Genomic DNA, 144,179 nt, shown 5'->3' with positions numbered 1-144,179 from the left:
GTGTATCTGCATGTATGTGTGTATATATACATATGTTTCATCTTGCAAAGCAACAAGCATTGTGCAAATGAGAACGGGAGGTACCAAGGGAGCACAACACCTACTAGTGTTGAGCAGAATAAGAAACAGAGATACGAATAGAAAGTGAAAGCTTCCTTTGATGGTAGATATACTCCTTTGGTGTAGCCTTAACCTTTTCGTGTTTTATTTTTATTAGAGGAAAGTGTAGTCTTAATTGTTAATCTTCTCATACTACAATTATGCTCTACCTCCACAAAGTCTAAATTTCCAAGATTATAAATTTAAATTGTTGCTTTCTTTTTTAGAGGAAAGTGCAGTCTTAACTGTTAATCTTCTCGTGCTATAGTCGTGCTCTACCTCTATAATATCTAAATTTTTAAGATTATAAATTTTGATTATTGTTTTTTTGGGGGGGCGAGGGGGGGGGGAGTGCAGTATTAACTATTGATTTTCACGTGCTATAGTCGTGCTCTACCTCCACAAAGTCTAAATTTCTAAAATTATAAATTATAATTGTTGTATTTTGACAATAAAAAAATATAAATTTGTAAACTATTAAATTTTGTTAATTTTCTCTCAAACATGTTCTCTGATCATTATACATAGTTATATAGTTTTCTTTTTGTTATTTTTTTATGTAGAGGACTCTCTTTGTGTGCTTGTTTAGTCGTTTGTTGTGATACCATTACAAGAGGTTCGATTTTTATCGGCGGTTGAAAAATTGTCGGAAAAAGTAAAAAAATCGCCGGTAAAATTTTTACCGACGGTAATTATATCTGCTAGAAATACCTCCGTCGGAAAATATTACCGGCGATTTTTAACCGCCGGTAAAAATACAAATTCCTGGCCTTTTTTGCAAATCGTCGAAAATTTCCAACGGTTACTGAAATTTGCCGGCAAAGTTTTGATTTTGCCGACAATTTAAAAACCGTCGGTAATACTAAACTGCCGGCAAAGTTTTAACTTTGCCAGAGGTTTAAAAACAGTCGGTAATTATATTTTACCGACAGTTTATAAACCGCCAGCAAAGTCCGAAAATTTCATAAATTTGCCGGCAGTTAGAAACCGTCGGTAAAAGTGTGGCAAATTGACAACTTTACGGCCAACCACTTGTTCTAATGATTTAAGGGCACGGCAGATTCCTGTACTTATTTAAAAAATTTGTTACAAGTGCACTAACATTGAATCAAACACTTGATGGTAAGGCACAGTAAGAGCTGGCAAGAAGTAGATAATTGGGTGATTGTACATCATGACATTTATGAGTTTAATTAGAGAAAACTTACTAATAATAATACTATCAACAAGATCTCAGCAGTCAGCAAGAACATATTCGTCTACAAATGGGTATGTGATACAATTAATATCTACAGATGGGTGTTGCAAAAAGAAATCACTCTGTTTGTAAATAATTCACATCTCTCTCTCTGTCTGTGTTGTCCAACAAATTATTTATTGTCAATTAATATTTATAATCATGATTATTTAATCAATATAATAATTCACAAATTGCGTTTGGTACTTTGGCAGTAACCTTTTCATTTTTTATTTCTTTTTCTATAATAGAAAATAAGGATGAGCAAATTAACCAACATTTGAACACTCTATAAATAAAAAGATAGTGATATGCATATCAATCAATACAATAGTATCAAAGGAAGATAATATTTTTTAAGAAATAATAATAATTTAAAGCCAGACAAAGTGAGTCATCTCACTTTCCCACTGATATTATCTTAAAATGGGAAAATTTTGCATACCAAGACTGTAAGACTGTTTGTATGAATTGTTGAGCACCAAATGACTCTTTTAACACCCCAATTATATTCAAAAGAACAAAAAGGATGTTTTTACATCTTAACATTAACATGCGAATTTGTCCCCATTTTTAAAATAAAAACAATTATCATGCCAAATTCCCCACATTTTTAACAGTGATAGGGTTTCCACATCGCCCAGATAGAGTTCTAGGTTTCCCCGAACCTAGATTAGAAAGAGAGGGTTTTGGGTTGGACGAAACCGGAATAGGAGAGATTGTCGAACACAAATGCATTTGGGTTCACAATCTCCCCCCTCATCCCTTCTCATTTATATTTCCAAAACCTCAACCTATCAGAGTTCGCAAACTAGGTAACCTAAAAATTCTCAGTCTCAATGCTAGTGACCATGACTTTTAAGCACTACTGATACTTCAACAGAATTTAGAGATCGATTCAGTTTTGCCAAGACATGAAAACGTCACTTTTGCCCATTCCAAGTCTCAAAAAAATTGAATCAATCTCTTATATCATTATCGTTTTTAAATGAAATGATTTCCAGTCATGTACATTTAGACTGACCATCACTTTCTTTGCCTTCAAAGTTAACACAATAAGGTACACCTAGTCGGAACACCTATTATAAAAATGAACAAAAATGAAATTTTGAATGTTTTAACCAGTATAATGTCTTCATCATATCAAATCCCAAGTCAAAATATCACTCTTGGTGCTTGCTTTAGATCTCTAATCACCTCCTTGGAAAAAATTTGATTCGTGAATTATTTTGCTTTCTAAGTCCACTAGAGAAAAAACTGTCAACTTTCAAACAACCCTTTTAACTTTTTCTTAGCCAAAAAGTAGCTAAAAGGTTTTGCTCTCAAATTGAGTCGTAAATGCACTTCTGTGTTCTAAATTAAATCTTGTCAAACTGATTATCTGCACCTTTATGTAAAATGATTGTAAATGTCTTCAGTTTCCATAGGCAAATCATTTAATTGAGAATCAATAACAAAGGGGAAACCTTTTACGATAAGATAGAAAGAGAAAATTTGGAAGCAATCTACAACAATAATCACAAGCCTTAGTTTCTATTTTGGCATTGCTATGAAATAATCAAATTAAATCAAACATTTGGATACAAATGTTTTAGTAGTTAATACTATTTGGATATTGATATATGTTTTTTATATTTTAACATTTTAAATTTTTATGATTAAATGCTATTTTTAATTCTAAAAATGAGCTAAACCACAACCATATTTAAGCAACAACAAAGGTAGGAATCAAGAGCAATACAATGAACAGGTGAAAGGTATTAGTAAACTGCTAAAAGTATTTGAGGGAGAAAGTATAATTTGGTCAACAAACATTTTGTAGACTATAGACATAGCTATCCAAACATTTGAATGTAACACGCAAGTGTAATGATTTTGAAGTATATTAACTATTTGGTAGCGAATTACTTCTAAATAATGATCACATTCTGGTGTCGATAATACAGCGCATTCAACTTCGGGTGATGGTGTGCTTGCATGTGTGGCAGAAGCACTAGCACATGAGGATGGCTATATTTCAAAATAGTTTAGTTAATATATATAGTAAACATGCAATTTTAAATCACAAAATGCACTAATGGAATGGCATACCTGTCTCGGTTGTGGTGTATTATTTGGAGTCGGTGGTGTATATCTCATTGCCTCAAGTATTGCACGAACTTGCATTTGAACTTAACTTTGAATTTGAACTTGAAACCAAAAATAACATATCAAAACATAGAAAACTACGAACATAAACATATATTCATACCTTTTGCTGGCTGTCTTATAACCCTTGAAAATTTTCACTATTTTCAAGATTTTGAGTGCAAGTATATGGCTTATGAAGCATAATCATGACTACGACCTGTAATTAAATTAATTTGGGCCTGGGATCAGTGTACCTAATATTTTGCAATGAATATGGTCATGTACATTACCTTGATAGCTAGCAGCTGCCACTTGTCAAAATATGATAATGTGGACTACATAAAAAATTAAGAAAATTTAATTACTAACCCATATATCAACTCCCCAAGTCTAGATTCATAAGGTCACCCATTTAATTTAATTCAGAGTGCTTTGTTTGTTTGTAACAAACAAAACTGTAACGCCCCACTTTCTCGGGCGCGTTATAAATTGGGACAATAAATTTCTTTCTTTCGAACACTAATTAAAGCTAAATCATATCATTTCTCGAATCCGTCCTCGAATTCCCAAATATTTTTCTCGAAAGAGAATCACTGTACATATTGAATGCGGAAGCAATGATCGAAACCTAATATCCTAATATGAATTATAAATAAATTCTTACATCTTCAATATTTCTCAAAACGTGCTGAAAATAATTAAAACGTACATAATTAATATTTCAACATATCATGGTACATTTACTCGTTTCTTGGTGTCTCGCGTCATTACACATCTCCAACCTCTGCATCATCACTGCGAATTTCGACTGGAACGTTGAATGTTCCAGGGGCGAACCCAAGTTAGATGATGAAACATCTAAGTAAGGGTACATCATGCTATGTCATGTGTGTATGCAATGTCTTTCATCGTAGGTGTCAACTGCACCCCTCATGCTGCCTACCATTTTAGCGGCCACCTCTTTCAAAGACAGGGTGTATGGGTGCACCCTTGGTAAGGCAGCGGTGCCAGTTCGTACTCCCTACGGCCTCATATGCGTGTAATCAATGACATCAACGTGTATTTATGCATTTCATAGTCATGTCATGGATGCATTCTACGTGATGGATACATATCAAAGCATGTCAATATGATGAAAATATTTTCGAGGAAGTACCTCTTACCTTCTCAAGCTTATCGGGACACCTCGATGTCCGTGCCTTGCCTCGATTTGCGTGCCAACCTCAAAATTTACATGACTCTCTTCAACTTCAGCCTCAAAGTATCCTAATCACCATAATTATTTAAATAATCATTAAAATCTATTTTCCCATAATTTTTGGCATTTTCTATAATTTTCTCTCTATTTCTTCTTATTTTTCCTCAATAAATCCAGATTAAATATTTCTAAAAATATTTTCTCAAATATTTCACTACAAAAATTCATAAAATAATATTTTGGAATTTCTAAAATTTTCTAGGGAATTTCACTCACCTTAACTTAGCATCTCCGATTTTCTCGATTTGCATGCAATATTCTCGAAAAGCGTGCCCGAGCCGTTTCTCACCAAAATCTCCGAGATATCACCGAAACATAATTTTCTATTTTTCAGGATTTTTCTAGAATTTTTCCCATCATTTTTCCTATTTTCTTTTCTTTTCTTTCTTTTCTTTCTTTTCTTTTCTTTTTTTTCTTTTTCTTTTCTTCTTTCTCCCTCCTTCTTCCTCCTCCTCTACTTCTTCCTCCTCCTCTATTTCTTCCTCCCGCGCCCGCCTCCTTCGCCGGCTGCTTCGGTGGCCTGTTGTGCCATCACTGGCCATCCCCAGTCGCTGCCGTCGCTCGGAGCTGCTCGCGGCCACTGTTGGCCGCGGCTGGTGCAGCCCTGCCACAGCTGGAGCTCGCGGCCATGGCCGCGGCTTGCTGCTTTCGACCGCTCCTCAGGCCTCTGCTCGCCACCACCGGTCGCCCCCGCTGCCCGCACAGCTTCGCCGGTAGTTGATCGCGACCGCCTTCGGTCTTCGGCCCTCGGCTGGTTGCTGCTCGTGCGGCCATGGCCGCCCGCAACCTTGGCAGTCCGCGGCTATAGCCGCTCGCTGCTTGCTATGGCGGTTTGCTCCGCCACCCCTCACGCCATTGCCTCAGCTCACCTCTCCCTCATGATCTCTTCTCTCTCTCTCGGCCTTGCTCGCCCACGCTCGCTGCCATTTCTCCTTGCTTCCATTCGCCCACATCTCCTTCCTTTTATAGCCGAATTCCACCCTCCACCTCACCACTTTTGCCCATACTTCCTTGCGTGCAAAACCCTCTTGGCGTGAAAAATCTCCCATAAATCTCGGCAGGCATGGAGTTTGCGTGCAAAATCAGTTTGTAGAGCAGCAGCCATCACTCACGCACACACAGCCACCGAATGCACACGCATTATATATATATATATATATAACTATAAATTACACTATTAATTAAGAGAAATTACACATTTAAATTTCAATTTTTACCTTAATTCCACTTAATTAATTTCCTTATTGCAACTATGCCCTTAAACATTAAATTAAATTGCATTATAATACCGAAAATCTAAAATTAATAACTCAAAACTTAGTCAAAAAGGACGATTCGCCCCAATGCCCTCACCGGGCTATTGGTTCATCTCGTAATCACTGAAGGGTTGCTCGTTACGCAAAATCGGAGCCCCCCTAGGGTTCCGTTGATTTTTCGGGAGCCTCCTATAACGATTCGGTTTTATAGCCTAAATGATAGCTGTATTTTAGCTGTACCGAAAAGTGTTCCGAATTTGATTTCTTTCGATACCATAAATCCTATGTTGATACGCTCGTCGAGACCATATAATTTTTCTTAGACAATTTCACTCCAAGACATTCCCTGCAGTCGATTCGGTACGTATAACTGCTATCAAACCAATTTTTCGGTATTCTATACTTATTGAAATTACGTGGCAACCTCATACGAACATGGGGTATTACAAAAACACTTTGAATGCAAGTCTTTTTAAGACAAAGTTAGTACAAACTCATGGAAAGCATGATAGATTATATGTAATTTACATATAATATTTCATGTAAAATATTATATGTAAAAAGCAATTAAAGACTAACAGGTACCAAATCAGACCCATATAGAGTGTACTATCACTAGTTTCCATTAATGTTTCCTTGAGATGGATTAGTTTGTTAAATTAAAGCTTATTGTTTTGTCATCTAATTGCTTTCCAGTTGTAGGCCACATCCAAAGAAGAAGGCACAATCAAGCCATTAAATAAACAGTGACACAACAAAACCATTTTATATATCTGCAGATAGATGATGATATGATATCCATTTAGACCTACCTGCTTCAGAGAGATTTCATTTCAATTCAATTCAATTCTCTGTTTTTAGTTATAACAGGGCCTATCTATCTATCTATCTATCTGTCTGTCTATGATTGATTATCAGCAAAGGAAAACAGGTAATGAAACAAGAGCAAGAAAGAAGAAAGAGGGTAGCAAGGTGACCATCACGTGGGTGAATTATATGCAATGCATCAACCAAATTAAAACAAAAATGAAGTGAAGTTACAGCTCATGCAAATTGAGGTTGAGGATGGCAAAAGTGATTTGAGTTCACAACCACATACTCATTCCCTTTGGTTTCTTTCATTGATTCGATTCACCAAACAAACATATATGGCTGTGGTTTGCCCAATTGCTTCTTCATTTCACCAACCAAATTAATCTGTTTTCAAACTCAAAACTCTACCACAACAACATAACTAATCCATCTGCTCAAACATATTGATATGCTTGTTTTGAAGACAAGCATATCAATTGTAAGCTTAAAGCGAAAACAAATGGCTTTAATAGACAAATCAAAGCAGAAGCTTCAAAGCTAACCTTTTTTTAGGGCGAAGGCGAGAGCGAGCGAGGGCGAGGGCGAGATCGAGACCGAGACCAAGACCGATTGAGGGTGAGACCGAGACCAAGATTGAGACTGATTGAGGGCGAGAGAGACAGAGACTAAGAGGGCAAGAGCGATCGAGAGTGAGAGACCGAGAGCGAGGGCGAGGGAGGCAGTGACTTAGCGGCGAGAGCGAGGGCGAGTGAGCGAGCTAGATAGACACAACGAGGCCCGAGCGAGAGAGGGTTCTAGGGTTTGCAGGGGGGGATTTTGGAAGAGAGGGGGATGAGAGGAAGATTTGGGCGGGGGCACGAGAGAGAAGGGGAATTTTCACGGGGATATATTAAATCGTATCCCCGGCGGTTTTAAAAACCGCCGGGGATGGGCAAACATCACCAGCGATTTATAAAAACCGTCGGGGATGTCTTTTCCATATTCGGCATTTGTCCAAACCGCCGGGGATGTGAGTGTATACCAGGCGGTTGTCAAAACCGCCGGGGATGTGGATGTATACCCGGCGATTGTTAAAACTGCCGGAGATTTTGGTGTATTCCCGACAGTTGTTTAAACCATCGGGAAAAGTTCACCGACAATACCCCTTTTTCTTGTAGTGTACTCATGGTATGCCCTAACACAAAAATGTGGATACCTTTACGATTTTTTGTTTCATGAAATTCCTATTTAGCAAAATTTTAAAATGTATTAAAATTTTAAAATGTAAATTTAATCATATTATTTAAACTTTAAATTTATTCTAATATCTAATATAACAAATAACTAAGCATTTTAAAATTTTAAAATAGCAAATTTTCAAATACAAAGCTTAGATTGTGTTCTCTTTATTGTTTTCAAATCATTTTTAGTTTTCAATTTTTTAAAATAATGAAAACGAGTTCTTTTTACTGTTTTTAAAAATACATTTTTGAAAGCAAAAAAAAAATTGTAAAGAAAACTCAAAATTCAAAAAACATTTAATTATTCATATTTTATTATTGTAATGGGAAACAATATTACAAAATTCATTAACTTTAAAATGTATATATTTTTTTAATAATATATTAACATTAAATATTTTTAATTTACTGAATAATCAAATTTACTGAATAAAATATTATTAAAAATTATTTTCAAAATTTCAAAAAGAACACGTTTTCTAATTTTCTATTTTAAGAATTAGTTTTTTAAAATGATAAAGAGAACATGTTTTCAATTTTCTAAAAATATACTATCAAAACAAAAAACTAAAAATAAATTCAAAACTCAAAACTAAAAATTGAAAAGTAAAGAAAACGCCACCTTAGTTTTTTAAGCACAAATTGTTATCTCTTTCACATTCTTATTTTCAACTAAGGCTTTCAAATACAACAATGGCGATGGAAACTGGCATTGGAGAGGTCAAGCGGGATAAGGCGCATCTTCTCCTTTTCTTTTTTCATATTTAAATTGAATTAAATAATAATAATCACATCCGTACAAAAGGCCAATTTAGTCCTTATACCATACGCCTATATCTAGTTTAGTATTCAAATTTTTAAGATTATCCCAACTTAATACATGTCATCTCTAGTACTACTTGAAAACACTGAAACAATATCGTTTCAATGTTCTTCAAACGTTTCTTATCTTAAAATGTCAAGAAAAACAAAACAAAAAAATGTTTTCGAGCTATTTTTATAGTTTTGGAAACTTTTCTAAGTCATTTTGCAATATTGAAAACATATTGAAAATGTATTTCTATTTCTCAACCATGCCAGAGCTAGAAGCAATTGTATTTCTGTTGTCCCAATGACCACATTAGAATTATAAGAAACTTGTGTTTATGTTTACTTAAATAGATGATAGAATTTATGTTTATATTTGATTGAATAATTATTTTTTATAATTTTCTATATTAAAAATTTTATTTACAAAAAATCATATATTTTTTATTTATACGTTTCTATTTCCCACTTTTTTAAAAAAAATGTTTCTGAGTTTCCTTTTTGTATTATATTTGTTTCCCACTTTCATTTTCATGCAACCCAGCCTGTCATTGACCAAGTTTTCAAAAGTTGAAATATTAAATTGACCCAATTTCTTACTTATACAAAAATTTAAACTATTTAGCAAAATTTTTATTTAATTATTTTATTTTACTCTTTCTTCACAATTAATTAACGAGAAAATGTCACATTTAGATTATAGAAATATAAAACCAAGCTTAAATTTAGAAGTGCACAATTCCAGAGGCAGTTTGCCTACCTTATGCCTGTCGATAGACCGAGTGCAAATTTAAATTCAATCCATTTAATTGAGTTTAATATTAAACATGAATATGATTACTAAAACCCAAATCTGAATATGATTATATATACTATAAACGGTGAAGATATATATAATAGATTAAATATATTTTACGTTTAGTAATATATAAAGTTAATTACTTAATTATAATACTTATGATATATTTAATCTAAATATATTTAATATATTAACTATAAGATCAATAGGTCAAGGAAGACTAAGGATATAGAGGGTTTTTTCTCTCACGCATGCGATGCTCACAAGCTTTTGTTGTAACTTTATGGATTCAAGTGTTTATTCCCTCCAACATTTCTCAATTCTCAAATATTTGATGAAAACTTCCCATCCTTTTGGTGCTCATTTGTCTTAAATTTTTAATTCCATTTTCGTCATTTTGAACTCAAAAACAAAAAATTGCATTTGGTTACTATTTTTGTTTTAAATTTTTAAAAGAATTTAAAACAAAATGGTGTTTTCACAAATTTCTTTTTTGTATTTATCACTATATCATCATAGACGACTTAAGTCATTGGACGGATTGCCTAGGACATAATAGAGGTGGTGTCGATGACTGAAAGGATGAATAAAGAAATTATATATCTATATATATAATCGAAAACAAATCATAGTTGGCTCACGACACATTAAGTTCTTTGTCCAAAAATTAAAAATAAAAAAACCATGCTAGGTCTTTATTTTTTAACACAAAAATAAAGTCGAACATAATATGTCAGGGCCCGCTTCCGAATTACCCACTAGCATAGGAAATCCATGAGAAGGTCCATACAAGATGGATACAGATACAAGACATCAATAAAAAATTTTGCTCACTATCAAAAGGAGCCATAATAAATATTACATCATTTATCTAGGGCTTACCACTCATACACTATCAAAATGAAAGGCTCCAATGCTATAGATACAAAATAAAGCCCTCTATTGAAGCTCTCCAAATTACACCCATAGATCTTTGAAGTCGGGACATCTCTGTACACATCTAAGCAGAACTCGCCCCAAATATCTATCTTCCACTTACCTGGTATGACAAAAAAGCAAGGGTGGGCCATAAGGCTCAACAAGTATATAGCAAAGGAAAATTACGACAAGATCAATATACGAAGGCATGAATAACAAAGAGCCAAGGGAAATTCACTACCAGACTATTAAATCTCAATTGAGTTCTTGCCTTCGACACGTGACAACAACCTCCTCAGAGAAAACCATTTCTATATATTTTAACAAAACCCATTTTAAATTTTCATAAGGTATACATGCACATGCACAACAATTAGCATACAAGGTTCCTTTAACCATATGCATCAATACATGCATTTCACATGAGTACCAGACTCTCTTTTTCCCATGCCATTGACATCATACATGTCATGTGTTATTTCCATCATCATGCACATGAACCATAACAGAGAAACCCAAGTAGCCCCCAAGGCTGCCACTACCATGCATACATGCATACATTATGAAGGATACTCTTCATTCAATTAAATGCCATGCCTTTAAAGAATCATTGCATAGCTTATGCCTCAATTTACAAAGGGATGACTTTCCCATGCATCACAACATCTCAAATAGCCAGTCATCCATGCAGATGTATAAATATATATACACACAAATACCAAAATTCCAATAGTCACTCCTAGCTCGAGAAACGCCTATCGAGTTTATGGCCACCTCATCTGTATCAGGCTCTCATAAGGTACCATCTTCCACACACGCAGACTTAGTTACCGTGCCAAAATAATAATAGTGGCGCAAATTATAACATCAAGCATGCATATGTGAATTTAAGTACATGCCACATCACGAGTGACCACCATAGTACATGCAAGCCCTTTACACATAGTGTATACCCATGACTATATGCATAATTACCATGCCATGCTTAATGCACCCATCACATGCAAAGCATGACCTATCATCATAAAGCAAGATAAAATGCAATGCATCCACAACAATACTATGACAAGTGACGATCACATATCCTCAATATTTGCCCATTAAAGCTCTTGGCTCTTCCACACAATTTACATTGATTAGGTTTCACCACATCAATTAAGGAAAATTATTCATATAATGGTAGTCATACATCACACATGAGTTACCATGGACATGCCAACCAAGAACATTTCTTATTAACTTCCCAAATGATTATCATCATGCTTCCTCATGCAACTCGATTACATTTTTATCTCATAAACTCTCGTATATACATATATATGTCTTCAATCACATCTTATCATTTTAGAGGATTGAGGGATATCAAAAGAAGCATTTAAAAATAATTTACTTTAACAATCTTATTTGATTTGGATTAAGAAAAGTCTTAACCAATTGAAATAATAACCAAAATATATGATATTGTATATCAAATCGAATCCCTCAAAGTCTAGTTTATGACGCTTCAAATGGATCACAATTTCGAGTTCTACATCAAAAGTTATGGTCAAAACAGCGAAGCACGCGCAGTTTAGTCAAGTTGCGACCGAGTTGACTCGGCCCAAGTCGACTTGACCTCCTAGATGAGTCAACTTGGCTAAGAACGAAGAAAAAAGGCCAAAAATCTACCAAAAACACTCAAAATGAACACCAATCACTCCAAAACTCTCATTCTAGCTTCCTAACCCACAATGCCATTCCATGAAAGAAAAATAAGGGATAATCAAGCCCCAACGAAACCATTAACAAGACCCAACAAAGGCTTTGACATGACATACAAATCAAAGGAAAAATGATGAAAATATACAACCGATACCAACATACTTTTAAAGATTGAGGGAGAGAAGAACCATGAAGCATTTCATTGCTACACCGAAAAAGAAAGCTTGCACAACCATTTAAAAAATATGAGTGCAAGAGAACTTGCCTTGATAATGGAATCCCAAAGAAAAGAAGAGCAGTCAGCTGAGATCTCCCCACTTGAAACTTCAGTGGACATCCATAATAAAGAATAAGAAAGAAAGAGAAGGAGAAGAAGAAGGAGAAAAGGATAGCAACGAGAAGAAGAGATTGAGAATGAAGAATGATAAGAATTAGACAAGGCATGGAGAGGTAAGGGGGAGAGAATGGTCTACCAACCACTCTCCCCTTTGCTTTTACCATATTACCCTTCTCCTAAAACACACACACACAAATATCTCATGCCCCTTATGAACATTTTACATTTTCTTATTTCTTTTCTTTTTTCTTTATTCAATCCATTACGTCAATTACCATTTTACCCTTTTCTTTTTCTTACACACATATAATAAATAAACCCACTTTAGACATTTCATAAACCATTTCTATTTTTTTGATTAAATAAAATATACCATTTCATGCACATGGGCCCAAATCCCATTTCATTACCCCAACTCAAATGGCCCAACCTAACCTTAGGCCCAATGGGGTTTACAACCTCATTTCAATAGATATGCAAAATTTCACACTTGGGTTTAACCCAATTTCAAAACCCCAATTCATTAGAGATGGACTTATTTTAGCTACCCACATATAATAATACCACTTATAATTTATCCACAAATTTTTATTATATAAATTTGCCACATAAAAATATTTTTCCACATTTTATTCTAATAGGACAAAATTTTCAATACTCATAAATAAAATATTAATAACTCCTAGACCCACCAATGGGTCGTTACATAAAAAAATGAAAACCAAAACTAATTAAATTGAAAACTCTTTCAAATAGTTCCTTGTAAAATTTTATCCACGTTTGAACTCGTCATGACTGTTAACCTTTGGATCTTTCCCTTTTTGATTGGATACTTCAATTAAGTTTTCAAAATATTGAATTGGATGATTCCTTATTACCTTTCTTACTATAACTGATAACAAGGTTTTCGTTCTCCAAAAATCTAGGAACTTAATGGATACTGTTAAACCTGAGATAGTATTTACTTAATATTGTAAGAGATGTAGTCAAAATTAATATAATAAATGAGTAATTAAGCAGCTGATTTTTTGTCGATTTAATACATTCAATGGTTAGTTATATCTAATGACAAACCCTATCTTCCGCATATTTTATGTAACGACCCGTTTATTTATGAATTAATGTGAATTGGGGTGTGAAAAATTAATTGGAGAAAAATTAAAATTTATCAAGAGGGTTTTGGTAATTATTCGAAATTATTGAGGTCGTTATGGAATATTTGGGGATTTAAGGAAAAAAAATAATAGTTCATGTTATTTTGAAGAAATAGATAATTAATTATTTGGATTTGAAAGTATTTCTGGAAAGAATAAAATAAATTAATTGGGATTAATTTTTGAAAGTTATTGAGTTAAAGGATAATTTTTGAAAACTGGATGCCACCTTAAAAATAAATGACAAGGATTTTTATCCGAGGAGTGCTGTAGGCAAGATGGTTGGAAGTCCCAAGGAAGAGGGAGAGGTCGTGGGTTCAAACCCGCGGCCGAGCAATTAAAGTTGTTCTTTTTATCCAAAAAAAAAAGAATCAGCAAACGCGCTTAAGCACCCACGCGCGGCCCCGTAGGGGGGCCCATGCCCACGCAGGCGCTCGCGATCGCATGTGCACGGAGCCAGGCGCCCTCGGCCGCACGCCTATGCGCGCCACACAAGACCCCTGCGTGGCCCTACTGCGCTAACAGCTGCTAGCTACTGCCAAGTGGCTTCCAGCCACTACCACTTGTCCAAATTGTTAAGCCATTTGTCCAGCCCCTTGCCAAGTGTCCAAACATGCTTTTTCCACCATATTTTTTTTATTCCCTTTACCCCACGTAACCCCTAAATTGTCCCTTCCCCTTGGCCTATAAATAGGCCATTAATGCTTAAGAGAAATGGGGAATTTTGTGAGAAATTAGGGAGATTTTTGGGGAAGGTTTTAGGCAAATTAGGGAGAATTTTGGTGAAATTAAGGGAAATTCTTGCCGTGTAAGTTTGGGCTGTGTCATAAGCAACCTTGATTCACAGTAGAAATTAAAGAAGAATACCCAAGGCAAGTTCCTATTACTATTTTGCAAATTCTTCTGCTGTTTTACAAGTTAAATTCATCTTTCCTCAAGTTTATGTTTTAAATTGCAAGTTCCATATTTATCTCTTGTTATTGCAAAATCCTACTTCTTAATTTTCAAAAATTGCAAGTTATGTCCTATTTTACAAGTTATTTCCCTTTGCTAGTAAATTATCCCACGATTTACATTTATACTTATTGAGTCTCAAATAGGGTTTTGTATCACCCTATCTTTTCTTAGGAATGATGCTTTATTGTGGACATGCAAAGGTTTGATGTTGTCTTGCATGAATGTTGCCCTATTACTTCATTAATTGCATGTCAGTTATTTATGATAAGTTATTGTGAATACGCATGTTATGATAGTGCATGAAGCATATGCATGAAAATGGTTTTTAAAAATATGTAAAGGCCTCAAGATGCGTGCAACAGACGAGTCCGCAGGATATATCTGCAGAGAAAGTGTTGAGCTCAAAGTCGGACTTCAGTCCCAAGTTTATGTTATGGACTTTAGTCCCAAGGTTTCGGACTTCGATCCCATGTTTATATTTCTAAAAAGTACTGCATATGAGCATAAATACATGTATCATCATTTTATCATATGAAAGTACCTTAAATGGCATTCATGTCTCTTTTGCTTCTTGATACCATGACTCTTATGCTCGCTTTCTTCCAGTTATACTTGCTGGGCCTTGTGGCTCATGTTTGCTTACATCATTCCAAGTAAGGGTAAGGCTAAAGTAGAGGGCAAGCCAAGTGAGTCATGATCCATGGGGTAGCCATGTGTATAGAGCCGTCTCATTCAAAGATCCATGAGGGTGTTGTGTTGTGTAATATTAAATTATGCTTGTTTATGTTTTAGATTGTACCCTGAGGGGATATGGTGGGTTTATGGACCCTGATCTGGTGTGTAATATTAAGTTGCTCTTGTTTATGCGAGCATGTGAACACTATTGTGTTTATCTATGAGTAAGAATGTATGAGTGTGGCTTCCGTTGTCAAGGAGGATGTGTAAGGTTTTTAATGAGATTTAACATTTATGTTATCTTGTTATGGGTCCTTGGTTAAGGGCACCTACAATTGGTGGTATCAGAGCCGGGTTTGAGATGAGTCTCTGTACACGTAGGAATGTTGGGTAGAGTTAAGGGTATTTTTAGCAAATAAAGGTGTGACTAAGTATGAATTAGACTCTAAAAATGTTAGTTGTGTAGAAAAATGAGTGCTCATCGAGGAAGGCCACCAACCCGAAGCCTAGGCCGTGGCCAACTTGCACTCACACTTGCACCCATGTCTGATACTTCAAGGGAGTCTAATGGAGGGCTGCGACAAGAGATGGATGAGGTGCATGAAGCTTTAGCAGGGATACGAAGGACGATTGAGATGCTTGCTGTCAATCAAGTGAGAAATGATCAGGGGCAAGAACAAGTACGGCAAGAGGTCGAGAATAATCGTGGTCAAGTCTCCAATTCAGAGGTTCAAGGGATGGAGAGCAATGCGGGAGGCCAACTACTGAAGAATTTTATGGCGCTTCAACCTCCTGAATTCTATGAAGGTATAGATATCTTGGCAGCAAAAAATTGGATGTTATCCATAGAGAAGCACCTTCGGACCATGGGGTGTAGCGATGCACAACGGGTGCAATTTGCCACCTTCCTTTTGAGAGGGGATGCTGAAAGATGATGGGAGACCGCTCGTCAAAGCTTCATAGGTAGGGAACCCTATTAGGCCGAATTTCAAGATGCATTTAATGGGAAATTTTTCCCTGACTGGATTTGAGAGTAGAAGACATACGAGTTTATTAAGCTAGTGCAAGGAAGCAAGTCAGTGGCTCAGTATGGGACTGAGTTCATTTTCTTAGCCAGATTTGCTCCAGAATTGGTGTCAATTGAAGCGAAGAAAGATGCAAAATTCCAGAGAGGTCTACGAGCTGACATTCGACATGCATTAGCTGGAGCAAGGATTTTGGATTACTCGATTGTGGTACAGAGAGCTTACGCCATTGAACGAGATAAGACTGAACTAGGAAATGGACAAGGGATGTATAAAGGAACGGGTAATAAGAAGAGAAAGTGAGAAACACGTCCATCAAGTGGGATGGTAAAAGTTCCGCTATATGGTAATTGTGGCAAAAGACATAAGGAACCCTGTCGCTTCGGTAGTGGAGTTTGCTATTTGTGAGGATAAGCAGGGCACATGCGAAGAGAATGTCCTCGTAGTTAGGATAAGGCAATGGCTAACATAGAAGTGAAGTGCTTTCGATGTGGACAGAAGGGTCACCTAGCAAATAATTGTTCACAACTGGCCCAGCCTTAGTACGAAGGACAAAGATTTAGAGGATAGGGACCCTAGCTTAACCAAAGGCCAGCAGCACCTAGGGCACAAGGAATAATCCCATAGATGATGATGCCACAGCGCCCTACTGCTGCAGATAAACCCTGTATGCAAGGAAAGGTGTTCGCCCTGACGGCAGCAGATGCAGAGCAAGGGAACAAGATAATTCAAGGTATTATTTCTTTATATGGTGTAGATGTGCGTGTGCTTTTTGATACCGGCTCTACGCATTCTTTTATTACACTACATGTGATATGTTATGTTCCCATCCCTAGAACTATTTTACCATATTACCTGGTTGTGTCTACACCTGGGGATATGGTGTTAGTAGGGAGTGAGATACTCCAAAATTGTGAGATTAAGGTGTATGATAAGAAATGTCCTAGCGACTTAGTGGTGTTGGGCATCAAGGACTTCGATCTTATTCTAGGTATGGACTGGTTATCTTGACACTATGCTAAGGTGGATTGTTGAAGAAAGGTGATTCATTTTGAGTTGCCCCAACAACCAATTATTGTGTATAGGGGTATTAAGCCGATGAGTTCAATTCCAATGGTCTCGATAATGAAGGCAGAAAGGTTGGTACGACATGGTTGTGAGGCGTACCTTGCCTTTGTAACCACTGATGGAAACAGTAAGGCAAAGTTATTAGAACTTCCTATGGTTTGTGAGTTCCTGACGTGTTCCTAGATGAATTGCCAGGATTACCACCTCAAAGAGAAGTGGAATTCTCTATTGACTTGGTGCCAGACACCCAACCCATTTCAAAAGCTCCCTATAGAATGGCCCCAAATGAATTGAAAGAGTTAAAGACTCAACTGCAAGAGTTGATTGATAAGGGGTTCATTCGCCCTAGTGCATCGCAATGGGGTGCTCCAGTATTGTTTGTACGAAAAAAGGATGGATCCCTAAGACTATGTATCGACTATCACTAGTTGAATCAAGTGACAGTAAAGAAAAAATACCCATTGTCACGTATGGATAATTTGCTAAATCAACTTCGAGGGGCATCAGTATTCTGAAAAATTGATTTGAAGTCTAGTTATCACCAAGTGCGCATTAAAGAGGAAGATGTGCAGAAAATAGCTTTCAGAACTCGCTATGGGCATTATGAGTTCGTGGTGATGCCATTCGGATTAACTAATGCCTCGGCAATTATCATGGATCTTATGAATTGAGTCTTTAAAGAATATCTAGACTGCTTCGTAATTATCTTTATCAATGATATTTTGATTTACTCCCCGAGTCTAGGAGAGCATGAGATCCATCTCAAACTTGTCTTGCAAAGACTTAGGGAGAACCAATTGTATGCCAAACTTAGCAAGTGTGACTTTTGGCAACAGCAAGTGGGATTTTTGGGCCATGTAATCTTTGGGGAGGGTATCTCAGTTGACCCCGAAAAGATTAAGGCTGTAATAGATTGGCCAAGGCCTACGACAGTGACTGGAATTCGTAGTTTCCTTGGCTTGGCTAGCTATTACCGAAGATTTATAGAGGGCTTTGCCCGTTTAGCTACCCCCATGACCAATTGACTCGAAAGGGGGTGAAATTTGAGTGGGGTGAGGCGTGTGAATCCAGCTTCTAAGAATTGAAGCAAAGATTGACTACCACTCCGGTGTTAGCTATCCCTAGGAGTAGGGAGGAATTTACCATATATAGTGATGCCTCACATTCAGGATTGGGATGTGTGCTAATGCAGGATGGTCGTGTAATTGCCTATGCCTCGCGACAATTGAAAAAGCACAAAATGAACTACCCAACACACGACTTGGAATTGGCAGCTGTGGTATTCGCACTAAAAATTTGGAGGCACTACCTATATGGAGAGAAGGTGGAGACTTATACGGACCATAAAAGTTTAAAGTATCTTTTCTCCCAGAAGGAATTGAATATGAGGCAACGTCGGTGGATAGAGTTATTTAAAGACTACAATTGTGAAATTTTATATCATCCAGGAAAGGCCAATGTAGTGGCTGATACTTTGAGTCGACGTGGAGCATCCATTGCAACTATGATGGTGCAAGAATGGTTAATGTTGGAGCAACTGAATGATTTATCTATCTCTCCATCTGAGGAAAGATCAATCGTGTTTTGCAGTTATATGAAGGTGCAATCGGAGTTGATTTAACGGATTCGGGTCCAATAGTCTACTGATGAGAAGCTAGCCAAAGTTTTAGTCAATAGGGAGAAATTTGAGACTATGGGATACAGCCAGAGGGGCGACAGACTATTATTGTTTCAAGGTTGGATTTGTGTACCAGAGAACGAAGAATTGAGACAAGAAATTCTGACTGAAGCACATAAAGTCCGTTACACCATTCACCCGGGCATGACAAAAATGTATCAGAATTTGCGACAACAGTTTTAGTGGGATGGTATGAAGAATGACGTGGCTAAGTTTGTCCCGTAATGCTTGGTGTGCCAACAAGTGAAAGCAGAACATCAGAAGCCCGCCGGTTTGTTGCACTCACTACTGATACCATAATGGAAGTGGGATCACATTGTTATGGATTTTATCACAGGTTTGCCTAGAACTTTGAAAGGGCATGATGTAATATGGGTAATAGTAGACCGATTAACAAAGTCAACCCACTTCTTTCCAATTAAGAAGACATTTCCCTTAAATCGGTTGGCTAAGTTATACGTTGAAGAGGTAGTAAGGTTGCATAGAATCCCAATCAGTATTGTCTCAGACCGCGACCCCAGATTTACTTCTCGGTTCTGGGGAGCCTTACATGAAGCTTTAGGAACTCAACTAAAATTTAGTACTGCATTCCATCCTCAAACAAACGGAACAAGCTATCCAGACCTTGAAAGATATGTTAAGAGCTTGTGTGCTAGACTTCCACGGAAGCTAGGATGATCATTTGCCATTAGTGGAATTCGCTTATAACAATAGTTTCCATTCTAGTATTGGGATGCCACCGTACGAGGCGCTCTATTGTCGGTCGTGTAGATCAGCCATTTGTTGGGAAGAAGCAGGAGATAGGACCTTACTCGGACCAGAAGTAATTGAGCAGACCTCTGAGAAGATCAGACTCATCAGGACCCAAATGAAGACAGCCCAAGATAGGCAGAAAAGTTATGCTGATAAACGATGATGTGACCTCGAGTTTGCTGTCGGGGATCATGTATGGCTCAAAGTAATGCCTGTGAAGGGCGTGCGGAGATTCGGGATCTCAAGAAAACTCAGTCCTCGATATGTAGAACCATTCGAAATATTGGAGCGAGTAGGATTATTAGCCTACCGACTAGCCTTACCTCCTGGTAGCACTCTCACCTTACAATTAAAACCCAATAAAACTTTTATATATTTTTTCTTTATTTTGATGAGAGGTTTATACTCATCAGTGTATGAGTGCAGTTGTAGTCCCAAGTCTTCCACTGAGAGATTTATTTATGACAAAAAAAAAAAGAATGTCACAAACATGTACATGCATTTGGATGAATTGGCAATAAGATTTTTTTATGGATTTTTAGATAACAGATACTAAGAAATAAAGTAAGGCAGAAGTTGAAATAAACGCTTAATGTGAGGATATGAAATTGGATAGCACTTGAATTAAGACAATTTCAGCACCAACTCGTTGATTCCCAAGTTTTTAGCAGAAAAGATTAGCAACATTAATTTAATTTCAGATATTAGGGTTTATTATTAAATGCAATTAGAGATGATAATAATTCTAGTTTAAGCAATCCCCATACATGATATGCGAGATTCTAGTTTAAGCAACTACCATAAATTCGATTGCAATTAATACACAAAACAACTAAATTAATCATCCGGGTTTGGGTATGATAGTTTTTCCAGTTCTAGTAACTCTCATACATGGCATGAAAGCTCTAAGTTAGGCTTACGCTCCAATCTAAATCTAGTGATTTCTCAATAATTACTACACACCCATACTGAATTTTAAATTAATGTCACTTATTTTAAGCACAGATTTCTTTGGGAATCATTGACGTTAGACAATGTGCTTGCCTTAAACCAAGATTGGATTTAGCTACTCATCTCCATTTAAAAGTTAATTGATAGAAATTTAAATGGCGTAATTTAAATAATAGAATTTAAATGATAGGAATTAAAATAGCAGAAATTAACCGGCCATTTAGGCGGTGGATAATAAAGTAACAATAAAGGACATAAGAATTCAAGAGAAGAAAGAAAAAGAAATAAGATCACAAGAGAAAACAATAGAGAAAATAAGAAAGAACAAAAATAATTCTCAAAGAGAGAATTCTAAGAAAACAACTAAGTTTTGATTCAAGAATAATAATCACTCTTACAAATGCAATCAAGTGAGTTATTTATAACCCACAAAATGCAATACAAACCACACAATTTCAATTATTCAACTAAACATAATTATATCTAATGGGCACTCACACAATTAAAGTTAAATGGATTTTAGCTATAATACACACCTAAAGTTAAATGAAATTTAGCTAAAATACACACCTAAAGTTAAATAGATTTTAGCTAAAATACACGCCTAAAGTTAAATGGATTTTAGCTAAAAAAAACACACCTAATAAAGCACTCATAAAAAATATTAAAAAAAATAAAAATAGATTTCTACAATTAGGTTTTTGATCTTCATTAGGATTAAAAAAAATGCTTGGGTCTTCTCCAAATGATGTCTTCCTGCTCAAATTGGGCCTTAAACATGTGTTGGGCCTTGGGCCTTCAATTTAATGGGCATGTGCTGGACCATTTCTTCATTCCAACTTGCAATTAAATGTGGGCATTCTTTGCTGGGTCTTCTAAATTGGGCTTCAATTGCAATTTTAATGCTTTTATCCTCCAAGCAAGCCCTGCTTCACGCATGAACATATGTGATATTAATATATTATATATTATGCATGATTATATGATATGCATGCATGGGGTGCACTTATATTGATATATGTATATATATATGTATTACGTTTATATATTATATTATATATTATAGATATATATTTATATATTGTAAATAACTATTTAATTAAACCAATTTAAAATCAAAACAGGGGCTATAATTATAACAAAATTTTACAAAATTAACCACTAATCACCTCCACAATTAGCTAATGTTCATAATGTATTTCATGTGTCCATGCTACGAAAGTACGTGCCAGACCCTCAACATGTTATTGATTATCGTACTCTCGGAGACAAGGAAGATGCGACATATGACGAATTGCCAGTAGCCATTCTGGAACGAAAAGAAAAAGTGTTAAGGAGCAGATCCATTCCATATATAAAGGTCCAATGGCAGTATCACAGTCCAGAAGAAGCCACATGGGGGCTAAAGGAAGAAATGAAGCGTTCCTTCCCTCAGTTTCTTGAATGACCAGCTACGAATTTGGAGGACCAAATTCTTTTGAGGAGTGAGGATTTGTAACAACCCATTTATTTATGAATTAATGTGAATTTGGGTGTGAGAAATTAATTGGAGAAAAATTAAAATTTATCAAGAGGGTTTTGGTAATTATTCAAAATTATTGAGGTCGTTATGGAATATTTGGGGATTTAAGGAAAAAAAATAATAATTCATGTTATTTTGAGGAAATAGATAATTAATTATTTCGGTTTGAAAGTGTAACGCCCCGTTTTCCCAAGCGCATTATGACTTGGGACAATAATTTTTTTCTTTTAAATACTAAAGTTGAACCACATCATTCCTCGAAATCGTCCCAGAATTCTCATCTATTAATCTCGAAAGATAATCACTATACACATCAAATGTGGAAGCAATGATCGAAACCTGATATCTTAATATTTAATCATAAATAAATTCTTACATCTTCAACATTCCTCAAAACGTTCAAAATCTAAAGTAGCAGAACTTAAATACAGGGTCTACGTTACATACATTTCATTTCTCATGCACTCTACTAAGTGCCATTTCATGCCTCATTTATCCTCGTATCTGCTACAATCTCCACCTGAAACTTTTGAATATTCCAGGGGCAAAGCTCAAGTTAGATGATGAATCATCTAAGTAAGGGTACAGAAAACATATTTCGTGTATGAATGCAATGTCTTACCTCGTAGGTGTCAACTGCACCCCTCATGCTACTTACCATTTTTGCAGCCCCCTCTTTCGAAGCCGAGGTGTATGGGTGAACCCTTGGTAAAGTAGCGGTGCCAGTTCGTACTCCCTATGGCCTCAAATGCGAGTGATCAATGATATCAACGTGTATTCATGCATTTCATAATCACGTCATGTATGCAGTCTAAGTGATGAATACATATCAGGGCATGTCAATATGATGAAAACATTTTCGAGGAACATAAACCAAGCATTTTCCATAAAACTAACTTTAATTGAGGAGTACCACTTACCTTCTCAAGCTTATCGGGCTACCTCAAAATTTGCACATGTCTCGAAATTTGTGCATCACCTCGATTTGCGTATCATCCTCAAAATTCGCACCAATCACTTCAACTTAAGCCTCAAAACATTCTAATCATCACAATTATTTAAATAAGTATTAAAACCTATTTTTCCATAATTTCTAGCATTTTCTATAATTTTCTCTCTATTTCTTCCTATTTTTCCTCAATAAATCCAAACTAAATATTTCTAAAATATTTTCTCAAATATTTTACTCCGAAAATTCATAAAATAATATTCTTGAATTTCTGGAATTTTCTAAGAAATTTTACTTACCTTAGCTTAGCATCTCTGACTTCATCGGTATGCGTTCCCTATCCTTGAAATGCGTGTCCGGACCGTTTTTTTCCCCAAAATCTCTAGAATATTATCGAAATATAATTTCCTATCTTTTGGGATTTTTCTGGAATTTTTTTCGACATTTTTCCATTTATTTTTCCTTTTCTTTTCTTTCTTTTTCTTTTCTTTTCTTTTTTCTTTTTTTCCCTTTCTTCTTCTTCCTCCTCCCTCCTGCGCGACCTGCAACTCCATCTTCTTTATTTTTTTTTTTTTTTCCTTCCTTTCTTCTTCTTCTCTTCTTCTTCTTCTTCCTTCTCTTCTCTTCTTCTTCCTCTCATTTCTTCTTCTTCTTCTTCCTCTTCCGCACGACCTGCAGCTCCCCTGCCATGCGACCGCCGCTGCCCACGCGCTTTCCGGCCTATCGCCGCCCTCACCGCCCGCCGTTGGCCTCCCCGGCCACTACCGCTCCCGTCGCGCCGCTGCTGGCAGCCGCACGTGGCCGCCGTTGGCCGCGGCTGGTTGCTGGTTCGGCACGACTGCCCACGGCCATGGCTGCCATGGCCGCACCAGCTCCCTCCGGCCGCCTCCCAAGCCTTCGCAGCCTCCTCCGACCGTCGCACCACCATCAACAAGCCATCCCTCGTTGCCTCGACCCTCCCCTGCTCGCGTCACCCAGCTGCTGGAGCTCGCGCTCGAACTGCCATGGCTGGAGCTTCACGCAACCAACTGGAACGCATGGCTGCGTCGACCACTTCTGCCATCGTTACTTGCCGCGAACTCACCGCCTTCAGTCGCCACCCAGCTCCCTCTTAATATCCTTGCTTCTCCTCCATTCTCTTGGCCAAGATCTCTCTGCCGCCTTGCTTCCATTTCTTCTCCAATTCTATCCCTATTTATAGGCGCTCGGTTGTTCCCTCACCTCACTAGCCGTACCCCATTGCGTGCAAATCTTCTTAGCGTGTAAAATCTCCCATAAATCTCGGCAGGCATGGAGTTTGCATGCATAATCAATTTGCAGAGCAGTAGCCATCACTCACACACACACAACCAGCGAATGCACACGTATTCTATATATATATATATATATAACGATAAATTGCACTATTAATTAAGAGAAATTACACATTTAAATTTCAATTTTCACCTTAAATCCACTTAATTAATTCCCTTATTGCAACTATGCCCTTAAACATTGAATTGAATTGCATTATAATACCGAAAATTCAAAATTAATAACAAAAAACTTAATCAAAAAGGACGATTCGCCCCAGTGTCCTTACCAGACTGTCGTTTCATCCTGAAACCACTTAAGGGTTGCTCATAACGCAAAACTAAAGCCCCCCTAGGGTTCCGTTGATTTTTCGGGAGCCTCCTATGACGATTCTATTTTACAGCCTAAATGGTAGTTGTACCGAAAACTGTTTATAATCCGATTTCTTTCGATACCATAAATTCTATCTCGAAACGCTCGTCGAGACCATATAATTTTTCTTAGATAATTTTATTCCGATGCATTCCCTACAGTCGATTCGGTACTTACAACTGCTATCAAACTAATTTTTCGATATTCTAAACTCATCGAAATTATGTGGCATCCTTATACGAACATGGGGTATTACAGAAATTATTTCTAGAAAGAATAAAATAAATTAATTGGGATTAATTTTTAAAAGTTATTGGGGTTAAAGGATAATTTTTGAAAACTAGATGCCACCTTAAAAATAAATGACAAGGATTTTTATCCAATGAGGGCTGTAGGCAAGATGGTTGGAAATGCCAAGGAAGAGGGAGAGGTCGCGGGATCAAACCCGTGGCCAAGCAATTAAAGTTGTTATTTTTATCAAAAAAAAAAAATAGAATCAGAAAGCGAGCTTATGCGCGCTCGCGCGCGCGGCCCCGCAGGGGGGTCCAGGCGCACGCGGCCGGGTGCCTATGCGCGTCACGCAGGGCCCCTCCATGGCCCTGTTGCGCGCCAGCAGCTACTAGCTGCTGCCAAGTGGCTTCCAGCCACTACCACTTGTCCAAATTGTTGCGCCACTTGTCCAGCCCCTTGCCAAGTGTCCAAACATGCTTTTTCCACCAGATTTTTTTATGCCATTTGCCCCACGTAACCCCTACATTGTCCCTTCCCCTTGGCCTATAAATAGGCCATTAATGCTTAAGAGAAAGGGGAAATTTTGTGAGAAATTGGGGAGATTTTGGGGGAAGGTTTGGGACAAATTAGGGAGAATTTTTGTGAAATTAAGGGAAATTCTTGCCGTGTAAGTTTGGGTTGTGGCGTAAGCAACCTTGATTCGCAGTAGAGATTAAAGAAGAATACCCAAGGCAAGTTCCTATTACTATTTTGCAAATCCTTCTGCTGTTTTACAAGTTAAATTCATCTTTCCTCAAGTTTATGTTTTAAATTGCAAGTTCCATATTTATCTCTTGTTATTGCAAGATCCTACTTCTTAATTTTCAAAAATTGCAAGTTATATCCTATTTTACAAGTTATTTCCCTTTGCTAGTAAATTATCCCACGATTTACATTTATACTTATTGAGTCTCAAATAGGGTTTTGTATCACCCTATCTTTTCTTAGGAATGATGCTTTATTGTGGACATGCAAGGGTTTGATGTTGTCTTGCATGAATGTTGCCCTATTACTTCATTAATTACATGCCACTTCTATATGATAAGTTATTGCGAATATGCATGTTATGATAATGCATGAAGCATATACATGAAAATGGTTTTTAAAAATATTTAAAGGCCTCAAGATACGTGCAGCGGATGAGTCCGCAGGATATATCCGCAGAGAAAGTGTTGAGCTCAAAGTCGGACTTCGGTCTCAAGTTTATGTTATGGACTTTGGTCCCAAGGTTTCGGACTTCAGTCCTATGTTTATAGTTCTAAAAAGTACTGCATATGAGCATAGATGCATGTATCATCATTTTATCATCTGAAAGTACCCTAAATGGCATTCATGTCTCTTTTGCTTCTTGATACCATGACTCTTATGCTTGCTTTCTTCCAATTATATTTGCTGGGCCTTGTGGCTCATGTTTGCTTACATCATTCCAGGTAAGGGTAAGGCTAAAGTAGAGGGCGAGCCAAGTGAGTTAGGATCCATGGGGTAGCCGTGTGTACAAAGCCATCTCATTCAAAAATCCCTAGGGGTGTTTGTGTTGTGTAATATTAAATTATGTTTTTTTATGTTTTAGATTGTACCCTGAGGGGATATAGTGGGTTTATGGACCCTGATGTGGTGCGTAATATTGAGTTGCTCTTGTTTATACGAGCATGTGAACACTATTGTGTTTGTTTATGAGTAAGAATGTATGAGTGTGGCTTCCGTTGTCAAGGAGAATGTGTAATGTTTTTAATGGGATTTAGCATTTATGTCATGTTGTGGGTCCCTAGTTAGGGGCGCCTACATTTTAACCCTCACAATAAATTGTCATTTAAAATTGAGCTAATTTGTTATAATTTTATCAATTAGAAGTGCGAACACACTTCAAAATATCTAGTACAATAACAAAAATGGAATTTTTTTCCATTCACACAATTTCTTAGGATAGCAACTTTTTTAAAAATTACAAGCAGTCATGCCTAACCACTTCTTTTTCTTTACTCGACAATGTTTAGCCACTTCTTAATACCTATAATAACAAATTCCACACAAACTATCAATGAAAGCAAAGGCCTAAAATATTTTTCTTTGAAAAATAAGATTGTACCACTCATAACATAATGGCATTCACATGCAACTACCTCATATGTTAAGTAAATCCCATTTAGATTAACAAGATTCTATTTTTGTTATAAAAACTCCAAACCACTCTATATCATCTATTATCGATGAATTCTTGATCAAATGGTTTATAGAACACAAGTTCATTGACTAGATGTAAGTGTAATAAAAAAAAACTAAGTAAAAGCGAGTGAGGAAATATTGAATCCATAGATATTATGAGAAAATAGGACAATGATTGTGCATCTAGTCACCCCTCCCACAACTAATTGGATCAAACACTCAATAACTCTTTGGGAAATTCTATTCACAACCACGTTTTTGCTCTTTGCAGTCATAATTAAAATGAATTTAATAAATACTCTTCACAACCATTTTTATTACTCTTCTACAACCACTTAAATTCCAAAATTACCCTCTCTCACATATCCCATACATCGCGGTCTCTCCCACATATCCCATACATCGCGGTGGCGGTGGCGATGGCCGCTGGGTTCGGAGGAGGTGGCGGCCTCCGAACAATGGAGTTCGGATAGGCCACTGCCACCCCTAGCGCCTCTAAACCATGGAGTTCGAATGCAGCATGCGCTTTCGAACTCCAGGGTTCGAAAGCGCTAACTGCCTCTGAACCCTGAAGTTTGTAGGTGCTGGGAGCCTCCGAACCATGGAGTTCGAAGGCGGCCTACGCTTTCAAACTCTAGGGTTTGGAAGTGCTGGCTACCTCCAAACCTTGAAGTTGGGAGGTGCTGGGAGCCTCAGAGGCTCTCAATTTCCACTTTATATATAATATAATATGTTACACATTTCAATTTGCACGGACCCTCCCCTGTTTTAATTTGCAATTTGCGCAATGATGCACTTGAGGCAACCTATAGTTAAGTTAATATAATGCTACCTGCAGTGCATGTGCAATATGTATATAATATATATATATTATGAGAATAATAATAATAATATTATTATTATTAAGATTAAAAGTAATCGAGAGTCTAATATTTATTTAATATGTTATGCTTGAACTTTTAATTAGATATGTTCGTGAGATCTTATTGAGTTAAGATGTAAGTGCATATGATTTATAAGTTACTGATAATTTTATAGTTAATATTTATATTTATTGATAAAAATTTATTAAATCCATATTGTATGTCATGCTTATAATTGTTCGAGGGACAAATTTATCACTTTGTAGTGGCAAGTAATTCAAATGGATAATGACATTTTTTTGAATCTGTGTATTTGCATTTTATTTTTCCTATTTCTTCTTTCTTTTTTGATGGTTTATACTTCCCACTATGTTCACAAGCAAGACGAATTATAGGTTTTTTTTTCAAGACCCCCAGATTTTGAACTCTGTATTACAATAACAATTCCATTTTATTTTCCAACTTTCTTAGCCCATCCAATCACTGTTTCTCTAGTATCAAAGAGCTAATAGAAGAAAATATTTAGATATATTTTTTCTCTAATTAAAATAATAATTTTAAAAAAATTATTAAAAATCTATCATATCTCATTAGTAGTGAACTGTTAAATAACATCAAATGATTGATAAACTGCAAAATCAATTTTCCTGAGATATAAGAAAAAAATGAATAAAATAAAACACCAATTAAAAATCCAAAAACCCAACTTCCGGTGTTTCCCGAACCCTAGGATTCAAAAATACATGCGTTTCTCGAATTCTGGAATTTAGAAAATTCACTAATACATACAATATTTACATACACACTAATTCGGAAAACTAGGGATTCTCTAGAGTTTCCAACTTCCCAAACCCTTACAAACACACACTAATACATACAAGATTTAGATTTACTTGAGTGTGATGTTATTTTTTTGAGTAGTTGTTATCTTCTTCGTCAAACTCTCCCCAGCTCGTCGTCAACATTTGAGTATACTAATCCATGGCTAACTTCGACTCGCTGATATTCTGAGACAAATTGGCTGAGTAATGATAGGTGTGAAACAAGAGGAATGAGTGACCTTGAGGAGAAAATAGCTTTTCAATTTTCGATGGCAGGTATGAAATAATAAGTAATTGTGATGGACAATAGGTGAAAGGAAATTACAGAGTTTGGCCGATGGAAGAAAGTGCGATGTCAGGTAGTTGCTTAATGTGGGTGGTTGAGCATTGAAGATAAAGGGGTAAAATTGAATTTTTGCTTGAGGTTATTTAGGTATATTGAAAAGTGGCTGCAGAAAGTAAAATCGTGGTTTCGAATAGAATTTCCCTAACTCTTTCGATCCATGACATCTATTTTACAAAGCAAAAGCTCAACTCTATAATTTAATCGTAGGTTAGCAGCTACCTCTTATCAACTCAGTTGGACCAAATGAAGCTTAAAGGAACAAATCCATAAGAATAATCACGTTTAACTCTCTAGAAAGCAAAATAATAGGTTTTGTCAGGAGATCAACAAATCATACATGTTATTTAAGGGTTGTGTTTAGATGTGTTCCTACATGTCCAGGGAAAGGCCCCCCAAGAAAGGGTCTTTGAGGATACGCTAGAATGGCCTCCAGGAAAGTCTCTTCCGAAGGATTATTCTGTTGAGAAAGTCTTTTGGGCTTCCTTCCTTAGACTTCTTTCTCTTAGACCTATCTTAGACTCACTTTATTGGACACAACATAAACAAACATCCTTTATGGTGTATTAATTTTTTTTTCAATTTTTATGATGTCCCTTTACAACTTTTGTATTTTAAAAATATCCCTAATAATTATTTTTGATATCTATCTATATTAGAATGAGTTTATAATTCAAATGAAAAAAATAACATTTTTTGGTAGAAAAAACTAACATTTTCTAATTGATATTTAGACCCCCCACATTCCAAATCGTGGTTCTAAAATTCAATTAAAGACTAAGGCTGCGTTCTCTTTATTTTTTAATTTTAAATTTTAAATTTTAAATTCATTTTCAATTTTTTGTTTTGATAGTCTGCTTTTAGAAAATTGAAAACGTATTCTCTTTATCATTTTGAAAAACTATTTCTCAAAACAGAAAATTAGAAAATGCGTTCTCTTTGAAATTTTGAAAATAAATTTTTAATGATATTTTATTCAATAAATTTGATTATTCGGTAAATTAGAAATATTTAATGTTAATATATTATTAAAAAAATATATACATTTTAAAATTAATGAATTTTGTAATATTTTTTCTCATTACAATAATAAAATATGAATAAATAAATATATGAGTTTAGAGTTTGATTTGAATGAAAACATTCAAAATAACTTTTTGTTGTTTTGAGTTTCTTTACAAATTTTTTTTTGTTTTCAAAAATGCATTTTTAAAAAAATAAAGAGAACGCATTTTCATTAGTTTAGAAAATCGAAAACTAAAAATGACTTGAAAACAGTAAAGAGAACGTAACTTAACTTTTTCTCTATTTTATTAATTAATTATTTATTAGATATTATACATTAATATTGTTGTGTCATAAGTAAAGCCCCATTAAAAATTTAAGAGCCCAAAATATCTTTTTGGGTTAAAATGCATAAATTTCCCCTACGTAGGGCTGGGGAGTCCCACACAAATGCGCAAACTAGATAATTCTGACATCCGAAAATCTCTCCAAATATTCTAAGAAAATGATAGATAATTATCTATAAAAATATTTAATTCTAAATTAATTTTGAGATATTAGGATAAACGTCATCCATAAGAGATAAATGTTATCTATAATAATCTTAGTCCCAGCCAGATTATGATTGATCAAGATAAGTGTTATCTACAATAATCCTAATCCTTGATTGCTTAAGATCTCCATATTTATCTATAAATAAACAAACACTCATTCATGAAAATGTACGACGTCTCTAATACTGATTTCAATATAATTTTTTTTATCATATTTAGTATCTGACTTAAATATCGGAGTATTTGTGCGAAAATCTCCTTACGTCCTTTAATTGTTTTCTTATTTTTGCAGACTCTGACGACTTGACAACGACATTTTCAATCAACTAAATTCATTATTTTATCCGAGCAACAACAAATATAAATCTAAAATTTAAATAAAAATAATCCCAAAAAATGTGGGGGACGAAATCAAAAAACATGGTATCCATATTTCTTCAAAATTTGAAATAACCAAAGTTTATTCATATTTCAAAATTTGTGTATTTAGTATGGGTTTCTGTTTCTGTTTTTGTTTTTGTTTTTTTCCTTAGAAGGTAGTTTGGATTAAAAGAAAACAATATTGAAACAAACTTTAAATAAATAAATACATGGAGATGAAATTAAGAAAGTATTCACATCCATATTTTTTCTTTTTCTTTTTCTGGTACTTGGAAAACAACAATATAAGGGGCACGAGAAAGTTCAAAGTTGTAACCTCATGCTCGCTATAAAATGGTCACAAACCTAAGTCACCTTGGAGACAACGTCTGTATTTTTTGGGGTATTGTTATTATGATTTCTTATTTAGCTATATTCCAATTTGAATATGTAATTAATGGAAGGTGATAAAATCCTATTATCCTCAACCCCACAACATATTGAATCTCCTTTAATCAAGATGTTACCCTAAGATATCCTGATGTTGTTGGGAGATAGGAGTATTATCCGCGGCATGGTAAGGGATCCTAGCAGATTGCTAATTGTTTGGTTTTGCAGGCTATGATATATTTTCTATGATAAAAGCATAATAGTAGATGCTTCAAAGAGCAAAACTGATCTACATCCGAGTTGTTTCTTCATATATAGTGTGTAATCTAGACAAGATTAACAACCATCTCCTTCTCTTATATATTATAGAGTGGAGCTTTGAGGCATTTCAAACAGCATCCAATTGACTAGTCTTCGTCTACTCCCTTGAGTCGAACTGCTTAATAACTGAGAGTTGATATCACTAATGCCAACTTTTATGTAAAATGATGATTGACTAATGAGTATGTTGTTAGTACTCTAAACCATTGTTTGGAGACTACCCAGGAGTTGACATCATAAATGTTAACACTTATGCATATGTGTCATTCTAATGCTTGGGAATGATTGTGTATTAATAGTTAATGCTTAGTGGTTCCGTCCTCAAATTTTTTTTAAGTGAATGATCAAGTGTCAACATCACAATATTGACATTCATATCAAAAGTCTTTAAATTCTTAAGAAAGTTTGCCTAATGAAGATTGGAAGATAGTTTTCTAGTACAATCTTTTAAAAATATCCCTTGATTATTGCACATAATTATATAATTTTTTTTCTTTTTTTTTTATTCATACAACTTTCTTTGTACGTTTGTTTAGTTGTTTGTTACGTAAACACAATAAAGATATAGAGATAACCCTTTCATTCTCATTAGTTTTTTTCAATGAATTCCTATTTAAATTTTATAAAAATAATTTTAAATTAAATTAAATTACACCCAACACTTTTAAATTTAACAAAAATATACACAAACATCTTTGACATTAAAGAATAACAACCACCTCCCGTAATTTTTTAAATCTCACTTTACTTTTCCCCTATTGCTACTATTTAAGCATCATAGATCGTACAGACTCCACATCTCCAACACTAACCGTAGGTGCTCTTCAATTAGAGAGAGAGAGAGAGAGTTTGTGTTTAAAAGATCAGGGATATAAAATGGGTTTTCTATCTAATTGTCTAACAATATAAGTCTCTCATTTCTCAAATCTTAAGAGCGTCTTTTTTTTAACAAATCTCAAGGATATCAAGCATAATTATACACTTAATATAATGAAAAAAATAGAATTGAAGACACAATATAAATTTTTGGGATAAATTACTTTTAAATTGTTATAAAAAAAAAAAAAGTATGTTAGGTATTGAGTACTCATCACCTGATGTAAAAAGAGAGAAATTAAAATGGTAAAGAGGCAAAATGAGATGCAGTGCAAGAAACATTACCCCGATTCAACCCATTCCCATGCCTAATTCCACAACTAATGTCTGGTCAAGGTACATAAATTACCCATCAATCTAACATCCATTAATCCTAGCTGTTCTAGCAAATTTTTGGAGCCACCCCTCCAAAAATTAGGGTGAAGACATTTCTTCAACTTTCCTCAATCTTAAGCTTCAATTTATACACACTCTCATCTATAAGGAAATGTCAACCAATCAGAGCTAGCATAACAAGCAGAAACAGACATTATATATAAACCATGCCAGCACTACAGAGCTTCATACCAAACTCACAACAGATAAATTCCTTTCTACTGCAAGATCATTTAAAGAAGTCATTTCAAACCAAACAACTCAATGACCACCTTCAAGAAGTGGAATACCACTACTCCATATGGCCTCTCCAAAAATTACCAATTTAAACACCACACCATTTTAAGCCTCTGCTACCAACTTATCGACAGATGCATATCAATATCCAAGTTTTACACAAAAGAGAAAACTTGTTTAACAAAATTAATCCAAAAGTAGTCAACCCGACAACATAGAATTTGCAATTCTAGAGGCAACAACCTATGCAATCATTTGCACCAGATCTCTTTCATTCTTTTCGTCTTCTTCTTCTTCGTCATCATCCACCGAATATACTAGTGGAAAACATAAAAAAAGGAAGGATATGTAAGCCATCATCAACTTGCAATTCCCAATCCAATGATTGAATCTCTAATGTTTACTTGAAAAGGAAAATGACTAGAGAAAAAAATTACTCAAATCAATTACTACATGGAGGCCCAACAGAACAAAGGATGAATTTCACCAATGTTAGCATTCATCGTTTTCAGCACAATCCAGGCAAAATCTAAAATCACTTCTCTTTCAATTTGTTTCCATTTATATCTTCTCTTTCTGTTTTCACAAAGCCAAAAAATCTGAACATAGTACAAAAATAATATAGCTATAAGACAGGAGAAGAAACAACATCCTATTAGGTTTTTCTTTATAATAAAACCAAATTGGCAAAAACCCAATGAATTAAACAAGAAATTTCCCCTCAGTACTCCCACATAAACTCAATGAATTAAGATCATAATCTCTTTATTTTGCACCAAAATGTCTTCGTGTAGAAAATATTCAACTTATCTGTGATATTGCATCATGGCGCTAACGTGACATCACAGCCAATCATATGTTACTATATGTTCAGATCCTGAATACATGGCAGTTCGTGAAAATAAAATATATATTAATTTTTAAATTTTTTTATCACACCAGCCACTGCCATGTATTCCCAATCTAAAAGAACTAAAATTGATGGTCAGAACTCACAAAATGCCAGAAAAGAGCCAAGACCGTAAAGAATAGACAGATAACATTTGCTACTGTATTTTAGGGTGGACTAAATTATGTGTACCAATGTATCACAAAATTATTAGTGCAGAAAAATTTGAAGAGAATTCTTAAGAGTAAGACCAGTAATGCTCTATAGCATATGAAATTGATAATCCAAGAATAGCTGCGACCATGTTTTTAAATGTAATTTTAACTAGAAATCCTCCTCTAACAAATTATTGGGAAATGCCAAAGGAAGCCACAACTTCAATGATAAGGAACAACAAACGAGAGGAAATGCAAAGCTGATACATGATCACATTCTCAAAGTATGTAAGCCAATTACTACAATTAATCCAGATTCTAGATAATTATAATCCTGGAAGCTTCAAACTTTCCACGAGGAGACTGGTCATCAATTGGTTGAGGTGTTCTGACGTAGCAAGTTGGTGGGTATTGTGGAGCTTTACACAATGGAGAAGGTTACAAGGCCAGGTCTCCCTGGCAGAGAAGAAAGACCATTTCAATTGGACCAAAGTAAGTCGCTTGAAAGGTTCTTCTCCAAGGAGATATAAGTGCCCAGACAACAAAAAAAGGGAATGACAGACTTGAGATGAGGTTCATGTTCCTAGAGTAAGTTAAACCTGTTCAATGTAACCCAGATCTTGAAGATTGTGTATCAGGAGGCAGTAACATATAGCTCGCTCATAATTCTCAATCATTTCTATTGAATCTATGTGCGCAATGAGTGCAGAGTTAACTGATTATGGTTCCCAATCATTTGGGTCAAAGCTATGCACGCATTGTGAGAGCGGATCGATTAATTACCTTCTCCTTCACCATGAAGTGGCATGGGAAAAAAAAGTTGGGAGAATGATATTTTTATTTCTTCACGATGTATTATGTCATGGATCCTTTTTTGTACCATTATTGACCAACCAGTCATATTTCACCAAGGCAAGAAGGATGGCAGACAGTCCATTTTTGTCTGTGGATACCAAGAAAAAGGAACTAGGGCATTTAACAAAGTGGACTCTCCCCAATTCATTCTCTTAAGGAAATCATACTAAGTTTTTTTATTTTTTTTAATGTTCGGCCTTTCTTGTGTTGTTTTATCTTTTTCTATCAAAATTTTTTATGATTTGCACAAACCTGCAGCATGGGAAAGGAAGAACCTATATGGTTTCACCCCAAATAAGGCATTCTATTTATTTTATTTGACCATGTCTATTTCTCGTGTGTGTGTGTGTGTTGAGAGAAGGAAATAAATAATTTCCCCGCCCAGATATGAAAGTAAAAAAAAAAAAAAAAACAGATTTTATAATAAAAGACAGCAGGAAAGGAGAAACACTACTAGAGACAATGAGCCATAATTCAAAGTGCTGCACACTAGTGTGTCATGATCCTAAGGCTTAACCTAGGATCAGTTTGGGAATCGGAAGAATCCGATTCAGCTAAGCCAAGAACAGAAGGTAATTAAAGAGGAAATTGGAAGAATGAGGAAGAGATTAGAAGTGTTAGGGAGATTAGAGAACAGAAAAAGAGGGAGATGAAGATCAAGAAAGGGGAGAGAATTTGGAAGAGGAGAAAAACAGATTTCAATTCATTAATTTCTTGGATAAGAAAACAAACCTATTACACAACCTTATATAGGCATATTTGCCTTCTAACAGCCTAGCACATGCTCCCATATGCTCCTAACCACTTGCTAAAATATCCCTAACAAACTATTCTACCCTATTATAATAATACCCTTTTATTATTCATAGGGTCATGACATAGTGCACAACCTCTTACAAGAATTGAAGGAAGAAAAAGTAGCAGCCAGGATCGGCAATTACAATTCAACTTGAGGCAACAGCAAATTTAACAGCTGGAGTGTTTTCTTTTGTAAGGGGGAAGATGGCAGCCATAGCACCAAGTAGCAACATTAATATTCATAAGTTAGAATCACTTAATGGTGTAACAACAAAGCCAAAACAAAATGGCTGATATGGCTTCTAATTGTTTGATTTGTGATTTTGGAGAGGTAACAGAAAAAATTAAAAAAACAAAACATTGTTTTTATTTAACTACAGTTAAAGGAAAGCACACAAAAAAAATAATAATAATAATAATGAGGGAAATGAAGAGATTTTTACTCATTGTATGCAACTTTGCCCAAAAATTGTTTTGAAAACTGTTTTGATAAAATATAAATATAAACTAAGAATAACCATGAATAAAACTCTTATTTTGGTTCCCTTTTCCCTGTTCATTGCTGAGCACCAAAATGATTCTTTTGGTAAAGGCAAGGACTAAAAGCAGCCCTAACCATACAAGTGATACTAGGAATGGAAAAAGATTGGAATTGATTCACAAATTTTAAAGTAAGCTCTATAAGATGGAAAAATTTATTAAGATCGCGATATGAACAGACCTATACAGAAGAGAACCAAAGTTTAGCTCAACAGCCGAAAGGTCATCTTAGACCTGAGCTAGGATAAGCCTTAGACTACATAAATGTCCCCACAACAACAACATATCCAGCCTTTATCCCACTATGTGGGGTCTGCTACATGAATTCTAGACTTCCATATATTTCTATCTTTTGTCATATCTTCATTAAGATCTATACACTTCATATCAAACTTTAATGTCTCCCTCAAAGTCTTCTTAGGTTTGCCTCTATCTCTTTTTTTGATTAATTGTTCCATTTCATCAACTCTCCTCACAGGAGCGTCTCTTGGTCGCCTTCTCACATGACCAAACCATCTTAGTCTAGTCTCTCTCATCTTCTCCTCTATTGGCACTACTCCTATCTTATTACGAATAACTTCATTTCTAATTTTATCTTTTCTTGTATAGCCGCACATCCATCTTAACATCCTCATCTCCGTTACACTCGTCTTTTGCTCATGTTGGTATTTGACTGCCCAACATTCTGAGCCGTACAACAAAACTGGTCTTATAACTGTCCTATAGAATTTTTCTTTCAATTTTAATGAGATTTTACCATCACATAACACCCCCAATGCATTTCTCCATTTTAGCCAACCTGCCTTAATTCTATGTGTGACATCCTCGTGAATTTCTCCATCTTTTTGAATCACTGATCCCAAATATCAAAAATGGTCATTTCTTTGTAAGATTTGATCTTCCAATTTTATTATAACATCCTCCACTCTTGCATTCTTACTAAATTTACATTCCATATATTCTGTTTTCTTTCTGCTTAATTTAAATCCCTTAGATTCTAAATTGTTGCTCCATAACTCAAACTTAGTGTTCACTCCTTCTTTTGTTTCATCCACCAACACTACGTCGTCTGCAAATAGCATACACCATGGCACCTCTGTCTGAATATCTTTAATGAGTTCATCCATTACTAAAGCAAATAAGTATGGACTTAATGCAAAACCTTGATGCAATCCTATTGTAATTTTAAACGGTTCAGTATCCCCTCCACATGTTCTGACCCTTGTCTCTGCACCATGATACATGTCCTTAAGGGCTTGTATATAGGCTATTCGGACTCCTTTCTTCTCTAAAACCCTCCATAATACTTCTCTAGGAACCCTATCATAGGCCTTTTCTAGACTACATAAATGTCCCCATGTGAAAAAAATCATAAACTAGAAAACATGCAGACATGACAAGAGACCTCACAACACTCAACTTAAGAAGCATAGACACTTAAAAATGGAGATCACATCCACATCTAATGTCAACCAAAAACAGCAATCATTCTAGATTTGTACATGCCAATATTCAAGTAAACCAAGTTACATGTGGACTTACCATGTCTAATGCCATACTGCTTAATTCTTTTTGCGTGTGCATGCATGTGTATTTGTCGTCATCATCATAATTACACCTTATCCTAACCAAGTTAGACTACGTTTGGTATGGCAAGATAGAAGGGAAGGGAAAGAGAATCGAATGGCTACTCCACTCCATTACCATGTTTGGTATGGGCAGAAATGTAATGACCATTCCATTCCATTGATATGTCTTCATTTTGATGGAATGGAATGGTACAAATCAACCATTTGATTAGTGCCCTTTTACATTATAAAAATTAAAAATCTTATAAAAATAATATTTAATTCCAAATAATCATATAATTATTGAGTATATGTAAAAAGATTTATTTTCACCCTCTTTTCAATAAAATAATCAATAAAAATTAAAAAATCGTTTAATTTTTAAACAAGTTATTTAATTGCAACCTGCAGAGGGTGGTGCCGGTGGCAAAGGGGAGGGCTTGGGTGGATTCCAGCCAGACCTAGTTCGAAGGAGGCGGATGGTCGCAGTAGCAAAAGAGGAGGGGTGGGACGCAGTGAGTTCAACCAGATCTATGGGGAGGAGACAGAAGGCCACCAACGAGGTGGTTTCCAATGACTTCTAGCAAAGGAAGAACGGGGGTGGGCTGTGGTGCTACTGATGGAAAACAAAGAGGCCTAACGGTTTTTGAGCAGATCCGGTTTGGAGGAGTCAGACGATCATGGTGGCTGGCAGTGGAAGGGGGGGGGGGGGACATGGTGGGTTCTGTCAGCAGCAAGGATTCCTAATCTCGTTCCTATTCACGAAACAAGATATGATAGGTGTATTTATTTATATGGAATGTATCTTTCAGATTTAGATCGATTGATGATTATTTCTATAAGTTATTGTATCCTAAAGGCTGTAGAGGTTTCCTAATCTAGGTTTGCAATCTTTCTTAAAATGTTTTTAGCAACTTCCTATTCTATAAAGGAAGAAGCTGGTGTATAAATCAAATCAACCTCCGGCAAGGTAAATAAGATTGAAGAGAAGAATTTCAAAGTCCTTTTGTGACAGGTTCAACCAAATCTATGAAGAAGAGAGAAATGGTTGGAGAGATGGTGGTTTCTGGTGAGTATTGGCAAAGGAAGCGAGGAAGGTGGGTCTCGGTGGTACCAGTGAAAAAGGAGGGGCAGGTTTGGGCTAATTTTGGCCAAATCTGCTTTTGAGAAGGTGAATGGTCACGATGGCCGACAGCAGAGGAGGGGGGGAGGGTTGACAATGGTTCTCGACCAAATCTGGTTTAAAAGAGGTAAAAGGTCGCTCTTTTTTTTTTTAACGTAGGAATCGAGAAGCCCCACCTAGTGGCGCCTTTGGCGCAGGTGTCACCCTCCCTATAACCTATGGGCAACCGACCCTGCAGGCCCATGGCCAGGCTAGGTAAGTCCGGGTTGAAGACTCGTGGCCCCCCGTGTAGCGCAGCGATGCAATGCCACACTGCCCAGGGATCGAACATGCAACCTGGCAGTATCCAATACCTAGATCCCATGCAGATGGTCGCTCGAGCTACCTTGAGGGGCTGCAAAAGGTCGCTCTTACCAGCAACAAAAGATGGAGGAAGATGGTGGTTTGCAATGGAAGACACCAAAAAACTGGACCAACGATTGCACTAGCGGTAGTGGCAGCGACAGTGGCACACAGCACGCAGCGATAGATGACAGCACATGGCAGCAACTAGAAGAGATTTTCACACAGAATGGTTCGATGAAAGGTGACAAATGATTGAGTCCTGGTTTATATATGTGGCATTTTGTAATTAAAAGAAAAAAATGAGGGTAAAATTGTCATTATACTACCCATTCCATGGAACAGGAAGGCTTTCCACCCATTTTGTGATGGAAAGCTTTTCCATCATTGGTAAAATTGTCATTATACCAACCAAACGAAGGAATGAGTGAATTCCTTTCCCTTTCCCTCCATTTCATCGTACCAAATGTAGCCTTAGGGTCAGTGCATGTTATACATTGATTGGTGTTTTTTGACAGTAACTTCATCTTAATTAATAAACGTATGTATTGGATATTAATTTTGATGTATCACCATAGGTTTGCATCTCATTCCTCTTGAGATCACCATATCTGTGTGCTCATGCAGTTTTTAGCATCCAGCTGATATAAGGTACTCAACTTTGCCAGAACAACCAGCCAATCCTCCATGCATTAAAAAAGGTACACCACACCCATGATAAAGAGAGAAACTGAAACGTTTAGAGTACTTATTTATAACACCAACAACAATCTTAAACAGGTTAATGGATCATGGTTATACTTATACCTGAGGAACCAGTGGTGCAATGCTACCCTAAGAAATTTAGGATATGGTGTCCAAGCTTTAACTTGTGGTGGATTTAGGGTAGGGAAATGTTCTCAGGTCAATATCCTAATAGGTAGAAGAAATGGCAGAGACGTTGGGGTTTGAACAGGGTTACTGTAAGTTTGGATTTAAAATTAGCAGCTTCCTAGGTAATTACATAATTAAGATGTTATGGTAGTTTTGGAACTATTGTTGATGAATGAAGGCCAAGAGGTAGGGAAGATAGTCAGTTGATTAGGCTAGCTATGGAATGTTTGGTGCTGAAATTGTGAATCTTTCCCATGATTGCAATTTGGAAATGGCGTGCCCTAGGATGTCATGGAAAATCCACATTGCTATCAATACAACTTGTCATAAATTTATGCAATGTGCAAAAATGATTTACCAACAACAAATGTAACCAATTACTTTTGACGTTCTTTCAGGCCATTAAAAGATTCTCCCACGAGATCTCTATTGTCATCATTGTCAAGGCCATGAGTAGAACTGATCGCATGTTGATTAAAAGGATGTCTAACTCATTTAGAAGTCACTAGTGCAATCCAGCTAATAATCAGGCTCTTACCTTATTAACAAATAAGAGGTGTAAAAAACACATGAGAAAAGTTACAATCAAAAGCCAATGCGCTAACAAATATTCCAAGTTGTCAACTAGTATTTACAAACAACCATTTCATACATATACATTTCTTAATAATTTTATTTGTATATGTTATTAATTCCAGAAGGGATATCTTCTTTCAACTGCAACCACTAACCCATGTTCGACACATTGTTTCCAAAACCAAATCCTATTAATAAAGAATGGGTGAAATAATTAAAATCATGCAATGAACATACAAAAAACAACCTATAAAGAACCCATTAGGGAAATTAAAATGAAGACTCAATACTAACCGTGGAAACCAACCAGTATCTAACAAACAAAAATCACCAAATGAAGTAATCACGCGCGCGCGCGCACAAAAAAAAACTCAAATCAAAAGCCAAAATCGCAGTTACAGATCAAAAGTTGAGACATTATTGCAGCTGCAATCATCAAGTCCCCATCTTAACGGAAGTTATAAAAACCCTAAGACGGTTATAATAAACACAGTACAACGAAAAGAGAGCAGAGAGCCAAAATTATGAATTTGGCAACAAGTAATTACGAGTTGAGAAAACCATAAACTTTTCAGCAAATATTATAAAGGCAAAAAATCAAATGAACAGTTATAATTCCGGTTACATAGGTGGAAGCCACAGTTCAAGGATCGAGATCTTATTCAGGCAGAAACCATCGAACCCGTATCAACATATGTTTCCGGAACCCTAATAACAGAAAAGGGGCCAAGGGCGAAAGGCAAAGTGCCAAATCGAACCGTACCCGAAGCAGGGTGGAGATTAATCGGCGTCATCGGAGGAGGAAGAGAGGGCGGCCAATTGCTGCTGCGCTTCGAGGCGTTCGAGGGCCTTGCGATGGGCCCAGGACTCGAGGGTGAGATCGGGCTTGGCGTTGAGGCCGACGCCAAGGATGACGATGGTGAGGAAGCTGGTGATGTAGCAAGGGAGTTCCCAGTCCTCCCACTTCCGAGGCTGCCCCGGCGGCGAAGGCGTTCGGTTGAAGAGGTAGCCGTTGGGGCGCTCCTGGTGGCCAGCCGAGGTCCAGCGGCTCGGCCCGTCGCCGCCGCCTCCGCGGGTGCGCAAGGCGGGGCTCAGGCGACGGCGTAGCATCCCTGCGGCGGTCGCGATCGGTTTCGCCGATGGCATGGTTCCTTTCTTTTGTTGAGAGACCTCTCTGTACGGAGGGAGAGAGAGTGGAGAGCTGCACCGCTCCCTGGCTTTCATACTCCTCGGCTTTGATATTGCCAACAAAGAGCCAGACGGCGTCGTTTTGAGTTCTCCTTGTGATGTGATGCTCCAAGCCCAAGGCCCAGGCCAAGCCCATGCCCATTTAACTCTAATTTATTTATTTTTATAGAATAAAATATACAGAGTCATTCTACAGGGCTCGACAGACATACCGATCGTCTTATCGAAAAGGGGCAAAAAGATGATTTTACCCCATCTACTTTGTAAATTTACAAAGTGCCCCACTACTGCTTACTCGTCTCTTTTCCATGATTGCTGCATCGTCGCTGCCCTCATCTTGTCGTTGCGCCTCACCCTCGTCGCCTCGTTGCCTATTGTTACATCTTCAAGATGTAGCGACAGTCGGTAAGATGAGGCGAGGAGCGACAACGAGACGACAACCATGAAAGGAAGATGAGCGAGCAGGGAGAGAGCAGCACTGACCTACTTTACAAATTTGTAAAGTGGGCGGGAGCAAAATCGCTTTTTTGCTTCTTTTCGATAAGGTGATCGATAAGTCTATCGGGCTCTCTAAACTTTTCCAAATATATATATTCCCAACTCATTTTCTAAGGTTTGGCCTATTATTTTTTTTCCCTTAGCATGAGAAATTCAAAGAATCCTAATTAAAGCAAAGCATTCAATTAATTTTGTATCATTCTTTCTAAAACTTATAACTCACCACGCCTCAATCTAAGCTAACAAATGGGTGAATTGTGAGTCGAACCTTAAAATAGATAGAGATTATTGAAATGCTTTTTAAATATGTGGGAATAATTATAGGCTAAACTTTGGAAGGTAGAATTTATGTTTAGTTTGATTGAATTTTTTTATAAATTTTATATTAAAAATTATATTTATAAAAAAAATTCTTATATTTTTTTTATTTACGTATTTTCATTTTCTACTTTTAAAAATAACGTCATTTATTCATTTCCATATTATATTATATCCGTTTTTATATAACCTATACAATATAATAGTTTTTGCTAAAATAAATAAGATAAAATTTTATCAAAATAAGATTGATATAAAATGATCAAAATAAAGCTAGAAAACATTTTAAGATTTTTATTAAACTATTTGTTAATTTTTTTAGAATGCACAGAAGGACACATATATCATTTTTTTTTTATCTATATAAATCAAGATAAATTTATCTAAAAAAATTCAGATAAGAAGTTACGTAACTTTTTTCCCAAAGATTACTAAATAAATTTAACAAATACAATGGAAAGTACTTTTGTCTAAAATATTTTTTATATTCTATTTTTTCTGATCTATATATTGGTTAACAAACACTTCCTATGTAAAGAACAAAAATATAAATTAGAGCCCCTAAATAAATCGAGCGATCGGGCAAGCAATATGTCATATTCGCATCAGTGGATCGTGAGTTCGATCCTTGTCTTGCGTAGTGAAGCAAAACTTTACACTTGTGATTTACCTCCTCTGCTAGAATCAAAGATACGAGTAGTGGGGGCTGCACAAGGCCGGTCATCCCAAAAATGCGAATTAGAATGATGATCTGCATCATCCAGTCCCTTGCCACTGCTCGTATATCCTCCCCATATTCAAGAGACTTAGTATATTGAGTGCAAGAAACTGTAATCTCTACCTGTAACTAGCTCATCCGTTTGCTTTGAAGTCCAGCATTCCAGCTAGCAATGGCCCGAGGATGATCTCCACAAGCATAAAGCCACAAGAAGAAAGAAACTGGATGCATAAGCTCATAAGCATGGAGCAACTAGAAGAAACTTGATTGCACTTTCATGATTTTCTCCATTTCATCCAAGCAAAACCAGTTACTTACTCTGTTGCCATGTCGCAAACACTCAGCCCCAGCAGGCAACAGTCGAGTTTATCCCTCCGACAGCTGTCACATTTCGATTTGTTTGGGATCACGCCGAGCTTGTTAAACTGACAACAAAATCAAACCGCCCCTGAGGACATGCTTCACTAAGTCATGTATGTCCAGCGCGCAAGAAGACCTTTCGTGTGCTGAAGAATGGAAGTCAGTGCATAAAAGCATCTTCAGGACTCACCAGTAGTCTCCGCATGAGCAGATGCCTCCAACAATATGATGGAATCGGTTTTTATCCCTCAGAGACACTTCTCTTCCATAAACCACCGACACGAACTTGGCAAAGTTATGGCAATCAACACAAATCCGGAGGTTTTTCATGACCTGAACTGGCTTCCCTTCGGGAATGCCCATCAGCCCGAATGCTAAAGCCAGTTTTTCACTGTGGCCCAGGAGTATCTTCTCCTTCTGTTCATCATCCACATCATGTAAAACACAGCTTAAATCAGGAATGTAACCGGCTTCCTTAATCTTAGTTAGTAATTCTCTCACTTTTGCAGACACCTCTTCCTTTCTTGGATGGGTTCGATCGCTCGCATGAAAGGTATGAATGGTTTGGTTGAGATTGATCCAGCTCCTTCCTGGCTCCTTTATCACAGCTTTCTCATCCATCAACTCCCTCACATTTCTTACTTCTTCCCATCTCCCAGAAGAAGCATACAGATTGGAAAGTATAACATAATTCCCAGCATTTTCAGGTTCAATATCTAGGAGCCTCTTAGCCACAAATACCCCAATGTCGACATTTGAGTGAACCTTACAAGCACCTAAAAGCGAACCCCAGATGGCAGCAGTTGGTTCCAAAGGCATTTTTTTGATAAATTCAAATGCCCTTTCTACCTGCCCAGAACGCCCAAGTAAATCGACAACACACCCATAATGCTCAATCTCTGGTTCAACCCCATCTTTCCCATTCACCATCTCATCAAAAATTTCCAGCCCTCTTTCCTCGTTACCTCCATGGCTGCAACCAGATAGAACAGCCAAAAATGTAATGCTGTCAGGTTTGACGTTATTTTCTTCTCTCATCAGTTTGAAAAGCTCAGTCGCCTCTTTTCCCCTCCCATGTTTGCTGTAACCCACAAGCATTGCATTCCATGAAATGACAGTTCTCTCAGACATCCTATCAAAGATCTTTCTTGAGTAACCGAGGCTTCCACATTTTGAGTACATATCAATAAGAGAATTTTGAAGAACCACATAAGATGGAAGCTGAGAGCGGAGGACATGATTGTGAACTTGTTTGCCATGATCCAGTGCCGCAAGCCCAGATAACGCAGTCAAAACACTGGCGTAAGTAACATAATTGCAAGGCATTCCTTCCCCTTGCAACCTGCGAAATAATTCTAGCGCCTCTTCATCAAGACCCAATTTAGCATAACCTGAGATTATAGCAGTACACGAAACAACATCCCTTTCCGGCAAGCCTTCAAAAACCCCTTGAGCCTCGTGGATTTTACCAGCTTTGGCATACATGTCAAGAAGGGAGCTTCCGACATATATGTGAGATTCAAAACAACTCTTGATTACAAGAGAATGAACTTGCCTTCCATGGTCAATTCCAAGAGCACCCGTACAAGAAGTAAGCACTGTTGCAAAGGTGAACTCATTTGGCTCTGTACCTAGAAGAGTTTCATAAGACCAACAAAAAGGGGATATTGCTATAAGAGAATTCAAAAGGAACATTAGCTATACCACTCTAGTAGCATGATTTAGGTATGGAATATGAACGCTTGGTAGGAAGTTCACGGGAAGGAAATTTCAACCTTTGGATGCCCTAAAATATTCAAGTAACACCTAAGCCATTCATGTTCTCCATCTAATTGGTGAAATATGATCATTTCAGAAGACCTCCTCCAAAATACTAAAATTGACACCTTAAATACTTTGCAAGCCATACAGAAAGAAAACTAAACAATTCTACTCCATTATAGTAACCGAATACTTTTGCATTCCAAGAAGATTATTTATTCACAGGTAACATTCCCTTATTTACAGAAAAAAAAAAAAAAAACATTCCCTTAACATAAGAAGCAAATTTTATGAAAAAAGGGAGATCGAGTTAAAAGTTAAATCTGCAGGCAACCTATGAAGCCCAATAGAAAATAGTGTTCGTCTTCTCTTTGTTAAGAATGTGATCCAGTTCCTATCAGTCCGAAAGTTATAGCTCACAAGGTGGAAAAACACATTCATATTAACTAACTTCTGAACCTATGTATCAAATAAAATACCTGATCTTAACATCTGCACAAAAAGATTCCGAGCTTCAGACGCATACCCTCTTTGAGCATAAGCCGTGATCATCGCCGTCCAAGAAACTACATTCCTGTCCGGCATTTCGTCGAGCACTCTCCGGGCATCACCCAAACACTCGCACTTGGCATAAAAGATAACCAGCCTGGTTCTGAGGTAAACCGGCGGGTGATAATGGCTCTTGATCATGTGAGCATGGACTCTTTGGCCTTCTCGAATGGCCCTTCGACTCACGCACTCGTTTAAGAGCGTGTCGTAGCCTTTAAACCTCATTTCATGGCCTTGAACCGCCATTTCTAACAGGGCTTCTTTCAGTTGACCGCTGGAGACCAGATCGATCAAATTTGGTCGATTTAGCGGGGAGGTGTAGTTAACTGTTGAGGAAGAAAACCCATGTTTGGAATGATGGAAAATTTTGCCCATTTTCCGGAGCATTTTCAGGCCCAGAGATTTGACGATGCTGTACCAAATCAAATCTTTGTTCTGCCTTTGCCATATTATGCTTCAAAACCTTGAAGATGGCCAACCAAAGTCGCCACCAACAGGAACGTTGCTGAAAGCATGACGACCAACTTCGATGACTCTGCCCAAACTTTCAACTTTCTCGGTCCTTATAAATAACTGAAAAAGAAATGAGGAAAAATTATTTTCTTGCTTAATTTTGAAATATATTGATGCCACGCGGAATTCTTTATTTATAGCGTAAAAAATTCGAAGAATCTTCGATCACAAATAATTTTCAGTCTTGATTTTTCATCTTCTCTAAAATCTACAACTTGTATTGACTTAGCCGACAACCAAAGCCGGCCCAACAGAGCTGGGCCTTAGAAGAAAAGATTTGTTGAGCCCTTTGACTATTAATTTTTTTTATAAAAAAATAAATAATATACTTTTTTACCCAAATATTTTATTATTTTATTAAATAACAAAATTTAAAATTCAATCAATTACAAAATATTACTAGTGTTAAACCCGTGCAATGCACGGAAAATGTAATTAAAATAGATTTATAAATTTAAAAATAAAAACTTAAACTCGTTATTTTAAATAATCATAACATAATCGATAAATATAGTTTTTTTTTATTTTAATACTCAACACTTATCAAAATTTAAGTTTAATTAATTATTCGCTATTTAATGTGTTAATAGAAAACGTTCTTAAATCAATATACTGCAATTTAATGTGCTAAAGAATAATTAACGCATTAAGTAGATTGTCACATTTTTTCACTTGTCATTTCACAAGATTCTTGGCATTTAACATTATCTTTATTAATGACCTCTCTAATTATATCTTTAATAAAAAAAAATATTGTTAGTTATAAAGGCATAAATAATTGTATAATCAACTTTATACTTACCAAATAATTTATATTCGTCAAGTTCAACTACACTCAAAATATTAGCAAATGACCTAAACATAAAATTTTGTATTAAAAAACTTTCATCCATAGCATTTACAACAATAGTATTTGATATTAAGTTTAATTTGTACTTGTGACTTGTAGTTTTATATTTCATATTATTGTATTTAAGTATAAAATTGGATATAAAACATAATTGTTCATCACAAATCAATATTTTGAAAAATCAAACCAACTAACGCTTGATTGTTGCATGAATCATTTCAACCTATAAATTTGATGACAAAATCTATATAAATAATTAACAATAAATTTATCAGGAAAAAAAAATATGTCTATCCATGAAAATCATTTCAATGGGAATGTTATAAGTTTTGACCTATCTTCAAAGCATAAAATCTCTCAAAGTCTCACAACTCAAACATTTAACGTCCATATTTTAAAAAATTACTTTAAAAAGGCTTTTATTAAATTGTACAGCATTATATAAATTGAAAAATCTTAACATGAACTTCCTATTTATATACAAAAGCTATTACATTTGAACAACAAATCATTAAATATTTATATTAAATTAAATATAGTGATTAATTAATTATTAAAGTAAAATAATTTCTTATATTATATATTTATTTATAAATTATAATTATAAATATAAATTAAAATTCCTAAACATAAGGAAGTAAGAGTTTTTCAATGCTAATTAAAAATTCTCTTAAAATTTTTAATTTATGCAATGATAACAAAACATTGAAAATATGGATTTTAACTTATTTTTCTTTCACAATGCATTAATTTTCTTCCATGGTATTGAAAATATGATATATTAAATCTTAATTAGTATTGAAAAACTCATACATTAAATTAAATGTAATGATTAATTAATTATTAAAGTAAAACTATTTATTATATTATATATTTATTTATAAATTTATAATAAATATAAATATAAATTAAAACTCCTAAATGTGAGGAAGCATGGGTTTTCCAAAGTTAATTAAAAATTCTCTTAAAATTTTTAATTTTTGATCTTAAAATTTAATTTTTGCAATGATAACAAAACTTTAAAAATATAGATTTTGACTTATTTTTCTTTTACTATGCATTAATTTTCTTCCATAGTGTTGAAAATGTAATATCCCACATCCTAATTAGTATTGAAAAAGTCATGCATTAGTATTGAAAATATGATATATGGATTTTGATTTCTTCCATAGTCTTGAAAATGTGATACCTTAAATATTAATTAGTATTAAAAAATCCAAAATATCATATTTTTAAGACTATAATATCGTTATTAAATTAAAATTAATAATTAATTAATCACTACCTTTGATTTGATGCAAGTTTTTGAAAAAAAAAATTCACTGTTAATTGTCACTTGAAAAAATACTTTGGCCGACTATTCTATTTTAATATATTATATAGGATTTAAAGATAATATTTTATACAGATGAACGATTTTCTATGATTTAATTAATAGTTTAAGTTATCTATTCATATTTCACATAAATAATATTCATTTTTGATTGATGAGATGATATGACATAAAATATTTATTTTTGATTAATTAATAGTATTGAAAAACCCTTGCAAATTTAATACAAATTTTAGAGACAAAAAATAGTTTGGCAAATTAATTTTTGAAGGGAAAAAATATTTGTAAACTATTATAATTTATTTAATATATTATATAAAAAAAGATAAGATTTTATACAAATGAACAATTTTTTATAACTTAATTAATAGTTTAAGTTGTTTATTCATATTTATCAAAAATAATATTTATTTTTGATTGATTGAGGGATTAATTGATGAGAATATATGACATAAAATATTTATTTTTGATTAATTATAGCATTGGAAAACCCATGTAAATTTAATGCAAATTTTAGAGGCAACTTTTTAGAGAAAAATTGTATGTAGAAAGTCTGCTACTTTATATATTAAGATAATTGTAGGAATTTAAAATATTAATTATTAATTATCTAATTAATAATGATAATGAATAATTAATATAATTGCATAGAAATTGTCCAGTTAATTATCCCAAAATGTGTGATTGTTTGGAAGTCTGAATGTCACATTGAAAATTAAATAATGTCTCATTTTAATAATAATATAAATTTAAAATATTAATTATTTAATTATTCTAGCTGATTAATAATGGTAGTGAATAATTAATGTAATGATATAGAAACTGCCATTACATTAATTATTATTCCAGCTGATTAGTGATTATCCCAAAACAATTGTGTATACCTTTTAAATATTAATTTATTTCTTAAAAAAAAATAGAAGCTGATTTTGGGCGAAAAAGTTTTGTGCAACTACTCTTCAACTTTAATATATATTGAGATAATTTCTTAACAATAATAAATTTTTAACTAAAATATAAAGTCTCAGAGATTAAAAAAAAAATGCCAAACAACTTATTACAATAAATGAAGAAAAACAAAATTAAATTTTCTTAAAACTCTAAGAAAGTTAATACTAGTAAAAAACTATACATTCATGATTCTCTTATAGAAAAAAATAAAATAAAACATTAATGTAAAAAAAAATTTATTGAAGGGAAGTTAAAGAGATTTATAATATTTTGTATTTAATTTTTTTAATAAAATATTTATTATTAAATATATATATATATAGGGGAGAGCATTCGGTTATAACCGATCGAACTGTCAACTTTTTTACCAACCAAACCAAACCGATCATAGCCCACTAATCGAGTTGAACCGAACCGATAGGATACGCTAATCGAAAAATCGAAACCAAAGTAACCGGTATAACCAAATGGGCAAGCATGATCGGAGGGAGAGAGATGTAGCTGGGGTGGTGTCGGAGGGGTCTTGAGAACAATAATCGAGAGGCCGGCGGGTAGGAGGAAAGCGATGAACCACTGGTGAGGCCGGGAATGAATGGGCAATAGACCAACTGGCACGCGCACGCGGGAGAGAGAGAGGGAGGGACATCCGATGTTGTGAGGCTGAGAGGTTTGGACTCTTTTCTAGGACAATTAATGGAAACGCTAAGCAACCTCGCTTGCCTTTTCGCTAGAACACATCTAAAACTGCCATTAACTCCTCCCCACGACCATTATTACTGCCGTCGCAACTTCAAATCGTCGAAGACATCTCTACAGTCCCAAACACCCACACAAAAAAAAAAACACCATCTTATCTAAGGGAAAAAGAAGTTTGGGGGGAGGGGGTTGGGGGTGGGGGGAACTAGAATGTCAGGGTCACGTGGGGGGGGGGGGGGGAAAGTAAATCGTGGGCTGTGTGAGAAAGAGAGAAAAAGTTTGGGGGGGGGGGGGGGGGAAACCATTTGGGTGGTAGTAAAATTAAAATCATGGGCAGTAAAGTAAGGGAAAATAGTGAGCGGACGAATTCAGTTATTTCGATTAATTGAAATATCTGAAATTTTTTATAAATATAATTGAACTGATTTTTAATTACTTAATTAATTGAATCGAATCGATCAGTTCAGTCGAACAGAAAAAATGCACACCCCTACATATATATTATAAATTTTGGGTCTTATGTCATGGCATATATGGCTTTAGGGTTGGGTCAACCTTACAGACAAGTTAACTCCAAATCGAAACTTAAAATCTAGTCTCTTAGATAAACATAGATGATTTCACAATTCTACATCGAAACAGAATTAAACTCACGATCTCACAATATCTCAAACTCCCAAACTTGTGCAACAGACTATTTATATTATCTCAAGAGGTTACAACTCAAGAATGTACGTCAATCAAATTTGTTAAATTTGAGTTATCGATTCAATTTTGATCTTTCTTTTCAATAAGTCTGTTCAATCTATCCAAATCAACCTGAAAACATAGAACAAAGTGGATTGTTCAAAGCATTTCTACACCATCCTCCAATACTTAATCAAAAAAATATAAATTAAGTATATTTCGTCAAAATTTAAAAGAGAAAGTGCAAAAAGAGATTTATTCCAAGAGCTTTTAGAATAAATAGACAGTCGTAAGGCTTTTCTCCACTGGTGGTGCTAATTTTCTCACCTCTTTTTCTTTTATTTTACAAAATCATTTCTCACGTTCTATTATTTTACACACTTTTTCTCACGACGTAACAAATTTCATCTCCACCCTTATCATATATATATATATATAATATATTTTTTCTATAATTTAAATTAACTTACTATATTTTTTTCTTACTTTTAAATATGAAGATCTAACAAACAATATGGGTAGGATCATAAATCATGACTAATTCGAGTCGAGCTATCACTACCAAATTGTTCAAAATCGAATACACTAAATTTGTATTAAAAATCAAATCAAACCAATCAAATAAATTCACAAGTCAAACAAACCCAAAAATTGAAATAACAAAATGCAAAAACTATGCCGTTTTTTATATTTTGATCAATTTAGTTATTTTAATTTTTTTTTATATAGAGAACGGAACAAATTGAAATAATCAAAATTATCAAACTTAAAAACTGAACTAAACTTATCTACAACTTGACCTAAATCGATCTACGGCTTAAACTGAATTAAATTGACAATTTTAACTGATTCAAGTCAGTTATTTTTGTTTAACTGAAACGACAATTCACCCTTAAATTCAAGAACTATAAAATTATAGTAGTAAAAGAGACGCTCCAAATAATTGACACGTTACAAAAAAGAGATTCTTGTAACGGTAAAAATTTCACAGCAATACCAAACCGTATTCGTAATCGACAACACCCTCTACAATGCAAATAGGCTTGAGTGGAAGTTGAGGAAAGAAATGTTATTCACAGTTGAAGGCCTCAAGTCCAGAGGATTGTTCCACGGCGCTCCCGACCATCTCATGTCCACATTTTCGAGTTCCAGCCCTTCCACATGCTCCATCATCATCCCCGACGTGTTGTGGTTTACGAGCCCCTGACATCCCGGCCGGTAGTCGACCATTCCGGCGGCGTAGTTTGTCCATCTTCTGTAACTCAGATTGACATTCAGGAACTTCAGATTGCTCAAGGTCGCCCCCTGAGAGCCTGACAGGAAGACTCCATTTTCAGATGTTGCTGTGATGTTGATGAACTGCACGTTGGAGATTGACCCTGCTTTTGAGTTGCTGTCTCTGGGGCAGGTTGTCAGGTAGATCGGCTCGGCTCTGCCCCACCAGGAGGGATCGTAGTATCTTGTTCTGATGTCAATGTTTGTGAAGGTAACATCACTCACATTTCCTGCAATTTTCATCACAAACAGGGCTGTCGTCAATCCTATGTTCATACTATTTGATCATTGGCATACACAATTCTCCTGGTTTGCTTTCGTTCAATAGAAGTACTTATTCTAGTTGAAACAGTAGAAGAATCCCAAGATCAAAGAGCAGAGGAAAGCATCCGAGATAAAGCAAATTTCTTGACAAAAGGACTGTTATCAAGCCTGTGTTGCATAAGATTTGATCATTAGCATACACACTTTTCTTGGTTTTCTTTCGTTCAATAGCAGTACTTAGTTTAGGCGAAAACAGTAGACTGAAGTTGGGTAAGATTCCCAAGATCAGAGAGCAGAAGAGAACAGTATGAGATTGAGCAAATTTCATGGAAAAAAAAAAAAGAGGGCTGCCATCAAGCCTGTGTTGCATAATCTTTGATCATTGGTATACACACTTCTCTCGGTTTTCTTTCGTTCAATGGCAGTACTTATTTTAGGCAAAAACAGTAGATCGAAGTTGCATAAGATTCCCAAGATCAGAGAGCAGAAGAGAACAGTATGAGATTGAGCAAATTTCATGGAAAAAAAAAAGAGGGCTGCCATCAAGCCTACGTCGCAATGTAGTTGATCATCAGCATGAGCAATTCTCCCGGTTTTCACTAGCGTGATTAGTAGTCAAAAACAGTAGATTGAACTTGCATAAGATTCATAAGATCAGAGGGCAAAAGAAAACAATCTAAGATCATTGATATACACCAAAGGAGCAGATTTTTCACAATCAAGAACCCCTCCTTAAGCCAACTAGCTAATGTGAACAATCTCTGTCAATATGCAGCCAAGGATTATGATAGGTTTGTGGGGGAGCTAAACCTAAGCAACCAACAACAACAACATCATGTCAAGCCTTAAACCCCGCTATGTGAAGTCAACTACATGAATTCTATCTCACCAATCATTTCCAAATCTAAGTGACCAAAGAGTAAAAATGGCTGATGAGGAGAACAGGGGAATGGAAAGATGTTACCTCCATCGCGTATCTGCATTCCAAGGCCACGATGGGAGTCGACAATGGTGATGTTATCGAACACCAGGCCCTTGAACTCGAACCAGCTAGCGCTGCCGAGCTTGATGGCCGAGGATTTGGTTCGGATCCAGCAGTCTGTTGCAGTGAGGTTGTAGAGAGGGGAATTGTAAGTCTTGGGACAGATTGCATCATCTCCTGTGTTTATGTTGCATCTTGTGATGAGTGTATTGTTTGAGTCCTCTATGTCTATGCCATCATTGTTGGGTGTGTTGAAATCTCCATGGATTGAGACATCTTCAATGGATGTGTTCTCACACCTTACTATGTGCAAGCTGCAACAAAACTATCTTCATGAGCCAGAAGAACACAATTATGCCCTCATTGTGTTACATTTTAAGGGCCCTATCAATGGAGGAGCATTTGTTTCATTTTTAGGTTTTCCTTCACAAAATTTTAAGACCCAGAACAAAAATTAGTGTTTGATTGTCTGTTTCAATTTTAAAAATAAGAAATTGTATTAAAAGAGATTGAACAAATAAGATTAAAAAAATACACATAAAAATGTAATTTACATTTGACTAGATACTAACATCTCCAATGCGGGGCTCTCCACGCTTTTAAGGAGTGAACAGAAGGCTAAATAGCATAAATGGTCATTGAATTTTGTATTATGGTAAAAGGTCACTGAAGTTCAATTTGTAGACAAAACGTCCTTGAATTTTAATTTAGTATATAATTTCATAACAACCGTCAATTATCATTAAAAGAAGCTAATAGGGTGTTGACTAGCTAACAATGTGGACGACTAAATAACACAAATGATCAATAAACTTTGTATTAAAATAAAAAAGGTCATTAAACTTTAATTTATAAGCAAAAGACCACTAGATTTCAATTTAATATATAATTCCATAATTATCGTCAATTATCATTAAAATAGACTAACAACATGGACGGTAAATAGTACAAATGGTTATTGAACTTTGTACAATAATACAAAAATATCACTGAACTTTGCACTAAAATATAAAAAGATAACTAAATTTCGCTCTAAATTATTAAATTTTTAATATTTTGTTAATCTCTTTTAACAATAATTAATCATAATTATAGAATTATATATAATAAATTAAAATTTGGTTGCCTTTTAATTATAAATTAAAATTTAATAATATTTTTATATTTTAATACAAAATTTAATGAGCATGCTATTTATATGACAAGGGAATAACTTTATCATCAACTATCTTAAAAAATGTGCATAAAAATTAAATTTGAATGCTTTGATAAAAAATTAATCATGGATGCTTCGATCAAACTTTCCCAAATCAGGAGAGAGAGAGAGAGACGCACCACCAGTAGGCAGGCTGAACGAAGCGGATGCCGGAGAGACGAACGTTCCGGCAGCCAATGAAACCAACCAGCCGGGGCCTACACTCGTCTCCCAAACACGCCCCCGTCCGGTTCCAACTCACCATCACGTTTTTCCTCTCATCGAACCTCTCCACGAACTCCAGCCCCTGCCCGTCGATCTCCCCTCCGCCCGTTATCCCCAACTCCGCCGCCTCCTCCGCCACCACCACGTACCACAGCCTCGCCTCCGCCGGGTAGTCCTCCCGCCTCGTCCCCCCCAATATCTTCGCCCCTCTTTTCACCTCCAAAACCACGCCCGATCGCAGGAACACCGTCGCCGTGAGGTACCTCCCAGGAGGAAAGACCACTCGGCATATGCCGCCGGAGAGGGCGGCCGAGGAGGAGCAAGCGTCGATGGCGGCCTGGATGGGCCCGGTGTCGTAGTGGAAGCCGTCACCGGCGGCTCCGTAGTCGCGGACGGTGACGGCCGATTCGGGTAGTTGAATGGCTGGCGCGCCGGCGGGTGACGCGGCAGATAGCCATTGGCTAGGGATGAAGAGCAGGATAAGATGGAAAGCTAAGAAGTGGGTTGTCATCTTCCCATTGGTAGTGAGTCTGGTCAGTGCTTTTAATTGATTGATTTATAAGGAAAGTAGCCTTCACACGCCTTCCTTACTGGAGCCCATTGCTTTGATTGAGATTACCAACTGCTCCGCTTGAAATATATACACTGGGAGAAAGCAAGAATTGGATTTATCTGAACTTATAGAATCGAATCAATTAAATTTATTAGTTTAATTTAATTTTTTTTATCGATTCAATTTAGTTAATTTTTTTAAAAATTTTAATTTTAATTTTTAGTTGATGTTTTAGTTGGAAGAATCAAACCAAACGAAGTTTAAAATAATGATATTTTAATATTTATAAAATGACGTCATTTTTTTGGATTTTATTTATTTTCTATTAGTTATTTCAATTTATTTACATTTCTTCGGTTTAATCGATTTCTTCGATTTATATAATTTGGATTTGATTTTTTTAGTTATCGTTAGTTCGATTTTTCAAGTTAATCGATCAATTCGATTCAATTTTGTTCATCAATTCGGTTTAATCGGTTAGTAAATTTTGATCTATACAGTTATTAAATCAATCGTTTGGATACCCCTAATATTGGTCAAATTTATATTTTTATCAGTAGTACTTTTACGTGTTTTTTTTGCATAATCATTCAAATTTTTTTGTTATTTCGATTATACCTTTAAACCTAATTTTTGAATCAATTTAATTTTTTTTATATGATAATTTAAACCTTTTGTTATTTTAATTAGTATTTACATTTTTAAGGTAATTTAATTCATGTACTTTGACAAAAAAATATCAAAATATATAAATTAAATTGACTCAAAAATACAAATTCAAAAATATAATCAAACAATAAAAAGTTTAGATTATCACACAAAAAAAATAATTAAAATTTAGAAATTAAATTGACTTAAAATTGCAGGTCCAATATAACCGAAACAATAAAAAATTTGAATGACTAAACAAAAAAATAAAAAAAAAATACATGAGCAAAAATATAATTTTAGCCAAATTTATAATTATTTTACAAAAATATCCCTAAAATTTAGATTATTTACAACATAGTCGCCCCTATAAATATACAGACACTAGTTATTGTGATTAATTCAGAATATATTGATCATTTGAATAACATGGAATGCTGATCGTGCAAAGGAGAAAGAACATCCAGTATCCACAACCACAAGGCAAATGAGCATTTAACAAAAAGGCTTCTCTAACTTGCATAACAGTAGGGCACATAAGGCACAGCAGCAAGGCCATGTCCTTTACATATGAATCAATCAGTCTTCTCTTCTCATACATGTAGAATCAGATTGAATAACCCCTTCCCTAAGGTATGTATAGATATAGATATAGATATAGATGACGATAACAATACTGGGGTTTTTCCCGTCTCTAAATGAGATATAAATCAGGGTTTCCATCTGACCGAAACAGCAGCAAAACACGGCCATAATGCAGGCCTTCCTTTCCACTTCTGCGGCTAACTGCTAATGTAGCTGATATATATACAGTAGTAGCTATTGAAGGAGCTCCTTTCGGCCCATCTTCACAGTTCCATTCTGAGCTGATTGGAGTGCAGAGACACTGCATCGATGCAAAGAGTTGTTAAGAGTTAGCGCGATCATTTTCAAAATCGCCTTTCTTTCAAGAGAACAATACACCAAGAGAAGAAAAGGGTTGAATTGGGGGAACAAACAGTGGATGATCGATCAGATCTGATAACTTTCACCAAACAAAATGGGAAAGGGGTGTGAATAAATTGGAGCTGAAGGCTGAAATCCTTTAGTTAACATGTTGTTTATCTACGTTTTCCTAGATTTACTACCACAGGGCGGGAGAGGAATCGACTTCTGTGGAAACAAAGATGTTAATACTGTCATTTAACAATTACTTCTTGCATTACTACTTTGAAGTTGTAATGAAATTCTAAATCTTGGAAGTATGATTACCTGGAGGAAAAATAGAATAAGTTCTAGACTACCTTTGGATGGCAAACCCATCGTCTCCTAAGAATCATTGTGGCTACAGGGTCAAATAAGAAGGAAACTAATATTGGATGCTTTGATGCCATCCCCAAGGCTGATAAGGGATAACATTTTACCAGCTGCTAATAGGCTTAATCCTTAGCTGAAGAGGTGGTATTATGATTGCCCCTTGCAAGGGCACTCATAAACCTCTTAAGGAGGATTAGGAGTTCGACCATTTAGGGTTCCTCATCACAAAAAGGAATAAATGGAAAGAATTTCTCAATGTCCCTGCTGCATACTCCCCACCCTCCTTTTTTACATTCTTTGTATCCTTTATATCAATAAAATGAAAAGGCTAAAAGAGACATAAACTGCACGTTAAATAAATCACCAGAATTAGTTGAAGAGTCAAAACTCATTAATGAGTTCTCTGGGGTAATGAAGTTGGCAATATCTTCCCTTCCCCAAATTGGCTGATGAAATCCATCAAAATGGCATAATTGTTGGGAATGCTGTCTGTTCCTATTGACTGGTCCCTCCGGCCACATCAGTGGCATAACCATGCTCAGGGAATTACTATCTACTGGTGATCCATTCTGCAAATTTCAGAAAGTTTGCATGAAATACTAGTAGTAAAAATGAATATAAACTCAAAATAGTTTCTGAAATAGTCAAGGGACCCGGTCACTTATCATGACTGATTTTCAAGACATATTCCATAAAATCACAGTATTTTTTTTTTTTTTGCTAAGTTGACATCACACAGTTCGATATGACATTCTAGAGTCATGTGGCAACCATTTTTATGGAGATTCATGAACGTAAATGGAAACCCAATATTACTATCATAGCAGGTGAAGAATTTTATAACCTCTGATATCTTTTCCTAAAATGACCGAGAAACTCCTCCAGTTGCAATAGCAATAAGTTGTTCATAGGTAAGAATTGAATATAGATTGGTTTTAGAGGATATCTGTTATCTTCCCATCCCTACATGTGCAGCAGCCTTAATTGGGGACACCAGACTAAGAGCCCCACAGTATTAACCCCAATGCGAAATGTAATGATGTGGTACTGGTAAAATATTACAGGTCAATCACATTCAACTGATGTTAGAAGACGTTAATGTGCAGCTGGCGGATAGCTTAGGTGGTCCAAGTTTGATCCTCTGGTCTGCCATTATTGATGGAGGAAACCTACTTTAAAGTCTTTGTGGGCATGTTTCAAAATTGAGGCAATATTCACACTCCATAAACATAATTTTTCGCTCTTACCTAAATTCACAGTCCATAGAACTTGAATAATTTAGGCTCAGTGTTATTTAGGATGGAATAATAATGCTTGCACAAGTTGATGAAATGATTGCCATCTCATACCTGGCACAGCAAATTATGGTGATTTATTGTGTGGTTACTGTAGTAGGAGTCGTCATTGTTATTATTAGTAGTATAAAACAAGAAATCTAAACTCAACACTATAGAGTCTAGTATTAGCAGTTAAGAAAGAGGGTCGCAGAAAACTTACTTCTGCAGCCAATAAACTGTCAAGGTTGAAATCAATTCTTGGGTTAACAGCTGCAAGTCTCATTGATAAGAACTGAGGTCAAACAAATATTAAATTAGAAAGAGACCGAAGAAATTGACAATATGCTATGGACCAGACAATGTGTAATTGAAGCAACCGTAGAGTAAGGCAAGTGATTATGGAACTCAATTCTGATTTATGGTCACTCCATAATTTTTATTGAAAAAGGAATCATTTTCATCACAAACTAAATGATAAAAGTTTGAGAAGCACAACAAAAGACAAAATATATTGCTATCTGAATTACAAAATAAACAGTGGTACTTCTTTTGTTCTTGCAAATTTTTGACTTCTTGGAATATCTTCTGAAGAAATTCCATACAATATAACTGATCTTTCTTTCGGTAACCCGGGGTGTCCAAACCTTCGGCCCAACTAATCCCCATAGGTCCATGCAAATTGCCCCATCTACATCCACCGAGCAAGCCTCCACCAAAGGTCGTGAGCGTGGCCCCAAGAGGCCATTTAAACCAAGATGTGTAGAGACCAAGACTTGAACCCACTAAGTCCAAATCTCTTACCACTTGAACAAGCCCTTGGTCTTTCACACAGTGAAAATAAACAACCAATACAGAACAAATACTGAAAATATGTGCTGGCCTAACCTCCACTTGACGTTGTAGGGACTGTACATGGTTAATAATCTCATCCAGCACCAAAGCTGTCCCTGAAATCTGCATGGAAATCATTTCCAAGTACAAAAATGGAGATGCTTAGGCAACTGGAAAATTTCTGTCAGTGCAATATAAATTATCAATATAAACTAGTTTCAGATGTGAAGTGTGAACACTTCGAGTCTTGAACTTAGGAGATGAACCCAGAAAAACAAAGTGTGGAAAAGTACAAGTTTTTTCTTTTGTATCAACCTCTAGAATTCACAACTTGCCTTAGTTGTGGACCCATTGTCCTGATGCTTTGGACTAGAAAACATTTGCATCTTAACAACCAATAGAAGGCACACTGCAAATTTAACAGGGACAGGGACGCTAAGAAGAGATTCACTGGCTTCTCTGAATCAGTAAAAAACAGATTTTCCCAGAGATCTGAAGATGGGTCAAGCTTCCAAGTTAATTTTAAAATGACTAAAATAAACATGTGCAAAATATAGATAAACTCATAAATGTGAATATGTGCCTTCTTCTTTTCCTTTTTTTTTTTTCTTTTCCTTTTCTTTTCTCTTTAAAAGAAAGGAAAAAAATAAGGCAAACATAAGACCAAAATGTTCGGTAATAAATTAGTTAGCACGATGCACCTAAATTAGTCACCAAAATTTCTTCTCTTTAACGTCTTTTTTTGTTCTTTACCCAACTAGTACTGGTTTTGTGATTTTAACAAAAATACTCGGCCTAGAGAGATCCACTAGTCTAACTGGCGGGTCTAGGTTGACACTTAGCCATTAAGCAAACACTTGCTAAGTGTCTGGGCAAGGCAAAGGAAAACCTGCCAGCCCAACCGGCAGGTTTCTATTCGCCTAAAGGCCAACAATTTTAGATCGGCAGAATTTGCCTTTGCCAAACTGACAGGTCTCTCTCAGCCCAGACTCGGATAATATTCAATGCTACTTTGGTAAAAATCCCAAATCCAGTGTTGGTTGCATAAAAAACACACACAAAAAAAGTAAAAAACTACATATAAGTTGAGTTCTGAGCTCCAACTAACTTCAGAGGTCTATCCAGATCCTACTTACATAAAAGAGCACTGTGAATGCGAAATAAGATCACCGAAACACAGAGTACTTTAATATACATGAAAAATAGTGTTCAAAACTTCAGTACGACTAACTTTTCAACCACAAGCGATGAAGAATAACGTCAAGTCTTGAAAAAAAAAAAATCATAATGGTATTGGTGGTGCCCAGAAGAAAGACCATGGCCTGGCATCAAATATTAATGAAGTCTAGGATCATTGTTTCAGAAAAAATCATAATTTAATGAATATACTCTAGTCTACATACATTGTCCACTCCCTATGAAATTCATTTGTTCATGGTTATGATTATCGTATTATATTGTTACAAGTTTGGTCGTGGAGCAAGTGCTTGAAGAAGTGTTCTTCTTCTGCCAACCCATTTTGAATCACGCCCAAAATTTGATGAATAACATTGTACCTTGCACTGTTGTCTAACCACTGGATCACAAGTGCAGAAATCAAAATCCTCCTAGTACATGGGTCCCATAGAGTTTCAGAAGTCTCCTGTAAACTACACATTAGTTTTGGTCCTTTTGGAAGTTAACATGCATTAATTTGCACGTTACATGTACTTCCTAAACATATTTACACAGGAAGGACGAACAGTTGCTATCAACCCATGGTGGGCAATAGGATCATTTCAATTAAATTATCGGCCAAACAAAATTGGTTTCCAGTAATACCCTTTAACCCTTTTCATCCACAACAGGTAAAGCCACTGACATAGAGTGACCAAAAAGTAAAGAACAAAAAGTATACAGCATGTTATGAGCTTAAAGTTCAAAATGACAAATTTACCCTTACAAGGACTCCTTACTTCTGAACCCTCCCAACAAGGGTAAAACAGATAAAGCAGTGGGAGTAGGAGATGTGCCACTTTCACCACCCAATTTCCACTTCCCTTGATGCAAAAGCGACAACCTTTTTGCTAAAAAGGTGACAATGACATAGCCCTTAATAACAAGCCTAACCGAAGGATATAATAGCACTTGTTAACATCAAATCTTCGCACACTAATTCACATAATCCAAATTTCAACCAAATTAACCCTAAATCGGGAGAAAGCCATACCAACCCACGAGGTTCACCTAAAAGAACAAAATATAAGATGGAACAATTAGTATCCAATGTTAGATTGAGTAGAAATAATTTGTTTACTTGTTATTCCCACGAACTTGGGCACAAGAATGCTAATGCTTGTAATTAAGTGTCACATTGCAACATTCTAATAACAACAGTAACCATATGGCACAATTACAAATTAGCTAACCTTGTTGCATCCGGGGACTAGGTCTTGAAGTAGTTTCATCCGAGCATTAATCTTCTCTCTCCTGGCCTGTAATTAAGCATTGATCAATTGACGATTACAAATACAAATTGAACTAATTAATGGATTTGAGTTTGAGATTGAGACGGTACTCTCTCCGCTAGGCTATGGTTATCAGTAGCCTGGCCTCGGCGAGCCCGGACGTGAACGTACGGGAGCTTTTCGCTGTCATCGGAGGCATCATTTGCGGCGTTTTTGCTCTTCTTGGACGACCCTTTTCCCTAATATCAGAAAACAGTGATTCGGTTATGAAACCCTAAGACCTAGATTCCCCAATTGAGGATAAGGAAGTAATTGTGTAGTACCTTCTTCTCTCGCTCTTTTCGCTTTGTCGATTTCTGATTGCTGTTCGGAGCAACCGGATCGGAGTATTTTGGGTTCGAATCCGAATCCGCCGGTTCTTGCTTCACTTTCTGCTGGTTGGGGCTCGAATTCCCGGGAATTGAGCTCACCTCCGCCGAGTTTTTGCCGGCGGCGAAGAACGAGAACTTGGAGGCACGTTCTAGTAGGGCAGCATTGGAGGGGAACGTCGGAGTGCAAATGATGGAATGCATTCGGTTACTCCAAACTCCGGCAGGAAGCGGCGCCGGAGCTTGGTCGGTATCCGGCGAGTGCAAGAGCTCCACGGCCTGGTTCGCCGGAAGCTCAAGAAGAGCAGTGAATGAACTGGCAGTTTCCGGCGCCGGCGCCGCCATTAATCTCTCGATATCTTCCCCGAATTGAAGCGATTCAACTCCAATTTCTTCAGCCTTATCCCCGCCGCTCGAGCACCCAACCTCAGGACCCGAAACTCCCTCCATTAAACGGGCTAAATTCCTTCAAATTACAGCAAAAATCCCACCCCCAATGCAACTTCCACGCCGTCAATCTCTTCCAAAACCTATAAACACCCGGAATTCGACCAAATTGCCCGACAATCCTTGGACCCAACACAAGAACTCTACAATCCGCTTCAATGGGAGTCAATTCCGCTCCATATCCCCTACCTCTGAAATCTTAGCCATTTGCAGCACAGGGAAAGGCACGTTGCTTGGGAGATCGTTGTTGCTGCTATATATCTCATAATGCTGGTTGAGAGAGAGAGAGAGAGAGGGGGGGGGGGGAGGGGGGGGGGGGGGGGGCATTGGTGTTGGGGCGCTGTAGGGGCGGGGCGGGGACCGGGACCGGGACCGGACACGAACCCACGCGACACAGTTTTTAATCATGGAAGGCGAGACGTCATTTTCCCGCATTTATAGGTATTCACACGCCCGGTGATTATTGTTTTCGTAAATTACATTTACCACCCGTTAGGTTTACTTTTTGCGAACACCCATAAATTGCTTTTATTTCCTTTAACTCCTCCCCCTCCCCTGTTGTTTTGTTAGCATCATATTTAATATTTATAAAATACCCAAAATATCCTCATTTACCGCAATCACACCCTCTTTCCTACTGCTTTTATTTTTTTTAACTTCTCCCTCCTCCCATGTTCTTTATAATACCTTTTTTTCTTTCTCTTATATTAACAAGCACATATTTAATTAGATATTACAAGTTCTTGCACCAAAAAGTATTTTAGTTGAGGAATCCACTTAATTTTAGATAAGGTCACCATTGGTATTTTTAACTAATTATCAACGGCTACAAAACAAAGTTCTAGGTTGCCTAGGGATGTTCTCCAAAAACCCTTTAAGGGTCAAGTTAGTACAAGAAAGATAATGGGTTGTCTTTTTTTGAAAAAGAAAGAAATAAGTTGGTTTTTTTTTTTTTTTTAGAATGACATCTTTTTCCTTCAATAGGGTCATTTGTTTATATTAACTTCTTATGTGATTTGGACGTTTTTATGGTCACTTTTATACGACATAGTTTTTTGCACCTTAAAATATAAGGTATAAATGCTAATGTATGGGCCATGTTTTCCACGATGGGTTTTTTGGGTCATTACACTATTATTCGACTCAATTGTGTTAAGTAATAGACCCAGAATACCTTATAAAATTGAGAACGATTTTGTTCACCCCCTTTAACGGGGGTGACCATCACCCTCACTATTCATGTGAGGGTGAAAAGCAACGGAGGTAACTACCATAATCTAGTGACTCAAATGACTTCTAGCCAATGGGTTATATGATTGTCGCAACAACCCTGAAGTAGTGTTGATAAATAAGATTTTGTTAGTCTAATCAAGTATTATTGATGTGGCAAGCTTATTTTTTATATTTCTATATTCTTTTCGTGTCATCCATACAACTAAATTCCAACTTTTTAGTCATGATGGTTGAATCCAAAACTTTGTCTTTTTCTTCAATTTCTATTTGTCATATTATTTTTAAGTTCTTTCATATCTAATAAACCAAGATTGAAAATATCACTATTGTTGTTTTTATTAAATTTGTTGGCCATAACAATATCCATCTACCCATATCAATCTTGCCCTATCACTATTTTCCATCTACCAACCTAACATATCTTTTTCTTGTTGCAAACTCCAAATGCTACCAACCCTTTCCCCCCCCCCCCCTCTCCCCTCCTTTCCTCCCTCCCCACTCGAGTTACAAAATTCAAACTTTGGTGCTTTTATAGATATCGGGTGGCAATGTTAGTAGGATTCATGATAATCAATTGGGTTAGCCATATTGCTTTCCCAAAATCTCAAAGAATGTTGTGTATAATGTGTACATATATCTATGTATAAAGTATAGTGTTGCCATTCACAAAATTCATAACCCCACGCCACACAAGCCATAAGTAGTACCAGGGCATATAAGCTGACTCAACTTATCAATTAAAGCAATAAAAATTTCATTTAGATTTAAAATTGAAAATTTTTTGAGATAATAAAAATATATTGGGTATTATTATAAACTATAAATTTATATGTACCATGTTATTTTTTATTTCTCGACTTTATAAAACAACAATAACAATATTTTTTTATATAAATAAGAATTTAATAAAACTAACCAAAGTAATATATAACTCTAAGCTAGAGCATACTCAAGCCCTACAACAAAAGATTAAGAAAATCAAAGCAACTAAATAACAAAGGAATATACTATCCTCCTAACAATAAGAAAAAATAAAATGTATCGTTATGAAGAAGGGATCTCCATCAATGTCACATTTTAAGACTATTTAGAGAAAATAATTTTCCCAAGTATTATAACTTAGGTGTCAAAACATACTCATAATTCAAGCCTTCATGACACATGAAAGGTGGCTCAAATCAGACAAGTAGAAAATATATGCCGAGAAATCTTTAAAAGAGTCACTTGCAGAGTCCAACCAATATTAACTTCTCTAAGAATTTGCCAAGTTTTTGCACAAAAATTTATAGTTGTGCTCCCAGTTCCCGACTACAATAACAATAATTTAAGATATTGTTTAGTACATAGCATCCTTTCAATGTGTTAATTATTTCAAAATTTGAAATTTTCAATTTTATAAATTCATAAATTTTTATTTTATAATAAAAAATAAACGACAACTTAATAAGCTAACCAACTTAATTATAGGGTCTTTACGGATCAAACCTACCCAACCAATGTAGGACAACCCGAATCAAGCTCTCAAAATTTTAAACACAACCCTTTAACAATATCTAGTTGTAGGACAAAGGCCCTTAGTTAGGGCAAGTATAATTAAATAATTAATGGTTTCTCTATCCATTTTTTTTTGTAAATTCCATCCTTTTTAGACTCTGTGAATTATAGTCAACTTGACTATTGTTAATTACTACATACATATAAATGGTAAGGGTAATAATGACGTGGTTAGTATATAAGTAAATTAAGTTAGAATTAGACACTTAATTTTAATATTTAGAATGACACTCTACGTTAATATATTATATATTTATATTAGTCTCTATTATGTATTTACTTAATTAAATGGATTAATCGCTTTGACGCTAAAATTTAATGGAACATTGTCAAGGTATTATCGAATTTTTCAATTTTTATTAAATTATAATAATTTATTTAACCAATTTTTTAAGTATAATAAATAATTTGATAATTGGTATTAAAGTGTGCAAACTTGTCGATATAGTAATTAATTTAATCTTTAAAATAAATATAATAATTTATTTGACTCTTTTACTAAAATAGAGCAAAAAAAAAAAAAATGGATCCAATTCATTATCAATCATATATATGAGCACTTTTTTTTCGATTTTGATATAGTCGAAAGTATTTTTTGACATTAGAGAAATTATAAGGATTGTCGAGGATGTGAACGTGCTACCTTAACCCAATTAACATACGTAATAATGAGTTTCGTACCTCACACTATAATTAATATCTTTTTCAGCAAAAAGATTTCATGTTTAAAAAAATTTGATATTTTTTATTAATTAGAATACCACGTTAGGATTATCGTCCTTGCGTAATCCCCCGTTACTCATACCTTCGATTTCGACATAAGAGGTAAATTACAGGTGGAGACTTTATCTCACTCCACAAAGTAAGGAGTCGAACCCATTATTTATTGGTATAAATCCCAACTTATCATAATTCAACCACTTAACTTATGCCTGGAAGGCAATTAGAATAGCACCTTGATAGTTAGTGTTTCTAAAATTTATAGGATTGATAAATTTAGAGAGGTGGCAAATAACATAACAGTTTATGATTAGTTAAAATAAATTTTAAATATTATATATATTATTAAATGTGTAATTTACTAAAAGATTTAGAGAATAAGTGAATCCCTCCTATTTTACTATATTTTTAATTATATATTAATTTTTTACTTTTTTAATATTAAGTTTAGACGTTTAATTTATATCAAATATGTATTGTCATCAATCTATCAATGAAAGAGATTTTAATTTTTCTAGTATTATTCTCAATTAAATAGTATGATTTTAAAAAGATGAATTAATTAAATAAGATGGTTTAAAATGCCGTATTACTTATTTAAAAATCTCCTACCTACAAAGCACGATAGGCCAAAAGTGAATATTTAGTTCATTTCGATCAAGAATTTGATTTCTTCAACAAGTTAAATATACGTTACATTCAAGATTATTAGTTTTTTTAACAAATAATTTTAATAGATACGTTACAAATTTGAAATAAATTAAAAGTTTGGTCATCATATTAACAAAAATTAAAAGTTTGATACATAATTAAAAATATGATAAGATATAGGTCTGTTTTTAATAATTAATTTTTTTTTTTAACAAACAAAAGGATGTCATTCCAAATTTATTTTGACTCTAACATCTTCATTAGGTCTACAGCATAACAAAGTTATGGCTAAATTCGATTGTACTTTTAAGATAATTTTACAATGATAGCAAAGTTTACAATTATCATCATACGAGTCTAAGGTTATTGACTTGATGTTTAATCTTAAAATTTGTAAACGATTCCACATGATAAAATTTACAAGTTTAAGTTTGATGATCAATGACTTTATTTGTGAGGTTCAGATCGATATATAAAGTGTTTCGAGGTCAAAATAGAGTTTTTCTAATTTTTATAAATTTTTTAATAAAATAATTTTGAGTCTGCTTTCTATAGTTTTTAATGGAAAATAAAATAATTAGGTAATAATTTATTAATTTATATTCAAATTTATTTATTTTTTAAAAAAATCCTGATTTTGTCAAATTTTCCAAAGAAAAAATAATAATAAAAGTCACAAAATTGTCATTGTCAGAAATCACTATCAAGAGGGAGAAGCCCATCTTCAGTCAGACTTGGGCTTTTCTTCAAAGCCCAAAGGCCACCTATAGCCCAACTCATAGCTCATAAACAATGCAGAGTCCATACATTCCTTCCGATTTGTCCCAATCTTATGTTTACTTTGTATATTTAATTTTTGAAAATATTATTTAGACACTCAAATTTAATATTTTGAATGACATTCATATATTAATATATTAAATTATGTGTCATATCAATACAAACATACAATACATCAATGTAGAGCATCATCCCAAATGTTAAAATTATGTATCTAAATAATATTTTTGATTTATTTTTATAATTTTACTTTTTAAACCAATTATATCCCCCCGCGTGCGTCACAAACCTTTATCCCATTAGGTAAGATTAAATTACGAAATCTAACTCTCAAATCATCTTTATTCAAGATAAGCAAAACTAGAAAAAGTGATAAAAGGACACGTTTGGCCTAATAAAATTTAGATAATAAAAAATAAATATACTTAATATATACTCTATGCACTATTTGAGAAGTAAAATAAGGTTTTTGATGACGATAAACACAAGGAAGCCCACACATATATATATTTTGTAACATGAAAAAATTTAAGAGTCTCCAATCATAGACAAACTTTTTTGCCCTATATCATTCTACCCTCTTTAAAACTCACAATCCACCTTGACCCGACTTAAGTGTATGGACAAATTTCCTGCGAGTCAAATCTCAAGGTCTAGCTCCTAGGTTATAAATATAAGCAATTATACTGTCCTGCACAGAAGCAAAATCAAACCCATAAATTTGTGGTATCCCAAACTTTCGAACACTTACAGTAGATTGTCGGTGCTACTCCTAGAGGTTGAGCCCACACATATATTTACTTATTTCTCATATAGTTTAGATAATTTCACTTTGTACCATAAGTATATGTTTATAACCATATATATTTATGTAGAATAGGGGCCATGACTCAAGTAGACCCCATTAATGCCCATGGTTTGGGACCACATCACATTTTAAGTCCAGAGGTTTTTAATCAATAATTTATTAAATTAATACGATTGGATAACTTTACATTAGCTATTAGCTACCACAAGTTACACCACCATCATTAGTATTAAGGGTATTATTCCATTTGTGCATACTTTTCTTATTTAGAATTATTATTTTTATATAATTTTAAAAAAAATTCATTCAGTACCAACCAAAACACAAGATTAAATTGCGATAACAATAACAAGATTACTTCTTCGTATTAATAAGTCATGGGTTCAAGTTAAAACACAATTAATTTATTTATAAAATAAAAATAAAGATTGTGTACAAAAATGATATTCTCTCGATTATCGAGAGAACTAACACCAATAATTCATCCCAAATTTGATATGATGTATTTTGATTTTTAATTTTAGATTTATTGTCAAAGTTTGACTCGACTCCAATAATTTGAGACGAGACTCAAATGGAATTAGTTATGCTAGGAGCAAAGGGCATGAGCCCTAGAATAGCCCTAATCTAACAAAATCAACAATAACGGCAGACCATCTTTTTTGTGGCACCATAAATTTGGAGCTAGTGGGTGATGGCGATGCAAAGAGGCAGCAGCCCTTGGCAGGGACCATGCAGGAGGATAAGCCTATGATGCAGTTCTAATCGGCAGTGACTCGCCCAAAACCCAATGCCAAAGTCCCATAAAAAGCTATGAAGGGTACCCTCTAACCCCAGCTATGGACAATTATTTGTGGCACAGTCCCAAAAATTGGCAACCTCTTCTCATGTGCAAAGGCCAGTCTACCATGTATAGGATCTTAACTCTAGGTTAAAAGCATATTAAGTACTCTGCAAAGCATAGTACTTCTCCTCGATACTTCAACCCTAATAAAATTTTCGGAGTTAGAATTTAAGTAGTCAATTTTAATTCATAATCGAAATATTGTATGAACATTAACTTAATTAGTCAACACACAAATTTATCTTAACTTATACCCTTATAGAGTTACTAACTAAAATATTTTTCAGTTAAACCTAATTCGACAAAAAAGTTCCTTTAGCCACAAATACAAAGAAGACAGTTTCGTCGCTAAATATGGATTCGACTAGAAAAAGAAATGAAAGAAAAAAGTTTTGCCAACCCCCTACCAATGGATTGATTTTTTTTTATTTTCTTATTTTATTGAGTTTTTATTAGTTTTTTTTCTTATCTAATTGCATAAATATAATTTATCTTGGAAGACAAATAATCATACCAAAAGAAATAGAATGGATGGGAAGAGAATCATAAATTTAGAGCTTCGGTAGTGAAACCTTACGATATTTAAGGATGTCAGTATCTTATATAAAGTGAAAATTATTTTATACAATATAAAATATATATATCATTGGGGGTGAGTTATATTTTGATTAAACTAAAAGAATTGAACTCAATCGATTGATTGAATTGTAAGTCAGTTCGATTCGATTTTTTACTTTGACAATTTTAATTATTTTGATTTGGTTCGATTTTCATATTGAAAAAAGTTAAAAAAATCAAATTGATCAAAATGTCAAAAATTATGTTATTTTTACACTTTATTATTTTTATTTTTTTAGTTTTTTTGGTTTTTGAATTTTTTGATCAATTCACTTTTTTTTTTATTTGTTTGGTTTGAGGGTATATTAGGTTGATTTGATTTAATTTTTAATATAAGTTTAGTCTATTTAATTTAAATAATTTAGTAAATTCGATAATTAAATTAAAATTAAATCAACTAAATACTCATTTTTATATATTATTTTTATATGGTATTGTGTATCATACTTTCAATATATAATATATTTTTTATATTATATAAAATATTGATTAAAAAAAAAAGAAGAAGAAATGGGACAAGAAATAATGAGTTATCAAGAAGTGTAAGAGATGTTGGCTTAAAAAGAGCAGTGGGGGAACAGCAAAACACAGCAGCAGGTAAGTTGGCAGCTCAATAATTGCTTCTGTACTTAGCAAAACACCCACCCAAAATCAATTAATACCAAGATTTGTTGTCGGATTTTTTAATTTGTTTGCTGTTGACTTGTTTTGTAATTTTCATTATAAATTCGTAGGGCAACCAAAATTTCAGTTTAAAGAAAGCATTTGAACCGAACCGAATCGAACCGATTCGATTAGTTCGGTTCAATTCAAATTAAGGATCAATTCAATTATACTTTTATGTTTGTCAATTTTAATTAAGTTCTTTTAATTTCTTTTCGAAACATAAAAAATGACATTATTTATCCGTTATTTCTGTATTTTTTGAGTTTTCTCAAATTTTCAAGTTCTGTTTTTTTGGTTTTTTTTGTAGGTTGAGTTTTTTTTTTCTTATATTTATTTATTTTTTTCAAATTTCATTTTATTTAGTTTTCATTATAAATTACTAGGATAACTAAAATTTCAGCTTAACAGAAGTAATTGAACTAAATCAATTCAGTCGGTTCAGTTGGATTCAAGTTAAAGATCTATTTAGTTTTGTTTTCAAGTTTGATAATTTTAGTTATTTTGATTAAATTATTTCAGTTTTTTTTATCGAAATGTAAAAAAAGACTTTGTTTTTTCAACTTTTTGATTTTTTTTATAGGTCAAGTTTTTTTTTTTTTTTTTGTATTTATTTGCTTTTTTCGATTTTGTTTTATTCGATTTTTATATTTGTTCAGTTAGTTTAGTTATATTTTTTACACAAATTCAATTCTTTTAATTTTAATATTTTAGTCCCTTCAGTTCAACCCTATAAATTAGGCAATAATTTTTTTCTTAATTTGGGTAACTTTTACATATATTTCTTACAATTTATTTTAGATTCTTTAAATTCTGATGGTTTATATATATTTTTTCTTAATCAATTTAAAAGAGTTTTTTTTTTTTTTAATGTTTGATTTAAGTTATAGGAGACTTAAACGAAACGATCAGATTTTGAGAAGAATTATTGTTATACGCTATTCCCGTATCACCCCCTTTTATGGGTCAGGCTCAGCCTAATGGGCCGGCCCAATCACCCAGAGCACGAAAGATCCTGACTATCTCGTTAAATAAAATCCATACATCACCAAAGTCCGAAACCCATAGAGCAAGCACCTTGCGAGCTCCTGATGAAACCCCTGACGAACTCTCAACGATCAACTAATGAGCTCGATACAAAACTCTCAGTTCGCTGAGTCATCTAAGTTGCTGACCTAAAGCCATCAGCTCGCATAAGTGGTGAAGCTGCTGAGAAAGTTAGAGGTAGGGCCCGTTCACTTTATCTGCAGCAGCCCATCCCCCTCGTAATGAGAATCCCACTCTCGGTCTTGTACAGGCGATAAGGGTTGTTTGTCCCCCATTATACAATCATTGTATTTTTATATGTTATCTAAATTGTAAAAGCTCATCAGTATAAATAAGAGTCATAGATATCACGAGGGACAAAAAAAAGAAAAAAATAATCAGACACCGCCATTCTGAGAGAATAATTAAAGTGCGGTCGTGGAGTAGGCATCATTCTGGTCGAACCACGTAAAAAATCCTGGTGTTGGTTCACGTTTGGATTTTGGGTTCTTTTCTTCTTCTTGGTATTTTAGATTTACTCACCGCGACCCAAAACGAATCACGGTCGGTTGGAATCGAACGTCGACAATTATATTCACCATAAGATTTTTGACTAGTTAAGTGTTAATTAGGAGTGTGTAAATTGTCACTTCGATTATTGAATTGATCAAAATTTATTAACTAATTATACTGAACCCAAATCGTATAAATTCAACCAAACAGATTAAACCAAAGAAATGCAAAAAAAACCAAAATAATGATAAAAAATACACAAAATTGAAAAAAATGATGTCCTTTTATAAATATCAAAATAATATCATTTTAAAGTTCGATTAATTCAATTTTTCTAACCCATAAATTAAATCAAAAACTAAATTTTTTGAGAAAAATTAATCGAACCAAACCAATACAAAAAACAATAAATCAAACTAATAAGTTCAGTCAACTCAATTCAGTTAGTTTAGATAACGAACTCTTGCTCTCCCTAATATTAACATGTATAAAATATTATTATAATTGAGGTTTACGTGGTATCATAAAAAAAATATAAAAATGAGATGATAATAATAATAATATATTATTTATTAAAAATAAGACCTAAAAATCACGATATAATGATTTAGAAAAATAAAAATAAAACCAATAAATATGTCAATTGCAACACGTCGATGAGGCGAGAGATTCGAATAGATGAAGTCTTTAATAAAATAAGGACAAAAAAAATACTCAAAATATTATTGAAATAAAATGCAATATAACGACGCTACCAAAAACATAATTATAGATAAAAATGACTAAAAATTTAAAATTCATGTAACAGTTAGAAAATTTATAGTTTTATGATTTTTCCTTTTGGTTTTTATTTTTATTATAAAATTTTAACATGCTACTTAATAATTGTGAGTGTACTCAATTTATATTTTTATTTTTTTTATATTTTTACTTCCCTCCCCTCAGAGCTATTAGTACATATAAATAAATGCCTTCTTCATTGTTGAAAAACTCTACAATAAAATTTAATAAAATAAATATTTAATAAGAAATATCAATAAATTTTAATAAAAAAACTCATTATTGTGGCCAAGAAAATAAATTTAAGACTAAACCCAAGAAAAAGAAGATTAAGGGGCAGGTCGAAAGACCTTCTCGATAAAATAATTTCAAGGAGCCTCTCCTGAGTACCCTTGGAAAATCATCTTTATGGGTTTCTCTTGAGTTTAAAAATATATTAACTCATTTTCGATGTATCTACCTAAAAATTTGAAACAAATTATCCTGAAATATGTAAATACTCTTTCACCTGTCAACTTCAGTCTTTATAAATAAAAAGTGATTCTTTTGATCAAAATATGACTAAAACATTACTCAAATTATATTTCTCTTAATCTTATATACTCTTTCTCGAAGACAAACTTAACTATTGAATGGCACGCGCAAAAAACATTCTGTGTCTCAAATTATTTCTATTTCACAAGTCTTCAAAAAAATAGATAAACACTCCATCACAATTCATAAATATAATGTCTTGTGAGTTATATGAATATTAAGAAAATATAATTATAAATAAAATGATTGAGTTATAAGATAAGGGCTGATGTGTTGTATATTTTTATAAACATATATATATATATTTGCAATGGCGGGAGAGAAGATATTTTCACCAATGTGAATGAAATGACCAAGTTGATCTTAGAACAGTACAATTCGGCAGCTAATTGGGCCCACCAACTTTGGTGTTTGGACTCTATCAAGGTTGGCTCATTATTCAATGAATATAAAATTCATCACTATCTGGGCCTCAGATTTTCCACAGTTGTGGGCCACTGGGCCTTTTATGTAAAAATGTATAGAATACCCCCCCAAAACTTATATTAAATAAGAAAAACCAGACCTTAATACCCGTGCGATCCACGTGACATGGCCCAGATGTTTTTCCTCTCTGAATTCTCTGTAGGATAAAACAAGCCCGAGAAGCAGCTAAAAAGAAACATGGGCCCGTGAATGGGTCCATGGGCCTATGTTGTACAGGCTAATAAAAGAAACATGATTAAAGTTAAATGTCAAAAATCTTGGAAAGAAATTTTCTCCTAATTCAAAGGGCATTGGTGAAAAGATAGAACAGCTGTTTTCTATTCAGAAATTTATTTTTTTTCTTGAGTAGTGTTTAGAATTTTTTTGTCTAAATCGTCGAAAATAGTAATATGATAATAATGTTTTCAAAATATAAAGAGCCGACCCCTTTAAGAATATGGTAATGTCAACTATTGTCCTAACTTCCGAACAATTTTATCAATCAAAAATGTATTCATTTAAAGAAGGAACAAAAAAAATTCCTTTTATGGATCCAAAAATTGTCATACAAAAATAAAAATTATATCAATTAAAAGTGCTTCCGAGATGTTTACTATTTTTAATTTGAAAAAAACAAAGAAAATTATTTTTATTATACATAAATAGTTTTAATTAAATTACTAAATAATATCAATGAGTGCCGTAACAAACAGATGGGCCCATTGTTGAGCCCAGTAGTACAGTTGGACGGTACTGTCCAATCAAAGAGGGCTCAGAAGAAGTGTGGGGGCCGCCAAAAATTGGGCCAATTAATAATGAAATGGGCCCCCACTAATTAATCAGTACCCGTTACTTTGGTTGTACGACAGAAGCCCAGCTGCCTGTTATATGTCGGTTCTGGACAACTGTTTGGTGACAGACGGACAGTGTCTGGTAATGTGGGCCCGCAAGTAAAACCTTTAATCAGACAATCACTTTCGGAGACAAACGTCATAATCCAGTGGGCCAGTTCATGAAATTGGGCCTATCAGAGCCCGATAACAAACTAAAAGGCCCACTCAAATACAAGCCCATTAAGAGGAAATATACTGTTCCTTCTATAAGCCCATTATAACCCAAAAACATGCTTTTAGAATTTCCATTTTCGTTCTTGTCACATTGTCATTGCTAGGATAAATTATTTTTTTTTTCAAAAATTAAATTAGACCGATCGAAAAATTGTTTAAATTAAAACAATCAAAAAAATGAAAAAAAATAAAAAACATTAAGAAACCAAAATAACAAACTTTAAATAGATAAAAATAATTAAAGGTCAACAAAATTTTAGTTAAATTAAAATAACTGAATCAAGCTGACTAATTTTTGTTAAAAATATTATTTTTGACATTTTGATTAATTTAGTTATTTTAAATTTTTTCAATTAAATCGAATCAAATTGAAATAATTAAAAAATTCAAATTTAAAAATTGAATCCAACAATTTATAAATTGAACTAAATCAAGCGGTCAATTTTGACCAATTCAATTCATTTATTTCACTTTAACTAAAATTTTACTCATCCCTAATGGTTACCTTATTTTGCTACTATAAAAGGATGTTTTGCTACCTTATATTATAAGAACTTTTGGCTTCAGAATTTTATAAGTTTTATAAAGAATTTATAAATAGTAAGACTTTATATAATAAGACATTTTGGTCTTTTACAACAATCTTTTTCTAGACAACTTTATACACTGTAAAAAAGGGTATAGGGTTGCCCATTTTTTTTAGAAAAAAATATTATTAGAAGAGTTTATAAACTACACAACTTTGTGAAGTATGTAAGAAAATATTAAAGAGCTAATATGCAATCTTTAACCAAAAAATACGCTAAGGCAAATGCCCTCTTAAAGTTCTTTTATTTCAATTTTTTGAGTAGCGTAAATAATTTATTGCACGTATTTAGGAGTTTAAAATATTATAAGATTGTGAGCTCAATTCTACTTCCGTACAAGAATACACATTTAACTATGCCTATTCAATAGGTCAGGACCTTAAGCTTCAAATTGCAGCGAACCTATTAGTTCACCTAGGCTCGTAGAGCAAGTAGACCGTAAGTTTTCGGGAGAATGAGATAAGCATAAGCCAAAAACTTATTGTGATCTAGAGACTCCACGAGTTTTCCACATTACCAAAACCTACCCTATCACCATTACCAACCAAGTTCTTTGACGCAGAGACAACAGAGGAAGAGACCAAAGAGAAGGATAAATGAGGTGAGGGGAAGAGAGATGAGATTAGAATCAATTTCCAACCATCTACAACAGGATTCTAATGTATTATTTGAAGAGAGTTCACACTCTTATCTGTCCAAGTCCATTCCCAGTTTTCAGTCACTCAAAAAAATTATTTATCAGACCTCCATGCTCTTCCATTTTAGTTTTTTTTACTACAAAAAAAGGACGGGGCTGCTTTCTTCAGTATTCATGCTTAATAGTTAACCAGGGCCAAACACCGTGGCCATTCCTCAAGCTTCAAAAGCTACAAAAAGGTGGGTGCAAAATGGACACCTGGTATGTTTCCATGGCATCTGAATAAGGTGTGCAAAAAGTCTAGAACCCAGGGAGCACCAGAAAAAGAAGAAAAAGTACATGAAGAGATGGGAACATGCTAAACCGTTCAATTCTAATGAAGTGATAAATGAGAGAAGTTACTGTCAGCTTCAAATATATATATATATATATATATATATAATATTCAAGTGAAAGCACCAAATTAGTTCAATGATTGTTCATTCAATTTCTAGGGTCTATGGAAGGGATGAATGAAAGTAAGTCACAGTACAATGTTAACAAATCTTCAGGTGAAAACATTATGATAATAAACGATGCATGCCAAAGTTCTAAAAGAGACAACTACTTCATCAACGTAAAAACACATCATAGAGTACCACCCACAATCTACAAATCAGTTCCAATGCTTCACAAATCAGTAACTCCAAGATTGAATGGTATGGCAGAAAAGACAAGTTCATTCTTTGGGAGGTCTGTCAACCTATGTCAGTAAATTGGATTACATTTGTCTTTTGTTCTCTTTTTGCAATTTGAGTAATCACTACAAACTTATGGAGAGCAGAAATCATACTGCAATAAAGTGGCAGAACTTAGGACCACAAAGCTTCATGCACTCCATCATCTTCATCCATTATAGAGTTGATGATAGATAGAACAAGCCTGCAACAGGGATATCTATAATTAGTATATCCACACACACACACACATAGAGAGAGAGAGAAGTGCTATGATGCCATTAGAAAGTAATTTCATGCCATCCATCACAGATTCATCATGCACATAAATTCAAATATCCTTTTCTGCAAATAAAATTTGATTGGTAAATAGTTGTTTTGCATAAACTTGTATCTGTCCAAACAGTTTCCAGAATTATATTTGTCTTCAGAACCTTCTTCTAACTAAATTTACTTCACATTTCTGCTCTTTTAACAAATCTTACTATAATCTTAATAAACCAACTTGTCTTATTATGACACTCCTTCATGTTTGCAATTTACAGCTCCTAAAAATTTCTACAACACAGCTTATCAATAAACCAATTATATGCTGGTATCTAAAGAACATTGGAATTCATAGCAGAGTATGTCAATGTTCCTCAAGGGTTCTAGTTACATGTTAGTAATCTAAAGAACATTGGAATTCATAGCAGATTATCTTCATTTTCCTCAAGAGTTATTACTTTCTTGTCTGGGGCTTGGATTGAAAACAAAACAAGAATTTAAATCCCAAAAAGTCCTCTTCTATCCTGCATGCAACAAAGCAACTAATTGGTAGTTCAAGAATGCCCAAGAAAGAAAATGCATTAATCTGGTAGTTCTAGCTCCAATAGAAAATGCAAAAATCCTTGGGTCAAGAGGGACAAGAAACTTAAAAAACCATTTTGACATTAATTATGACAAGTGTAGTTTACGAATTAATTTGTTGTCTTTATGAAGCTATGAATTATCTCTTTGAATGTTAGGGGCAATTAACAGGTTGGTGATTAAGTATTCGTCTTAGAAGATGGAAAGGAGATCTAATCTGTGTCTCATGGAAACCAAGCTGGAGTTAAATTCTTTAAACATCATTAAGTGTCTTTGGGGTAGTACGGGGCAGACTAGAATAGTGTAGATGTTTCTAGTGCTGCAGGGGGGTATTTTGATTCTTTGGGGGATTTTTTACGATGAGCAAAGTTGACTCTTTTTCTCTTTGGAGCTTCTTATATTTTGAGTAAATTTAAAGTTGTGGCTGATGATTTTGATAAATTTGATTGGATGTTCTCTGGAGTGAACGGTCCTAATCAAAATACAGACAGAAAGGAGTTCTGATCTCAGTAATCAAGGGTGAGGATTCCATGGATTGTCCTTGGTAGGTGACATTACGGTATTCATTTTAGTAATTAAAGGGTGTGATGTACTGTCATTAATGCTTCTATGGGGAGCTTTTCAAACTTTATCGAGTCTTGTGGGCTACTGGTCTTGCCTTTGGAAAGAGATCCTCAGTTTTTAAAGCAGATAATAGTTTTCCAGGTCTTGTTTTGTTAGAGTCCCCATTTCCTCAGATAGCAAATGTCATTTCCCAGATGTTTCTCAAGCCTGTCTCCGCATAACTCTCTTCTGATGACTCCCCTATTATTTTGGACATTGTGGGGGGGGGGGGGGGTGTGCTCGTGGCCCTTCTCCCTCATATTCTGAGATGTGGCCTAAAGAGGAAAATTCTATTAGTTTAGTTAGGGATTGGTGGGATAGGTACATGATCAGTGGTTCTCCAAGTTTTTTGTTGGCTAGGAAATTGAAGTTTTTTGAAATCTGATTTAAAAGTTTGGGATAAAGAGGCATTTGGTAATATGAATGTTAGGATTAAACATTTTTTGGAGGATTTAAAACCTTTGGCTGACGAACATGAATCTCCTCTCTTTCAATGGGGGAAAGGCTTCCTAGAGTCTCACTTATAGTGGAGGTGAAGAGATTTATTATGTTAAGAAAGATTAGCTGGAGACTGAAGTCAAGAGAATGTTATGTTAGAAAAGGTGACATAATTTTATATGTTGGCTAATGCATATGCTCCTAGGCATGATAACCATATTGGCAGATTTGTTCTTGAAGGAAATGCAATTGTTAGTAATAATGGCATTTACGAGGGCATTGTTCAGTTCTATAAGAATCTGTATACAGAGGAGGAGAATTTGAGAATGTGTGTCGGACCTTCAATATAAGACCTTGTCAAGTAAGCATCAAATGTGGCTTGAGAACTGATTTTTAGAAGCTAAGGTGTTAGAGACCCTTTATAGTTCAAAAGGGAATAAAGCTAAGGTGTTTGGTCCCTATTTTCAGGAGAAACATTCAAGACTGGGAGGTTGATTGAATAATAGTTCTTTTAGGAATTCTCCATAATCAATTTCACTATCTGGACCAATTGAAGATAGTTGGATTTGGAGTCCTCCTCCTGATGATCACTTCATAGCTAGTTCAATCTATGATATTGGTTGTGGCTCTCCCTTCCCTTGGAGAATCATTTGGAGGTCAAAGGTTCCCAAGAATTGCTATCCTTGTTTGGACCACTTCTCACAGTGCTATCCTCGCATTGATAACCTGAGGAGGTGAGGTCATTGTTCGATTCAGTGTAGCAACTTGTGCAAAGAGGGTGAGATAACTGATCATTTACTTTCCTTTGCTGGATATCTCATGATTTAGGAGTTTAGTCTTCCACATCTTTGGAATTCAGTAGGTGAGGCCAGAGGCCAAGTGTCAGTGAAAGACTTATTGTTTGCCTGGAGCTGGGGTTACCCGCGTTCAATACAGAGATATTCCCCCCACCTTTTTCTTTTGTTATGTGGCACATTTGCGGAGAAAGAATTAGTGGGGCCTTTGAGGGGAGGAGCATTCCATTTCCTGCATTGAGGGTTCTAATCTTGTTTTCCTTTTCTTTGGTGTGCAGATCCAGCTCTATTTTCTTTATCTTCTTTTCCTCATTACCTTTATGATTTTTTTTAGCTTTTAGTTTCTATTTGGTTTTATTTGATCGGGTTCATCCTCTTTTTTTGGTTTAGCCTTCTAACATCCAGGTGATTAATTTTTTCATTGGCTAAAATAAGAACCAGTTCAGGTAAATAACAAAGCCATAAAAATCAAGGCAGAAGGGATAAGACAACAATAATGAAAGAAAAAAAACAGAAGAAAGAAAAGGGTTGAAAGTGAAAGCAGGCATAACCTAGCTTCAGTGCATTTTAGACTGACATGTGACCCATGTAGTTGAGATCAAGGCATTTCCCAAAATCCCCATGTTTAGCCTAGAGTCTATATTAGAGAGCTTTAATGTAGCAAGTGAGCAAGAGGGTTGAACATCTAACTACAAGCTGTTAGCGCTGAAAGGTTGGGAAGAAGGCTTTTTGAAAGTATGCTGTCTGCTTAGATGGTGCTAGCCACCAAAGATTTGTTGGTCAAGAGTTGAAGCAATCCTAGAGGCGAAGAGAGATGTATAGAGAGAACATTGGTTGGAACCTCATCATACAAATGGTGAGATGAAGATAATTGATTTCATAGACAATGGAGGCGCAGTTCAACTCTCCTAGCCAGCAACTGAGTGTAAACACCACTTTAGTTGATGGCTCCAAATCCTTGGAGGCCATATAGAGGTAGTTGCAATTCTCTTCAAATAAGAAGTGAGCCGTGCCTTCATCTGAGGATGCCTTCTAGTGCTGATATCAAGATCAGATAAGGGTGGCACCATCAAGGGAGGGGAACAAGTGCCTTGGTGAAATCTTACCTCTAATAACGAAGTTGCACAATACAAGTAAATGCTAAGGGGTCACTCAAGACCTATAACTACAAACCAACTCTGACACATTCCCATTCCTTGCTTTCAAACCTAGGCTAGCATAAGAACATCAGGTAACATTTGGAGGATGAAGTATAGAACCTAGGATAAGAATGCTTGAGTTGAGAACCATTCAGCACAAGGAGAACTAAGCTTCTTAACTCAAGCAGAGAAGATTATACTAGGGTGGAAAGTTCATTCCACAAAGAGGAAAGCAGATCAAGACAAGGAAGCTCAAATAACTTTCACTGCCTTGGCTGGAGGTTTAAGCACCACATACAAAACCAACATATGGCACACCTTGTCTTGAGGATGAAAGCATTGTCTGCTCAGGGAAACAACATACGGCACACCTTTATTTGTCAAGGTACCATCCGAGAAAGTTTGCAATCAAAACCAAGGCACAGAACACAGGCATGGCCAAGAGTAGCCATTCATGTGGGCCTGTGAATTACTACACTGAACATGATTGGTTTTCACACGAATTACATTTTGCCTCAATAAGAATCTTGTCCTTCCATGAATACATCTTCTGTGAATTATTAGAACATCCTTCATATATAGCTCACCAAAAGAAATAGATATTAGATTAAGGTCCGGCCAGGCTTGTAAATTCAACATCATCTTCCCTTAAGATTCTTTTTGATACTTAGTAGATCTTGTACTTGTCTGATTGCATAGATGACTAAAACAAGCAACACAAGATCAATGAATGTGAAGCATTAATGAAACTAGGCAACAATACCAAACTATATAACTAGCAAAGTATTCATGCAAGGGAATTGCCAAAGTCTACAATAGCACAAGAACTTGTATCAATTAAATATTTATAATGGCATGTCCTAGCCTATTCCAAATAAGTGAAAGGATAGGACATACAGGGTCAGGGATTGTAAGTTTCTAAAATTCAAGAAAGGAGGAGCGGATGTCTAATGCGTCATTATTGAAATGGAAGATCGATGAAATGGCGGATAATGACCCTGCAGAGAGAATTCTAGTCCCAGGCAGCAAGTAAAACTTTCAGTAAGCAAAAAATATAAATGAGATCTGGATATACTCCACTGACTAAGGAAAAAAGGAAAAAACAGTGAGAGAAATCAAAGCAAACCTGATAATGACTAAGACAAAGAGAAGCAAGTAAAAAGCAAGCTTGATAATTCGATACTTTTTCTCAGCATTAAGAAACCTAAAGACCTCCGTGACATCAATAAGGTGCTGTCGGTTCATATATCTGAAACATAGAAAAAGCAAAATTAGCTAATAGGAAAACAAAAGTTCATGCATCAGTTTCAACATTTATAAATGCAAAAGATTTCTTTTTCTTTTTTTGGGAGGGAGGAGAGTAACCATAGGAAGTGACATGCAAAAGGTTGCAGATCCAATTAATGTCTTCTCCTTTTCTACTTTATCTGTGAATTACCTGTGTTGCCCAGATAAAAATCCTGTCTTTCAATTCTTGAATGAGAATTTTGACAAGACAAAGCATCAATCAGAAGAATGAAAAAGCAGACAAGGCTGTCAACGGAATACCATAAGCTAAAATTCTGTCTAGAAAGGCACCATTGTTGAGCCACATTATTTATGTTTACAGGGTTGGCACCAAAAGCAGATGCATTTGTTAGCAGGTGAATAGTTATTATCTGGTGGAGGCTTTTCTTTCCCTTTCAGTAATTAAATACTTCATTAGAACTATCAATGTTCTGTATGAAAGTAAATAATCCAACAGGGTTATTTTTGTGTTCACGTCATTTAAACTATGAGAGTTCCCATGAATCTAGAGACATGTTCAATCTAGTAGACAAGTTCGGATCCAATGAGTAACTAGAACAGAATCATGTTACTGTTTGGAAACTAATACTAACTTCTTAAGGACTTTTCAGTATATAAATAACATCAGTAAAGGCTCCAAACTTTCAATCTTCACTTTTGAACAACCAAAAGCCCATCTGCATTAAATTATTCAACAGGTTGCCAGCATTATTTTGTTTCTTTAAGTAACAACTACCACAGGCAAGAGAATTCTGTCCAAAACAGCATCATCTTCAGTAACTGTTTTCAAACCAAAGCAAGAAAGGCACTCAGCAAGTATATGCTCCTCGGTGCTGCATGTGTAAAATGGGAGAAACCACTGACCATCTCTTCATTCATAGCACCATGGACAGTGCTATGGTCACTTATCTTTGGACTTTGGTTCAGGTTGGGTGTTCTGTTGACATATGATCTTGTATTAACTTAGGAGGGTGGTTGTCTGGGGGAAGGTGAGAGTTCAATTGATAGTGCCTCATGTGTTGAGGTGAACTGTTACAGATGAGTGCAATCTTGGATCTTTCCAAGTGTGTGAAGCTCCATTATCTAGGCTTAGAAGTAAGCTCTCTCATTCTTGCGTAGCTAGGTTCTCCAGGGGAATTGACCTTTTGTTTAATCAGTATTTGGGTAGTATACATGATTTCCAGTTATTGAATTTTCTGTTTCCTTGAGGGTTTTGGTTTGTTACTTAAAAGGAAAAAACCCAAAACCAAAACCAAAACAAAACAGATGAGAGCAGACAGTAGTGAATCTAGAGGTTATGGAGGATCAAATCTCCTTTAATTTTTGGAAGCTTCCCATCTTCATGCAAAAACCTAGATCCATATCTTATAGTTTATGATACGGCGCCAGCTAAATATTTTGCAATCCAATATGTAGAATCCTACAGTAGAATTTTGGATCCTAGAAAACCTAATAACTTTGAGATTCCATTTCTTCTATTTTCCTATCTTGTCCTAATTTATATATTATTTAAATAGTATTTACTGTATTTCAATCTGCAAATGCCCTTTTCCTACCCAAAAAAAAAAAAAAAAGGTTCTATTGGATCCCATCTAATTTATTATGGTCATGTACAAAACTCTATTAAGTCTGCCTTTTTCAATAAAAGTTACTCTGACCTTATTACAAACAATCTCATTTTTAATCTCATACTTTCTTATATGTCCATACATCCATCATAACATCCTCGTCTCTATTACACTCATATTTTCCAAATATTGGTGCTTTACTACCCAACATTCTATGCCATATAACAAAGTAGGTCTTATAACTTCTTTATAAAATTTTCTTTCTAGCTTTTACATAACTTTACGATCACATACAAGGCCAGATGCATTTTCCAAAATATTACCATCCTAGATTACTTATGAGTAATGTCCACATTGATTAATCTCTCCATCTTTTTGAAAGATTGATCCAAGATATCTAAATTTATCATTTCTTGGGATGGTGTGATCTCAATCATGTCTTCACATCCTTTCTTGGTTTAGACCACCTAATTTAGGAGAACTAGATTCAAGGATAGAACTTTAAGGTTAAAGAGGTGGGGAAGTATAAATTGAAAGAGAAAGTTGTTTTTGCTCAAGTTGCTCTAGGTTGTGGAACTATGGTGAAGATATTTAAAATTGAATCAAGCGAATGAGAATATGACAATAGATTGAAATGGTTGGATGTTTAGAATTCATGTACTTGATCCCACCTAGTGGAATTAAGGCTTTTGATTGTTTTTGTTGTGTATGTGTGTGTGTGTATAAACAAAGAATGCTAATTTCATAAGGTATTACCATGTTCTCAGAGTGCAAAGGGTATCTCACTGAAGTCAAGTCTTGTCCCAAATAATACTGGCCAACCACAAAAACCTGTTTTGGAATTCTGCACCATCAATCATTTAAATGCCAGAATTAAGAAAGAAATGTCTCATAAGATTTTGTTGTGTTGTGTGATTGTGTATGCTGGATTGTGCATGCAGTGGAGCCAGAAGTATCTTTCCATATGTATATGAGGCGGTGGCTTTCCTTATTGGTGGCAGCAGCATATCAAGGCAGTCTCGGCCTTGATAGAATTAAGAAGTTTCCTAAGTTCAACTTAGGAAACTTTCTTAATTCCTTAGCTTTCTTATTTCTTTGGCTTTCCTAAAAGTGTATATATATGTTCTTAGGAAATGTTTATAGATAGGATGTTTATATCTTTGGTTTCCAAATCTGTATGGTAGTTCTTTTCCATCTTGAGCCTCTCCTAGCTTCTATGAGAGGGATTGGCTTTGATACCAAAGAAGGAGGAGAAACCAAATTTGGAAAACCAGCCTCTGTGCATAACCGAGGGGCTAATCAATGGTGCACATTTTGCAAGAAGCCATGGCATACCTGGGAAACATGCTTCAAATTGTATGGAAAAGAAGCTGTTTTGGGCTGAATTGGAGGCTTCAAGAACATGAAGCCTCAAAGCTATATCTCCAACAATGATCTAGAGGAAGTCGTTGATAAAGGAGACATGACTGAGGCTGATTCTACTCAGCTAAATCCAGAGGAGCTAAGCAAGCTAAAAGCCTTCCTTCGGACATTCCAAGATGGAGCATCTTGCTCGCTGGTGCAGCAAAGCAAATCACTAACTTATGGGACTTTTTCAGCCTCTAAATCTGATAGGAATAACATGTGGATCCTTGATTCAGGAGTCACTGACCATATGACCCCTAATCTACATGTTTTTGACACCTATGAACCTTTTAAAACCACTAAACACATTACCATTGCAAATGGAACATCTGTTCCTATTTCTGGAAAAGGCAAAGTTCCTTTTAACCCTTGGCTACCCCTTAATCATGTTCTTCATGTTCCCAAATTGACAGCAAGTCTGATTTCTATTCATAAACTAACTAAAGACCTAAATTGTTTTGCTGTTTCTTCTCACATGTGTAAGTTTCAGGCCAAGGACATGAGGAGGACAATTGGTGTGGCTAAGGAGCACAATGGACTCTATATCTTGGAAGGACAGAACACTTATTCTGAAAGGAAACAGAATGGGAAGGCTTGTTTATCTCAATCTGCTTCTACTGTCTCTCCTATTTGGTTGCATCATTTTAGATTAGATCATCCCCCATTTGTTTTGTTGAAACAAATGTTCCCTACTTTGTTTAATTCTTTAGATCCAAGCAGCTTTCAATGTGATGAATGTATTGTGGCTAAACATCATCAGGTTTCTTATCCAATCAAAAATAAATTTTCTTCTCAACCATTTAATCTAATTCATTCTGATGTTTGGGGTCCATCTTGACATGAACCTAGGGTTTAGCCTAGTGTTGGATTAGGAATCGGAAGGATCCGATTGAAGTAAGATCGAGAACAGAATGATGGGAGAGGGAAATTGGATAGAAATGGGGAAGAATTTAGAGAGAAATGAGAGAGGGTAGTAGGGAGAAACGAGAGGGAGATTGGAGAGAAATCTAGAGAGAAAATTGAGAATTTCATTCAATCAATTCAAGCATAAATCCTTCCATCCTCAGTTGTGGCTTATATATAACCTAACAGCCTCCCACTTGCACCCATGTGCACTGTAACAAACAGTCCAACTGCCTATTAGCTAAAGATAAAGCTCTATAACAAAAAATACAAAAGGAAATCTAAACTCCTACTATTATATTTACTAATCTATCTTTGGGAAATCCTTAGGGTCATGACACATCTAAGATTGCAAACTGTTCTGGGGCAAAATGGTTTATATTTTTCATTGATGATTGTACTCGTATGTGTTGGGTGTTTCTTCTAAAGGATAAGGCTACCATTGGGACTGTTTTATCTTCTTTTTGCAAAATGATTTACACTCAATTTGGCACGCTTCTCAAGAAGTTTAGGACTGATAATGCAAGGGATTATTTCAATAATCACCTGCATCAAACCTTCCAACAAGAGGGCATTATTCATGAATCCTCTTGTATTGATACTCTACAACAAAATGGAGTAGCAAAGAGGAAAATGAGACACCTTCTCAATGTCACCCGAGCCTCTCCTAGCTTCTATAAGAGGGATTGGCTCGTGTACAATTGATGACAACTTTTCGAGAAAGTTGAAAGTATTCTATTTCCACAGATTTCGATCTCCCTTGAGATAAACTTGAATAGAATGTTTTTCCTAGTTTATAATGTCATTACCATAAGTCTTAATCCAGCCTGTGTGAACTATAAATTGCTCCAAATAAAATTCAAATGAAGACCAAAAAGAAGCAGCAGCAGCATCTAAATCATGCACACAGCACATTATGCTGGTCTTATGTAGACTTTACTTAGAAACTTGAAACCAATAATGATGTTCCACAAAGAAGTGCCTATCAATTCCTACTTTAGTCTATGCCACTTATATCTATGAGCAAAAAAACCCCTTCCAACCAACACTTCCTCGAGTATTTAGAGTCCAAGTAGACAAAAAGGTCCATTCAAAGTTGTTGGAAAACAATGATGAAAAACTATCTTTTCTATTGTATAAATAAAATAGGATCACAATCTGAACCTCCGTCGGGGAAAGGGACACCAATTTTTCAATCAGAAGGAAAAACAACAAGATTACATCCAATCAAATTCTTGCACCACGTAATCTAGAGGGAAATGACAGTCTTGTCTTGTCTAGATCAAACTATCATGTAATGGGAAAAGTAGTCAAATCACCAAAATAAGAATAATAAACATTCATGACCTCAAAAAGGATTCAGAAAATTACAGGAAAGTTATCACGAATAACTGAAACTGGTGCCAGCGAATGATCCAGAAACAATATTTACTTCAGAAAATAGCAAAATGAATCTTTATCTGGACTGAATTAAGGTTGATAGCATAACACAACAGACATCACGAATATCTCTTGACGTAAGTGAAAGCAATTCCCGAACAGCAACTACATAAATGTCACCCACCCATAATGATACGAAGTAACTTCACTTATCAAATATACAACAAATATAACTAATCCGTAAGAGATTGCCACCAAAGAACAAACTCACAGCATGGTGTTGTAGCAAGCAATGGGCAGGGTAAGCAAGAACATCAACCAGTGCCCGGTCAAAAGAAACAGAGCACAGAAAACGCCGTGCAACGCGAACTCAGGAATAACCACAGCGTTGATTCGAGCTGACGATTCGTACGGGTTCATGTAATCGGCCTCCAAATCCGATAAGCACACGATCTGCAACGGACGCCAATTAACTGATTGCAATTGCATCAACTAATACTTCCATTTTCTTTCAGATTCTCAAAAATCAAATTCAGGCGGACGATGATTTTGAGGGATTTTAACCTGGTAGAGATTAAGAGCGATGAGGCTCATGTTGATGATGAAGAAGATGACCCATGAAATTGCTTCCCATGCCACCATATCTTTGGATTCAACACTCTTTTGCTGTTGGTTTTGCTTATTGAGGATCACCAATTCGCCATGCCCCCCATATGTTCGATATATCGACACTCCTGGTTGAGCTCCCCGCAGCTTCGCTCACCCCACCAAAGGGAGTGTTTGGAAGCTGGGAAAACCAGGAGGAAAATCAGTGGAAATTTCCAATTGAAAGGGCTAAATATTAACTAATATAAATATTTTTGTTAATATTATTTTTAATAATAATTATTATTATTTAAACAACTCTTTAATCACTGAGACTAACTAAACACATATAATCGTGTTTGGACAATTTAATGGGTTTTTAAATTTATAAGGGGTTTAGTAAATTTTAATATTTTATAGTTAATTTTAAAATTTTAATATTTAATATTACTAACCAGATATTAATACATCAGTTATATTTAAAGAACCAAATATGAGCAATATTTAATTAAAATAAAATGATCAATCCAAATTGGTCAAAATTGTCAATTTGATTTGGTTTAAGTTATAGGTTAGTTTGATATGATTTTTAAATTTGACAAATTTAGTTATTTCAATTCGATTTGATTTAATCTCTGTATTGAAAAAATCAAAATAATTGAACCGATAAAAATATAAAAAAATGACATCATTTTTTACCAAATTTCATTTTTTTTGTTTTTAATTTTTTATAATTTTGTTATAAATTTGATTTTTTTAATTTTTAATTTATTCAATTTAAACATCAATTCAATAATTAAATAACATATGTGATTTCCACATTCATCTAAATGCACCTAAGTCCCGTGAGAACACTAGTTTGATACATTATTAAGCTACCCTTAATTTAAATGTGGCTTGAATTAATAAAAGTGATAAGTAGGGGTGATTATTCAATTAGTTCGGTTATTGAATCGATTGAATTATTTAAATTTAATTAATTAAATATTTTAAAAAATTAAATCAAACAAATTGAAAAAAAAATAAAAATAATAAAATATAAATAATTTGAGGTGAGTCAAATTTCAGTCATACAAAAATAATTGAATCAAACTAACCACTTTTGGTAAAAAATGATGCGATTTTTTATATTTTGAAATGTTTAATTATTTTAATAAAAAATCGAATCAAATTAAAATTATCAAAAATTTTAAATTTAAAAATCGAATCGAATCGATCTACAAATTGAACTGAACTGAACCGTCAAATTTAATCAATTCAATTATTCGCTTTAATTGAAATTTTACTCACTCCTAATTGTAAGAGAGTGAGTTTAGTATAAATTTTAAGATCAAACATAAATGGTATCATTTTATGAAATAATAAAACATATTGTCATTCCAAAATTCGCTTGAGACTGAATATGTCTGTGGTCCTAGTTTGGTTGGGTTTTAGTTTGGGTTGCATCAAGCCTAACCCAACAAGGCCCAAACTTAGGAAGTTTGGTTGTCACTAATTTTTTTTTTTTTAAATTTTTAAGAATGTTGTTGGATGTAATATGTTACAGAGAATGTTCGTGGTGTGATTTGAATTAGATCGATCATGTGATATAATTGTAACCCATCTAATCTCGATTATGAAATTTTCATATTCAATTTAATTCAACCATTGTTAATAATCACCCAAACCAATCACTATTGATTCGGTTTAATTTAGGAGATTAGTACGGTTATTAATCAATTTTGTGTTATTGGATTGAATTTTTTTAAACTAATATAGACTTTAATTTAAAAGGTCAATTAATTTAAATTTAATGAACTTAGAGTGCCTTTGATTAGTAATATTTTTCAAGAAAAATAACTATTTTCTACCCAAAATATTTGAAGTCTTTGATTGGCGCAAATTATTTTCTCACTTTGGGTCAGGGGTAGATCAAAATTTTGAGGGAAGGCAGCCCACGTTGCACCCGCTGAACTGTTTGCCTCAATGAAGCCGCCGCACCCGCCGAACTGTTCATGCTTTGCAGCGGCCGCCGCTCGCCTCCGACGGAGCCGCTGCCGCCGCAGCCTCCATCCGTCCATCGACATTGCAAACCAACAGTGGAACGGTGGAAACCAACTCCATCGACAGCCTCACCTCCATCGCAAACCAACTCCATCACAGCCTCCATCGCAAACCAACAGTGGAACGGTGCACGTCGGCAGGTGCAACGGTGGATCTGCAACGGGAGAAACAAGTGGGTTTGGGGGGAAAGAGAGAGAGAGATGGGGGGAGGCAGGGAGGAGAAGTGGGTTTGGGGGAGAGAGAGAGAGAGAGAGAGAGACAGGTGGGGGAGGCGGAGGTGGGTTTGGGAGGTAATTTTATGAAAAATAATGGTAATTAAATATTAAAAATTTGAAAAATATAATAATTTTTAGGTTGAAAATTAAGTTAATTAAATATTAATAAATTTTAAAAATTATTTTTTTATGTAAGTTTTATTTTTGTAATCAAATATACCCTTAAATTAATTATAAATAATATTAAATATTTAACAATAAAAAATATATATATAAAACAGACAACATATAATAATGATTATAAATCTAACTACAAATATGCAATTAAACATTCAACCAAACTAACAACTAACAAACAAAATACAAACTTACAAATCCAAATTACAAGTCCAATCAAACCAACAAACAACAACGTTTCATATCAAAATTACAAGTTTAAATCAAACCAATAAACAAAAAACAACTAACAACAATTATATATATATATATATTTGTAATTTAAATAACATAATTTTACATGTATGTAACTGTTAATTGAACCGACTTATCGATTAGGCTATTTTTTTTAACTAAATCAAAATCAAATATATTTTAAATTTATAATTTTCGCTTTTGGTGGATTAGTCTATTAGTGAACACCCCTAATATGTTATTTAATATTAAACATAGAATATATAATTGAAATAGGGTTAAAAAAGAATTAGAATCTATAATTATGTGAATAATTTTGTAGGTAAATTATATAATTGGTTCGAAATTATATAATTTAAAAATATAATAGAAATAATAAAAAAATTTAAATGTATAAATAAAAATGTGTAAATACATAAGGTAAAATATGTATTTTTCCAATTAAATTAGGGTGATTATTATTAAAGTCGCTAAACCCCAGATTAAGCATAATAAGGAAAGATAATAAACCCAGGTTAAGGGACAAACCCCAAACAACAAGGCATACTGATCCCAGGATTAGTGCTATGATCTTGTTTTTGCCTTCCGCTGTGGCTGCGAACAGGACAACTCCTCAACTGCCAATAATCTATTTTTCTATTGTCTTATTATCCAAATTTGTATTTTTAATTATTTTTTTGAATCTGGGGGTGCTGAATTTACTGAATTGCCCTTGTTAGTGGATCCTGAAAAAGGCTGGGTGTCATCATGCATGTGTCCTTGTCTCATGAGCTCCTGACACCCCTCAAATTTGAAAAACTCATTAATAAAATATCATTGTAGATAAATAATAAAAAAATAGTTAAATTTATATTTTTAATTTTTTATAATTACTCAAAATTTTATTATCTTGATTATATTTTTAAACTTAATTTTAATTTTTTATATGTGTAATAATATAATTTTGTTATTATTTTAATTATATTTTTAGATCTGTATTTTTGAGTTATTTTAATTTTTATGTATATATAAAATTATGGAATAGATATTATATTTTATTTACGTTAAAATATATAAATTAAATTAATTTTTAAAAATAAATTATAATAAAAAATTAAAATATAAGAGTTCGAAGAGAAGTTAATAATTAATTAAGCTAAGGGGCCTATATTAGGAGTAGAGGGCAAATTCAAACTGGGTAGCCATGTTTTTGATCCGCGGCCTCGAGATTAGCCCACAGAAGTTCAAACTACTATCTGGCCTTCGTCGTCTTCTCCGATTCCCTGTCTCTTTCGGCAACTTCTCTCGTTGCAGGTACAGCCATCACCGTCCAAAGAACGTCCATTTTGATCTCTCAATACATTGAAGCCATTCCAAAATCATGAACCCTACAGCTCTTTGTTTCGTTTGGTTCTTCACATTCTGCACTCGTTTTGCCGCTAGTCTGAACTCCGATGGCTTCTCTCTTCTGGCCCTCAAAGCTGCCATTGTTTCCGATCCCAAAGAGGCTCTGTCCACTTGGTCCGAGTCCGACTCGACCCCGTGCCATTGGGCCGGTATCGCCTGCGATCACGACCAGCGAGTAACCGCCATTTCCCTCTCCGGTAAGGGCTTCGCCGGCTACATCCCCTCCGAGCTCGGCGCTCTTCTCTCTCTCCGCCACCTCTCTCTATCTCACAACAACTTCTCCAAGCCCATTCCCGCCCACCTCTTCAACGCCACCAGCCTTCTCTCCCTAGACCTCTCTCACAACTCTCTCTCCGGACGCATTCCCGACCAGATTACCAACGTTCAGACCCTGACCCACCTGGACCTATCCTCCAATTTTCTTAATGGGTCCTTGCCCGAATACCTCAGCAATCTGACCCGCCTCGGCGGAACGGTGAATTTGTCCTACAACCGCTTCTCCGGCGAGGTTCCGGCGTCGTACGGACAGTTTCCGGTTATGGTCAGCTTGGATCTCGGGCACAACAACCTCACCGGAAAAATACCCCAGGTGGGTTCCTTGCTGAATCAGGGCCCCACCGCGTTCTCCGGCAACCCCAATCTATGTGGGTTTCCGCTCCAGACGCCATGCTCAGAACCAGAAGCTCAAAACCCTAAGTTCCTCTCGAAGCCGGAAGACCCTAAAAAGCCGAATTCTAGAAACGGGCTTGGGGAGAAAGAGACGGTGAAGTCTGGGTCAGCGACGGTTCCGATAATTTCCGGCATCTCAGTGGTGATCGGAATGGTGTTTGTGTCGGCGTGGGTGTTCCGGAAAAAATGGAGGTCCGGCGGGGGCAAAACGGGAAAGGAAAAGATGGCGGAGGAAGGGGAGGCTGCGGCGGCAGCGGGGAGCGAGGAAGGGCAAAAAGGGAAATTCGTGGTGGTGGATGAGGAAGGGTTTGGGCTGGAACTGGAGGATTTGCTGAGGGCATCGGCATACGTGGTGGGCAAGAGCCGAAACGGCATCGTTTACAAGGTGGTGGCGGGGAGGGGATCCGGTGAGGTGGTTGCAGTCCGGCGCCTGAGCGAGGGGGACGCCACGTGGCGGTTCAAGGACTTTGAGGCCGAGGTGGAGGCCATCGGTAGGGTCCAACATCCCAACATCGTGCGGCTGAGAGCTTATTACTACGCCGATGATGAGAAACTTCTCGTTTCTGATTTCATCCGCAACGGAAGCCTGTACACCGCGCTGCATGGTAACACTCCTCTTCCTGAATTTATTTTCATGGTAATGGATCATTCCTGCAAGCTATTAGCCATATTATTTGGTACCTAAATGACACTTAGGGCTACAATTTAGGTTATATAATATAATTAAAATGTCTAAAATATTTCTCATCCAATGCGATGAGGTAGCATGAGGCGGTGAGAAACATGACTAAAATACCTCTCAGTCAAGACGGCAAAACGCGGTGAGGCGTGTGAAGTATTTTGGTCTTTTGTGATGCATTGTGTAGTTCAAGATGTAGCCTAAAAGGTACCAATAGCATGATTCCATTGGGAATAATATTTGTGCATTCATATACTATATTATATTATGTCATATCAAAGTAGATTGTCCAAGTAATTTTTTCGGATTTGGTATTGTGAACTTAGGAGTCATCTTCAGCTAATACTTTCGACAAAATCCTATTTTCCAAACTCGGTTTAAGAATCAAAAATGTGTTTTGAGGTTAATTAACTCTTGCTTGGGTATTTCAAATGGAAAATGCTATTGGTACATCCATTTTGTACATCTTAGGCTACAAAATGGGGTATTATGACAAAAAACCCCTCATGAGGCGCATAGAGGCGCGTGAGGCTCATGGAGAGGCGCAGGATATTTTGGTCATAATATCCCTTGTGTAGGCCAAGATGTACAAAAATGGTGTACATGTAGCATGATCCATTTCAAATGCAGTTTCAAGCTTATTGAGCCAAATTTGAAACTTTAGTACAAGGTCATATAGGTTTCAAAACAAGAAGCAAGATGCAAATGCAACAAGAGCTCATCGGCATTCTTTAGATTAACAAGCATTTTATTTAGCTTTTATGGGTAAAGGAACTTAAAATTGTCCTGCATTTGAGCCAAGCAGCCCAATCATTTGAATCGACTAACAATTCGAGTGGATGACTTGAACAGAAGCAACACGTAAAGGGTTGGTCTTGTTGGATCGGTTTGCTAGTTATTCTCTTGTGTTTTGAAGTGGATCCAGGCCTTGACTGAGACGGCCATCAGTAGCTGAAATCAGTGTTTTGCCTTTCTGTTTGTTTTATTTTTGTGCATCTGCCACTGCCATCATGGACATGTAGTTCAGTGGTTAGAAAACTTGCCAACTCGCCTCGGTTATCGCAATACATTATCGAGATTTTAGAGGAAAAAAGTAGTCCTCCGCGAGAGTGGTTGGACGATTGAATCCAATCGAAGAAATGAAGTCGAGTGGATTCCAGAAGAATGTGGGGCTCATTAAACATGCAAGTTGAGAAATGGAGTACGAAATGAACTCCAATTCTAGAATGAAATAGGGCCTGAAACTGCAGACTTTTGCTTTTCATTGTGAAAAATAGTGCGTATGCTACTTCTTCCTTCTTGTTTATGTGAATTCACCGTACCATCCCAGCCCCAACTGTTAACTGTCTACCACTCCCTGAGGGTCGGAGTTCAACTCCAACCCAAAAAAAGAGCATTTTAGATAGCAAGCTAATGAGGAGCTCCTTGCCCTTTCCCTTTCATGCATTCCCGAAGAAGAACCAAACAAACAAATATCAACCGCATGTAGGAATAGTGCTTTGGACACTAGGAACTGTCTATTTGGACCCTTCAGGATGTGAGAGCTTCAAAACCAGGTGACTGCAGCGCCTGGAGAGTGCTTTACTCTCTTCTTGTCTTTCTCCTGAGATCTGAGCCATTTATGTTTGATCCCACATATTTCAGACAACTCTCCTGTCCGGTACTGTCGTGTGGCCTACCCCTTCAAGGCATGCATTAAAATGAAAATAATTTGCTGACAATGGTCCCTGCTGTGGTAACCATCAGAGCATGGCTAGGTGGGCCTAAATTATATTGTGACATATAAGACGAAAAAGATGGACCACTTGCTCGAGTTTCACATCATGAGTTTGAAGGTGCATGTGGGGTTTGTCTATGTTTCATTCTTTTGGGGTGATTCTTTCAATTTGACCATGTAAGAACATTTAAGTTTTGTTCTTAAGGAAGTTTTGTTTTTGATAATTGGAGCTTAAAGTTTCGGCCTGATAGGGTAGAAGAATGCGTTTGTTATGAATTGGTTACAAGTTTCAGCCCGGCATGGAAGAGGAGCTTGCACGTAGTTTTCATCGATGGTTTCTTCGTTTTGGAGATCATGGTGTTACACCATTTGCTTATCTTTTGGCCTTTATATTGCAGGAGGACTGGCCCATCCCTTGCTGCCATTATCGTGGGCAGCGAGGTTGAAGATCGCTCGAGGGATTGTGAGGGGTCTCATGCACATTCACGAGTGCAGCCCCAGAAAACACGTCCACGGGAACATAAAATCGTCCAAAATCCTTCTCGACGATGACCTCCACCCGTATGTTTCCGACTTTGGACTCACCCGTCTTGTTTCAAGCACCTCAAAGCCCAGCAATGGCACCTCACGGAAGCAGAGCTTCGAACAGATCATAGTAAGCCCCAAAAGTTCTGCCTCTTCATCCATCGTGTACACGGCACCTGAGGCTCGAGCTCCTGGAAGCAGGCTGACGCAGAAATGCGATGTTTACTCCTTCGGGATCGTGCTTCTGGAGATCCTAACAGGACGTCTGCCAAGCGGGGGGCAAGAGAGTGACGACGGCAAGGGACTGGAGAGCCTTGTGAGGAAGGTGTTCCGAGAGGAAAGAGCCCTGTCTGAGATCATTGACCCGGCGCTGCTGCACGAGGTCCAGGCCAAGAAACAAGTTGTCGCGGCGTTCCATGTGGCGCTCAACTGCACGGAGCTCGATCCTGAGGTCCGGCCAAGGATGAGGACGGTTTCGGAGAGCCTTGACAGGATCCGATAGTGATGGAGGAGCGGAGCAGAGTAGAGTAGAGGGAAAGCTTACAAGTTCTTGTAGATCTTTCTTCATCTTCTCCGCTAACTTGTAATGGTTGAATGTTGTGAGTGTTGAATGCATTATGAGTTCACCATCTTGATGGATGATTGTTTTTTTTATTAACATGTTAGAATCGAATTGTGCAAACTAATAACGATAAATAAAATTAAATGAAAAAAAAAATAATATATAAAAAATTAACGTGTAATTATTGATCAAATTCATATTTTTATCTCTTTATTTTCACTTTTTTTTTATGTGAATGTTTGAACTTCTTAATGTTTGATTATACTTGTGAACATGATTTTTGAGTCAATTTAATCATTATATTTTAATATTTTTTAGTAGATAATATAATTTTTTTGTTATTTTGATTACACTCTTGAACTTGTATTTTTTAATCAATTTAATTTTTATTTTTTTATATTTAAAAAATAAAGTAATAAATTATATGAGTTAAATTAATTCAAAAATATATTTTTAAGGGTATAATTGAAATAAGAAAAGTTTAAGTTGTCATACGAAAAAAAAAGTCAAAGTATAGGGATTAAATTGACTTTAAAATATAAGTCTAAGTTTTAATTAAAATAACAAAAAATTCTAATGGTCACTCAAAAAAAAATAAAAGTACAAGAGAAAATATAATTTTAGCTTGTGATTATTCCACAACAAAAAGATAATTCATTACCTAAACTAAACTAATTTTACGACGTCAAATAATTGGTGGTACCATATATCGAAACTTTAGGAAACTACAAAACACATGAGACACACAACCACAATAATCTAGATATTTATTTTCATAGATTATTAGGAGTGATTTATGAATTACTGAACTAGAATTACTTATTTATAGGTATCAAATCGTAATTATAAGAAAATTAGATTTCTCAAATCTATCTTAATTTCTTATCTAAAATTATCATAAGATAAAGATGATCCGACACATTTCTTTTTTTTAAATTAATTTCATTAGATAAAACAACAATCTTAATCAAAATATAATTTAAGAAACCTCATAAAAATAGAACACAATGATAACTCGAGATATGGCCATGGAAGAGAGTGACTACTACAAGCACAAAAGAAGTGAAAGGCATTGGACCACACACCCTTTAAAGTTGGTAAACAATGAACCTTTTGGGAGTTTAAACCCTAGGAACCTAACCCTAGTTATCAAAAAGCAAAAGCAAAAGACAAAAGGAAGGAGTGGGTTCTCACATGGGCTCTTATTCTCTCCACACCAACACCACTTTGCTTTTCATTTTGGGGTTCAATGTGTAAAGCATTGACTTGTAACTTTCCCTATCCCTTTCGGTCTATTTGTGAAGCCCAATTGACTTTTTGAGTTTACTTTTAAGACTATGATTTTTTTTTTTTTTTAAATGTAACTTAGATTGTGGCTTGAGAGTAAAATTACAATTTCATCATTTCTTATCTCTAGGAAGAGATTTAAAATAAGGAGAGATATATTATCTCAACCATCTCATTTTCACCGCCCACTAATTTGTGCGTTATGTTATCTTCGTTGTTGAGTATTAGTGATGTAACGTTAAAACTCGACTTAATTCTTAATCATTTAGTGTTTATAGTGTTAGAAGGCGATTTAAATATTAACTACTTAGTATTTATAGCATTAAAAGTCCATTATAGATGAATTTTGGTTGACTAAAAGTTTACTCGAGCCTTATTTGTTAGCTAGACAAAATCTAATTTGGATGTTGAGTGTGAAAGAAAGAGCAGCTAGCATCTTAGTATTGTGCAAATTGTTTTCTATGAATTATTTAAGAAAAAAACAAGTCTAGTAGGAGACGGATCATTACAAATATGTATTTAGAGTTTACAAATAAAATTCATAATTAACCAAAAAATAAACACAATTGTTTTAAACCCTTTCTCTAAAAAAAAAAAATTATCTACTAAAACAAACTAATTACACTCTATAGTCATTTTTTTTTTCCAGATAATGTACCTAAATTGATAATGTGATAGGGTCAAGACTGACAGAATCAAAACGTTTAAATAAAAAGAAAGATTTGTAAAATTAGTTGGCATGGTCAAAACTAGTAAAGTGACTATAAAATGCAATTAATTTGTTTAAAGGGCTAAAAATGTTTCTTTTTAAAAAATGAGTTAAAAACTAAATTTTTATATACGATGTGATTAGTTTTTGTAATTTTCACTTTCTTACTATTGTTATGGGTATATCTTACTATTGTTATGGGTATATCCCGCACTACTTGACCCAGCAGGGCAGGTCAATCGCCTAAACTCCAATAGACCCAAGCTCATTAAAACAAGGTCATACGTCGTTGAAATCCGAACTTAGATCGCGGAACCAAACAAGCTCTCAGCGAGCTCTTAGTGATATACCTAACGAATTTCTAGCGATACTTTTAACTCGCTGGCCTAACCGTACAACTTGCCGAACAAATTGTCTAACTCGCATAACAACATTGCTGTTAACTAATCGGAGGCAGGGACCAACCTATTTTATCTGATGCAAACCAGATTTCTGGTAATACAGAGTCCTACTCCTGTTTTTATGGAATTGATAAAGACATCTTGTCCCCATGATGTCATTCTTCTATTTTTGTATTTTATATAATTGTAAATACCTCTCACTATAAATATGAGTCAAAAACACTATTGTGGGCAGAAGACAACAAAAAATAACATACTATTACTCTGTCGGAATACCAGAAGACAATTGTGGAGTAAACATCATTATAGCCGAATCACGTAAAAATTTTACGTGTTCGTTCTATTTTATTCTTCTTCCTTATATTTCGATTTATTTATTCATTATAGGTATATGAATCACAATCGACTGATTCAGAACGTCAACAGTTACAAATTTACAATAATAACAATAATAATAGCAATAGAATGTTGTATGTGAAATGGCGAAACTCATCGGGCATTCACAATAGTCCAATAATCATATATATCATGTAATTATATGAAAATATAAACTATACTTACAGAAAAAAGCTACGTTATACTCTTATTATAAGATGAATCATCGTAGATAAAAAGCATATATGAATTGACATATTAGAATTTTGGTCTTTCAAAATGGCACAAAATCCAAAACATTTGTTCTTGTTCTTTGTGCCTATATTTAGATGCATTTTGCACTTTTATCACGATTCGCAATAATTGTAAGAATTTAATATGTAAAATGAGATAAATCTGATCGAGTCTTGTGAGAAGCAACTTATATGAGTTAAATTGAGCTAAAAACTAAAATATATATTTTTTTATCACTAAACACTTTAATTATTCTCTAAATAAAAACACACTCTTAAATTTTAAGGATTGACAGTAACCTCTTTTGATTTTACAACTCTATTTACACTTTCGTTCTATAATTGTTAAAATTGTTAACATATAAAATATTTTCTTATTTTATCTTCTCCGCCTTTTATTCTCCCTATTCTATTTGACTAATTAGCCAGAATTCAGTAGTTTATCAATTTTTTTCTTTTTCTTCAATTTAGTAATGGCTAAATCATCGTCGAATTAGAAAGAGAAAAAGACCAAAAGATAGTCAAATTTTTAGTAATTTACCATATAGGTAGAAGAGAATGAGCGAAAGAAAATATGACAATATTTTTGTTATATTAAGATTTTAACATATGTAAAAAAATACAATTAAAGTTGTTAAAAAAAAAGACTAATAGATTAGGTTGCATAGAAACGGAATTAAGATACGATGCGAAATAGAAATAGAATGATAACTTTTTTTTTTAAGAAAAGAAACATAAATGTGACAAAAACACATAAATAAAAAGATATAGGGATCTTTTTTTGTAAATATAATTTTTTATATAAAATAATTATTTAACTAAAAAAATAAATATAAAATTCGTAATACATTCAAATAAATATAGCCATAAACTCTATTATCTATGAACCATAACTTATTAATTAAAAATAAAAAATAAATTTAAAAAAAATCAAACATAATACAAATAATAAATTTAAAAATTTATTTATTTTTAAAAACAAACAATAAATTTAAAAATTTTGAATTAGAGATAAAAAAAGTTTGTCTCAAATATTTTCGATAGAAATGTATTTTTAAATTGAAAACATATTTTTAATATTATAAAATAATTTTAAAATATTTATAAAATTATAAAAATAACTTAAAAATATCTTTCTCATCTTTTTAACATTTTAAAAATATCAAAACCACATGTGTATCATGATTCATAACTAACGGACAGACATAGAGTGTAATTTACACTTCAAAAATAAGATGGAAAATGCTATTTGCATATAAGCATCTTTACATAATTCTTATAGGGATGATAAATCACGATATATTTTGTTTATCTCCTTCTCTCTCTCCCCCCTTCCCTTGCCACTGTAACCTCACCTGTTGCCGTTCTTCGCCTCTGCTTGCTCTTGCCGCTGCAACTTCTGTCGCCTCAGTCTTCTCACCTTGACGCCTCGGCCGTCTCATCGCGTCGTCTCGGTCGCCTTGCTGCCTCGTCGCTGCCGTCGCCGTCGCCGCCACCTTACCTTTGGGGCCAACTGTAACGGCCCGCCTCCCAAAGCTCCCGTGCACCAAGAGGATCCGTGAAAATGTCATTACTAAAATGATATCGAACAATTACACAACTATACCTCACACACAACCCTTATTAAATCATAATCTTTCCTTATTATAACATCTCATAATCATATTTACAAAACCATTCATCACTTGGGCCCACTTGGGCTTACATAACATAAGTCAATCTCAAAACATGAACATTAACCTTAACAAAGGCACAATGACACCCAGAACTTAGTCTCAGGAGCACTCTGCACTTGCTATCACGACTCAACGATCTGGACCCGACTTTTTCGAGCGTACCTGTCAACTCCGGCTATCCTCTATCTGGAATGATGAAAAGCAAATGTGAGTCATGAGACTCAGCAAGCTCTAGAAAAAAAGGCAACTGGTTACGGATAGAACTCTTACCAACATCCCATGTAATTCATGCTAATGCGACCATACCGTGTCATGATCCATACGTGCCTTACTTCTAAATGCATAACATAAAATCAATTGCACATAAAGGGTCATTGGGGCCCACATAAGCCATACAATGGCACCTAAGTCCCACATACAAACCTGTTGGCAACCTTTTATAGGCTACCATATCATCACTATTCCAAACATGCTCTCTCCTGTCATCATATTGTTTTATCCTGCCGTTGCCGTGGGACTCTAACCCTCGGTCTTATCGTGGACCACATCACTGTGGGTCTCACCCCAAGGTCTTACCATGGCCACTTCCACCATCCATACTCAACACTTAAAACCACACATTCTCTCCATACAGTGCAACAAATAAGAAATGCAACGACTTTTGTAACATAAACGTTATGACAAGGCCCCCATAAACCAAGCATCAGGTCATGCTACGCCCACATAAGAATTCACACATGTGATATGCCTCTAAATGCACTGGCTCACTTAAAAAACCCAAGTTAGCTCTTAGACTAATCGGGTCATGCAAATGTCCACACATCCCATCACACACAAAGCATGTCCCAGCAGTGAATGCAATCCAAGCCCTATGCAGCACGCACATCATGATATACACAAACCAAGGCAAGAATCTGGCAGTATTAGCTCTTTTGGCCCGTTTAACACTTATCGTAACAGTCGATGACTGGCGCCCATACATCCAGCCATCAACTGCCAAGACCAACGGTAGACAGTAAGTGGCTTTGTACCCCATGCCCTTAAGACACACATTAAACTTAGTCACTTAAACCCATTATTTCGCACACTTTACTCATGACAACATAGACCCCATTATGTCATTCACATTCTCATCTCTTCTCATACACAAGAAACCATCTTAATATACATGTTACCACACATTATACTTTTCCCCAGTAAGACTCTTCACATATCCCAATTAAACCGTAGTTCAATCTTCTAAGAACCTAGCTCCAACGGGTTCGACATCATTCTCAAAGGAAAACAGAGCGATACGAAGCTTCGTTATGGTCGAAATAAAAGACACCTATACATCATTGCTTAACTCATTCTATTAACAATAAACTCATTAATAAAATATAAATCATAGAGTGGTTACCACGCGGATTATTATTATTAATATGTGGAATCGAGTCTCGGTGAGGGAGGGAATAGAATACAAGAAATCACAAAGACTCTCACGGGAAATAAAGAACATGAGGAAAGGGTTAGGAGTTTGTCTTTATTTGATCGATTCTTGCCTCTTCTGTGCTCCCAGTGCGAAGTAAAATATTTTATAGGAAGTAACAAAATTATGACTTATGTTAATCAGATCTAACCGTGTAAATAGTATATTTTAATCGTATAAAATTCATAATTTAAATATATAATATTTATATTAATTTTACTCACTTATTTGAGCACTTTTCACACTTGAATAATCCCCAAATCTCTCATTTCCCCTTATTTTTTCCTATTTTCTGAGCTGCCCGCGTTCCCCCCTCTTCCTCTCTCATTTCTCTTTCTTTCCCTCTGTATTCGCTGGCTTGAAGAAGGCCGAATTCAGCCTTTAAATTGCCTAAGATTTCTCTTTTTACACACAATCCAAGTGACTTTTAAGCCAGAAAAAGAAATGGCCAAGACAAGGCCACGGACATGCATACACACATATATATATATATATATATTTTATATCCCTCCCAAACTCTCTCTCTCTCTCTTATGTTTCAACTTAAAAGAAATGGCCACTTAGCCCACATGGGCAGTCCAGTTGGTCAAGAAGGGGGGCACAAAGTGCCTTTCGTGGTGAATCTTAAACCAAGACTAAGGATCGAGTCTCGCAAGCGGCAGTGTGGGGTACCTCTCTCCAAAGTGAGATGGGGCTCCTTGTGCGCGATGAGCCCGGGTCTAGCCACTACGTCCGGCTAAGTCACCACGATTAACCTCCTCTCACGTTCTGTTTGGCTGGATGTGGGGGGCGCTCGGGATGAGCGATTTCACCTTTTGAACCAAGAAATGGCCACTGTGCTTGCCTGGACAGCTCAGTTGATCAGCAACAATAAAGTTGGAACAAAAGAAATGGCCACTGTACATTAATTAATCTCCAACATACCCACAGTCACTCACTTATAAACATATTAATTAATTAAATTAAATTTAATTTCATTTAATTTATTATTATTGTTATTATTTTTAGTATATTTTATTTTATTATTTTTATAAATATTTTTAATTAATTTAATTAATTATCTTAATTTTTTATTTCTTTAAAATATCATAAATAAGTATTTTTTCACTCAAATTAATTATTTTTAATTATCTCTAAATTTTTTAAATGTTACTTAGTGTGAAAGGGAGAGAGATGACATTAAACATTTGAGTTATTTATTACATGGATAAGATAAATATTTTAATTATTCTGTAAGTGTTTATCTAACATATCTTCTACAAATAGCATGACTCAAATAAGATGCTTACGGCACGTGTGTGGAGCGAGTGATGGCATTCACGCGCGGGAGGGATCCGACCAAATTCTCGCACCGTGACCCGGATTTCACGGCCCAGCAACAGAAGACAGAGAGAGACAGAGAGAGAGAGGAGAGAGGGGGAAAAAGCAGCGGTGGGTAGGGTTGAGCGTCTGCTTACATATTCGTCTCTCTCTCTCTCTCACTCAGAAAAGGAAAAGGCAAAACCTCATCATTCATTTCCAACTTGAATGAATCTTCATCTCTCCCTCAGGTATATCTCCACTCTCTCTCTCTGTATATGTATATCTGTGTTTTCAGGTATATCCGCGTGTATATTCACAGAGTTATCGCTGTTTATGTAAATGAACTGGTAGGAGGCTGAGTTTTCTCATCCGTACTCGGCGATGCTCGTGTCTAGGGTTTATGAACTTGTCTGAGTACGGTTCTGCTTTTAGCGGTCGTAGATTTTGTTATCAGATTTTAAGGATTTTTGCTGACCGGATTCTGTTTTCCAGGTTGTGCGTATTCAGATCTGAAGGTGTGGAAGACGCTTTATCGGTTTCTTGGTGATGGCTATCGAGTTCGTTTATCATTTTCTATGTTGTTGAGTTCTTCGTTGTTTCAAGGACTAGGTTTTAGTTGCCTCTTGCGTTTTCTATCTTTCAGCGTTTCGACTTGTCAATCCAAGCTCCTTACTGCTTACTATCCGGAGCTTTTTTGAATTGAAATTGCTTAGCTGGGAAATTTTGATGTTTTAAACTTCTGCTTCTGCTAGTTGTTCGGCTGAAACTCCATTTCGTAGTTTTGGTATTGGTCTTTTCTGAACCCAGAAAATGCAGAAACCTCCTCACGAAGATTTTTCTCTGAAGGAGACCAAACCCCATCTTGGCGGTGGGAAGGTCACCGGGGATAAGCTCACAGCCACTTATGATCTGGTCGAGCAGATGCAATATCTCTATGTTCGGGTTGTCAAGGCAAAGGATTTGCCTGCAAAAGATCTTACTGGTAGCTGTGATCCGTATGTCGAAGTTAAGCTTGGAAATTACAAGGGTACAACTAGGCATTTTGAGAAAAAAACAAACCCGGAATGGAACCAGGTGTTTGCTTTCTCCAAAGACCGGATTCAAGCTTCGGTCCTTGAGGTCACAGTCAAGGATAAGGATGTGGTCAAAGATGATTTTATTGGTCGGGTGTGGTTTGAGCTCAGTGAGGTCCCAAAACGGGTACCTCCCGACAGTCCTCTAGCACCACAGTGGTATAGATTGGAAGAGAGGAATGGGATGAAAGTTAAGGGAGAGCTGATGTTGGCAGTTTGGTGGGGTACTCAAGCTGATGAAGCATTTTCTGAAGCTTGGCATTCGGATGCTGCAGCAGTTAGTGGTGCTGATGGTCTTGCAAACATGCGGTCAAAGGTGTATCTTTCACCTAAGCTGTGGTATCTGAGGGTCAATGTCATTGAAGCTCAGGACTTGCTGCCAAGCGACAGGAGCAGGTTCCCTGAAGTTTTTGTGAAGGCTATACTTGGGCATCAGGCTTTGAGAACTCGAATCTCTATGAGTAAGAGCATCAATCCAAAGTGGAATGAGGATTTGATGTTTGTAGCAGCAGAACCATTTGAGGAACCCTTGATTTTAAGCGTGGAAGATAGACTTGCACCAAACAAGGAAGAAGTTCTGGGCAGGTGTGCAATTCCTTTACAGTCTGTGGAGAGGAGGCTAGATCATGTTCATAGGCCTCTGTACTCCAAGTGGTATAATCTTGAGAAGCATGTTATTGTGGAGGGTGAGAAGAAGAAGGAAGTTAAGTTTGCCAGCAGGATTCATATGAGGATCTGTTTGGAAGGCGGTTATCATGTTCTGGATGAATCAACTCACCACAGTAGTGATCTGAGGCCTACAGCAAAACAGTTGTGGAAGCCCAGCATTGGGGTTCTGGAATTGGGGATTCTAAATGCTCATGGGTTGACACCTATGAAGACAATAGATGGCCGGGCATCAACTGATGCTTATTGTGTTGCCAAATATGGGCAGAAGTGGGTTCGTACAAGGACAATCATTGATAGCTTTACTCCCAAATGGAATGAGCAATACACCTGGGAGGTTTTTGATCCATGCACTGTTGTTACCATTGGGGTATTTGACAACGGCCACTTGCATGGGGGAGATAAGCCCGGAGGGGCAAAGGATTCTAGGATTGGAAAGGTAAGAATTCGTCTTTCTACCCTTGAAACTGATAGGGTTTACACCCATTCCTATCCGCTTTTGGTTTTACACCCCTCTGGAGTGAAGAAGACTGGTGAAATTCATTTGGCTGTGAGATTCTCGTGCTCCTCTCTCCTGAATATGATGCATATGTACTCTCATCCACTGTTGCCAAAAATGCACTATCTTCATCCACTGACAGTCAGCCAGCTCGATAGCTTGAGGCACCAGGCCACGCAGATTGTGTCCATGAGACTAAGTCGTGCTGAGCCACCATTGAGGAAAGAGGTGGTGGAGTATATGCTGGATGTTGGTTCCCACATGTGGAGCATGAGAAGAAGCAAGGCCAATTTCTTCAGAATTATGGGAGTTTTGAGTGGTTTAATTGCTGTGGGAAAATGGTTTGATCAGATATGTAACTGGAAGAACCCGATCACCACAGTTCTCATTAACATCTTATTTCTAATACTGGTGCTGTACCCAGAACTGATTTTACCCACCATTTTCCTCTACCTCTTCCTGATCGGGGTGTGGTACTACAGATGGAGACCAAGGCATCCTCCACACATGGACACTCGTCTCTCCTGTGCGGACGGTGCACATCCTGACGAACTGGATGAAGAATTTGACACATTTCCAACTTCCCGTCCTAATGATATGGTGAGGATGAGGTATGATCGTCTGAGAAGTATTGCAGGGAGGATTCAGACGGTGGTGGGTGATTTGGCCACCCAAGGGGAGAGGCTGCAGTCGTTGCTGAGCTGGAGGGACCCGAGAGCGACTGCTCTGTTTGTGATTTTCTGCTTGGTTGCTGCCATAGTTCTCTATGTTACACCGTTCCAAGTTGTGGCCCTTCTTATAGGTTTTTATGCATTAAGACACCCAAGGTTCCGTCATAAGCTTCCCTCAGTGCCCCTCAATTTTTTCAGGAGGCTACCAGCTAGAACTGACTCCATGTTATGAGCAAAGCCAGTTTTCACAACCATCCCCCTAAAATGGTGTCATATTGTTTTCCTGCTCTTTCTGTCAAGAATATGTATATGCTGATGGAGCTTGTCTGCTTCTTTCCAAGGGGTGGTTGAATATTAGTCGCTGGTATGATTTTATCCTGTGCCTCTGAACCTAGGAGATCTTGTGGATTTGTATATTTTTTCCTTGAAGGGTTCCTGTTTCATTGATGACTTTGGTAACCCTATGAATCTCGGATTTGTATTTTGTAGGCTGTGATGTGGGTTTAAATTTATCATGCTCAATTTACTGCTTGGATTTTTTTGTGGCTTCGTACTGCTAGATACCAATTATATGTTTCTATAGCTTTTTTCTAATACTGCTGCTTGGATTCCTTGGTGGCTTGGTACTGCTTATACCAATTATATGTTCCTATAGCAATTTACTATTACTACTGCTGGGATTCTGTGGTGGCTTGGTATTGCTAGAAACCATATGTTTCTATAGCTTTTTGCTACTTTACTAAGCTTTACCCAAATAGTGCTATCCCTTTTGATGGAATGATTCCTTGATTCTTTTGTAGCTGGGTTTGTACGTAACATTGCTAACCCTCATGGCATGCCCATATGTATGATTTTTCCACTGCTACTACCATCATAAATCTAGTAGTTCTAACTTTTTTGATGGAATGGTTGCAGTACTACTTCTAGTAGTGCTATCCCTTTCAATGAAATGATTCCTTGATTCTTGTGCTCCTGATTTTTATATAATGTTGCTAACCTTTATTAACATCCCCATCTATGGGATTTTTTTCATGCTTTTTAATTATAGATCTTTGATTCACGTGAATACACTTTTGGTTGAACCAGAGGTGTGTCAAGCAGATCTTTTGTTAGTAGGAAATTCTATTCGCAGCCCCCAAATTTTCTCTCCACAGCCCACACCCGCCAAATTCTTCAATAATTTTGAAATTCCTATTTTACCCCCACATCCCACTCTCCTTTGACCACCCTGATTGCCGGCCGCCGCCTCGCCTCTCTCTTTCTCTCCCGCACCATATACACACATACATATACAAACACATACATACATACATACATATATATATATATATATACACGCGCGTGGCGGCCATGGCTGTCGACCCACCACCATTGCCAAGGTGGGTCCACCATGGCGGTCAACCCAACGCGATCGAGGGGGGGGGGGGGGTTCCGAGAGCCTCCTATGGGCATGGGTCGATGCGATCTTGGCTGCCACCAGCGTGGTTGCGATGTCACCAGCGTCGCCGGGGGGAAGTATTTGGGGGTTTGAGAAACCCCCAAATACCGGGGTTCGAGGGTTGGAGAAACCCAAACCCCGGGGGTCGGCGATTCTCCGGATCCCATGGGGGTCAGGGAACATGAGGGTTCCCGACCACTCACCCCAATCGTGGTGGGTAGGTCGGCCGCCATGCGGACCCACCTTTGCAATGGCGGTGGGTCGATCGCCATTGCCGACCCACCTCGCGATCGTCAGAGAGAGAGCCCTTGATGGCGGTGGGTCGGTTGCCATGGCCAACCTAGCAATGGCAGTGGGTCGGAAGCCATGGCCGCCATGCGTGTGTATATATATGTATGTGTGTATATGGTGTGGGAGAGAAAGAGAGGTGAGGCGGCGGCCGGCGGTGGTCGGAGGAGAGAGTGGGCTGTGGGGGTAAAATAGGAATTTCAAAATTATTGAAGAATTTGGCGGGGGTGTGGGCTGTGGAGAGCAAATTTGTGGGTTGTGAATAGAATTTCCCTTTGTTAGTTGATATTAAAAAATAAGATAAACTACCCCTTCTGCCAAACAATTCTTCTATAGGCATGATCCCTTTATGAGCATTATATGGTAGAGAACCCCCAAGGTTTCCGGATTGTGTGTCTGCTAGTTCACCAGTGGAACGTGACTTGTAATTCAGAACTGAACTGCTCCAGAAATTAAAATTGAATCTACAACATGCCCAAGAAAAGATGAAGCCACAACATGACAAATACAGGCGGGACATTAGCTATAAGGTAGGAAGATGGGTTATAGGTCAAACTACTGCCACCCTATAGCTGACATTCTCTAGCCCCCTAGACTCCACCCTAAGCTCAGTCCAAGGTATTCTGGGCCCTATCAGATACCTGGAATCTGCAGCCTATAAATTCTAGCTACCTGTAACTAGTAAAATCCGCCCTGTATTTCATGTATCCTTGTGGAAGCCACTCAAAGGGTCTATTGATGCCTCACCAGTTCTATCCTTTTCCCTCTTCTGATCATGACAACAGACCCTTGATCAAAACCCTGGCCATCCTTGGCTCTCAACAATTGCTGCAAGGTAACAAGGAAAGGAAACAAATTTTGGTGCAATGGAAGGGCTTGCCTTTAGAGGAAGCCACCTGAGAAGATTATTTGCAATTTGTTGAACTACATCCTGATCTAAAGTATGAGGACATGATTAATTTCGATGATGGGGATGATGATTGGTCCTCACAAATTTCTGAAAAAAGACCAATTGCTGATAGAGAGTATATTGACAGTGAAGATTGAAAAATCATCCATTGCACCAAGAGCAAGGAGTGTGAGAAGACTTCCTGGAAGGTATCTAAAATAGCAAGTGCTAGGGATGGTGGCTGGAGTAGGGGTGGAAGCAGCACAAAGCTGAGTTGCTGGCAGTTAGGATAATTCAAGTAAAATTAGCTGATAAATTAAATTAGTTGTTAATTAGCGAAAGAAAGTAGTTTCCTCGTACATGACATTTCAGGAGGTTGTTGCATCAGGGATGTATAAAGGGATGTAAATTGATGTGTATTGAGTGACATACGAAAGGAATGAGTTTCCTTCTTCTGCAGTAATCTCCTGATTCTCTATCCTTCCTATTCTATTCTTCCTCATCTCTTCGACGCCCAGGAGTTTGATCACTGGCTCCCTCTTAGTGACAAATGACACCAAAATGTTTGAATGGAGGCCTAACTTGATCAAACTCGAATTTAATTGAGTTGAGTTAGTTTGGCTTTGTAAGCTAGGTTAGTTTTGGGTCAAAATTTTAGATTTGGTTATGATTAGTTCAGGTTTGGGTTTATACACAACTCGAACAAGCTTGGCCGATAAACACCTCTATTGACACATCTGAAACATACCAACGAGGTTCATCTTCATCTAAAGATTCTCTTCAGGTTTGCCAAATGGCCTTTTACTCGTTCTCAGATTTGATGACTAGATAATTGTAGGGATTTAAGAAAAAGGCATGTTGGGCCTCTATGGGCCAAAAGGTGTTTGAAAGAATATATATTGGGCGGGCCTAAAGTATTCCGGGGAAGTATTTTTGACCTAAACGAGCCTGAAGTGTGAATGAGAATTGAGTCTAAAGTTGGTTTTATTCAAGTTGTGGGACTTGGATCAGTACAAGGAAAAAGGGTCTTTTGGTGTTTGTCACAAATTTCGGGAAAAGCATCTCAATATTTGGGGTTTGCAAACCCGGGAAAGGAGAAATGTAAACTCTGGAATGTTCTTAGGTGGCGTGGTTGCTTTAGTGTCAGTATTCCCAGGGTTTATAGACCTCGAGAATGCAAAACCCTCCCTAAAAGCTGGAAATGCATCCCCCTTCCTGGCGCCTATATATATATATATATATATATTTTCTCCATTCCCTCAGGTTTGTATTTTCACTTTGTTGTTTATGTGTGAAGCATCAAAGCGGCACCGTTTTAGTGCAGGAGTTGGAGGGTTATGGAGGCAACCTCGGGCTGCCTTTTGGCACCCGATGGATGGCCACGTGGCAACCATCCATGCATTCCAGATGGCGCGCCTAATTGAGCCTTCCGTGCTAAGAAATATCGTGTTGCACGATTTGATCCCAACCCTCTATCTTGCTTTATGCTGCCTCATCTCACCCGTCCAAGATAGTTATTTATCTCTCTCTCGGGATTTGAAGCAGCATTTGATATACCTTGATTCCGCCATTGACAGAAAGAAGAAGGTAAGGCCTGATCCGCCATTGACAGAAAGAAGAAGGTAAGGCCGAGGATCAGAGAGAGAAAGGAAAGGAAGAAGTCCTTCGGGTGTTTGTCGTTTGAGGTAGCCTTGTGGCTTCCCTCGTTTTGGTTAATAAAGCTCTATACAAAGTTTGTGTATGTGTGATTTTCTTTCTAGTTTGATGGTTGTGCCCTAATCTGTATTAGTGATTTTGGGCGATTTTGTTTATCAAATCAGTATTGTACATAATGTTTTGTGAGCTTCTTCTGTGGGTGTAATATTTATTTCTCATATAATGTAGTGAGCTCTTTTCACCGGAGCTCAACGTGGATGTTGTCCATTTGGGTGAACTACGGTAAAATCTCTGTGTCCTTTACTTTCTGTTTTTGCATGTTTGCTATTTGTGTTTATTTTCAGTACCGATTATATCCGATTATATCTCTGTTGTTGGGTTGAAAAGGTCATCAGTGGTATCAGCGTGTGTGCGCGGTTATGTATTTTGCACAACACAACACAGTTCTATCTCTTGCTCTCCCATGCTTTTCCATCTCAGTCAGTGCTTTCTTCTCTCCTTTTCATTCAATGCCCGTCATTTGAATCATCGGCATTCATACAACCGTCCTTCCATCGTGCTCTCTGGGTTGCGTCATCTGTGTTTGGACCATTAGGTATGTAGGTAATGTTATTTTTACCTTTATTTTGATCGTGTATTTGGTGTTGCATTCAGTCTATTTTGAGGGCTTTGTTTACATGGAGATGTTTTGCATGTTCTGCCCCAATCTGTGATATTCGTTTTTGAGCATGTTCTCAGTTTGGTTTTCTGATCTCAGTTTTTGATGGCATGACAAGTTAAGTCTGGAATTCTGTAAATTTCCATGTATGTGAATGAAGCTCTTTTTTTTTTTTTTTTTTTATATATAACGTAGGAAACTTAAGAGATCCCCAATCACAGCTATAAAGCATTAGCATTTGATTTGGATGGTCCCACCCTCTCTAAAACTCACATCCTACCTACCTTAACTCAGTTTAGGTGTATTAACACATTCATTACAAGGTGAAACTCAGGGCTTCACCCCTAGGATAGACCAAAGAGATTATATAGTCTTGTACGGAGATAGAATTAAATTCACGATATTGCGGTATTTCAAGCTTTTGAACGCTTGCGTCAGACCATCCTCGAGGGGTTAAAGCTTGTGTTGCTTTCTTTCTTCCCATTTTAGATTCTATCTGTTAATTGTGGATTTAAATTCTGTATTTTTTTGAATGCCCTTTAAATCATTTAATTGCATCCTTCGGTTGTACGGTAATTTATGTTTAATTGTTGAGATAACTTTAAGAACAATGAACGCCAATTTTCAAAATTTATACATACTTTTCATTGCCTGATTTTAATTTCTGCAAAAGCTTGTATGTTTCCCAGTTTTTGTTTCTACTTTAGAAAAAGAGGGAGAAAAAGACTTGATACATTGTTATCTGATAATTCTTTGATGTTTTTATATTTGTTTTCACATGTTATAAGTAGTTAATGAAATTCTACGTTTCTTATATTTAACTTAGTAAATTTTATAAATTATTTTTGTATTTTTAAAAATTAGACGACTTGTCTTGATTTTTATAAATATGAATTACTTAGATTTGCCATTCGTACGCATCTATTAAATATTTCTCAATTTCCCAAATGCCTTTCACTCATTATTATTGTAAAAAAAAAATTATAAACCAAATTACAAGTGCTCTGCAATAGCATTATCTATGACTTATTGAAGGATATGAATTTAATAATTTTTAGGTTCGACCAAATGAAGATTGAAAAAATTCTTCATTCTTTGATCTTTATTCTCTGAGGGTAAAGAGAGTTAAGAAGGAGAAAAGATAAAAAAAAGAAGAAGAAAACCATTGATGGCTATGGGTTTCTAAGGAAATCAATCTCTAAAAATCTATAGATTTCTCTAAGAACTCATTGAGAATGAAAGATTTCAAGAGAAACCCCCATTGAGAGATGGGGATTCAAGTGGAAAAAAGAAAATGTATGTGTTAATTGTGTCAATTGAATTTTACTAATTTCAATTATCACAAAATTGTGATAGACGAGTAACGAAAAGAAAAAAGAGGTAAGATTCATATCGAAAAGGGGGACATACACAATAAAAGAGAAGATTGGTACAATTTTAAAAAATATAGAGATAATTGATATAATTTGAGCAAATTTCAATAACAATAATAGGTGAAATTTATTTCATTTAATAAATGTTGATAACGTGAATTTAAAATTTTAATTTTTTTTAAAAAATTGGACTGGAATATTAAAATAGAAAAAGAAATCTTATGAGTTATTGCTCCAAAGACAAGCCATGAGTGTCAAATTAATTAATTTAAAAGTAATTATAATTTCGGTCGAAAAAAAAAAAAAAATTGAACTGTATGTATGCTATAAAAATAATATATAACAACGATGATTTCTCGTACATAGTTTTTTATCTTATTATGAAAATATTTATTATTCTACAATTCTTTTTATACAAATTTACCTATAAAAATATTGCCTTGATCTAAATAAGATAAAAGAAATCTAAATAATTTAATTACTTGGGAACCAACATACATTCTTTGAATACTTCGACGATATATTTATCTTTTAAAAATCTCTTAGAATAGTGCAGACTGTCCATCACATGCATTCGAGAGTTTAGGAGATGCCATGAGACCATGTGTTTAATTTTGTTTCTGTGCAAATTTGCATAATTGACTATGTTTATTTGAGAAGCCAAACTCTTGAGTTTTTACGACAAATATGTCCGTTCAAGTAGGGCCATGAAGCAAACAGACCCTTGGTTTTAAGGAAAGTAAAATAGGTCCGAACCGAAAGTTAACTATGATTGAAAAACTCATGAGTTTTTCACGTTACAAAAAATAAATAAATCTTTCAAACACCTTCAGCCCAACATGACTTTTCTTAAATCCCTTCAATTATCTAGCCATCATTTGCCAAATGTGAAGAGAGATCCTTTGGATAATGTGAGAATTATTAATTGAAGATTAATTAATTTCATGGATAAGCATGTTGGTCGAATTTTATATAAATTGAGATTATGTAGGCAATTAAATCTAAAATATTGGACTCAAAATCAAATTAATAATAAATTAAAATCAAAACTATTAAATTAAAGCTTTACCATGAAGCAGTAGTAATAGGAGTAAAATGCTACAAAAGCATATACTATAAATGGTATGTAGCAGTACCAAGCCAACAAAGAAAGAATCCAAGCAGCAATATTTGGGCACCTAATTGGAGGAAACTTCTATGGTGCTTCACTGTATTGGTACCTTTTACAGCGTAAAAAGTGTACTGTATACCATCAAAGATGTACTATACACAAAAAATTTCTGCCTAATAGTTATATAATACATCTTTTGTGTATAATACATCATCTATATCTATATCTATATATATATATATATATTATAACAAAACAGTCGTCAAAATTTTTTCCCGCCCATTTTCACTTTCTATTTTAATATTTTATTTATTTTTTACTTACCTAAAATGAAATTTTTATAGACCATTAATTAAGTCTAGGTTTGTAGAAAATGTATAATTTTTGAAATTTGTAAATAATTTTTTTCATAATTGAATAGTATTTGAAAAATGTGTAAGCATGTTGATATATGAAAAGACAAGATCTAACCCATATTATTAATTTTTAAATATTAATATAAAATTTTAATTAAATTAAATTACATAAAAATAATATTTTTTTAAATCTGTAGAAATCTTGAAATATCAGATAATACCGCCAAATACCGACTACTAAATAATTTTAAAAAAAAATAAATTTAATTTTTTATTTTATTTTATTTTCCATAATTTACCTCTTATTTTCTCTAAATAAAATCACTACTCAAAACTCTAAAACCCTTAATTAATTTCATAACTATGCAAAAAAAAGTACAAATCTTATATGTTTATGTTATTACTTAATTGTGAAAAATAATTAGTTTATAAGTTATGTTAAATTAGTTATTTAGGTAAAATTAAATTATTTTAAATAAATTATTTAAGTTATTTTAACAAAATTAATATTCTGTATAGACTATTTATATTTACCATATGTCGTTATATTTCTTTTGAAAATTTTATTATATTCTATATTTTTATTATTTATATTACTAATTTATTATATGTTGTCATATTATTTATTATTTTATATAAACTATATATATTTATCATATGTTAAATTAGTTATTAGTTTGTGAAAAATATATAGTTTTTAGAACCTAGAGATAGAATTTATGGTTGTGAGTTTGTTAATTTTAAATAAATTCAATATATATATGAACTTCCGTACATATTACACGGGGATGAACTAGTTCGAATTATACATCACACCTTTTGAATTTTGTACAAGGTAGGTACCATAAATTGAGCGCTGATAAAATTAAACCCACATCACACAGGCTACAAAATTACAAATCCAACATTGATGGGATTGCCAAAAGTCGTCATGAAACAGGAACTCATAATTCAATGCATAAATATACAAATCCACAAGATCATCTAGGTTCAGATAGATAGATAGATAGAGAAAGAGAGAGAGAGAGGAGAGAATGAAAATCATACCAGGGACTGATACTCCCAACCCCTTGGGAAAAGTTCCATCAGTCTCTTCATGTTCTTAACAGAAAGAAGCCAGGGGGAATGGGACCCCAAAACTGGCATTGCTCATAACATAGAGTCAGTTCTAGCTGGTAGCCTCCTGAAGAAATTGAGTGGCACCGAGGGAAGCTTATGACGAAACCTTGGGTGTCTTAATACATAAAATCCTGTGAGAAACACCACAACTTGGAACGGTGTAACGTAGAGAACTATGGCAGCAACCAAGCAAAAAATCACAAACAGAGCAGTCGCTCTCGGGTCCCTCCAGCTCAGCAACGACTGCAGCCTCTCCCCTTGGGTGGCCAAATCACCCACCACCGTCTGAATCCTCCCTGCAATACTTCTCAGACGATCATACCTCATCCTCACCATATCATTAGGACGGGAAGTTGGAAATGTGTCAAATTCTTCATCCAGTTCGTCAGGATGTGCAGTGTCGGCACAGGAGAGCCGAGTGTCCATGTGTGTAGGATGCCTCGGTCTCCATCTGTAGTACCACACCCCGATCAGGAAGAGGTAGAGGAAAATGGTGGGTAAAATCAGTTCTGGGTACAGCACCAGTATTAGAAATAAGATGTGAATGAGAACTGTGGTGATCGGGTTCCTCCAGTTACATATCTGATCAAACCATTTTCCCACAGCAATTAAACCACTCAACACTCCCATAATTCTGAAGAAATTGGCCTTGCTTCTTCTCATGCTCCACATGTGGGAACCAACATCCAGCATGTACTCCACCACCTCTTTCCTCAATGGTGGCTCAGCACGACTTAGTCTCATGGACACAATCTGCGTGGCCTGGTGCCTCAAGCTGTCGAGCTGGCTGACTGTCAATGGATGAAGATAGTGCATTTTTGGCAACAGTGGACGAGAGTACATATGCATCATATTCAGGAGAGAGGAGCACGAGAATCTCACAGCCAAATGAATTTCACCCATCTTCTTCACTCCAGAGGGGTGTAAAACCAATAGCGGATAGGAATGGGTGTAAACCCTATCAGTTTCAAGGGTAGAAAGACGAATTCTTACCTTTCCGATCCTAGAATCCTTTGTCCCTCCAGGCTTTTCTCCCCCATGCAAGTGGCCGTTGTCAAATACCCCAATGGTAACAACAGTGCATGGATCAAAAACCTCCCAGGTGTATTGCTCATTCCATTTGGGAGTAAAGCTACCAATGATTGTCCTTGTACGAACCCACTTCTGCCCATATTTGGCAACACAATAAGCATCAGTTGATGCCCGGCCATCTATTGTCTTCATAGGTGTCAACCCACAAGCATTTAGAATCCCCAATTCCAGAACCCCAATGCTGGGCTTCCACAACTGTTTTGCTGTAGGCCTCAGATCACTACTGTGGTGAGTTGATTCATCCAGAACATGGTAACCACCTTCCAAACAGATCCTCATATGAATCCTGCTGGCAAACTTGATTTCCTTCTTCTTCTCCCCCTCCACGATAACATGCTTCTCAAGATTATACCACTTGGAGTACAGAGGCCTATGAACATGATCTAGCCTCTTCTCCACACACTGTAAAGGAATTGCACACCTGCCCAGAACTTCTTCCTTGTTTGGTGCAAGTCTATCTTCCACGCTCAAAATCAAGGGTTCCTCAAATGGTTCGGCTGCTACAAACATCAAATCCTCATTCCAGATTGGATTGATGGTCTTACTCATAGAGATTCGAGTTCTCAAAGCCTGATTCCCAAGTATAGCCTTCACAAAAACTTCAGGGAACCTGCTCCTGTCGCTTGGCAGCAAGTCCTGAGCTTCAATGACATTGACCCTCAGATACCACAGCTTAGGTGAAAGATACACCTTTGACCGCATGTTTGCAAGACCATCAGCACCACTAACTGCTGCAGCATCCGAATGCCAAGCTTCAGGAAATGCTTCATCAGCTTGGGTACCCCACCAAACTGCCAACATCAGCTCTCCCTTAACTTTCATCCCATTCCTCTCTTCCAATCTATACCACTGTGGTGCTAGAGGACTGTCGGGAGGTACCCGTTTTGGGACCTCACAGAGCTCAAACCACACCCGACCAATAAAATCATCTTTGACCACATCCTTATCCTTGACTGTGACCTCAAGGACCGAAGCTTGAATCCGGTCTTTGGAGAAGGCAAACACCTGGTTCCATTCTGGATTTGTTTTTTTCTCAAAATGCCTAGTTGTACCCTTGTAATTTCCAAGCCTAACTTCGACATACGGATCACAGCTACCAGTAAGATCTTTTGCAGGCAAATCCTTTGCCTTGACAACCCGAACATAGAGATATTGCATCTGCTCGACCAGGTCATAAGTGGCTTTGAGTTTATCCCCAGTGACCTTCCCACCACCGAGGTGGGGGTAGGTCTCCTTTAGAGAAAAATCTTCGTGAGGAGGTTTCGGCATTTTCTGCATTCAGTAAAGACCAATCCAAAAACTACAAAAATGGAGTTTTAGCCCAACAACTATTAGAAACTCAAGTTCGAAAATCAAAATTTCCAAAACCCGCCCAGGCTAACGGATCGGATAAAACTTTTACTTTGCCTTTACTTGTCAAATGCAGTTTCAGTTTCGAAAAACTCCAGAAACTTAGCAATACAGACCTTGGGTTGACTAGTCAAAATGCTAAAAGACAAAAAGCCCAAGCGAGCCAAAAGCTATGTCCTTAGCACACGAAGAACTCAAGAGGATGAAAAATGTACAACGAAAACGTGAGGAACCATCACTAGTAAACCCATTAATAAATCTTCGTCCACGCCTTCAGATCTGAATACGTGCGACCTGGAAACAAAATCCGGTCAACAAAAATTCTCTCAGATCAGATCAGAAAATCTACGACCGTTAAAGCAAAATCGTAACGAGACAAGCACATAAACCCTAGAAACGAGCATCGCGGAGTATATATTAGAAAATGCAGTCTTCTACCAGCTACCATTCATAAAAGTTGATAACTTTGTGAATATACACACGTATATATATACCTACAAACCTAAATAGATGCAAGCACACACACACACACAAACACACAGGGATGTGCGTACATACGAGCAAAGAGATATACCTGAGGCTGCTGAGGGAGAGATGAAGATTCAGAGGGATTCATGAAGCTTCGAAGAAATGAACGATGGATGAGTAGGAGCTGGAGGCAATGGAGGAAGAATGAGGTTTTGCTTTTCCTTTTCAGAAGAAAGAGAGAGAGAGAGAGAGAGAGAGAGAGAGAGAGACCGACGAATCTGTGAGAATCGAATGGAGTGGAAAAACTCTGCTTTCTCTCTCTCTCTCTCTCTCTCTCTACTGTATGTATCGGTCTGTTGTTGCCGGGCCGTGAAACCCGCTTCACGCGTGCGAGACTTTGGTCGGATCCCTCCCAAGTGCGAATGCCATCACTCGCTTCCTCGCACGTGTGAATTATATCCTTAATGTCTTCCCTTTTATAATGTTTTAATTTAGAAACTAATAGTGTAATTTATTGTTTTTACCACATTATAAGGAAGGCATTTGTAAAGTTGCAATTGAATCGAATCGTGTTGAGTTTGAGCTAAATTTAGGCCCGACAAACCAATTTTTAGGTTCAAATCGAGCTCGAACAATAAACCTCAACTTATCAAAAGATTAATGAGCCAAGCTTAAGTTCGAGCACAACATAAGCTCAAGTGCTTGTTGACGAGTTTGAGTTTGAGCTCGAGTTCATTTGAATTTATTTAATTTAATTATATTATTATAATAATTTAAAATTTAATAAATTTATATTAAATAATCTATATTTATAAAATTATAAATAAATATATTATTATATTTATAAATAAACTTATTCATCAATTATTGGATAACTTTTTAATCAAATATGTTTCTAAGTTTATAATCAAATATTCACAATTTTCATAATATCATCAATATTCAATGTACCAACTCTTAACCCTTTGTTTGGGAAGGGTACCCAACAACCAGAAGAGACAAGGGCACCAAGAAAGCCAAATTGCACATGCAAGTGTTATAATTAGGGTACGACTGACCCACCAGTACCATAGATGCATTGCCCTAGCAAACAAAACTTTTGATATGATGTGCCTTGCAGGGATAAAAGTTTGGTAAACTTAATGGGTTTTTAAATTTATTTTTTTATAAATAAAAATTCATAAAACAAAATCTCAAAACGTTTACAATTTAAATTAAGGTATACAGCGAGCAGCACAAAAAAATAAAAAATAAAAAACCAAAACGAGAACAAAACAACATAAAACATAAATTAAACAAAATGGGAGTCATCTTCTTCTTTTTTTTCTTTTTTTTTTAGCTAGGATTTAAATTTAATAAGAAAGTTTTCGAAACTAGAATTATCTGTCATTTTAAGCTCTAAAGTATCATCTATCATTCTATTTCTTTTATCGGTCTCCTCAAAATTCATCCATGCCTCGTTAAGACTTTAAAACTTGTTTAAGTGTTTGTATTTATAAGATAGATTTAAAATTTAACATTTGTTACCTCAATTAAAATGTGACGCCTAACTTGAATTTAAAAATTCACTAAATTCTTCTATATAATGAATAAATATTGCTTCATATAGCAACCCCTTTTGATAAATCACCTAGCCACCAACCACCAACCAAGCTCTAAGAATCCTAGGTGGACCAGATATAATTGCAGTTTGACACTAAAAGGTTGCTTCATCAGCACCTAATCATTCATACTAGCTTGACAGATAGAAAATATTCTAGTAATTGCCTTATTACCATATTAAATAAAAGGATAAATTATATTACCATATTAGCTTGCCTTATTGCTTTGGTTCGAGTCATTTGCTATGTTGTACGGAAATGAAAACGAGAAACGTTTTTGATAGGAAAGCGGAAACGTGAAAATGGACGTTTTTCTAAAAAAATAGGCATAAATATGGTCCGAAACGAGAATAAGAAACGTTTTCGAAACATTTCAGAAACAAGAAAACGTCACCTATAAAGTGTTTCCGTACAACATACGTCATTTGTATAGAGAATTTTTGTTATTCAGAAATGACTAAAAATTCTTACATGAACACCCCTTATGTCACAAACAAGGTCAACTAGACATTAATTAAGTTAAATTAAACTAATTAAACTAAACTAATTAGACTGAAAGTAGACAATAATAAAATTAAACATTAAAAAAGAAAAAAAAAACTTGTATGGTGGCTAGAAAAAACCCACCAACAATAGATTCCTTCTTATTATCGCAACCCATTAGTGATGGTCAATAAGTTTCGCCCAAAGTTGATATTAAAAGGGTGTTACTATTTTTAAAGTTTTTTTATACCGCAAAAGTACCGACAATTATTCAAAAAATAAAATAAAAACATGAAACATGAAAGATTAAACCTATTTAAAATTTTTGGATAGAGACTAAGGGGTCATCTCATAAGGAAGGTAAATTAGAATGACACAAATGCACAAATTCAACAATGAACCTTTTCTTTTCCTTTGCTACCTCCACGGGTATTTGATATTTATCGAATTAAATATTGAATTATTTAGTGATTATTTAAAAAAAAATTATATGTATATTAGATGTAATAGATACACATATACAAAACTATATAGAGATAAGTTAACACCTAAAAATATTTTCAAGATACATGTTAAATGGTTGGGTCAGGATAAATTGAGATTCACATTAGTAGGTCGTAAGTTTAATTTTTTGTCCTGCATAGTAAGGCAAAACCTTCACTTATGAGCGACGAAAAATTACAAGGCGATAATCCCAAGTTAACACCAAAAAATCAAATTATATTATTTAAATGAAATAACAACCAACCTTATATGTCATTTACCATCAAATGCTTGTCAAGACTTGTGTGAATATAGATAATCATCACATAACAATGCTGTGTATGCAATTGTCACATAGATTTGTATAATTTTTAGTATTCTACTTATATCGTTATTATAATATTTAGGCACATATATATATATTTAAAATTTTTGAACTTATCATGCACCTTCACACATTTGTTGACGTCGCCTCACAAGCCACTATTTGACCTTCTTTCTTTTTTTGTCGCTCAATGTTTAGTCGTTAGAGAATTTTGATCTTCCAAATTTTGGATTCTTTTTTGACATTTGTTCTTCTTCTCTCATTTTTTTACCTTCCTCTACCCTTGAAGTGTTGTGAAAGTAGTCGAGACCCCATAAACCTGGTCAAAATTTCCTTGGAAACGGTCTATAACTTTTGACGACTCCTAGATTTCTCTTTCAAATTTCACCCATACATCCTTATTTTGGTTCCGATTGATATCTTGTGTCTTCTAGAACAAAAACCTATCCTTAATTTGGTCAAAACACAAGAAAATGGCTTACTTTCTTCAAGAAAATCCTCAATCATTCTACCATAAACAGTGTATTTTTATAGATTTTCTTTGACCTTTCGACCTCCAAAATCAACCAATGAGGCTAGAAACTCATTCGAGGTAGTAAGGTATTCAAGTATCGTTGTTGTAACCTACCATGGAATGATGCCTTGTTGTTGGTTGATGTGTAGAGAATCCACCATTTGAGAATTCTGACTTCTCTTCCTAGGTTTTCATGGAATTTTCATGTAGATCCTCGTAGAACTTTGGAGAATTATGCCATTGCCCCTCTCATTTTTTCAATTATTCACTTGGCGCCCCTCTAAAATTGCATTTTGGTCCCATCAATATTTTGATTCCTCTCTAGCCCACTAATTTTGCAGATTCCCTCCATTGATTTTCTTTTGATTAATAGTTTTGAATTCATCTTCAACAAAATAACCATATTGCCATATATATATATTTATTTCGTACACGTATTTTTTTTTCATTTGTGTATAGTTCTTAAAGCCAAAAACTTAAAAAAAATATTTTTGAAATATTGCATCATTAACAAACCAAAGAAACCCATTGTTGACCAACTACCGTCTTCTACCTCTCTATTTCATTATTGGGAGTGCGATTTTGTTCACCCCCTTTAACGGGGTAAACATCACCTTCACAATTTTTGTGAGGGTGAAAAAGCAACGGAACGGTAATCAATATTTTAATGCCGTTTCGTTGCTTTTTTCACCCTCACAGTTTTGTGAGGGTGATGTTCACCCCCGTTAAAGGGGGTGAACAAAATCGCACTCCATTATTGAGTCATCGTAGTACTTTGATCCAGAACATGTTACATCAAGGACCATCATTGGATCCTCACTATCTTTATACCCAAATATGATAGTTAGTAATTGGTTATATTTTATTATTTTTTATTTTCGTTATCTCTCTCTTTCTCTTTCCAATCAATAATAGATAGGTTCGCATATGTTGTCAATAAATTCTAGATTCGAACCCATTAACTTTAGCCAACGAAATTCTAGCCTCTACAATTGTCGTTGACAATCACTCTACTTGTTTTTTATTTTTTATTTGAATTAAATTTAACTTAACTTATGTTTTAATTAGTTTAATCTAATTCAATTAATGTCTAATTGACGTAATTTGTGTCGAAAGATATATCGATACAAAAAAACTTAAAGCCACAAAGACCATTAAAACTATTTTTCGATCATAAAACATTCTCATTAATCTAAATTTACAAAACTCAACCCACAAATGGAACACTTTCTTGTCATTAGTTTGAAAAATTAATTTGCTTCAAATAAATGTTGTGAAAAAAATAAAAATTGGAAGCAGACTGACTTATCCCATGTGAAAAGCTATACCAACAGTACGAGAAATTTCCGTACCCACAGAGAGGAGAGTGCGTTTACAGCTGGGTGTCACCAGTAGTAGTAAGTACCCTATCTCTGGGCCATAGCCGTTGGTATGGTGACCACATATATTACCAACCCCCCAATTACCACATGTATTCATATAACTACCATAGCCAGGGAGAAAGGACAGTAACATTTTGATTAAATTTAAATAATTAATTAAAATAAATTGATTGAATTTTTTTATTCAATTTAGTTTAAATTATAGATTTATTTGATTTGATTTGATTTTCAAGTTTAATAATTTTAATTATTTTAACCTGATTCAGTATTTATATTAAAAAAAATAAAATAATCAAACTAACCAAAATATCAAAAATAACGTCTTTTTTTGCTGTTTGTTATTTCTATTTTTTGATTTTATTTTTTAATTTGTTTTGTCTTCTCTATTTTTTTTCCAATCCGTTCGATTTTTTTAATTTTTTAATTTGTTTAGTTTGAAAACTTATTAAGTCGGTTTGATTCAATTTTTGATATAGATTCAATCTATTCGGTTTGAGTTATCACCCCTACCGACTCAATAAGTTTTTAAATTGAGGTGAAGTGTTAAATTTTAATTTATTTAATAAATATTAAAATATTACATATTAAATCTTATTTATACAAAATTAACACTAAAAGTGAATTTAAAAACTCACTAAATACTTCCAACTTTTATCTTTCAACTTTCAAGAACAAAATTATCACTTGGGCTATTGAATTGAAAATGTTATTTAGATATTTAAATTTATTTTTATTTTTATTATTATTATTTTATATTAATATAACATATAATGAGCTTGTTTGTTGCAGTTTAAAAGCTGCAACTTTTAGCTTCTAGTTTCATAAAAGTGGGTATGTAATGTTTGTTTTAGCTTTTAGAATTCTAGCTTATAGTTTTTACTAGCTTTTAGAAGGGACAGAAGTTGATTTTTTCAAAGCTAGAGTACCCCAGCTTTTACAACTTCTGATTAAACAGTTATATTTTTTTTTTTTTTTGTTGACAATTTTGGCCCTATTTTTAACAAAAAATTACTCTTCTGTCCACGCAATCAAGGGTCTCTTTTCTCTATCGCCATCTCTATTTTCAAATCTCTTCTTCTCTCTCGCCATCTCGCTTTCTCTCTATACACTAATTAATTTTTTTATAACACATGAAACTTATACATATATACTAATTAATTTTTAAATTATCATTATATAACTATTAAGAATATTATGGACAATTATACAAAAATAAATTATTTTACAACTTATGGTATCAAACACCACAACTGTTTAACTACAACTTTTGAGAAATTGTAACAAACAAGTTCACAACTTATTCTAAGTTTTAGAAACTATAATCTAAGAAATTAGAAATTATAATTTCTTTAATTAAGTCACAACAAACGGGGCAATATAAGACATTAGTATAATGTGTCATCATAAACATCAAATTTAAATATTTAAATAACATTTCCATAGCAAAAAAAGGCTATATTTCCACTCTTTTTCTTTGGCAAAACAACATTCCCTATCATAGAAGGACACTTTCCTTTAATTAGGTAAAATATGGCTAAAATAAAATTTGGAATAGTTTATATCCTTATGATTTTATTCAAATATCAGTTTACGATTTGCTGATAAATTAGAGACGAATTTATTTCCATGGTTTAAAAATGAATTGGGACCAATGTCCAGATATCACACATCCACGTTATAATAAATATGGTTCAACTACCACTTTGCCTATCCCCAAATTCCAAACCCCAAGACAATGATACTGCCAAACCAAGCAACAAATTAAATATATGTGCAGAATTTTTGTTGATTTGTCACCATAATAAGTGAGCTCTGTGCCCCCTGTTCTGTCCTTTCTTCTAATATTAAATCATAAAGAACTGCCTCATATGCACATTCACGTGAACAGGGATTAAAAAGGCATTAAAAAAAAAAAAAACAGAGGTCCAGCAGAAGGGCATGTCACAAGGGTCACAAATATTATATAGATTCTGCCCAGCTGCAAGAGAATCCAGGAATCATTCCATCAAAAGGGTTAGCTTTAGCACTAATGGATTGGAACTTCACCATTAAGTAGTAGTAGTTGTCGGGGTGGTAGTGAAAGGCTATAGAGACATGTAAATGGTATCTAGCAATGCCAAGCCACCACAGAATCAAAGCAGTAAATTGAGCATGATAAAATTAAACCCACATTCCAGCCTACAAAGTTATAAAAATCCAACAGAGACAGGAACCCTTCAACAGGAAAAATATACAAATCCAAATGATCTAATAGGTTCAGAGGGATGGGATGAAAATCATACCAGTGGCTGACATTCAACCACCCCTTGGAAGGGAACGGGAACTGAAGCTGGCATTGCTCATAACATGGAGTCAGTCCTTGCAGGTAGCCTTCTGAAGAAATTGAGGGGCACAGATGGAAGCTTATGGCGAAACCTTGGGTGTCTTAACACATAAAATCCTGAAAGAAGGGCCACAACTTGGAACGGTGTAACGTAGAGAACTATGGCAGCAACCAAGCAGAAAATCACAAACAGAGCAGTCGCTCTCGGGTCCCTCCAGCTCAGCAACGACTGCAGCCTCTCCCCTTGGGTGGCCAAATCACCCACCACCGTCTGAATCCTCCCTGCAATACTTCTTAGACGATCATACCTCATCCTCACCATATCATTAGGACGGGAAGTTGGAAATGTGTCAAATTCTTCATCCAGTTCGTCAGGATGCGCATTGTCAGCACAGGAGAGCCGAGTGTCCATGTGTGTAGGATGCCTCGATCTCCATCTGTAGTACCACACCCCGATCAGGAAGAGGTAAAGGAAAATGGTGGGTAAAATCAGTTCTGGGTACAGCACCAGTATTAGAAATAAGATGTGAATGAGAACTGTGGTGATCGGGTTCCTCCAGTTACATATCTGATCAAACCATTTTCCCACAGCAATTAAACCACTCAACACTCCCATAATTCTGAAGAAATTGGCCTTGCTTCTTCTCATGCTCCACATGTGGGAACCAACATCCAGCATGTACTCCACCACCTCTTTCCTCAATGGTGGCTCAGCACGACTTAGTCTCATGGACACAATCTGCGTGGCCTGGTGCCTCAAGCTGTCAAGCTGAATGACAGTCAAAGGATGAAGATAATGCATTTTTGGCAACAGAGGATGGGAATACATATGCATCATATTCAGGAGAGACGAGCATGAGAATCTCACAGCCAAATGAATTTCACCCATCTTCTTCACTCCAGTGGGATGTAAAACCAAAAGCGGATAGGAATGGGTGTAAACCCTATCAGTTTCAAGGGTAGAAAGACGAATTCTTACCTTTCCGATCCTAGAATCCTTTGCCCCTCCAGACTTATCTCCCCCATGCAAGTGACCATTGTCAAATACCCCAATGGTAACAACAGTACATGGATCAAAAACCTCCCAGGTGTATTGCTCATTCCATTTGGGAAAAAAGCTATCAATGATTGTCCTTGTCCGAACCCACTTCTGTCCGTATTTGGCTACACAATAGGCATCAGTCGATGCCCGACCATCTTTTGTCTTCATAGGCGTCAACCCATGAGCATTCAGAATCCCTAATTCCAGAACCCCAATGCTGGGCTTCCACAACTGTTTTGCTGTAGGCCTCAGATCACTACTGTAGTAAGTTGATTCATCCAGAACATGATAACCACCTTCCAAACAGATCCTCATATGAATCCTGCTGGCAAACTTGATTTCCTTCTTCTTCTCCCCCTCCACGATAACATGCTTCTCAAGATTATACCACTTGGAGTACAGAGGCCTATGAACATGATCTAGCCTCTTCTCCACACACTGTAAAGGAATTGCACACCTGCCCAGAACTTCATCCTTGTTTGGTGCAAGTCTATCTTCCACGCTCAAAATCAAGGGTTCCTCAAATGGTTCGGCTGCTACAAACATCAAATCCTCATTCCACAATGGATTGATGGTCTTACTCATAGAGATTCGAGTTCTCAAAGCCTGATTCCCAAGTATAGCCTTCACAAAAACTTCAGGGAACCTGCTCCTGTCGCTTGGCAGCAAGTCCTGAGCTTCAATGACATTGACCCTCAGATACCACAGCTTAGGTGAAAGATACACCTTTGACCGCATGTTTGCAAGACCATCAGCACCACTAACTGCTGCAGCATCCGAATGCCAAGCTTCAGGAAATGCTTCATCAGCTTGGGTACCCCACCAAACTGCCAACATCAGCTCCCCCTTAACTTTCATCCCATTCCTCTCTTCCAACCTGTACCACTGTGGTGCTAGAGGGCTGTCCGGCGGTACCCGTTTTGGGACCTCATTGAGATCAAACAACACCCGACCCATAAAATCATCTTTGACCACATCCTTATCCTTGACTGTGACCTCAAGGACCGAAGCTTGAATCCGTTCTTTGGAGAAAGCAAACACCTGATTCCATTCCGGATTTGATTTTTTCTCAAAATGCCTAGTCGTACCCTTATAGTTTCCAAGCCTAACTTCAACATATGGATCACAACTCCCCGTAACATCTTTTGCAGGCAAATCCTTTGCCTTGACAACCCGAACATAGAGATATTGCATCTGCTCGACCAGATCATAAGTGGCTGTGAGTTTATCCCCGGTGACCTTCCCACCGCCGAGGTGGGGTTTGGTCTCCTTTAGTGAAAAATCTTCGTGAGGAGGTCTCTGCATTTTCTGGGTTCAGAAAAGACCAATCCCAAAACTAAAAAATGGAGATTTATCCAAACAACTATCAGAAACAGAAGTTCAAAAATCAAAATTCCCAAAACCCCCCAGGCTAAGGGATCGGATAAAACTTTTACTTCCCCACTACTCCTCAAAAGCAATTTCAGTTTTTTAACCCAAAAACAGTCCGGAAATTTAGCAATGCGGAGCTTTGGATTGACGAGTGAAAACACCAGAAGATAAAGACCACAAGACAGCCAAAACCTAGGTGCTTAGAACAACGAAGAACTCATGAACCATCACCAAGAAACCCACATTCAGATCTGAACACGTGCGACCTGGAAACAAAATCCGGTCAGCAAAAATCCGTAATCGAATACTCCAGCATTCACCCAAAAGAAAAGAAATAAGAAATCAGATAAGAATATCTATAACCCTCAAAAGCAAAATCGTACTCAGACAAGTACATAAACCCTAGACACGAGCTTCGCCGAGAACCGATGAGAGAATGTAGGCTTCCCCCAGTTCACACACATAAACAGTGATAACTCTGCGAATATACACAGGTATATACCTAAAACCATAAATGGGTAAAAGCTTTTACATACATATATATATATATATATATATAGAGAGAGAGAGAGAGAGAGAGAGACAGAGAGAGAGAGAATGTGCGTATCTATGGAGCAAGAGATATACCTGAGGCCGAGAGAGAGAAGGAGATTCAGAGGGATTCATTGAAACTGGGGATGAATGATATAGATTAGAAGCAGAAAGAAGAAGAAGAAGAATGAGGTTTTGCCTTTTCCTTCAGTGAGGAGAGAGAGAGAGAGAGAGAGTGGGGTTCATGAATCTGCGGGAATACAACGTACAGCTGCTTTCTCTCTTTGGCACCGTTCACTCTCTCCCTTCCCGACACTCGGCGTGGGGGTGCCACAGTTTGCTTAGCCCAGGGGCAGGGGAGGATGCGTGGTCCATGCATTTGTATATTTTTATTTTTGTTAACAATATTTTTGTACTACCATGAGCAAAATTTTAGGTAAATTAAAATGTTCGACCTAAATTGATTATTCAGTTTGATTTAATTTGTAAATTAGTTTAGTTTAATTTTCAAATTTAAGTTTTTAATGATTTTAATTTGATCTCCTTATTAAAAAAATTAAAATAACTTAATCGATCGAAATATAAAAAATAATGTAATTTTTGGCTCAAATTGTAATACCTCAAGAGACTAGAGAAGGATAGTATATATCGAGAATAAGTAAAAAAGGAAATAATACCAGTTGGATGCTTTTTTGGCTGAATATAGGCAAAGAACTCCTGGGTTAAACGTGTTTGAGATGGGGAAGTTTAAGAATGGGTAACTCCTGGGAAGTTTGCGTAGGCCATTAGGGTAAATTATTCTGATCTTTTCTATTACTCGATGCGGGATATTATAGGTAGTATCAGAGCCGACCCAGGTTGTATGTTAGGATTGTGTACTAGTCAAGGGCTAAGGGTACTAGACTGGAGACCATGTATTAGTCCAAGGCTGGAGATACTGGACTAGGAACTGTGCACTAGCCCAAGGTTGGGAGTACTGGACCAGGGACACTGGACGAGGGAGAGATGAGACCAGTTGTAAGATCGCATGACGATGACGTCACATGCTCAAATGGGGGAAAATGTAATATCCCAAGAGCTTATAGAAATGTAGTATATATCAAGGATAAGTAAAGAATGAAACAACATCAGTTGAATACTTTATGAGCTGAATATAGCTAAGAACTCCCGAATTAAGCGCGCTTGAGTTGGGAAAGCTTAAGAATGAGTAACCTTTGAGAAGTTCGGGTAGACCATAGGTAAGTTATTTCGATCCTTCCTATCGCTCGATGCGGGATGTTACACAAATTGACCAGTTCGATATACTTATTTTAGTTTAATCGAAATTTTGCTCATTCTCAATTACTTCTATCTATTTGTACTTTATTATTTTTAATTTTTTCGATTTGAACAACTATTTAGTCGATCCGATTTAACGTTTGGAAAATGTTTAGTCTATTCGGACCAAATGCTCACTCATAACTCACATTCTTACTCTTGTCTTTGTATTTGTAGAGTTTTTTTATTGGATCTTCATTCTTATTTAATATAATGAAAAAATTACATGTGTTATTTTGTAAGTGTAGCATAATTGTAAAAATTACATCCAATGTTTGAGAATAAAATGTGATGAGTACTTTCAAATTGAGACAAAAAAAAAATTTCAAAATCTCTCTTAAATTGATACAGATTTAAAGATAGAAAAAAATTCATCTCTAATTTGAGACGAATTTTAGAGACAAGAATTTTTTTGTCTTAAAATAGAGACGAATTTTTTTCCGACTCAAATTAAAACAGATTAGTTTCCGTGTCTAAATCCATCTCAAATTAGAGAGAAGTTATTTTTCGTCTCTAAATCCGTCTCTAATTTGAAACGAAAAAATTCGTCTCTAAACTATTATTTTTGTATAGTGATTTATCACTAACTAACTTAAGTTAAATATTAAAAAACAACCAAAATACACTTATATATAAAATTCTTTTCTCTTTCATCTCACTTTCATGAATACTTTTTCGTCCCTCTTTTTTTATAGTTGATATCCTTTCATTGTCACCCGCTGATAAGTTTCTCCACACCCCATCTCTCCTCTATCCTCTATGCATGTGACTGTGCACTCGTGCATATGTGTAATCTAAGTTTAATGAGCCCAAATTGAGGGTCGATCTAAGTCTGATTTGGTTTTTAATGGGATTTTACTGAAACTCTCCTTTCCTACCCACTGGAAAACTTAGATCTGGGCTCTTTCAATTGTCAATGATATGACATGGGCCTTGTTTGTTGCAGCTTAATTAAAGAAATTATAACTTCTAACTTTTTATATTATAACTTCTAAAACTTAAAATAACTTGTGGACTTGTTTGTTGCAGCTTCTTAGAAGTTGTAGTTAAATAGTTGTAGTGTTTGATATCATAAGATGTAAAATAACTTATTTTTGTATAATTGTCCATAATACCCTTAGTAGTTAAAGAATGATAATTTAAAAATTAATTAGTGTATATATATAAGTTTTAAGTATTATAAAAAAATTAATTAGAGTATAGAGAGAGAGGAAGATGGTGAGAGAGAGGAAGAGATCTGAAAATGGAGATGGCGATGGAGAAGAAAAATCCATGATTGCGTAGACAAGAGGGTAATTTTTTGTTAAAAATAAGGGCAAAATTGTCACAAAGATGTAATTATTTAAGCAGAAGTTGTAAAAGTTAGGGTATCCCAGCTTTGAAAAAGCCAGCTTCTACCCCTTCTAAAAACTAGTAGAAGCTATAAGTTAGAATTTCATAAATTGAAACAAACACTACATCTCAACTTTTTTGAAATTAGAAGCTAAAAGTTGTAACTTTTAAACTGCAACAAACAGGCCCATAATGGCATATATTTTGCTTTCTTTTTTGGCCCCAAATTTTTTATTCATTGTTCATCTAGAACCCATATTGATGTTTATGTTTATGGTGTTCAAAAATTTAGGGGCTGTTCTCTTTACGTTTTTAGTTTTTAATTTTTAATTTTGTGTTTTAAATTCATTTTTAATTTTCTACTTTGATAATCTGTTTTTAGAAAATTGAAAACTTATTCTTTTTCTTATTTTAAAAAATTGTTTCTTAAAATAAAAAATTAGAAAACACGTTTAGTTTAAAATTTTAAGAATAATTATTTTATGATATTTTATTCAATGAATTTGATTATTAAATAATAAAATTAACTCTTTTTAATAAAAGTTTACTATTAAAATAAAATAATAAATTTAATTAATAAATTACTGGTATCTAAGTGATAATTTATATTAAATATTGTTATACATAATATGTGTAATATACTTAATAATATACTATATATTATCTTATATTTTTAATTATAATATAGATATACTATATTTTTTAAATTTTAAAAAAATATATAATTTTATTTTTAAAATTTAAGAATTTTTTTTTCTTTTTTTCCTTCTTTTCTTTTTTCCCCTCCCTTTTTTTTAGAGCGAAAACATGAAAAATAGATTGTGTTTTTCATATTTTGCACTTATAAATTGTTTTGCCTAAAAACAACCAAAATAATATTTTGTTGTTTTGGGTTTCCTTTAAAAAAAAATCTTGTTTTTAAAAATTTATTTTTGAAAATGACAAAGTAAACATATTTTTATTATTTAAAAAATTAAAAATTAAAAATAACCTGAAAATAATAAAGAAAATGCAGTCTTATTTTTTTAATAAGAGGAGGAATGAGAGAATGTATGGTATATTGGTTATTTTACATATTTATTTAATAATAGGGGTGATATTGCTATTTATGAAACACAAATGAGTGATTCTTCCAATTATTGTCCAACCTCAAGAGTAGTTTGTGCAATTTACCCTATATTCAATATATATTGATCTGAAGACAATGGTTATGGTGGATAAAATGCATATTATTTTTAGGTAAAATGCATTTATTATATTTTATTTTTAATTAAAAATACTCCTTTAATTGATAATAAATTTTTATTTTTCTCTTAGTTTTGGCTTTTGATGATGAAAAACAATATTCTCGTATAATGAGAAAAATATTTTGTTTTGTTTATCTTTATGTCCTCGATCATTTTATAATTAAGCTGTTTAAGGGCAAAAATAAAAATCAATTTCAAACGTCCTTAATCCAATGTCAAATATATTTTGATGACACTTGAAAAATTAAGTATTTATATCATAGGATTCAATTAAATTTGTTTTATCAAAATGGGTTTTAAAATGTTAGAGAAATGAAGCAAAACTTTTAAAAGTAAAGGATAAACTATCGACCGATTCAGGAACTATTAATTGTTTTAGTCATTGTTGTCGATTGGACCTCATAACTTGTTGATCGGTCAAATGATAGTTTTCGGCCAAGTGCGGCTGACAACTACTACATAAAAATTGGTCGACCTTTTTTCAACATGTCAACCATTTTTGCTCCTTATGTCGATCGTTTTTCAAATTTATACACTAACCTGTGAATCATTTTTCTCGTAAACTTTTCCAACGGCTAATTTCGTAGTTTAATTAATGTTTCCAACTACACACCAACGACCATATTTTTCAAATGGCCCATCAAGCTCTATAGATTCAAACTTGGTGGAGCATTTAAAAAGGATAGAGAATTGATTGCAAACTTTAAAAGTGTGTTTGATTGCACACATTTATCATAGAAAATGTGTAATTATTATAATATTTTATATGGAAGCAATCAAACACTCTTAACTTTTCTATAAAAAAATGTGTATGGTACAAACATTTAAAGGTTATTTTCATAAAATTCATTTTTCAAGGGGGTATGGTGGTTTTTGTTTTCTAGGCAAATATTACCTAGAATTTACAATCAAACACACCCTAAGTGTTACAACTACTCACAAGTGCTCAATTGTTCTAAATTTTTCTCTCTTAAGGTTTTGTTCTTCAATTGTATTTATTGCTTCAAGGTTTGTATTAATTTTGTAGAGATCTTGTAAGAGATTATCTCTCTCATATTCTCTTATTGTAATTTTTTTGTATTTTCCTAACAAGAGTGCTAGGGGGCTTACTTTGATAGTAGAAGGTTGTAATTTCAAGTATTGAGAACTAAAGGGCCTATTTGTGATCAAGTATGAGAATTTAATGAAAATTTTAAAATATTTAACGAGGAGTTAAGATAGTAGATTAGACCATTTGGTTGAACCAATCAAAAATTAATTGTCTCATTTACATTTATTTTTATTATATTTATTTTGTCGAGCATTCAATCACCATTTTTTGCACTAAATCCTCTTTAGGCAAAAAGTTTTAAGTTAAACCATTTTTTTAATCTCCCAATTCACCCAATTAAGTGTGTGGTGCCATTGCTAGACAATTATATCATAAATATATCATATTTTAAATATTTTATTAATAATAGCAATATTTTAGAATTAAAAATAAAAGTTGTTTGAAAACAAAATCCATTTACCTTTATAATTTAAATAACTTTATAATAATTTGGTAGATAGACAAAAGACAAGATAGTCAAAACTAAGTTAAGTTGCAAGTTTTCGAAAATATATCTTATTTGTTTTTTTTTAATTTAAAATTATAATATATAATTAAATAACATAATATATATATACATATTTTAGGGTGTGAAACTCTATTCCTCACACATTTGTGCTCGACTAACGTTTTAAATACCTTCCTCATTTTCTCCTCATTCATATTTTTAATACCTTATGAGACACGAAAATGTCTCAGGGTACTGTTTTGGTGTTTTTGAAACACTTCATATATTAAAACATGGAAAAACACACACACACAAAAAAGAAGAAGAAATTTTTGGGCCATTTTTGCAACTTTGAAAACGTTTCAAGATTATTTCGTAATATTAAAAAAGTATCATAATTTCATTTATGATTTGAAAATGTTGTTTCATCCGTAAGAGATTAGAGAAATAAAAAATCTCTTCTCCAATCAGGTTTATTTTTAAATTGAATAACTATTTTTATAATTTTTTATTAAAAAATATATTTACAAAAAGAGTCACATTTTTTATTTACTCATTTTTTCATTTCTATTTCTATTTTTTTGAAAAATATCATTTCTTTGTTTCTATTTCGTATCGTATTTGTTTTTTGTTTTTATTTTTGTACAACCTACTTAATACTTAAATGCTCAACACCTTACTAATCAAGAAGGGTATCATCTTTGATTGAATGGTATCGTACCTCTCATACGTGCAATTTATGTATCTCGTTCATTTTTTAAACTTCTTTTACATAAAATAGAAAATCTCCTCAAATAAAAAAAAAAATCAATTGAAAAACAAACACTTCAAAACATCGTAACAATATTTCTCACTCTTTTCTTCACTAAAATAAAGAGAGTTTTCCAATTTTTTCAAATAGAAAACATAATAATTATAACTAACCTAAAATTAATATTAATTCTAATTATATTGATATTAATAGTTTGTGAATTTTAGAATTTACTACTATGTATGAGCCATAAAATGATGCATCGACCATCTTAGAGCATTCTTAAGTTATTTATAAAATCTTTCCTTGATCTTATTGATTCCATCATTCTTTTTTTTACAAATTATTTTTAAGTGTTTGGAATATTTTCTCATATTGGGATTGTTGAATTTAATTTGAGAGGTTGATGGATTAATAATACCTCTTTAGTCGACTAAATGTTCAAACACAAAAATATTTTACTCATAAATTATTACTTGACTAAAGGTTTAATTATTCGTATTATTTAGTTGATTAATTATTTGATTCTTCAATTATTGTTATTCCATTACATACTCGAGTAGTATAAGTGCATAATCGATTAATCCTTCGAGTTTTCAACTCTTACTCAATTAAGATGATAAGTTAGTCTAGTATAACACTTATTACTCAACTAAAATATTTGGTTACTCGATTAGAAGAATAATTAGTCTATTAAACTCAAACATTAATGAATTAATTTTTAAACCCTAGAGGAATAGAGATAAACTTAAAAATTTTATTAAAAAAAGGTAAGATATCTGGAAACCCCTCTTTGGTTTTGGATTGTTTGTACGAAATCTTACTTTTTATTTTTGTCTCTAAAAAATGTTGTAATTTTCTTTTTTAAAAAATATTTTAATAAGTTATTATTGATGATTGTATTTAGGATCAATCGACTTGATGCGAGCATATGTACGCGGGGTTGGTTTTCCCGATATACCTATCAATGCTTAAGTTAGTATAATAAATAAGCAATAAATGTGTAAATAAAATTGTGAGTCTGTTGATTTATTTGCAAGAGTTCTCTACCATTCACATAGACAAAGCAAGCTAAGATACTTAGAGTTATCTTTGAGACTCATGAGCTCAATTACCTTGAGTTAGAGACGAATATGTTAGATCGGATATAGATGGAGATAGGTTCTAATTATCATGAGGAAGAGTGAGTTGGGATACTTAAACTTATCTCTAAGGTTTCAACGTTCAAATATCTTAAATTAGAGGTGAATTTGTCAAGCTGAATAGAGATGGATCAAATTATCTAAAAATGAAATGAGCTGAGATACTCGGAGTTATCTCCAACATTTTCGGGCTTGAATATTACCAATTATGTAACGCCCCGCTCTTTCGGGCGCGTTATAATTTGGGACAATTCTGGGACAATAAATTTTTTCTTTTAAACACTAAAGCTAAACCACATCATACCTCGAATCGGTCTCAGAACTTCCAATCATTTTTTCTTGAAAGAGAAGCACTATACACATCAAATGCAGAAGCAAAGATTGAAACCTGATATCTTAACATTAATAATAAATTCTTACATCTTCAACATTCCTCAAAACGTTAAGAATATAAAGTAGCAAAACTTAATTATAGGGGCTACATAACATACATTTCATTCTTCGTGCACCATGCTAAGTGCCATTTCGTGCCTCATTTATCCTCAAATCTGTTACAATCTTCACCTAGAACGTTTGAATATTCCAGGGGCAAAACCCAAATTAGATGATGAACTATCTAAGTAAGGGTACATAATATTATATCATGTGTGTATGTAATATCTTTTATCGTAGGTGTCAACTGCACCCCTCATGCTACCTACCATTTTTGCGGCCATCTCTTTCGAAGGCGGGGTGTATGGGTGCACCCTTGGTAAAGTAGCGGTGCCAGTTCGTACTCCCTACGGCCTCAATGCGAGTGATCAATAATATCAACGTGTATTTATGCATTTCATAGTCATGTTATGTATGCAGTCTATGTGATGGATACATATCAAAGTATGTCAATATGATGAAAACATGAAACATAAACCACTTGCAAACCAATCATTTTCCATAAAACTAATTTTAATTGGGGAGTACCACTTATATTCTCAAGCTTATTGAGCTACCTCGATATCCGTGCCTTATCTTGATTTGCGTATCAACCTCAAAATTTGCACGAGTCTTTTCAACTTAAGCCTCAAAGCATCTTAATCACCATATTTATTTAAATAAGTATTAAAACCTATTTTTCCATAATTTTTGGCATTTTCTTTAATTTTCTTTCTATTTTTCCTCAATAAATCCATACTAAATATTTCTAAAATATTTTTTCTCAAATATTTCATTACGAAAATTCATAAAATAATATTCTTGAATTTTTGAAATTTTATGAGAAATTTTACTTACCTTAACTTAGCATATCTGACTTCCTCAGTATGCGTGTCATCTCCTCAAAATGCATGCCTGAGTCATTTTCCTTGCTAAAATATCTGAAATAATAATAAATATCCAAATCCAATTTTTTGGGAATTTTCTAGGATTTTTCGACATTTTTTCTCTATTTTTTCCCTTTTCTCGTTTCTTTTTCCCCCACCTTCCCTGTTCACCTTCTTCTTCCCTGCTTCTTCATCTACGAACCAGCCATGTCATTCTTCCTTCTTTCCTTCTTTTCTTTCTTTCTTCTTTTTCTTTTCTTTTTTCTCATTCTTCTTCTTCTTCCTTCTCTTCTCTCCCTCCTGCACGAACAGCCCCAGCCATGCGTGTACCAACTGCCACCGCCCATGAGCCAGCTGGCCTTGCCACCGCGAGCTACTGCCTCGGCCAACCTCGCCATCGCCGGTCCCACCGCGCCACTGTTGGCAGTCGCACGAAGCTGCCGTTAGCCGCGGTTGCTGCTGCCTTGTTGCTGCAGCTTGCGGCCACGGCCGTCGCTGCTGTGCAGCCGGCTTTGGCCGTCTTTTGGTCACTCCGGCCGACGCTCCAGCCTCCAACGAGCCTCCCGAGGTGCCTCACCTTGCTGGACGTCACTGCTTCGCTTGGTGGTCGCCGCTACCCCGTTCGATTTTGCTGGGAGCTTGCGGCCATGGCTACCGCAAGCTATTGCAGCCCACCTCGGTTGCTTTCGACTATCGTTACAGCTGCCTTGGGCCTCTAGCATCACCTCCATGCTTCTCCCTCGATCATCTAGCCACTTGGTCACTGCCTTCGCCTTCCATCTTGCTGCAACTCTCGGCAATGGGCTTCCATTCGTGGCTGCCTTCTTCTTTTCCATTTCTTTCTTGCATTTGTTCTTCAAATGATCCCCTATGTATAGGAAATGCTCGGCCTCCCCTGACTGCCTGGCCACTCCTCGAGCCATCCCTCATTACGTGCAAATTTCAATTTCCCTCATTACGTGCAAATCTCAATTTTGCAAAGCTGAGATTGCAGAGACGATGTGCAGGGCATGGACTCCACAGACGCTCACATAAATACACTATATATATAATTATATATATTATATTATAAAAATTATATTTTCAAATTCCATTTTTAATCCTAAATTTATTGGAATAATTCCCTAGTTGCAATAATATCCTCAAACACTGAATTAAATTGCATTATAATACCGAAAACGCAAAATTAATAACTTTAAAATTACTCGATAATGACGATTTCACCCTAGTGTCCTCACCAAGCTGACGTTTCATCCTGAAATCAATGAAGGGTTGCTCATTAAGCAAAATCGGAACCCCCCTAGGGTTCCGTTGATTTTTCGGGAGTCCCCTACGACAATTTAGTTTTATAGCCTAATTAACAGCTGTATTTTAGTTGTACCGAAAACTGTTCCCGATTCAATTTCTTTCAATACCATAAATCCTATCTCGAAATGCTCGTTGAGACCATATAATTTTCTTTAGACAATTTCACTCTAAGATATTCCCTGCAGTCGATTCGGTACTTATAACTGTTATTAAGTCAATTCTTCAGTATTCTTAAACTTATCGAAATTACGTGACAATCTTATACGAACATGAGGTATTACAAATTATACCAATATGAGTTGAGTTTTTTGGGATTGGAGTCAAAGAGTTAGATTATGTGAACTTGTCTTTTAACACTAACTAAAAAATATATATAAGTTAAGATAAACTTAAAATGATTTTTCTATTAATTTTTTTATTAAAGATTAAAATTTCAAATTATTATCCAAATAACTAAACCAATATACATAGAATATACTTGTAAAAGGGACTTTATCAATCTTGCAAATATAGTTTTTTACAAAAAAAATTAAATATTTATTAAAAATACTCACATCTTAATTTAAAATTATTTACACGAAGACCCTTTATAAATTATTCGCAATTGGTACCTTACAACTTTTAGATAATAAAATTTTTATTATAATTCCTAAAATATGAAGAGTCTATTTATCTTCATACATTGATACACAACTTATATCATCTTATATAATTGAATGAACGAAAATATTATTTAGAAACTCAAGAATGATATTTTTAATAATATTCATACATTGATATATTCTTCTCTAAGAAAGGTGGGATACTCAAATAAATGAAATTACTAAGGTATCCATGAAGATCAACCATTTTTATCCTAACACGTGTCATTCTATCTAGATGACACATGTCCTCTTATCCAAACTAATTTTAAAAGATAATTTTACAAAATTTAACTTATGAATTTTAATCTCGAAGAACCCAATTCTTATTGTCATGGCCCAAGATATCTAAGTTTAAAAATCTCAAAGATGACTATTGTTATCTAGTCCGATAAGTTTGTCAAATCTATCCCGTTTGATGAATTCTCCACCAACTGTAAGTCCATTTGGTACGATGAATTCTCTTGCAACTCAAGATAATCTAGTACAGTGGTATTATAGATAACTCTGAATATTTTGTCTCACTTTATCTCCGAAAAATTCAAATTAGGTATTATCTCAATTCAATTCAATAGGTTCACCTCAAGCTCAAGGTAATCAAATTTGAGTATCTCAAAGATAAATATGAATACTCCGACATACTTAGATAAACTAAGAGACTTACAGTATTTATAATTATTTATTACTCATTTATTATACGAACTTGAGTATCAGAGGCTATTTCAATATTGAAAGAACCAGCCCCACCATTTCTTATAGGTGCTCACATCGAAGCAAAATAGTGATCAGTCCTCAACATTATCATCACTTTATGTTATATCAATACATGAACGTCACAAAAAAGTCAAAACTAAGTGCCCGAATAATATTTTTGCTTTTATATTAGTATTTGAAGGTGTGATATAATAATAAAAATTAATATAATAATAATAATAATAATAATAATAATAATAATAATAATAATAATAAACGATATAACAAAAAAAAATACAATTTATAAATAAGGGGCACCAAAATCATTAGAGAACCATAAGATTGCCCTTTTATTCTTATCTTTAGATACCTTGTGCCGTCATGATCTATGGTGTCCAAGGTTGCAATCCACTAGTGAATCTTATTCCTAGAAAACTATGAAACAAACAAGTACTATCACACTTCAACAAGAAGTTATAGCTCACAATTCCCTTTAATTGATTTGATGAATTCACAATCACAACCATTTGTAAGATTGGTGTTGAAAAACCACAAAACGTCTATAGTATTATTCTAGGGCATATTTCGGGCATCGCAACTATAATTTGAAAATTATGAAAAAAATAGATCTAAATTACCGATGTATATTTATATTCTTCCTAACATAGAGAGAGCATATGTACAAATGAGAGGAAATATTCGAGGAGTTTATGTTGCTAATGCCAACAAATCACTCAAGTCTTTAAGTATTACTTTGGTTTTGGACTCTAGTATTAGCATTTATAATGTCAACCCTAAGTTACTCATCAAAATAAAAACTTAGATTACAAAAACTTAAGGTTACTATTTATTCAAAAACATATTAGTGTAGTCGTATTAGTAACACTCTGTGCATATAGTGTTGTAAATGGACCGAGCCTATAAAATCTCAAGTTTATTTAATAAGAAATTAATTCAAGCCCGAGTTTTTTAACATGTTTTGAATTTAAATTTAGAGGTTTTTAAATGCTTGATTTAAGGCTTGCTTTTGTAGAATATATAAAATTAGTGTATTTTAATATATACTTAAATTTTGAATAATTTAATATTATAAAATATTTATTAATGATTAAAAACTCATTATTTTAAAACACGCTCAAGGTATGATTTAAGCTACCAATGACCATATATTTTAATTTAAACTAGTTAAAACTTTAGACAAATGAATTTTCTAATTGGACTTAAAAATAAGGCTCGAGCTTACTTATTTAATTAACAAAACAAACAAATGTAAACAAACCTTAACAAGCTAAACTTCGAACCATTTACGAGCAACTCTTTGCCCCATAGACATAGAACAAACGTTCATATAGAGAACACATAACAAATATATGGAATTAGGAAAGAGTAAAAGTTCAGTTTACTTGAACTAATCGAATCGAATCAATCAAACTTGTCGATTCAATTTGATTTTTTTCTTGCATCGATTTAGTTTGATTCGATTAATTTTTCTCAAAAATTTTGTTTTCGATCCGATTTTTTAGTTGGAAGAACCAGACTAATCGAACTGATTAAATTTTAAAACGATATTGTTTTGATATTTATAAAATGACATCATTTTCTTCGATTTTGTATGTTTTCTATCAATTATTTTGATTTTTTTATGTTTCTTTAGTTTAATTAATTCAATTCAGTTTATACGATTTGAATTTGATTTTTTTAATTATCAATTAGTTTAATTTTTTAAATTAATCAATTAATTCAATTCAATTCAATTTTACCTGTTTAATCAGTTAATAGATTTTTACACCCCTAGAACTATATTCCACCATTTATCATATGCTTCCCTTATTCTCCTATATTCTATCCTCATCTCATCCTGTAATCAAATACCTACATACATACATACATACATACATACATATATATATATAAAGAATATATTAAATAAAAAAACAACTTAAAAATATTATTAAAATGGTCTATTAACCTTTTATCGCATCATTCCAAAAAAGTAAATTCATAATAACGAGTTATAATTATTTAAATTAGAGAAATGATTCGTACTATATTTAAATATGAAATATTTTCGTCGATAAATATATTTTTAAATTTATTGTAATTTTGTAGATTATAATTTCAATTTTTTTGGATAATTCAGTATAACTTATATTTTTAGTTTTTTAAAATAAAATAGATAAAGGGTATTTTAGGAAATTAATTTATCGATAGGCTTTTATAATACGAGAATATAGTGTTTGGTTATTATATTGACGATGATGATTTTTTTTAATAGTATTTTAATTAAAATAAATTTTTAAATAATGATGTTCAAATTATGTTTTATGTTTCAGGCTTTTGGGTGGCAAAGTTGTGGATAAGAGGACAAAGAAGGGGTAAGGATGGGAAATCGGAAAATTGGCAGGTAAAGAAAACGGCGGTCATGTGATATGATGAGGCGAGGAGTGGAGAGAGAGAGAGAGGGGGCGGGGGGGGGGAAGGGGACCTTTCATTAACGGAGAAAAGATTAGATGCTTCGCGAATCTGATGCGCCCTACCATCATCAAGGCATGATTGAAACGATGACGTAGCAGTCCGTCTGTCCACGGGCCGACCCACCTCCCCCCTCCCGCGCCTTATCCGAAGCATCCGATCCGATCCCCCCAAGCGAATCATCCCATCCATTCTCAGGTTTCAACTTATACTCTCTCGTGAATGGAGAAATTATTATTATTATTTTTTTTGGTCTTTCATCTATTATGTTTATAAATAAAAAATTAAATTATATTTAATATTTTTGAAAAAAAATAGTGATTTTTTATTTTATAACTTTATTTATATTTTTATTATTCTTGTTATTAAAATTATTAATATAACTGTTGTGTTACAGATAAAAAGTAATTAAGAGACTAAAAAAAACTTAAAAATTTAAAATAATTTTTTAGGTTAAAAGGGAATAATTTTTTTCTAATCGAAGAGTTCTACACAACATGCAAATTGGATAGTTTTGACATTTGAAATTCTTGAGAGAGTCGGGCAAAAATGATATAAATTATTCATAAAGAATTTTAATTCTATTAAAGAATTAAAATATTAAGATAAATATTATTCATAAAAATGTTAATTCCAACGAATTTTAGAATGTCAAAGTAGATGTTATCCGTAAAAATTCTAATTCTAAGGGATTTAGCAAAATTTCATGATCCTTTATAAATAAATAGACATTCATTTTAAAAAAATAATGTACCTCTGCTTTTAGTGTTAATACGGCATTCAAATCTTTATCGCATTCAATGTCTGAGTTAAATATTTGAGTGGTTGTACGAGAACTTTCTTGCATCTCATGACAGTTATTTTTCTTACAGACTCGAGTAGTTTGATCACAACATTTCCTTTTAATAAAGTCATTGTTGTGTTTGAACGACAACAATAACGAAATTGCCATTATATTATCTCTACATCCTTTTATCTACCCTTTTGCTTGACAAACTAACCAACATACACTAATGTGTTGATTTCTTTTTCTCTTTGATTTAGTAATAATTAAACCACTGTCGAATCGAATGGTGAAAGAAAGAAATTGATAGGCAACTAGATTTTTACTAATTCATTATATGAGGAGAATCGAGAAAGTATGAGGTGTTTTTGTTAATATATGTAAAATAATGATAGGAGAAAATATAATTATAATTGTATAGTCAAGGATTTTTTTTTATAATATCTCAAATATTAATATGTAAAATGCCAATCTTGTCGTGTAGAATCATTAATTATCTCTCATTTGATTTATAAAAATAACAAGTAATCGAATGTTGTCGGCCACAGAAAGTCTTTAGAAGAAAAAGAGATGGAGAGAGAGAAAGAAAGA

General features: G+C 35.0%; 9 protein-coding genes across 13 annotated transcripts; 2 read left to right on the top strand and 7 right to left on the bottom strand.

Annotated features, from left to right (window-relative positions):
- Window positions 1-33,502: 33,502 nt before the first annotated feature.
- Window positions 33,503-42,487, bottom strand: LOC127788866 (uncharacterized). The gene is made up of 2 exons (XM_052317520.1): window positions 42,033-42,487; window positions 33,503-33,867 (listed from the first exon to the last, which is right to left on the bottom strand). The coding sequence occupies exon 1, from the start codon at window positions 42,413-42,415 to the stop codon at window positions 42,050-42,052; it is 366 nt and encodes a 121-aa protein (XP_052173480.1). The 5' UTR covers window positions 42,416-42,487; the 3' UTR covers window positions 33,503-33,867; window positions 42,033-42,049.
- Window positions 42,488-43,813: 1,326 nt separating this feature from the next.
- On the bottom strand, window positions 43,814-47,226 carry LOC127788861 (putative pentatricopeptide repeat-containing protein At3g13770, mitochondrial). Its single transcript, XM_052317513.1, has 2 exons — window positions 46,592-47,226; window positions 43,814-45,982 (listed from the first exon to the last, which is right to left on the bottom strand). Exons 1-2 carry the CDS (start codon window positions 47,046-47,048, stop codon window positions 44,538-44,540), a joined length of 1,902 nt encoding a protein of 633 aa, XP_052173473.1. The 5' UTR covers window positions 47,049-47,226; the 3' UTR covers window positions 43,814-44,537.
- Window positions 47,227-52,583: 5,357 nt separating this feature from the next.
- On the bottom strand, window positions 52,584-56,231 carry LOC127788862 (exopolygalacturonase). The gene is made up of 3 exons (XM_052317514.1): window positions 55,548-56,231; window positions 54,195-54,526; window positions 52,584-53,196 (listed from the first exon to the last, which is right to left on the bottom strand). Exons 1-3 carry the CDS (start codon window positions 56,141-56,143, stop codon window positions 52,718-52,720), a joined length of 1,407 nt encoding a protein of 468 aa, XP_052173474.1. The 5' UTR covers window positions 56,144-56,231; the 3' UTR covers window positions 52,584-52,717.
- A 1,096-nt stretch (window positions 56,232-57,327) lies between these two features.
- On the bottom strand, window positions 57,328-63,806 carry LOC127788863 (transcription factor bHLH48-like). 2 transcript variants are annotated; one of them, XM_052317515.1, is made up of 7 exons: window positions 63,008-63,806; window positions 62,795-62,923; window positions 62,646-62,711; window positions 60,292-60,360; window positions 59,627-59,698; window positions 58,494-58,698; window positions 57,541-57,719 (listed from the first exon to the last, which is right to left on the bottom strand). In XM_052317515.1, exons 1-7 carry the CDS (start codon window positions 63,500-63,502, stop codon window positions 57,682-57,684), a joined length of 1,074 nt encoding a protein of 357 aa, XP_052173475.1. In that variant the 5' UTR covers window positions 63,503-63,806; the 3' UTR covers window positions 57,541-57,681. The 2 variants fall into 2 exon arrangements, with proteins under 2 accessions (XP_052173476.1, XP_052173475.1); XM_052317516.1 differs by lacking the exon at window positions 58,494-58,698 and having other exon boundaries at window positions 57,328-57,719.
- A 13,780-nt stretch (window positions 63,807-77,586) lies between these two features.
- On the bottom strand, window positions 77,587-88,868 carry LOC127788865 (protein cornichon homolog 1-like). 2 transcript variants are annotated; one of them, XM_052317517.1, is made up of 5 exons: window positions 88,625-88,868; window positions 88,332-88,513; window positions 82,645-82,767; window positions 82,416-82,530; window positions 77,587-77,900 (listed from the first exon to the last, which is right to left on the bottom strand). In XM_052317517.1, exons 1-4 carry the CDS (start codon window positions 88,700-88,702, stop codon window positions 82,437-82,439), a joined length of 477 nt encoding a protein of 158 aa, XP_052173477.1. In that variant the 5' UTR covers window positions 88,703-88,868; the 3' UTR covers window positions 77,587-77,900; window positions 82,416-82,436. The 2 variants fall into 2 exon arrangements, with proteins under 2 accessions (XP_052173477.1, XP_052173478.1); XM_052317518.1 differs by lacking the exon at window positions 82,416-82,530.
- A 3,613-nt stretch (window positions 88,869-92,481) lies between these two features.
- LOC127788964 (receptor protein kinase-like protein ZAR1) lies at window positions 92,482-96,929 on the top strand. The gene is made up of 2 exons (XM_052317684.1): window positions 92,482-93,974; window positions 96,164-96,929. Exons 1-2 carry the CDS (start codon window positions 92,675-92,677, stop codon window positions 96,790-96,792), a joined length of 1,929 nt encoding a protein of 642 aa, XP_052173644.1. The 5' UTR covers window positions 92,482-92,674; the 3' UTR covers window positions 96,793-96,929.
- A 7,432-nt stretch (window positions 96,930-104,361) lies between these two features.
- Window positions 104,362-107,750, top strand: LOC127788962 (FT-interacting protein 3-like). 2 transcript variants are annotated; one of them, XM_052317682.1, is made up of 2 exons: window positions 104,362-104,551; window positions 104,796-107,750. In XM_052317682.1, exon 2 carries the CDS (start codon window positions 105,114-105,116, stop codon window positions 107,442-107,444), a length of 2,331 nt encoding a protein of 776 aa, XP_052173642.1. In that variant the 5' UTR covers window positions 104,362-104,551; window positions 104,796-105,113; the 3' UTR covers window positions 107,445-107,750. The 2 variants fall into 2 exon arrangements, with proteins under 2 accessions (XP_052173642.1, XP_052173643.1); XM_052317683.1 differs by lacking the exon at window positions 104,362-104,551 and adding an exon at window positions 104,582-104,717.
- Window positions 107,751-115,864: 8,114 nt separating this feature from the next.
- Window positions 115,865-119,335, bottom strand: LOC127788960 (FT-interacting protein 3-like). The gene is made up of 2 exons (XM_052317679.1): window positions 119,117-119,335; window positions 115,865-118,836 (listed from the first exon to the last, which is right to left on the bottom strand). Exon 2 carries the CDS (start codon window positions 118,468-118,470, stop codon window positions 116,131-116,133), a length of 2,340 nt encoding a protein of 779 aa, XP_052173639.1. The 5' UTR covers window positions 118,471-118,836; window positions 119,117-119,335; the 3' UTR covers window positions 115,865-116,130.
- A 6,592-nt stretch (window positions 119,336-125,927) lies between these two features.
- LOC127788961 (FT-interacting protein 3) lies at window positions 125,928-129,323 on the bottom strand. 2 transcript variants are annotated; one of them, XM_052317681.1, is made up of 3 exons: window positions 129,162-129,323; window positions 128,918-129,036; window positions 125,928-128,800 (listed from the first exon to the last, which is right to left on the bottom strand). In XM_052317681.1, exon 3 carries the CDS (start codon window positions 128,466-128,468, stop codon window positions 126,138-126,140), a length of 2,331 nt encoding a protein of 776 aa, XP_052173641.1. In that variant the 5' UTR covers window positions 128,469-128,800; window positions 128,918-129,036; window positions 129,162-129,323; the 3' UTR covers window positions 125,928-126,137. The 2 variants fall into 2 exon arrangements, with proteins under 2 accessions (XP_052173641.1, XP_052173640.1); XM_052317680.1 differs by lacking the exon at window positions 128,918-129,036.
- Window positions 129,324-144,179: the final 14,856 nt, after the last annotated feature.

The sequence above is a fragment of the Diospyros lotus genome, chromosome 13, assembly GCF_014633365.1.
Source record: "Diospyros lotus cultivar Yz01 chromosome 13, ASM1463336v1, whole genome shotgun sequence".
In the NCBI taxonomy this organism is placed as follows: Eukaryota; Viridiplantae; Streptophyta; class Magnoliopsida; order Ericales; family Ebenaceae; genus Diospyros; species Diospyros lotus.
Note: the sequence above shows the minus strand (reverse complement) of the source record. Positions and strands in the feature narration are given on the sequence as shown.

Bases quoted from the DNA above. Each gene is read 5' to 3' on its own strand.
- LOC127788866 (XM_052317520.1), bottom strand. From the start codon at position 42,415: ATGCCATCGGCGAAACCGATCGCGACCGCCGCAGGGATGCTACGCCGT.
- LOC127788861 (XM_052317513.1), bottom strand. From the start codon at position 47,048: ATGCTCCGGAAAATGGGCAAAATTTTCCATCATTCCAAACATGGGTTT. The intron at 45,983-46,591 runs GTATTTTATTTG...AAACTCTTCTAG, and splicing joins TGTGCAGATGTTAAGATCAG to GTACAGAGCCAAATGAGTTC.
- LOC127788862 (XM_052317514.1), bottom strand. From the start codon at position 56,143: ATGACAACCCACTTCTTAGCTTTCCATCTTATCCTGCTCTTCATCCCT. The intron at 54,527-55,547 runs GTGCGTCTCTCT...GTTTTGTTGCAG, and splicing joins GTTCAGCCTGCCTACTGGTG to CTTGCACATAGTAAGGTGTG. The intron at 53,197-54,194 runs GTAACATCTTTC...TGAAAATTGCAG, and splicing joins AATGCAGATACGCGATGGAG to GAAATGTGAGTGATGTTACC.
- LOC127788863 (XM_052317515.1), bottom strand. From the start codon at position 63,502: ATGGAGGGAGTTTCGGGTCCTGAGGTTGGGTGCTCGAGCGGCGGGGAT. The intron at 60,361-62,645 runs GTTAGCTAATTT...ATTTCCATGCAG, and splicing joins TAGTCCCCGGATGCAACAAG to ATTTCAGGGACAGCTTTGGT. The intron at 59,699-60,291 runs GTTAGGCCAGCA...GTTTGACCTCAG, and splicing joins CCCTACAACGTCAAGTGGAG to TTCTTATCAATGAGACTTGC.
- LOC127788865 (XM_052317517.1), bottom strand. From the start codon at position 88,702: ATGGTGGCATGGGAAGCAATTTCATGGGTCATCTTCTTCATCATCAAC. The intron at 82,768-88,331 runs GTGAGTTTGTTC...TCTATGTTTCAG, and splicing joins GCTTGCTACAACACCATGCT to ATATATGAACCGACAGCACC. The intron at 82,531-82,644 runs GTTTGCTTTGAT...GCCTGGGACTAG, and splicing joins TTTGTCTTAGTCATTATCAG to AATTCTCTCTGCAGGGTCAT.
- LOC127788964 (XM_052317684.1), top strand. From the start codon at position 92,675: ATGAACCCTACAGCTCTTTGTTTCGTTTGGTTCTTCACATTCTGCACT. The intron at 93,975-96,163 runs GTAACACTCCTC...TTTATATTGCAG, and splicing joins CCTGTACACCGCGCTGCATG to GAGGACTGGCCCATCCCTTG.
- LOC127788962 (XM_052317682.1), top strand. From the start codon at position 105,114: ATGCAGAAACCTCCTCACGAAGATTTTTCTCTGAAGGAGACCAAACCC.
- LOC127788960 (XM_052317679.1), bottom strand. From the start codon at position 118,470: ATGCAGAAAATGCCGAAACCTCCTCACGAAGATTTTTCTCTAAAGGAG.
- LOC127788961 (XM_052317681.1), bottom strand. From the start codon at position 128,468: ATGCAGAGACCTCCTCACGAAGATTTTTCACTAAAGGAGACCAAACCC.